Raw genomic sequence first — 119,687 nt, forward strand, 5'->3', positions numbered from 1 at the left:
CTCTTCCCATTTTTTTGAAATGGGGGAGCAGTGTCATTCCTTTTCTCCTATGCACTGTCTGGATAGCCCAGTTTTTGTTAAGATTGCCAGAAATTTATTCAGTACTCCAGGAGCAGTGCTGCCAAGGCGTTGTACGTTGTTCGGCATGACCTCCTGAGGAGTTTAACTTCACTTTTTTTGCCTTGGCTCCGTGGTAGCTCTCTCTCACCTCCTGGGTCAGAAGGTCGTGAGTTCAAGACCCACTCCAGAGACTTTAGCATATGATCTAGGCTGAGATTTCAGTGGAGTGCTGCACTTTTGGAGGAGTCATCCTTCAGATGCGATGTTAAACCAAAGTCCCTTCTGCCCTCTCGGGTGGATGTAAAAGATCCCACGGCACTATTTGAAGAGGAGCATGTGAGTTTTCCTGTTGTCCTGGTCAATATTTATCTCAACAACCATCGCTAAAACAGATTATCCAATCATTTATCTCCTTGCTGCTGTGGGAACTTGCTTTGTTTACATCCAACAATGACCACACTTCAGAAGTAATTAATTGACTGTAAAGTACTTTGGGATGTCATGAAAGGTGATCTATAAATCCAAGTTTGTTCATCCTTGCAGTAAAGTAAATCTGCAGGACCTCTGTATCTAGCCAATGGGCAAGGTCTGGAGGCTACTTGTAAATTGAGACTTTCCAATGACTACATGTCATATGAAAGGGATTGATTTCCCTGCTATTGGAAGGCCAAGAGTTTTGTGGATGTGTTCCACCTTGATGTGGTTCTGTAATGTATTGATGCTATTAACTAGCCCCTAAAATGTAAGTAGACATCTACCTAATGCTGAAATGGATCTGGAGAAGCTCTCTGCAATTTGATCATTTGACTCCATAAATATTGTCTGCATAAATCATTCCAGTCATAAACACAGGTGCAAAAAATCACTTGATTTGAAACCGTATCTTGTTGTAGCAACAATTCCAAACCTTTGACTTTTTGATACATGTGAACACTAGTTTGGAATTGTTCACAGCAATTGAGTGTATAATGGGGCTCAGCAACAATCACAAATAACTGATTGATTAAATATGTTAAACTCTAGCCATGGTGGATCTCGTGATTTTTTTTTGGTGAGTTTATTTTGCTTATTAAAATTAATAGATCGAGTTGTGCACTGGGTCTGATTTGAGTCTTTGTTATGTAGTTGGCGCAGCCAATTCGCTTGCTTTTGGAGTATACTGGAACAGCGTACGAAGAGAAATTCTATTCATGTGGAGAAGGTAAGAGTGTTTGTGTCTGTCAAGTTATGATGTGAAATTTCTGGTAACTGAAATAAAGTTTGATGTGCGGTGACTTGAGATTGCACGCGGTGTCCTCAACTGGTCATCTGACGTATCCCAACTGTTGTACTTGAATTGGTTTTCAACTTTGCTTTGCTTTCATGAGACTTTCCTTTTGTATGATTTGGCAATCACAAACTGTTCCTGCAGGTGCGATATAAGAAAGGCCACTCTTGTTCAGCCCCAAACGCTTTCAGGACCCTTTTTCAAGTTAGAGGCACTTTTTTTTCTGTTTGTGCATTCAATGCCCTCCATAAAGCAGCACTAGCTAGTTAGCTGATGCATCTGGAAATTATTTGCACAGGCTTTACAAACACAGCTGGATTCATTCTGGTGTTGACTCGCAATGTGGAATGTTACTCGGAAACAATGGTATAGAAACTGACTGTCTTATAAGTTTAAAATGGAGTTTGATACCAAAGGAGTTTCATTAAACTGTTGAAATGTTGCTATATTAATGTGTAACCTATTACTAGTATTTTCATGTCCAACTCGCCTCTCGAAGTATGGGGGGAGGGGAGAAGAGCGAAAAGAGGCATTGGGGGCTTCTGGATATTCGTTCTAACTTCCTGATGTACTTTAAACATGTTAGAAGAGTACTTATTAAAATATTTATACTATCTAGTTTTCAGAGGAATTGAGCACTCTCCTGTCTGATTTTATTTAGTAACTTCAATAACGTAATACAATTCACAAAATTTTGATTGTTTTCTAAATGTATTATTGTCTGTCTTTTTCAAGCTCCAAATTATGACCGGAGCTGCTGGTTTGATGTGAAGTTGAAGCTTGGACTGGATTTCCCAAATGTAAGTGTTGACTCAAATCCCTGAACTTCAAGTTCTCCCCTGCCCCCAACGTGAGAAATTATCAATTATTTTTGTTGACCCTTTATTTGTTCTGGCCAGTGCACAGTTGGTCTCAACTAAACCCACTCTTTTTTTTTCTCTCTCTCATTTATGCATAAATGTTAGATAAGCCCCACTGGTAATGTCATAGTTTTAAAAAAAAATATTACTATTGCATCTTTGCTCCGTCATGTGTTGTATCCTCTGACTGTCCGTCTCAACAGGAATGGATGTAGCTTGGTTCTCACTGTCTCATCTCCACCTTATTACTCCATTAGATTTAGAATTGCTGATTTTGTGTTTCTTTCAAGGAATCATCTGTTACAGATTCCCTTTGTTTAAAATGTACTGAATCCCCGACGTACTGCTGAACTATTTGAAGTGCCAGTGAATGCAGTATGCATTGAAGATAACACATCAGCTAGTTGACCATATTTATCAATCTTGCTCACTGGTACTTTTAAATAGGTGAGCAATGGAAAACTGAATGCTTTTTTTCAAAAGCATCAGAAATGGCCAGTTGGTATCATTTAGAAATGGCCAGTTGGTATCATTTGTAAATGGTATCTTTAATTCACCAGTGAGGTCTGTTGGATAGTGACTGGTTTTGTGGCAAATAACTTTAAAAAAAAAAATAACTTCATGGCAGTATTCATGAAGTGCTGATATACAGACTGGTTGAGAATTAATTCCTTTTGTATCAAAGGGGACCGGTACAGTGATTGGTGTTTAGAACTCCCTTCATATCAGATTTGGCAGCAGAGTTATATGGATTGGTGTGAATTTTTAAACAAATATATTAACATACTGATGCATATGCACTAATAAAATGCTAATTAAAAGAGCATAAACCTTCAGTTATATTGATAGTTAATTGCACCCATGTTCTAATCTGTGATCATGTGAAAATTGTTTGGAACTGTTTTCTTTTTCAGCTTCCTTATTTGATTGATGGAAAAGTTAAAATTTCTCAGAGCAATGCTATCATGCGCTATATTGCAAGGAAACACAGCCTTGGTAAGTTTGCTCAACCCTACCGTCACAAGCATGTGTGTCTTTCTCTTGTGCCTTGCTTAACATTTTGCCTAATTGCTTGTACAAATAATCTGTCAGGATGCAGGCATCTATTCCTGGTTGGCAGTATGGTTTTTGCTATTTGTTTCCAATCTATTTGACTTGCACAGTTCATTTTTTCTAAATTAAGGTTTTTTTTTAACATGCCATTATTAATTCATATGAATTAAATGTAGGTTGGCTGATCATTAAAGGAGATTGTGCTCTACTTCCTGTGCAGATTATATCGGCATAACTATGCAAAATATAAGTTGGGGGGATAAAACCCATTCTGTCAAATTGTGGGGAATTCTATCTAGAGGGGGTATTTAATGCTCTGTATATAAAATGTAAATGCTTCTGTCTGTGTTGATTTTCCACGAGTGTTTTGCTAAGTTTAAAATAAATAGCAAACAGAAGTGAAAAAGAAACACAACAGAAGCATTTAAATTTTATGCACAGAGCATTAGTTTTTTAAAAAAAATTCAGCCTAATCCAATTTTCAAAAATCTTTTTTTCCTCATTTGTGTCCCTTTTTTGGAGGTGGCAAGAACTTTGGCAAAGTTTGGCTTTCCCAAGCTGAAATGAGCTTACATGGCAATGATTTTCCCTCCAGACTTTGCCTTTCAATTAACTGAATTCTTGTGTGGTAACTACAGGGGCTGCTGCCAACAGGTTAAACCTGCCCTTCCTACCCAGGCCTGATCATGTCTGTGTGAGTGCAGTGGCTAAAAGTTCCATTGCTTGTATGCTATTCCGAACAAACACGACTTAGTTGACTTGAGTACAGACCTGAAAAATTGATTAATCAATATTTCAATAATTCTCTCAACCCCTCAATGCAAGGATTATCCAGAAAGGACCTGGTTGTGCACAGTAGTAACTGCTGCAGTTTGGTACGAGCTCCCTGTTGCGTTGTTTTCTGCCTTGACTTTGATCAACGTGTTTTTCAATTCGCCCACACAGATGGCAAGACTGAGGATGAAAAGATCCGTGTCGATTTGTTGGAGAACCAGGCGATGGATTTCCGCATGGGCTTGGTCCGCATCGCGTACGACCCTAACTTTGTGAGTTCTGTACTGGCTACGTTCGGTAGCTTTTTTTGGGGGTCGGGGAAATGGAGGATAAATTGTCCTGTGAAAAGCATGCATTTAAAATTTTATGTTGCACTTGACCCAAATCACTCCAGTGTTTTGCTCAGTAATATTTCCTGCCAGCAGAGGTTGCTGTGGTCTCCGGTTTGTATATTAAATCACCTTGTCTAATCTTTTGAAGGACATTCGAAATTAATGCAGTCTGGCAACCAGGGGAGAGTCTGGGGGGGTGGAAAGAAAGAGAGATTTAGACTCTTGAACCCAGGATTGTTTAGTCTCCAATTCTGCTGAGTCTGAGTGACTAATTGCCCTAACATTCTAAAGTGGCTGTGCTGCTGGAACAGTCACTTTTTAACTTTGAACACGTGGTTGAGAGATTTATTTAAAAATTAATATGGCATTGCTCTCAATGAATCAGGATTAGCAATAATGGTATTTTTGCTATATAGGGGATAACATCGGGACTACGACTTTACAGGGACTAATTCGTATTCCATTTTCAAATGACATCCTGGGATTTCTACTGCTTTAGGGATTGAATTCCATGACTGATAGATATTTCTCTGATATCTGGTATTTAGCAGTACTGGAGTGGGGGATTAAGGTTTAGCTGCACTTGGACAGTTCTGGGCTTTGGCAGAACTGCAGTGGGGCTGCTGGAGTTTGGCAGCATGGGAGGAGGGGTCTGGCATCACTGTGGAGAGGGAACCTTGGGTTTTGGCAGAACTGCGGAAGTTGGAGCTGGGGCTGAATGTGAGGTTTGGCTCGCTGGTGGATTCTTAGTGTCTGTCAGCAATGAGATAAGGGGCCTGACAGCAACCCCCCCCACCTCCCCATATATGGTAGTATTGGTTTGTGACTTTCTATAGGATTTCTTAAGCATTGAATTTGGTGTGTATCTAATGTACATCCACCAATATTTAAAATTAGTGAGTTGGTTGCTACATGCCATTTTAAAGTGCATTGAAAGCTCCTGTGTCAGGCTCTGACCAAACAGAATTGGGTGCCAACATTTACTTGCAGTACCAGTTATACCTGTAGGTGGCACTTATTATAGGTCTTTACAATGTTAAATAACACGTACAGGGTACGGTAGCATAGTGGTTATGTTACTGGACTAATAATCCAGAGTTCAAATCCCACCACGACAGCTGGGGAATTTAAATTCAATTAATTAAATTAAAAATCTGGAATTTAAAAAAAATCATAATAGTGCCAAAACTACCAGATTGTCGTAAAAGCCCACCTGGTTCCTTTAGGGAAGGAAACCTGCCTAAATGTGACTCCAGACCCACAGCAAAGTGGTTGATTCTTAATTGCTCTCTGAAATGGCCTAGCAAGCCACTCTGTTGTAAAATCTCGCTACAAAAAGTCATAAGAATAAAACCGGACGGACTACCTGGCATCGGATCACTAGGCACCGGATACATAAGAACATAACATAAGAAATAGGAGCAGGAGTAGGCCAATGGGCCCCTCGAGCCTGCTCCGCCATTCAATAAGATCATGGCTGATCTGGTCCTAACCTCAAATCTAAAATCATGTCCAATTTCCTGCCTGCTCCCCGTAACCCCTAATTCCCTAATACGACAAAGGCAAACTAAGCCCAGTCAACCCTGCAAAGTCCTCCTCACTAACATCTGAGGACTTGTGCCAAAATTGGGAGAGCTGTCCCACAGACTAGTCAAGCAACAGTCTGACACAGCCATACTCACAGAATCACACCTTTCAGCCAACGTCCCAGACTCTTCCATCACCATCCCCAGGTATGTCCTGTCCCACCGGCAGGACAGACCGACCAGAGGTGGTGGCACAGTGATATACAGTCAGGAGGGAGTGGCCTTGGGAGTCCTCAACATTGACTCCGGACCCCATCAAACCTCAAGGCATCAGGTCAAACCTGGGCAAGGCAACCTCCTGCTGATTACCACCTACCGCCCTCCCTCAGCTGATGAATCAGTCCACCTCCATGTTGAACATCACTTGGAGGAAGCACTGAGGGTAGCAAGAGGACAGAATGTACTCTGGGTGGGGGACTTCAATGTCCATCACCCAGACTGGCCGAGTCCTGAAGGACATAGCTGCCAGACCGGGCCTGCGGCAGGTGGTGAGCGAACCAACACGAGGGAAAAATCTACCTGTCGCAAATGCATCTGTCCATGACAGTATTGGTAGGAGTGACCACCGCACAGTCCTTGTGGAGACGAAGCCCTGCCTTCACACTGAGGACGCCGTCCAACGTGTTGTGTGGCACTACCACCGTACTAAATGGGATAGTTTTAGAACAAATCTAGTAGCTCAAAGCTGGGCATCCATGAGGCGCTGTGGGCCATCAGCAGCAGCAGATTTGTATTCCAGCACAATCTGCAACCTCATGGCCTGTAATATTCCTCACTCTACCATTACCAACAAGCCAGGGGATCAACGAGGAGTGTAGAAGAGCATGCCAGAAGCAGCACCAGGCGTACCTAAAAATGAGGTGCCAACCTGGTGAAGCTACAACACAGGACTACATGCATGCTAAACAGCGGAAGCAACATGCTATAGACAGAGCTAAGTGATTCCACAACCAATGGATCAGATCAAAGCTCTGAAGTTCTGCCAAATCCAGTCATGAATGGTGGTGGACAATTAAACAATTAACGGGAGGAGGAGGCTCTGTAAACATCCCTATCATCAATGATGGCAGAGTCCAGCACGTGAGTTCAAAAGAAAAGGCTGAAGCGTTTGCAACCATCTTCGGCCAGAAGTGCCAAGTAGATGATCCATCTCGGCCTCCTGCTGATATTCCCACCATCACAGAAGCCAGACTTCAGCCAATTTGATTCACTCCATGTGATATCAAGAAACGGCTGAGTGCACTGGATACAACAAAGGCTATGGGCCCTGACAATATCCCAGCTGTAGTGCTGAAGACTTGTGCTCCAGAACTAGCCGCGCCGCTAGCCAAACTGTTCCAGTACAGCTACACTGGCATCTACCCGACAATGTGGAAAATTGCCCGGGTATGTCCTATCTGCAAAAAGCAGGACAAATCCAATCCGGCCAATTACCGCCCCCATCAGTCTACTCTCAATCATCAGCAAAGTGATGGAAGGTGTTGTCGACAGTGCTATCAAGCAGCACTTACTCACCAATAACCTGCTGACCGATGCTCAGTTTGGGTTCTGCTAGGACCACTCGGCTCCAGACCTCATTACAACCTTGGTCCAAACATGGACAAAAGAGCTGAATTCCAGAGGTGAGGTGAGAGTGACTGCCCTTGACATCAAGGCAGCATCTGACCGAGTGTGGCACCAAGGAGCCCTGGTAAAATTGAAGTCAATGGGTATCAGGGGAAAACCTCTCCAGTGGCTGGAGTCATACCTAGCACAAAGGAAGATGGTAGTGGTTGTTGGAGGCCAATCATCTCAGCCCCAGAACATTGCTGCAGGAGTTCCTCAGGGCAGTGTCCTAGGCCCAACCATCTTCAGCTGCTTCATCAATGACCTTCCCTTCATCATAAGGTCAGAAATGGGGATGTTCGCTGATGATTGCAGTGTTCAGTTCCATTCGCAACCCCTCGGATAATAAAGCAGTCCGTGCCTGCATGCAGCAAGACCTGGACAACATCCAGGCTTGGGCTCATAAGTGGCAAGTAACATTCGTGCCAGGCAGTGACCATCTCCAACAAGAGAGTCTAACCACCTCTCCTTGACATTCAACGGCATTACCATCGCCGAATCCCCCACCATCAACATCCTGGGTGCCACTGACCAGAAACTTAACTGGACCAGCCATATAAATGCTGTGGCTATGAGAGCAGGTCAGAGGCTGGGTATTCTGCAGCGAGTGACTCACCTCCTGACTCCCCAAAGCCTTTCCACCATCTACAAGGCACAAGTCAGGAGTGTGATGGAATACTGTCCACTGGCCTGGATGAGTGCAGCTCCAACAACACTCGAAGCTCGACACCATCCAGGACAAAGCAGCCTGCTTGATTGGCACCCCATCCACCACCCTAAACATTCACTCCCTCCACCACCGGCGCACCGTGGCTGCAGTGTGCACCATCCACAGGATGCACTGCAGCAACTCGCCAAGGCTTCTTCGACAGCACCTCCCAAACCCGCGACCTCTACCACCTAGAAGGACAAGAGCAGCAGGCACATGGGAACAACACCACCTGCACGTTCCCCTCCAAGTCACACACCATCCCGACTTGGAAATATATCGCCATTCCTTCATCATCGCTGGGTCAAAATCCTGGAACTCCCTTCCTAACAGCACTGTGGGAGAACCTTCACCACATGTACTGCAGCGGTTCAAGAAGGCGGCTCACCACCACTTTCTCAAGGGCAATTATGGCCTTGCCAGCGACGCCCACATCCCCAAATTTTAAAAAAACCTAACTGCGTACTTTCTATTGAACTTGAGCGTCTCTATGCATTTCAACACCAAAGCTGCTTGGTGACCTTGTTGCGACCACAGACTGAGGAGGTAGAATTGTAGGTGGTTTTGAGTTGTTACAACAATGGATTGTCATTTAGGTGTTTCTGTATAATGTCCACCTTCACTGTTACTGAAATGTTTCTCTCCAATTTTTCAATGCGACATTCTACACTCTCTGACTTTTCCACGTATCATTCTATACTTTTGGCAGAGGCTGAGGCCTTCAAGTGAAAACTTTGGTGGCAGGCATTAAGATGCAGATAATTCAATGGAAAAATGTAATCATGTTCTGAAATATGCAACTTCCTGTAAACCTGAACCTTCATCTTCTTTAAACTGATTTTTGACAGTAGAAATTTCAGTTACAGGGCGATCAAAAATGGAGATGAGAATTTTTTTTTTTAGCAAGCAGTGAGCACTTTGTGGGGAAACCAGGTGCCTAGATGGTGCAGTTACAGGGTGATGTGTTTGTGTAGGCGACTTCCATTATAAGTGTTGGGGGAGGAAAAGGAAATCAGATTGCTGAAGCCCTTGGGCTGGGGTTGCACGACTGCAACCAGAGACACCAGTATGATGAGCCCAGCCAGACTAGTCTTGGGAGAAGAAGGAGCTGTGGGTGGGGAGTGGATTGGGGGGTGGGTTCATTTACCCCAGGGCACTTCCAGATGACATGGAAAACTTTGTTTAAATTTGAGTTGAAGCACTTAGCTTTCAACTCCATTTCGGTGTGAATTGGAGGCTTCCGTTTAGACTGAAGTGAAGTACTTCAACCCTCATGGGTGAGGGTCTCAAAAAAAAAAAAAAAAAAAAAAACTAGAACTGAACTGGCAGTCATGCGTTTGGTGTGGAGTGCATGCACCAAGGAGAGAGGGGCCCCGAAGTTAATTTTTTTTTTTAAAAAGGTAGCAGGAATGCTCTTTTCAGGCCCCATGAAGAAATGAAGGCTTCCCCTGGCCTGGGCTTCCTCCACTAACTGTGATTGCCGGGGACCAGTCTCCTGCCACCCGTCAGCTCCACGTCTTTCTCGCTGGCTTCGGGCAGGAATCGGGCTTAATCTGGAGTTAATATGGCCAGGGGCCTGCCACGCTCTCCGCTGGTCTCTTGCTCGCCTCTCTTGCTCTTCCCCAGGTTATAATTGGGGCTTCTATTTTTTTATTTGGGCACGATTTTAATCGGCCAGCGGGGAGAGTCTGGAGGGGTGATTTGTTGGCGCCAAACCCGGAAGGGAAGTAGGTGGGTTTCCCTAATGAGGCCAATCAAAGCCTTTTCTGGGTTTGATTGACAGGCTGGCTGCTGACAGGAGCTGCACATCCGAGGTGGCAGGGGGAGGGAGGGAGAGAGCGAGACGCTAACCTCATCGGCAGTTAGGATGGAAATTGGGGGGGCGGGGCGGTGGGGAACAAAGATTAGAGTGGGGACATCAGACATGTGGGGTGGGAGGTCCAGGCAACATTGTTTGTTTTTTAAGGTACGTTTATTTAATTTGATTGCAATGGGAAATGTAATATTTATATATTTTTGCCTGATCCGGCCCTTCCCGCCTGGTTTCACCAGGTGTGAATCGGAAGCTGTGGGAAAGCCGCCCAGGCAACTATCCAATATACAAAAAAAACAACTACAGTTAAGTACCTCACATTTGCTCCTTTTAATTATCAGCCCACAGGACGTCCTGGTGCCTGCTGTACGCACATACACAGATTTGCCTGAGTCTCATTCAAAAAATGTGCGGGTCCCAGCCGGGATGTCTGCCTGCTCCCAAAAACAGCAATTTTGATTGCCCCCCCCACCAACCCACCCGTTTTTCCCTTTTAAAATCGTGCCCACTGTTGCTGATTTGGCCTAGTGCAGTCGAGAGGGGGGGATTGGGGGGGGGGGGGGCGGGTGGCTGCCTGGTTGTGGCATGAAGAGAAATTGTAAGTCTCTGTTATTAAAACATTTTTCATGTTTTTAAAAATATAAATTTTAATGCGATGGTGGCCGTTTTGGACCACTTGCTTGGTTAGGGACTGCGCTTGGAGAGGGCGTAGAGGAGGGAAAGGCAGCAGGGGCTGGGAGAAACTTTAAACATCCTTTAGAAGGGAAAGATTTTGAGGAGAGCTTTTTTAAATTTTTAGCTTTTTTAAAAAAAACTGAAGCTTGTCTGAATTTTAAAATAAAATGGTGGCCAGAGGCTTTCATTATTAATTCTGTCGATATGGGTGGCGCCGCCAAAGCCAGCATTTGTTGCCCTTGTGAAGGTGGTGGTGGGCCTTCTTAGAATCATAGAAAGGTTACAGCATGGAAGGAGGCCATTCGGCCCATCGAGTGGGTGCCGGTTCTATGTAAGAGCAATCCAGCTAGTCCCACTTCCCTGCCCTATCCCTGTAACCCTGCAAATGTTTTCCTTTCAAGTATTTGAAAGCTACGATTGAATCTGCTTCCACCACCCCCTCTGGCAGTGCCTTCCAGATCCTAACCACCTGCTGTTTTTTTTTTTAAAATGAGTTTTTCCTCATGTCACCTTTTTGGTTCATTTGCCAATCACCTTATGTCCTCTGGCTTTTGACCCTTCTGCCAATGGGAACAGTTTCTCTCTATCTATTCTGTCTAGACCCTTCATGATTTTAAATACCTCTATCAAATCTCCTCTTGGTCTTCTCTGCACCAAGGAGAACACCCCCAGCTTCTCCAGTTTATCCACATAACTAAAGTCCTTCATCCTGGAATGATTCTAGTAAATCTTTTCTGCACCCTCTATGGCCTTCACATCTTTCCTAAAATGAGGTGTCCTGTTCTGGACACTATACTCCAGTTGTGATTGAACCAGTGTTTTATAAAGGTTCATCATAACTTCCTTACTTTTGCCTCTGTTTATAAAGCACAGATTCCAAATGCTTTCTCAACCTGAAGGGGAAGTCATGTCTGACAAATTTGCTTGAGTTCTTTGAAGACATAACGTACAGGGTGGAGAAAGGGGAACCAGTGGACGTAGTGTATTTAGACTTCCAGAAGGCATTCGACAAGGTGCCACATAAAAGATTATTGCTCAAGATAAAGAATCACTGGATTGGGGGTAATATTCTGGCATGGGTGGAGGATTGGTTATCTAACAGGAAGCAGAGAGTTGGGATAAATGGTTCATTCTCGGACTGGCAACCAGTAGCCAGTGGTGTTCTGCAAGGGTCGGTGCTGGGTCCCCAACTCTTTACGATCTATATTAACGATTTGGAGGAGGGGACCGAGTGCAACATATCGAAGTTTGCAGATGATACAAAGATGGGAGGGAAAGTAGAGAGTGAGGAGGACATAAAACACCTGCAGGGGGATATAGACAGGCTGGGTGAGTGGGCGGAGGTTTGGCAGATGAAATACAATATTGGAAAATGTGAGGTTATGCACTTTGGCAGGAAAAACCAGAGAGCAAGTTATTTTCTTGATGGCAAGAGACTGGAAAGTACTGCAGTACAAAGGGATCTGGGGGTCCTAGTGCAAGAAAATCAAAAGGTTAGTATGCAGGTGCAGCAGGTGATCAAGAAGGCCAACGGAATGTTGGCGTTTCTCGCTAGGGGGATAGAATATAAAAACAGGGAGGTATTGCTGCAGTTATATAAGGTATTGGTGAGACCGCACCTGGAATACTGCATACAGTTTTGGTCTCCATACTTAAGAAAAGACATACTTGCTCTCGAGGCAGTACAAAGAAGGTTCACTCGGTTAATCCCGGGGATGAGGGGGCGGACATATGAGGAGAGGTTGAGTAGATTGGGACTCTACTCGTTGGAGTTCAGAAGAATGAGAGGCGATCTTATTGAAACATATAAGATTGTGAAGGGGCTTGATCGGGTGGATGCAGTAAGGATGTTTCCAAGGATGGGTGAAACTAGAACTCGGGGGCATAATCTTAGAATAAGGGGCTGCTCTTTCAAAACTGAGATGAGGAGAAACTTCTTCACTCAGAGGGTAGTAGGTCTGTGGAATTTGCTGCCCCAGGAAGCTGTGGAAGCTACATCATTGAATAAATTCAAAGCAGAAATAGACAGTTTCCTAGAAGTAAAGGGAATTAGGGGTTACGGGGAGCGTGCAGGAAATTGGACATGAATTTAGATTTGAGGTTAGGATCAGATCAGCCATGATCTTATTGAATGGCGGAGCAGGCTCGAGGGGCCGATTGGCCTACTCCTGCTCATATTTCTTATGTTCTTCAATGATTTGTGCACGTATGCCCCCAGATCTCTCTGTTCCTGTACCCCTTTTAGAGTTGAGTCCTCTAGTTTATATTGCCTCTCCTCGTTCTTCCTACCGAAATGTATCACTTTGCATTTTTCTGCGTTAAATTTCATCTGCCACATGTCCACCCGTTTCACCAGCTGCTTGAACTGCTGAAGTCCATGTGGTGAAGGTACTCCCACAGTGCTGTCGCTGTCAATTTAACAACCATGATTGTTAAAAGAATATTAGTGAATCTCTAATTGTGTTGCCAATGGGAAGTTGGAGGAATTGTCTGGTGCTTTATCAGGAAGTGGATGGGGTACGGTGTTGGTAATGGCGGGGGAAAGGAGTGTTAGTTCTTGGCCACCATACTCCCTGCAAACATAGAATATACTTATGGTGGGTTCATTTATGCAATTTAATGACAGCCTGAGCCTGGTATTTATTTAATTCTGCACAGGCTGCATGTTATTGAGGAAATAAATAGTAGAAATTGCTGATGGGTGATTGTGGAAATAGGTGGATCACAAAATTAAAATGGCAGGTGGAGCTAGGCAACTCACAGCATCTCCAGTTATAGGAGAATCAATTAGACGTTAAGGTTACATGTTTGTTTAAAGCGGTTGTTGCTTATCAAATTGTGACAACAGGAAACGGGGGGGTGACTGAAAACTTTAATCAAGTTATTTTTTTGTCCTTTTTTTGGAGCTGTCACTGCCTTGCAGGTGTGACCTGGATAACTGGCTTGGATGTGCTCAGACTGCTGTATTTTTAGTAACTAAGAAGAAAGTTGCTGTTGTGGATGGTTTGATATGCGTGCTAGCATTCCAGTTGTGGGATCCTGCGGATTAATTTACGGCAATTAAACGTGCTTCACTAATTGTGATTTTTTTTTAACTAGCATGATCTAACGTAACATCAGGCCTGTGCAAATCAAAAATAGCATTTATAAAAATATATTGCTTGGAATTTTTAGACTTTCAACCCTTTTTACATCTGAGCAGTAAAAAATCACTCTTAAGATTGTATATCAGTAATTTGAGGAAAAGGAATCTGCTGGCTTTAGACTCTTTACTTGACCTTGTCTACAGTGAGATTCCTAAAATGCTAGTATTTGCAAGATTATAAATGCTTAAAGGACTTTGTGCACGTGCACATTCTTTCTGCTTGTTCAGAGTATAATCTGGTTCACAGGATTCCAGAATGTAACAGTTTGTTATCTGACTTGATGCAGGAAAATCTGAAGGCGGATTATCTGAAAGGCTTACCAAGCTCATTGAAGCAGTTCTCTGACTTCTTGGGGAAAAGACCTTGGTTTGCGGGCGACACGGTAAGTTTGTTCCCAAGTGATCGCTGCGTGCTGGGAGCAGCACTTTTTGGCTTATCTGCTGTAACCGTTTGTTCCTCTGGTTATTGCACTTGGGTGCATTGAACAGGAAAGCTGAAGTTCCATTGACTGACTAAGAATCAGTGTCTACTGTTATCTGTAAATATGAAGATATTGAAAATAAGACTCTGTAGTAAAATTTAAAAAGACTGCTACTTCACAAATGTATTTGCAACCTGCTGTAATTGAACCAAATCCAATTAATGTCCTGTGGCCTTGCTTACAGGTTTAGTGCACCTTAGTTGAAGCACCATCTACAGACTTGTTTGAACCTTGCACTTACTTTCCTCATCCCCCCCCCCCCCCCCCCCTCTCCTTTCCCTGGTGCGTTGTGTGTGGACTTTGTCGCTCTGCTCTAATCACCAGTGTTACTCACTTGTTCACTGCTGGGGCTAAAGCCTTTTGTCCAGCACTCTACGGTAAAGATCTTTAATAGCTGAGTTACACTTTTTTTTTCTTTAAACTTTGGCTGACTTGGCAGCATACAGTGTTGGGTTTAGTAACGTGCTGTGCTACTGAGGGTGGGCTGTGAGCTTGCCCTCGTTCTCCCTGTTTCCACTTTCAGGCTATTGAGGGAGAATAAATAATTTGCATTTAGTACATTTCCTGCCCTCAGGATTGTACATTGTCATTGAGTGGAGGGACATTTTACAAACTCGTAACTCTGAAGAAAATCAAGTATAAACACTAAAATGGTTAGTGCAATGGCCACCCACATGAAGTGAGGGATTTGCTTGTAATGCACTAATAAACAACTCCTCATTCTCTCACTGGCTGTTTCTATATCCAGTTGAGCAGAGTGGCCCTGTCAAGTAGTCGGTATAAGGATCTGAATCTGCTGTAATTCTGTGTCCCATCTAGACTTCAGTTAGCAGCTTAAAATAACCCTTTTGAGCCCTGGGGCAAAAGTGGATGCATTTGACAAAATATCTTTTGACCGACAGACTCCCAAAACTGGACGTCACCCTCTTTCTTTTAAATGTACTTGTGTAGCAAATGGGCTGGAGTGCTGCAGTTTGGATTTAAACTGAAGTTTACATGTGAAGAATTAGTCTGTTGTATAAAGTGTACACAGCATGTATATCGAACTAGCACACACAGGTTTACACAAGCAGTGCAAAACTATTTTGCTAGTCTGTAAATGAGAGCAATGAGTGCTTTTACAATTTCTGTTGTGACTAAGCACAAGTTTTATCTCTAGTTGTAGAGTATAATTGCAACAAGTGTGGGGTTATTCCCTACACTCCCTTTTCATTTTGGTTTGCTTGTCCTCCTCTGCTTGAGACAGTTGTAGGCTCCTGACTTTGAAAGCACACAGATGATTTGCAACACTGGGAAAGAAAACCAGTTTAGGCTTCATGGGATTCTGCAGAGTACGCTCTTGATTTAATTCAAAATCTCGACCAGCCTTTGTACAGAACAATTTTAAAAATAAAACTTTTTTTTTTTACTTTCTCTTGCCAGATCTCTTTTGTAGATTTTCTATTGTACGAACTCTTTGATGAACATCGTGTGTTTGTACCCAAGTGTTTGGATGAGTTTCAAAACCTGAAGGATTTTGTCACTCATTTTGAGGTAAGAACTGTGTTTGTTTTTAGCAAAAGTCTTGACTGGTATGCAATCAAAAATTCAGTAGCGTTTTAAAAACAAACACCCCGGCCAAATAATCTGAATTGAATTATCTAACTAGACGGGAATCGGTCTTGAATTGAATCTGGTAGCCATGTAGTTCACTAGATCGGGTGTGGGAGGGAATGGCATGCAGATGTTGCACCATGCCAATATCGGATGGGCTCGGTGGAACAGTTGTATGAAACTAATATACAGTTCTGGTCTCCATATTACAAAAAGCATATATAGATACTGGAGAAGGTGCAAAAAAAATTTGAGGATGATACAAGAACTGAGAGGTTATACCGATCAGGAAAGATTGAACAGACTGGGGTGCTTTTCTCTAGAAAAGAGAAATCTGTGGGGGTGATCTAATAGAGGTCTTCAAGATTATGAAGGGGTTTTATAGGGTAGACGTTTCGAAAATGTTTCCACTTAAGAGGGAGTCCAAAACTAGGGGCCATAAATACAAGATGGTCACTAATATAATTCAGGAGAAATGTTTTTTTTAACCGAGTGGTTAGAGTGTGGAACTACTCCACACCACATGGAGTAGTTGAGGCAAATACCGTAGATGCCTTTTAAGGGAAAGCTAGATGAGTACATGGGAGAAGGGAATAGAAGGATATGCAGGTAGGGTGGGAGGAGGCTGGTGTGGAATATAAACACCGGCACAGACCTGTTGGGCTGAATGGTCTATTTCTGTGCTGTAAATTCTATGTAATATGATTGCAACAATTAATAAGTTTTTTGCAGCTGAAGATTTTTCCTGGGTCTTTCTGCATTTTGAACTTGCAGTATTTGAGTAATGAATTGATTGCCCGAACAAAAATTTACCATGTGGTAGCTTAACTTGAAAATAAGAGGACTGCTGATCTGTAGTAGGCTTAATAATAATGGAGGGTGGATTTTCAAAATGCACGCTGTATCCCATAATCTTCCAAACGCTGAGTTCCTAGTCTTGGCTGTGCAACTGTGGCAGTGTAGAGCAGAAGGCAAGTCCTACCAAGGGAAGAAGATAAAATTGGATGGAATTGTACCAACTTATGGAAGCCAAATTGGCTGTAGATGCTGCTTAGTGCAGGGAGAGCCCTTCTTTTAAGGGAAGGGGAATAAACATCGTGAAAACTATGTAGCTTATTTTTGTTTTAGTTCTTGCTTTTAATTTTGCATTTCCTATTCTGTAGTGATTGTGCTCTCATTTACTGCTGTCCAAATTTTTCTTTTTGTAGGCTTTAGAGAAGATTGCAGCATACATGAAATCTGACCGCTTTATGAAGGGTCCATTCAATAACAAGATGGCCAAGTGGGGCAACAAACCCTGAAGGAACTTGTCGTTCCGCAGGCTACTAAAAGTACGGTGTATAAAGAGTTTTTGCAAACGTACAATTTCAATAAAGATGAAAATCATTTGTTAAAATATTGCATAACAAGTCATTGGTATTATTTTTATGCTTTTTTACAATTAACAAGTGCATGGAGAAATAGTCTCTGGCCAAAATACTAGTATGGTTGACCCAGTTCTTTTGAGGGGAGAAGACACACAAAGGGATTCTAATGGGATGGAGAGTGATGCCACACCATGTGGTTGCCAAGTGCCATCCACTGGGTATAAACCAGAGTAACTTGTGTGCCCCTCTGCAACTTGCTATTTATTGTTGATGGGGCAGATGCAAAGCCAAGGAGATTGATCAGTAATGTGTTGGATTTGAATCTTTCAGTCTTCCATTTTAAATGCTTTACCCTCTCTGCCATGAGTTGAATGGGTGTTCTTCAGAATCAGTTGCTGCAAAACTCCATGTACAGTTTTTAGTTTTGAGATCAAATTTGTAGATTTATATTTAGCTTTATTTCTGCACTAGTCAATCCAGCTTGTTGGGACATTGCATCTTATGGAAAAGATCACTTTGAATTAATTTTCCACTTTGAAAATTGGACTTTTGACAGAGAAAGTTTCTGGGTCTATCTGTTCATTCATCCAGTAGATGGCAGTGTTGTGTAAGTTTCTGGTTATAAAATTTATACATTAAATCCTAAAAGCAGCTTACATGAAAGGCCCCCGCCAGCATGTGGAAGTACTTTGAGTGTAGTTATTAAACAAAACTGATAAAATGTCAATAATTGTTGCTGAACTAAATTGATTTTTCTGCCCCCCCCCGCCAACAAACTTCCATTTTGTGCAGGGGAATAAGCAGTTCAAAAATTACATTTTTGTAGTGAAATAAAGTGTTAGAAGTGAGTTTTTCTTATTGACTATCTTCCCCCTCCTGCTCTGGTTCTCTCTCTCAATTTACTTTCTTTTGGTCGATCATCAGTCACCTTCCATTTCTCTAACCTGCTGTCTCCTGCCCAATCCACTTCCCTCGACTCTTCCACTGGCCTGTTCTCTTCTCCCAGCATTGAGTCCCTCCCGCACAGAGCAGAGGGACGGCATAGATCTATCTTGGGTATTCTCTGCCCTGCTACTGGCTCTCAAACCAGCAATGTACATATGTCCTATCTTGGCACAAAAGCCCTTTATCTTCCTCCTCCTCTTTCCCCCGGCCCCAGCAAATCCCTCCTCATCTTGAGCCTCTGTCCTCTTACCACTTGTTCAAGTCTCCTTCTACCTATCCACTTCTCCTTGCACTTCAAAATGTCCACCTCTTTGCAGATAAGGCTCTTGTCAATCACCTTTATCAGCCTAGAGACCAAAACTTAGCCCACAGTGAATCCTCCCCCTTATTGAGACTGCTACGCAGCCGAGACGTTCCACCTCCATTGAGCGCCTCTCCATCTACGACTGTGGTCATTTTCAAAGGTGTCCTTACTGCCCCTTGCTCTCTTTCCCAATTCCCAAAAACTCCTTGCAATCTCTTAGAATCTCCTTACTTTCTCAACCTCTGTTAATCAACCTTCATCTAAATTCCCCAAGCCCCTCCTTTTGATTTCTCTGCTGTCTTGTTCTCTCCCTCCACTAGCTCCTCACATACACCCCCTGTCACCCACTTCTATCTTATCTGAAGATCCTTAGACCTCCAAGGATTCTGCTTTCAACATTGTCGACAACAAAAGCGTACGTTTTATATAGCGACAACACGTTCAAGGACTTGAGTGTAAAAGGTTGACTATGGGGGCAGGAGGTTGCAAGGACAAAGGGCTTGAGGGTAGTTTTTTTTTAAAAAAAGAGTGGGAGTTGACAGTTTTGAAAAGGAAGGGGACAGTACCTACAGAGGGAACCGTTTACAATGTCAGCTATCAATGGGAGCAACTAGAAAAAAAACATGGGATTGGGATGAGGGCAGGGGAGAGCCTGGAGGAGGTTTTGCTTGGTGGTGCAGAGACAGCTGAACAAAAGGTTTCACTCTCTGTGACCAAGAAGTCCATGAACTCCGTACACCTGTTGGGGGCAGGGGAAAGAGTTTAAGGAGCTGGTTGGTAGGGGAGAAAAGAAGCTGAGGGTTATCTTTGCTTTCCAGGATGATCCTGGAGTAAGGAGCAGTTTAGGCAGAGGAGAGTGAGGCCTGATAGTGCTTGATGTGGTCCAGCCACATCTGATGATTGGTTAAACCAGTTGTCCACCAGATACACAAGTCTGCACTCCTAGAACTTGGAGCACTTGCAGATGTGAAAGAGTAAAGGTTTTACTGGGGTCAAGGGCATCAAAGATGGAGATGAAGAAGTAGTTGAGCAGATTGATAGCTGCAGAAGTAACAAGGTCAATGGAAGGCCAAAAGCTAGATAATTGGTAGCTTGAAGGTGCAATTGTAAGTGACTGGGGAGAGTTTTTTCCGAGAGGCAGATGCAGAAGGAAGTGGAGTTGGAAGGGGGTAGTGGAATGTAGGTGGGGAAGGATACCAGAAAGTAGTCAGATGGACTTATCTGTGATTGAGAGCACAGAGGCGATGTGAGATCGAGGGAGTGGCTGTGAATATGGGTTGGGGGATTTATATTGGAGGGAGAGGTTTAGGGAGGATAGAGGGGTAGTGAAATCAAGGGCAAGGTAGGTTGAGATGGAGATTGAAATCACCAATAATGAGGAGTCTGCAAATAGCACCAAGACCTCTGTGGCCAATGTCACCAACAATGTACTTTGTGACTGGGTATGCTTTCCATAGGAACAGGAGTAGGCCATTCAGCCCCTCGTGCCTGCTCTGCCATTTGATAAGATCATGGCTGATCTGTGATCTAACTCCATATACCTGCCTTTGGCCCATATCCCTTAATACCTTTGGTTGCCAAAAAGCTATCTATCTCACATTTAAATTTAGCAATTGAGCTAGTATCAATTGCCGTTTGCGGAAGAGAGTTCCAAACTTCGACCACCCTTTGTGTGTAGAAATGTTTTCTAATCTCTCTCCTGAAAGGTCAGGCTCTAGTTTTTAGACTCTGCCCCCTATTCCTAGAATCCCCAACCAGCGGAAATAGTTTCTCTCTATCCACCCTATCTGTTCCCCTTAATATCTTATAAACTTCAATCAGATCACCTCTTAACCTTCGAAACTCTAGAGAATACAACCCCAATTTGTGTAATCTCTCCTCGTAACTTAATCCTTGAAGTCCAGGTATCATTCTAGTAAACCTATGCTGCACTCCCTCCAAGGCCAATATGTCCTTCCGAAGGTGCGGTGCCCAGAACTGCTCACAGTACTCCAGGTGCAGTCTAACCAGGGTCCCTCCTTATTCTCTGTGGTATTCTATACAGGTAACCAATAATTTTTTTTTTATTTGTTCATGGGATGTGGGTGTCACTGGCAAGGCCAGCAATTATTGCCCATCCCTAATTGCCATTTCTCTTGTGTTCTACCTCTGTGGAACTGACACGGCCTGGTTCTACTATGTGTCCCAACAAAACTAGCACCGCTCTTACAATGGCCTCGTTTAGTCAACATTGGGAAGACCAAAGCCCTCTTGTTCAGCTCATATCAAAATCTCCTGCACCTTAGCCCCTGACTCCATTCCTTTCCCTGGTTTCTCACTAAGGCTGAGCCGAATGGTGTGCAACCTTAAGTGTCCTATTTGACCTTGAACTGTGCTTCAAATCCTGCTCACCACCTACTATTTGCCCACGTCAGCCCTATCTCACCTCTCCTACTGCAGTAATCCTTATCTTATGCCTTTATCACTTCTAGACTCAATTACTGCTGACCTCCCAAGCTGTGCCCTTGACAAATTGCAATTTGATCAAAACTCCACTATCCACATTCCTTCTCACCAGTCGTTTCACTCCCCTATCCTTACCAACTTTAATTGGCTCCTTATCCCTTAACAGATTGATGTTAAAATCCTTCAATTTATTCAAGCCTGAACCTCCCATCCCAACTGCCGCAGACTCCTTCAGCCCTATGTTCCCGCATACACCCTCCCCTCTTCTGATTCGGGCCTCCTTTGCATCTCCCCTCTCCAGTGCCTTCAGCCACCTCCACCCAACATTTTGGAACACTTCCCCTGAACTCCTCAACCTTGCTGTTTCTTTTCCCCTTCTTCAGAAGCCTTCTCAAAAGATGCCTCTTTCATCTTGCCTTCTCCCAGTGGTCAGCACTGACGAGGCTTAGTTATTTTCTGCGTGAAGTGTTTTTGGGGGGGGGTTTTAATGGTTGAAGCCCAAATTTTCCAGAGCGTGTTTAGAATGTGGATCTCGCTACCACAAGGGGGTAGTTGAGGTGAACAGCATTGATGCATTTAAGGGGAAGCTTAGATTAACACGAGGAAAGGAATAGAAAGTTACATAAGAACATAAATAGGAGCAGGAGTAGGCCAATTGGCCCCTCGAGCCTGCTCCGCCATTTAATAAGATCATGGCTGATCTGATCCTAACCTCAAATCTAAATTCATGTCCAATTTCCTGCACGCTCCCCGTAACCCCTAATTCCCTTTACTTCTAGGAAACTGTCTATTTCTGTTTTGAATTTATTCAATGATGTAGCTTCCACAGCTTCCTGGGGCAGCAAATTCCACAGACCTACCACCCTCTGAGTGAAGAAGTTTCCCCTCATCTCAGTTTTGAAGGAGCAGCTCCTTATTCTAAGATTATGCCCCCTAGTTCTAGTTTCACCCATCCTTGGGAACATCCTCACCGCATCCACCCGATCAAGCCCCTTCACAATCTTATATGTTTCAATAAGATCGACTCTCATTCTTCTGAACTCCAATGAGTAGAGTCCCAATCTACTCAACCTCTCCTCATATGTCCGTCCCCTCATCCCCGGGATTAACCGAGTGAACCTTCTTTGTACTGCCTCGAGAGCAAGTATGTCTTTTCTTCAGTATGGACACCAAAACTGTATGCAGTATTCCAGGTGCGGTCTCACCAACACCTTATATAACTGCAGCAATCCCTCCCTGTTTTTATATTCTATCCCCTTAGCAATAAACGCCAACGTTCCGTTATGGTTGATAGGGTTAGATGAGGAGGCTTGTGTGGAGCACAAAGACTGGCATTGACCAGTTGGGCTGAATGGCCTGTTTCTGTGCTGTACATTCTAGGTAAAAGTTGCAAATATGCTCAACTTTTCCTGGAAGTTTTCAGCTTTTCCTGAAAGTTGCAAATAGTCTCGAACTTCTCCGAAAGCTTGGTGATTTTCAAATAAAGCTGTTGGACTATAACCTGGTGTTGTGAGACTCCTTACATTTGTCCATCACCGGCATCTCCCCATCATTCCCGGGAAAGGAGCAGTTTACGCGTTGACGTCACGCGCACAGTGCTGGCACGGCTGTGTTTTTTTTCTCTTTGTTGACGCACGGTTAGGGCACGCAGCGGACGCACGGGGGCGGGCCCGACGTAAACATGCAAGACTTGTCGTAGTTGCTGCGCCATCCGCACTCGAATCAAACGGCAAGCGGAAAAGTCGGAGAAGGAGCTGAGAGGCAACGACGACGACAACAACAAAAAAAATAATAATAATAACCCAGAGCGTTCGATCATGGCGGATCTGCTGAAGAAAGGAGTCGCCGAGCCGGTGGAAACGAAAGACGTCAAGGAGGCTCTGAAGGCCAAAGAGGTGAAGGAGAACGCGAACGCCGAGCGGGCGCAGAGCGGCGAGAAAACCAAGGCTGACATGGAGAAGTACTCCCTCAGCAAGACACTGTTTGACACGGTCGCGCAGAAAGAACCGTCCATGGTCGTCTTCAACAACGACGGCGGTGCTGTCGCATCGCACAAACCCGTGAAAAAGGTGAGCGAGCGGGCGGGCGCGGAAAGGAAAATAAAAAAAAAAAATTTAAGTTACCGGTGGGACCGGAGGAGGTGCCGGTTGCATTGTGGGAGTTGTAGTTTCCGTGGCGCGTCCGCGGCTTGTGGGTTTCCGCGGCGGGAACTACAATTCCCAGTGGGCCGTGCGAGGGGGGTGCGCACGCGCACTAAGCCTCACTGCGTCCCTTGCTCTTTTTTATTTATTTATATATATATATATATAAAAACACACGTTTTGTGGGCGGTGATACCCGCCGGACCTTCAGTACCTTGGCTAAATTGCCGTTTTTCATCCATGAGTCGAAACAGTGATTGCACACCGGGTGCAATTTGCATGCATTCAAAAGTCGTCGCCAGTGCCTGTTGTACAAATAAAAGTGTCATACGGTGAAAGCATTAAAGGGAAAGTTATCATTGCCTATTTGGGCACAAGGCAGACTAGAAGGTCTCTTTATTTTTTACTACATGGGAGGTAATAGAGCTATTAACATTGGTCATGATGTGGAGATGCCGGTGATGGACTGGGGTGGACAAATGTAAGCAATCTTACAACACCAGGTTATAGTCCAACAGTTTTATTTGAAAATCACAAGCTTTCGGAGCTTGCTTACATTAACATTGGTGTTCTTGATTTTAAGATTGAGGTTCTGATCGTTTCAGTGCCCCAAGGTATGCAATTACATCAACGTAAAAGTGTCCGGAAGATGATGTTAACCAAAGCACATTTATTTAGAGCACCTACTGAGGATAGACAGATCCATTTTTGTTTTATATTTTATCAAATTCTATTGCTGAGGAATTCAGTGACTAGCAGAGTTGTTATAATTCTCAAAAGATTATCTAGCCTATTGATTCCAAAGAAGGAGCACATAGCTTCTTGTATGGTATGAATTCAAGTAAGGGTGACCATGTTGTCCTGGATCCCAGAAGTTTGTCATCCTGTTGCCATGGGATATTGAAAATTGGAATGATATCTGTGGTGACTGTGTGGACTTCAGAGAACATACCATGTTGTCAGGGGTGAGCTATCTTCTGACTTAGTTGAATCAAAACTCTAAACATTCTTAACCATGGTTGTGCGATAGTTGTTCAGCCTTCCCTGGCTTTTCTGCTGCCCATGGTCAAACATAGAAAGAGCTGTTTAGAGAGGCAAATTAAAGACAATAGCTGGAAAAAGAAGATAAAATCATGCAAGAAGTGGAAGGGAGCAAGAAGAAAGATGAAGACGACATGTTAAATTGTCTTTGTTAAATGCAAACAGCAGAAAAAAATGAATTCAAGTGAATAAAAATCTGGTTTCATCCAGCATTGGTAACTATGTACTGAACACACTTTTCAGTACCATCAGCTACCAATCGATTGATGAAATCACAGTGTCTCAGTCCTTTCGAAAGATCAAGCTGAAGAATCTTGTAGGTTTAAACTGAAAATTATGTAATAAAAATTTATCAAGTTGTTACATTTCAATTCATTGCTGACATTACCTGTCACAAGTTCTTGATTTACCTCATCTTCTCTCTTGCTGCTTTTAGCTTTTGGTGGTGTCGTGCATTATGGACCTTGATCATTTTCGTGGTTTCTTCATATGAAAAAAAATGACTGACCATTACTGAGACAGAAGCATTGTTCAGGGCATTTTTATTTTCCCGCTGCATTTGCTACATACCTGTATCTCTCCACCATTGACTCAAGAATTTATCTGTTTTGTTTTATAAATATTTCAGCTGGGGTAGCCTTTACTGTGCATGGTGGTATTTGATCCTGTAAGTTCAATTCTTAAGAGTGAAGAAAAGAAAGAACTTAATTCATTGGCTGTGAAGCAATTTGGATAAATTTTGAAGTGTAGTTGTTGTTACATAGGCAAAGACAGCAGCCAGTATGCATATAGCAAAGTCCCACAAATAAATGAGCAGTTAATCAGTTTTTTGGTGGTGCTGGTAGAAGGATGAATATAGTCGGGAGAAAAAAATGTTATGGGATCTTTTACATCCTTCTGAACAGGCAGACGGGCTCTCAGCTTGATGTCTCATCCAAAAGATGGCACCTCCAACAATGCAGCATTTCCTCAGTACTGCAGTGAAGTGTCACCTTTCTCTTTAGAAAGGACTGAGACATTATGATTTCATGTATTTGTCCTGGAGTAGAGCTTGAACGACAACCTTCAGACTCAAGTGAGTATGCTACCAACTGAGCCAGACATTTCAGTGTAGCAAGAAGAGGTTGCTTCTCAAGTTATGTTTAACATACTTTTCAGTTGATAGCACTCTTGCTTCAGTCCAGAAGATTGTAGGTTCAAGACCCACTCCAGGCCTATAGAACCATAGAAGTTAACAACACAGAGGCTATTTGGCCCATTGTGTCTCTGTTGGCTCTTTGCTCGAGCAATCTAAAATGAATCCCACTCTCTTGCTCTCCTCATATTGTCTTTTGCTGTGCTTCAAATGTTTATCTACTCTTTCCCTAAAAGATGCAGTGGTCTCAGATTTAAGCACACAATCTAGGCTGACACTCCAATGCAAGCCAGAAGGACTTCTGCACTGTTTGAGGTGCTGTATTCAGGTGGGCATTAAAATATTCCTTGACACTATTTGAAGAAGAGCACAGAATTCTCTCCTATGCCGACCAACATTCCTCGCTCCCTCAATTAATGGGATCTAATGGGTTTAATGTTTTCTAAATGGTTATCGTGTTTGCTTACGTAACTGCTCCAGAAGTAATTCATTATATGTGAAGTGCATTGAAATGTTTCTGAGAGATATGAGGCAGTTTATAAATGTTCTATCTATGCTAAAAGAGTGGAATTTGTGGGAGCTCTCTTTTTTTTGTTGAACAGCCAAATTAGCTAATTTGGAAGCATTGCAAGCTTCAGCTGCCTTTCTCAGCATTGGAACAGGACATCGCTTACTTATTATCATGTCCCCGACCCTCTCCTGATTCCATGTAGAGAACGTTTCCAAGTCAATCCTATCAATACCACTATAAATTAAAACATAAATATCTTGGGCCTTTTTTTCTTGTCCTTTTTTTCCAGATAAGAACATCATAGAATCATACAGCACAGAAGGAGGCCATTCGGCCCATCGTGCCTGTGCCGGCTGTTTGAAAGAGCTATCCAGTTAGGCCCACAACCTTACTCTTTCCCCATAGCCCTGCACGTTTTTCTCCAAGTATTTATCCAATTCCTCTTTGAAAGTTACTATTGAATCTGCTTCCACCATCCTTTCAAGCAGTGTAAAAAAAATTTTCCTCATGTCGTCTCTGGTTCTTTTACCTTAAGTCTGTGTCCTCTTGTTACCGACCCTTCTGCCACTTGAAACAGTTTCCTCCTTAATTACTCTATCAAAGCCCTTCATGATTTTATACAGCTCGATCACATCTCCCCATAACCTTCTCTGCTCTAAGGAGAACAACCCCAGTTTCTCCAGACTCTCTGCATAACTGAAGTCTTTCATCCCTGGTACCATTCTAGTAAATCTCCTTGCACCCTTTCTAAAGCTTTGACATCCTTCCTAAAGTGTGGTACCCAGAATTGGACACACTGCTCCAGCTGGGGCTTAACCAATGTTTTATAAAGGTTTAACATAACTTCATTGCTTTTGTACTCTATGCCTCTATTAATAGAGCTCAGGATCCCATATGCTTTTTTTAACAGCCTTCTCAACTTTCCTGCCACCTTCAAAGACTTGTGTACGTACACCCCCAGGTCTCTCTGTTCCTGCGCCCCCTTTAAAATTGTACCATTTAATTTATATTGCCTCTCCTCATTCTTCCTACCAAAATGAATCACTTCACACTTCCTTGTATTAAATTCCATCTGCCATGTGTCTTGCCCATTTCACTAGTCTGTCTATGTCCTCCTGATGTCTGTTACTATCCTCCTCACTGTTACTACATTTCCAAGTTTCGTGTTATCTGCAAACTTTGAAATTATGCCCTGTATACCCAAGTCCAGGTTATTAATATATTATCAAAAAGAGCACTGGCCTCCAGTCTGAAAAACAACCGTCCACCACTACTCTCTGCTTTCTGTCCCTTAGCCAATTTTGTATCCGTGCAGCCACTGTCCATTTAATCCCATGGGCTTCAATTTCGCTAAAAAGTCTATTATGTGGTACTATATCAAACGCTTTTTGGAGGTCCATATACACAACATCAACCGCATTACCCTCATCAACCCGCTCCGTTACTTTATCAAAGAACTCAGTCAAGTTAGTCAAACACAATTTGCCTTCAACAAATCCGAGCCGGCTTTCATCTATTAACCCATATTTTTCCAAGTGCCAATTAATTTTGTCCCAGATTATTTCCACAAAAGTTTCCCCACCACCGGGTGACTGGCCTGTAGTTGCTGGGTTTATCCCTCTTCCCCCTTTTATGAACATTATGTAACATTTTCTGTGGGCATGTACAGATCAAGAAAAGACTATTGGGGTTCACCTGGGTAGTCCCAGTGTCTAGGAATATCATATCCCACAATACCTATCTTACCTCTATATTAAAACTTTCTCCAGGTATTTATGCAACCCTCTCTCTTGAATTTACTGATACAGTTAGCGCCCAATGCCTCTCTTGGGAGTCCTTCCATATAATCACCACTGTCTGCATAAAGTGGTTAAATTTATACTCTTTTCACCTTCCCTCTTTTAAGTTTAAGGCTACGTTCTCTTGTAGAATCTGTGATTATGCTAAACATATTAATGTTTGTCTTGTCCATGCTGTTTAGGATCTTGAATGTTTCAGTAAGATCAACCCTGAGCCTTCCCTTTTCCAGTGTAAACATTCCCAGCTCCTGCAGCCTCTCCTCGTAATTTAGGTTTCTAATCCCAGCTATTAGTTTAAGTTGCCATTTCCTGCACTCTTTCTAATGCCTGGATGTCTTTTCACTTGATTTTTCTTTGTTGTTGAATGATTTAGACTTGGGGGGGGAAAAAACTTTTAAAAACTTTTTAATTACTCAAACTTTAAATATAGTGATGAAAACTGGACACAGTGGGGTAAGTTCACTGTTCCTGCATTCGCAGCAGAGAGCCGAACTCACAGGGAACGAAGGTTGGAGATACAACATTATAGATTTGACTCTCTTACCTGCACTCCCTTCAAGCATAGCTCCCCACTAGGAGTGTGAGATCAGTGAATTTACCCTAATATTCCACATGTGGCCCCACCAATGTTTGCTGAAAATCTAAGCTGGGAATGGTGCTGATAGCTGAAGAGCTGAAAGAGTCTGTTTTTAGGATTTTCTTTTCCATTTTTAGCATATTGCCATTTTGCACTATAATAACTGTTTAGAAGTATTTTTATTTTTCCCCTGATTATCTGCAAAGAGATATTCAATTACCTGAAGTTGAGATTTGAGTTTGAGTTTCCCAGTTTGTGTTGCACTGGGACATGCTCGTACATTCCGTAAGATACTAACAGTGAGAAATGTGATAAGTAAACTAGCATCTGTGACATCCAAAATAATGGCCCAATTGGGCATCATGTTAATTATATTCTGTTGGGTGGAGATGGAAGAGACATTAAACCTCCATTGTCTTGGGTACAGCAAATAACCCTTTTGACAAAAAAATTAAGTGTCATTTCTCTGTTTTACGAGGACAGTTGTCATAATTGCCAGCAGCACCTTTTGTGCACTGCAGGAAGATTTTTTTAACTCAAAGTAAAACACTTTTCATTTCCTGTATATTAATTACTTATAAAGCAATTTTTCACTTCTGTAATACTAGTTTATAATCCTCATTGATGTTACCTGCCAGAAAGCTGAGTGTGCCTTAGGGTGCTAAAGTCTTGGGTGTCTGTGTTTAAAAGAAGAAGGGAGAACAAGCCCGGAGGACTTGGGGCATGTGGCTGATGGATGGGACATTGAATTGGAGTTGGTAACAAAGTTTTGCACCTGAGCTTTGATTGTCAATGGCACATTCATTAAACAAAACACTAGTGTTTTGTTGTGGTCATACCAGGACTTAATACATTTTTTTCTTCATGTGAAGGCTTACGATACCAAAGACACTAAAGTGGAGCTGTTCAGGTATCTAGTGTCTGATCCCCGTGGATTCAGTATGTTTGGAAAGATTTTAAAAACTGCTGAGAGCAAATGAACCTTAAAGGGGCATATTATGCGTTCCTTTTCCTCGACTCATGGATTTCTGTCTACAGTACCAAAATGAAGTTGAAGTGTTTATGACTGGGTAACATTTAAAATGGAATCGTAAAGAAGCTATTTGATACTTACATTTAAATGTGGGACATGCGTTCTTTTTTTAAATGTGGAGTTAAAAAACTGGCTAAACAATTGTGGAAGTGACTTAGCATTTCCTTTTTTGTTATAAAATTCACCGTCCTGTGATAAAATTCACTGTACTGTGATTAGTTACATATTTCCAGCATCTGCAGTATTTTGCTTTTGAGTTACAAATTTCTGTTGACTTCCTTTTTGCTGGTGAAAACCACAATTACATCCCTTCTGTGATAATAGTGATAGTAGGGGTGCTGTATATTTTGTTTCCTCTCACTTTCCTCGGTTGGTTAGGTTTGCTGTGGTGTGCTTTGGGTTTTGCTATCACAGTAGTTCAGTGGTTTGATCATCTCCTCTACTCTGACACACTGCACAGTAAACTGCACAACTGTTGATGGCTTAAACAGAGTACCAGCATCAGCTGTTGACTTCCAACACTATGCTGAAAAGTTTTTGCGAGGTACGTAGTGGCTCAGTTTGTCCTGGAACTTCACTGCAGATATTTTCTTGATTTACGTTTTCTGTAATAATGTCAAAAATGTTAATCACCTTGAATGAATGTCATTTTATGCCAACGATATGGGTAAATTGTGAATTAACATTCAGGGTAATAGCTACCGTTGGCACACACAATGACCAAAAACAAAGTGAGCATTTCAAGTCAAAAAGACATATAATTGCATAGAAAATAGTAGGAAGTAGTTAGAAATCTCTAATCTAACCTTTGAGTACAGATGACTCTATAAAGTGCTCACACTTTGGTCTGTGACTGAGTTCTGAATGCCTCAATTAGATTACAGCTTTGTAATCACTCTCAGCTAATGCATTTTCCTCTGTGATTTTGTACAGCATGTTGTAAGACAGTGTAGGGGTTAGAACAACGTCCTTTCATCTCTAGGACTCAGGGTGAAATCTTGCCCACATTGAATTAGATGACAATGACCACTATCTGCTGGCTTTAACGGCTCTAAAGTGAGATAAATTTGGGGAGCGTCAATACAGTTCCTCGTGGGCATGAGACCACAGCATTAATTTGTCACCGGTTTAAAGAAGCCAAAAACAAGGGACTGCTTCAGAAATGGAAACCACACAGTAGTAGAGTAAGGGATACTTTTTCTGAGTTTCAAATAAGATACGTTGTTTCGCCTTACTGACTGTCTAGAACGTTGTAGGAATGCTGAAGTGGAACAAGGTCTGCTCCTTGCCAGTACAAACTCTCTTACCTTTCGTTTTAAGTGAGTTCAGAATTCACTGTTTGAAATGAATACGCCAGTATAGTGATGTTGAATAATAAATCTTAGCACCTCGATCATGTGAGTGGAATACAGTAATAAGTAATATGGTAACAATGTCGGAATTACCAAGGAGAGGTGAAAAATCACAGATAAAACCTCTTGAGGCTGACGCAGCAAGAATCTCTGTCTCAAGGGCAATTAAGCAGGGCCTCAGGAGATTAATCCCAGCCTTTATTACATTCTAAAAGTTAATATGTAGACTCAAGGTACGGTTGACTGGAGCTACATCCTTTACTGTTTGAGCCCAGTGATCTGCTACATTTCACCTGATTGGGAGTTAATGGCATGCCCTAAAACAATCAGTTTTACTGTGCTTGCTTTTTAAAAAAACACTAGTCGATCTTCAGTGACATTGCATCCGGGGATTGAAGACCAAGTGTAGTCATACGTTCCGTCCTTATTTCCATTATAAATTCCTGTGCCCACACTGATAATAGAAACTGCCTATGTAAACTTGCCAAATTGTAATTACACCCTCCTTTCAGTGTTGGGACTGCAGCACCTCTAGTGGTGGGGTCTGGGGGGAAGGGGGTATAATTACATAAGCAGTTTCCATTATATATGTGGACATAGAAATTTATAATGAGGGTAAAAAGTTGACAGTGCATGCAGTTGTAAGATTTTTGATATTACAGATGTAGCTCAAAAACAGGTACCTTCCTATCCCAGTATGTGTTGTAGAGGGGCCTGAATGGAGCAGCAATTTTAAAACTGAGTGGGTGGGATTGTGGGGGAAGGAAGAAACTAAATTAAAAGGGGACACTAATTTGTATGAAATTGTAGAGGCAGAAATACTTTTACTGAGAGTGTTTCTTACAATGTTAAAGGCATATACAGACCTTTATTATTGAGTTATAATGCCCCACAGTTGTTTTTAATGCAAGAGAAACTGTCTTCCAAACCTGTTCCAATTTGAAGAGGAGTTATAATTTTTTTGAAATGCTGAGTTCTAGATGGGAGCAACTTGGTTTCTACATGTAATGACTGGATATCTGAACATTACCCTTCTATCATTTCTGGTTCTGTGTAATTCTGGGTTTGGTCTTCACATGCCAAACAATGTTAAAAAGCTGAGGAATTTGAAATATTTTTGGGAGGGTGGTGTGCCTAGTTAGGATTGTATTGATTCTAATGAATGTGATGATTCCTAATGGCGCATTCACATTCACTCTTGCTAGATTCCTAATGGTGCATTCACATCTATAAGATTAGCATTGATACAAAGCCAAAACCACTTTGCACCAATACTAAACTTGTGTAAATGGGGTTGAAAGTTCGAGCTGACTCTGAAGTAGAATGGAATGAAGCAGAGTGAGACTCCTCCAGGGAGTCCTACTTTGCTTCATTCTGGTGTCTGATTGGGGCCTGACTCTGGATTCAAGCTACTTCTACGCTATAACTGCTGCACTGGCGCAAAGCAAAGCCGCTACGATTGTAATGTAAATGCTTCTTTAGATTCCAGAGTGGTACTCTACGGCACTCGTTTGGTTTTATTTTCTGACAACCTTTGGATCATTTTATTTGGGTGCAGAAATCCTGTTGCAACCTGCGAAAGGTTAATTCCACTGCTGCCTGACATGAATGAAAATGGCAGAAAATAAACACTTGATGAGGAAGATTTGCGATATACAGTTCACCTTTCTAAATTAGGCAATGGAAAATGTTTTGAAGATGTCAATCACTTCAATATAATGAACGTGGCACACAGTGTAGAACGGTGTATACACATTGATCTGATCATTCTGATCCCAGTCCACAAAATGCTGCAGTGCAGACATCCTCATTATAATGAGACCAGTGATAAAACATCTTTCCATATTCAACGTGCTTCAATGGCTGTGTCACTGATACATAGGGATGGAGGGGGGAAATTGCTTTGGTTGCTATATATAGGAGTGTTGTAAGTGCATCAGTGAGGATTTTCTTTGGTCACTATTTCATAAATGCATTAAAGAAAAAAATGCATTTACGATCTCGATGGGAATACTGCAAAGACACGTTTGATATCCCTACACGGCGTGGCCAGAATAATTCTTCCCCTATGGTTGGTTTTGAGAGAGAAAAAAAATCAAATGAGTTGGGCGAGCCAACCCTGGATGTGTGTTTTTATGCAGTATGGTGTTTTATGTCATAGTGACCTAGTCATTGCATGGAATTGTCACTGAAGCCCGTCTATTATTAAATTTAGCATTACATCCTTACAATTGCAGTGAAAGCTACATAGAAGAGCTCATGGAGCCTGTAGTGTAAACCGTGCAGTTAGTGTTGACTCCCCATTTCGCCTTGTGGGGCGGGATTTTGCTCTGAGCGGCGAACAAACGGCACCCGCCGCTTGTTAGACTTGGACTTACCCATAGATTTTTTCATGGGCTTTTCCATTGCACCCTCTCCTGGGTATCTGGGACATGTGTGAACGGGGCAAGCTGCTGTGTATCCCCTTAATCAATCAGATTGAAGCGTGTTAATAAGCCACGCAGACACAGAAGCAGGAAGTGTAAGTTGGAATTATGAATTCAATGTAAAATCAGTTATGGAAAGACAAATAAAAGGGTAAGAAATATTGAATTAAAAGACAGAGATAACAGACAAAGAAAAAGTAAAATAAAAATTAAAACATTTTTATTAAATGTCCAACAGCAATTAAAATGTAAAGGAATGAGACTCCACACTTGTAAAAGTAAATTTTCAGTGCCAGAGAGGTTATTTGGCAGTAATTAAGACTACCGTGCCATTAAAAGTTTGCTTATACTTAAAAAAAAACTTGACTTGCACTTTTCTGGTGAGATTACTTCATTTTCCTCAAGGCGGGAGAGGAACTTTGCGCCGTTGCAATCATTTCAACGGTGAGTCAGCCGGTGAGATCTCCTTCCCACGAAGCCTCTGGAGGAGCAGGGCATCTGGTACAACTTCCGGATTTCTGCGTTAAGCTGCACGCGTGCGGTTGCCGGAAGTTGCTGTACGACTTGCATTGAAGTAACGCTGAGCCCTGTTCGCCTCACCGTTATTTTTAGAGCAAAATCCGGCCCATGAAGTTTTCTGTGTATTGAGATCTGCCTATTGATCAGTTGCTGAATTTATGCACTAACGCTTTTGCACTTTAGGACTGCTGTGTAATATACCCAGTGAAAGCAACACAGTTTATCACATGAAATGAGGAAGCGGCTTCTTGAATGTTACATTGTTTGCTGCAAGCCGACTCGAGGTTATTTTTGTGAATTTTGTGCTCAAGGTGAGGGATGTTAGTACTGGCAAATGTGATACTGCTCATTTCAGGAACCCATTGTTTGCATCAAGTACTCTCAGGTCAAATCTGGAATAGATACAGAGTGAAGATCCGTATGCTCTGCCCAACCATCTTTCTCAGCTCCAGGCTTTGAAGAGCATTCCCCACTGCATCCGTGTGACATTTTTTCTATTTCTCACACCAGCCATCCTGTTGTTTCTTTGAATGAGGTGTCAAATTGGGAGCGATTCTATGCTGTGGGCCCATGCCCACCAGGAACTGGATCGAGACTGCCAAACTCATTTCATAGAATCATAGAAGTTTACAACATGGAAACAGGCCCTTCGGCCCAACATGTCCATGTCGCCCAGTTTATACCACTAAGCTAGTCCCAATTGCCCGCACTTGGCCCATATCCCTCTATACCCATCTTACCCATGTAACTGTCCAAATGCTTTTTAAAAGACAAAATTGTACCCGCCTCTACTACTGCCTCTGGCAGCTCGTTCCAGACACTCACCACCCTTTGAGTGAAAAAATTGCCCCTCTGGACCCTTTTGTATCTCTCCCCTCTCACCTTAAATCTATGTCCCCTCGTTACAGACTCCCCTACCTTTGGGAAAAGATTTTGACTATCTACCTTATCTATGCCCCTCATTATTTTATAGACTTAACCTCCTACTCTCCAGGGAAAAAAGTCCCAGTCTGTCCAACCTCTCCCTATAAGTCAAACCATCAAGTCCCGGTAGCATCCTAGTAAATCCTTTCTGCACTCTTTCTAGTTTAATAATATCCTTTCTATAATAGGGTAAGCTTCTTCACTGTCCACAATGCCACCAATCTTGGTGTCATCTGCAAACTTACTAACCGTGCCTCCTAAATTCTCATCCAAATCATTAATATAAATAACAAATAACAGCGGACCCAGCACCGATCCCTGAGGCACACCGCTGGTCACAGGCCTCCAGTTTGAAAAACAACCCTCTACAACCATCCTCTGTCTTCTGTCGTCAATCCAATTTTATATCCAATTGGCTACCTCACCTTGGATCCCGTGAGATTTAACCTTATGTAACAACCTACCATGCGGTACCTTGTCAAAGGCTTTGCTAAAGTCCATGTAGACCACGTCTACTGCACAGCCCTCATCTATCTTCTTGGTTACCCCTTCAAAAAACCCAATCAAATTCGTGAGACATGATTTTCCTCTCACAAAACCATGCTGACTGTTCCTAATCAGTCCCTGCCTCTCCAAATGCCGGTAGATCCTGTCTCTCAGAATACCCTCTAACAACTTACCCACTACAGATGTCAGGCTCACCGGTCTGTAGTTCCCAGGCTTTTCCCTGCCGCCCTTCTTAAACAAAGGCACAACATTTGCTACCCTCCAATCTTCAGGCACCTCACCTTTAGCTGTCGATGATTCAAATATCTCTGCTAGGGGACCCGCAATTTCCTCCCAAACCTCCCATAATGTCCTGGGATACATTTCATCAGGTCCCGGAGATTTATCTACCTTGATGCGCGTTAAGACTTCCAGCACCTCCCATTCTGTAATATGTACACTCCTCAAGACATCACTATTTATTTCCCCAAGTTCCCTAACATCCATGCCTTTCTCAACCGTAAATACCGATGTGAAATATTCATTTAGGATCTCACCCATCTCTTGTGGTTCCGCACATAGATGACCTTGTTGATCCTGAAGAGGCCCTACTTTCTCCCTAGTTACTCTTTTGCCCTTTATGTATTTGTAGAAGCTCTTTGGATTCTGCTTTGCCTTATCTGCCACAGCAATCCCATGTCCCCTTTTTGCCCTCCTGATTTCTCTCTTAACTCTACTCCGGCAATCTCTATACTCTTCAAGGGATCCACTTGATCCCAGCTGCCTATGCATGTCATATGCCTCCTTCTTTTTGACTAGGGCCTCAATCTCCCGAGTCATCCAAGGTTCCCTCCTTCTACCAGCCTTGCCCTTCACTTTGTAAGGAATGTGCTTACCCTGAACCCTGGTTAGCACACTTTTGAAAGCCTCCCACTTACCAGACGTCCCTTTGCCTGCCAACAGACTCTCCCAATCAACTTCTGAAAGTTCCTGTCTAATACCATCAAAATTGGCCATTCCCCAGTCTAGAATTTTAACTTTTGGGCCAGACCTATCATTTTCCATAGCTATCTTAAAACTAATGGAATTATGATCACTGGTCCCAAAGTGATCCCTCACTAACACTTCTGTCACCTGCCCTTCCTTATTTCCCAAGAGGAGGTCAAGTTGTGCCCCCTCTCTAGTCGGGCCATCCACATACTGAATGAGAAATTCCTCCTGAATACAATCAACAAATTTCTCTCCATCCAAGCCCCTAATGCTATGGCTGTTCCAGTCAATGTTGGGAAAGTTAAAGTCCCCTACTATTACCACCCTATTTTTCTTGCAGCTGTCTGTAATCTCCTTACATATTTGCTCCTCAATTTCCCGTTGACTATTTGGGGGTCTGTAGTACAATCCTATCAAAGTGATCTCTCTCCCTTCTTATTTTTCAGTTCTACCCATATAGACTCAGTGGGCGAACCCTCGGATATATCCCCCTCACTACTGCTGTGATGTTCTCCCTAATCAAGAACGCAACTCCCCCTCCTCTCTTACCTCCTGCTCTATCTTTCCTATAGCATCTGTACCCTGGAACATTGAGCTGCCAGTCCTGCCCCTCCCTTAGCCATGTTTCAGTAATAGCTATAACATCCCAGTCCCATGTACCCATCCATGCCCTGAGTTCATCTGCCTTGCCCATCAGACTTCTTGCATTGAAATAAATGCAGTTTAATCTAGACTTCCCTTGGTCTTTGCCCTGCTTTCTCAGACCATCTGTCCGGTCATGTTTTGTACACTCTCCCTTACTGCCTTTTGTTTCTGTCACCACTTTACTTCCCACTGACTTCCTGCATCGGTTCCCATCCCCCTGCCACATTAGTTTAAACCCTCCCCAACAGCACTAGCAAACACTCCCCCTAGGACATTGGTTCCAGTCCTGCCCAGATGCAGACCATCTCATTTGTACTGGTCCCACCTCCCCCAGAACCGGTTCCAATGGCCCAGGAATTTGAATCCCTCCCTCTTGCACCATCTCTCAAGCCACGTATTCATCCTAGCTATCCTGTCATTCCTACTCTGACTAACCCGTGGCACTGGTAGCAATCCTGAGATTACTACCTTTTGAGGTCTTACTTTTTAGTTTAACTCCTAACTCCCTAAATTCAGCTTGTAGGACCTCATCCCATTTTTTACCTATATCGTTGGTACCTATATACACCACGACAACTGGCTGTTCACCCTCCCCCTCCAGAATGTCCTGCAGCCGCTCCGAGACATCCCTGACCCTTGCACCAGGGAGGCAATATACCACCTGGAGTCTCGGTTGCGTCCGCAGAAACGCCAGTCTATTCCCCTTACAATCGAGTCCCCTATCACTATAGCTCTGCCACTCTTTTTCCTGCCCTCCTGTGCAGCAGAGCCAGCCACGGTGCCATGAACCTGGCCGCTGTCACCTTCCCCTGGTGAGCCATCTCCCCCAACAGTATCCAAAACGGTATACCTGTTTTGGAGGGAGATGACCGCAGGGGACCCCTGCACTGCCTTCCTACTCTTCCTCTGTCTGTTGGTCACCCATTCACTATCTCCCTCAGTAATTTTTATCTGTGGTGTGACCAACTCACTGAACGTGCTATCCACGACTTCCTCAGCATCGCGGATGCCCCAAAGTGAGTCCATCCGCAGCTCCAGAGCCGTCAAGCGGTCAAACAGTAGCTGCAGTTGGACACACTTCCCGCAGGTGAAGGAGCCAGGGACACAGGAAGGATCCCTGAATTCCCACATCCCACAAGAGGAACATGACACGGGTCTGGGATCTCCTGCCATGACTTAACCCTTAAGTTAGCTTAACAACAACTACAATGTCCGACTCTTGCACCCAGCAACCAGAGGACACTGTTTTTAATAAAAAATGCTGCCATCTGGGATCACTGAAACCAGTACCACACTTCATTATAGAGTTGGATTAAAATGTTTTAAGTGTTCGTTTCTGCGTGTTCATGGATGCAAACATCCACTTGCTTCCACTACTTTGTTCAGAACCTCTTCCAAGTAGCCAATTTCCCTTTAATACCAACACCGTAAAGAACTTGCATTTATATTCATTTGAACCTTTTATTGTTTAAACACAAATATTAAGAAAATGAAATTGACAACCAAAAACACAGGGATGCTCAAATGTAAGCGTTTTTTAACAGTTTGACATTGAGACACCCTTTTTAAATAGACTACATTTTTGCCCCAAAAATGTTTACATTTTATTTAATTTGTTTCATTAGTTTCTGAAGAATTCTATACGAATGAGCTGGCAGATAAGTTTCCTGGACTTTTCTAGAAGACTGCTACTGATTTATATTGTGCCACATGTGCACTTTGTCGTGGGATGATTTTTCAATTACTGTGGAGGAGTGTTGTAAACAATTTTACAACACCAAGTTATAGTCCAGCAATTTTATTTTAAATTCACAAGCTTTCGGAGACTTCCTCCTTCCTCAGGTAAATGTTCAGGAGCCTTCCTCCCTGAGACTTCGGAGACTTCCTCCCTGAGGAAGGAGGAAGTCTCCGAAAGCTTGTGAATTTAAAATAAAATTGCTGGACTATAACTTGGTGTTGTAAAATTGTTTACAATTGTCAACCCCAGTCCATCACCGGCATCTCCACAACATGTGGAGGAGTAGTCAGCAGAGTAGAGAGAGTCATTGAAAGCCCAGTGTGAGAGAAAAATCAGAGGATAAACTGGATTTTGAAGCTTGAGAAAGCTCTTGGAATAACTCAACCAGACCATGCCTGTTACACTTACCAACATTGTATTAAAAACTCTTCTGTGAGCTGCAACTTTAAAGGAGACAGTTATGTAAATAATTGTCTAACTCTTTCTCCCCCCCCCCCCCCCCCCCCCCAGTTTTCTCCCTCATTTTCTAAAAGTTTGGACTCCTGATGAGCACTATTCCAGGGTGTGTGCTGCCCTTTTATATCTCACCCAAGTTACCGTTCTTCACGTAGAAGCCTTGACAGTTGAGTGTCACCGGGCTGTATGACAGTCGGCGCATCACAGCCAAGCCCATTGCTGATATCCGCACACACTCGCCTTCAACAGGGGCTACTGGATGATGATCGCAAACTGGATCCTTGGCTGATTTTCTCTCCCCACCCCTCCCCCCAACCTGGAGGTGTTTAGGCCAATTGTAGTGTCTCAACTGCTTCCCCAACAGAAATTGGATAATTCGTGGAGGATAAACACCGGCACGAACTGGATGGGCTGAATGACCTGTTTCCATGTTGTAATTTCAATTTATAAATAAGTTTTATGGGGGCAGTAATAGAATTTGGATGATTATAAATCACTTTAGCTTCATGCTTTCAATTTGACCTCCTCTGAACTCCTGTGAGTTACTGCCTCATAATGCATATTATTTTCTAATGTATTAAATATAAATATTAGGATACCGTTCAATGCCACTACTGGAGAATTTAGGATTATTTACCCTTCAAAAATTTAACAAGACTGAAATCAGTTAGGTTTTTTTTTGTTCCAAGTTGTACTGTAATTGAGAATATGGACAGCTGACTTGTTCCCAGACCCTGTGTTCTGCAGTGCACCGGACTGTTGGACGTACATATACTTCCTTTTTCCTTTCTTGTGCTTGGCATTTGCTCAGTTTGCTGCCTTTTGTAGCACGAATGACTTCAAGAACACACCACATGCGAAATCGTAGGCACAAACTTATTCAAACTATAAATCTTTAGGAGAATCTCTGGTGAATTCTGTCAGACCCTTCTCGGTTACCGCAATGCTTGCTGACTGATTCAGAATTGCCATGTAATTAAACCTTGGGATGTGTGGAAATTGCAGATGTAGATGTCCCCTGCAATATAAAGTAATCAGCAGTTTGATAATCTCCTTACCTAAATTAAAAACTTTTTAATTTGGATGGAAAATGTTAATACTGATAAACTTGGACTGTAGCTTGTGCAAAGCTCAACTAATGGGAGAATAGCTCCTCAAAATGGCCTGGCACTGCTTGACTAAATTGGTTTTGGGTAACTTAGCACCAGAGTAATGCAACATGTTTTATTAAACTGCTTCACATGATTATAAAATGTATAGTACAACTGGCCTAATAAACCATTTTGATTTGCCTTCCCTTTTCTTTTTCCCCCTTTAACATTTCAATTCATTGTTTCTCGCTGGGTTTGCTCCTGTATTTTTTTTTCTTTCTTTCAGTGAAAGAACCTGCGACTGATTTATAGGAGCAGGTTGTAATTATCCTGTTAATGGTGCAGCTGCAAAAGAACGAACTAGCCACCAAGGTCGAAGAAGGACTTTAAATAATTGACAGTCATATTGTTTGTGTGGGAAATGTTATCACAGCATCAGGCTACACCCTTTTGATAAGCAATTTCGTAACAGTATGTAGTCCAAGGTTAGAAAAATATACAGCAATAACACCATGATGTGACATTTAAACCTAAACCTGTCAATTTCAGGTTTGTTTGTACTTATTGGGATGACTGTGGATAAAATCCATGGTAATGCCTGGTAACTTTGTTTCTACATTTTCCCTTCCTTTCCTTTCTTCTCCACCTCTTTCCCCCCCCCCCCCACACTTTGTGCTTGGGTGAATTCTTCTAATCAAGATGGTGAGGGATGTTAGTGAGGAATGGAATATTTTTCTGTTCTTCACACCTAATGCTGAGCACTTGATGATTTGTAGGACAGGTTAGATTCAGGATTAAGGTCCCTTGTATTATCCCAAAAGTGTGCTTTAACCTTAACCTCAATCTCATAAGATCCGTCCCAACTATACCAATGTTCTGCTTTCCTTTTTCCACTTTGCCCACCTTTTATGGCATGTCTGAGCGAAACAGGCAAGTCATATGAGGATCTTTAGAAACATATGAATGCGCAGTACATCTGGCCGATCTTTGCACCACGTTAGTGTTTGTGGTTTAAATGCAGTGCAAAAACCCCAGAGCCACCAAATCAAAAGTGACTCTGCGTCAACTCCGCTAAGACTCACCCACATTGGCAGTAAGATAAGTTCCACTCCTGTCAGTCAGCACAATCTAAAATGATGAACATTCGAGCCAGCCTGTGCCTACCTGGTGGTGTAAATTTGAGCTCTTTAGCTGGTAGCTGATATGTCAGTAGATACTTGGAACATTTGTGCAGCCAGTTTATACTGGCAACAAGCAATTGGGCATTTCACTTCCTCTGTAACTCAGCACCACTAAGCAGTGCAGGAGTGTACTTGCATTTGTGATCTGAGTTTCTGAGGAAGCTACAACACTCTAATTTGGCCAGAATAACTGCAGCACCATTATTTAATGTGCCTTATTGATCAATAGGTCAGTATAATAAGAGCATGACTGTTTAGTTCTTAATTCTATCCATGATTCATGCCTACTGAAAACTGGACTGAAACTACAGATTTGTGTGTCTCAGGAAATGATATCCTAGAGGTGAAAGGGTGTTATGCTAATAAACTGCACCACCTGCTTCTACCACTTTCTCCTTCAGTCCAGCACAGGGCAGTTCAGTCTTTATAGAATTGTTTTAAATTAGATTTGCTGTCCAATTTAGCCATCTTGCACAGAGTTCTGTGCCAAGATTCCAGCAAAGTGCACATCTTGCGTATCTTACAATCCTTCAGGCTTTTCTGACAAGTCCGTATCAATCAGATAACTGTCATGGATCGGTTAGATGCTGTTGTCCCTGTGCTCTGTTCCCACTCTGTAGCCCTGAAACCGCCCTCAATTCCTGCTCCATTCGTCCTCTACCCTGCCCACCTGTTTCTTCCCAAGCCCTGGCCTCATGTTCTCCACCTGCACATTTTAAGGCACTGGACTTGACTGAAATGTTGGGATATTCCAAAGAGACTGAAGATTACATTGTTGCCTGAGAGTAGAGCTGTATCTTGTACTTATGGAGCGAAGAGATAATTTCTGCAGTAAGCAGATGGTCAGAGTTTGGACTCTGCTTTCAGGTCTCCATGGCAGGTAAAAAACATGCAGAAAGGAAGAGAGAGTGAGACTTAAAGTAGGTAGAAGTCAGTGGGAAGGACAAATGTGCAGAAAGAGGAAGAAAATGGGGGGAGGGAAATCTGACAGGTACTGAGAGCAAGTGTTTGAGTCATGCAAAGATACAGAGAGGGCAGAAAGAGTTAGAGTGGAAGATGAGCAAAGGCACAGTTACACAAAGAGAGAGAAACAAATTTTATTTTTATTTTGTTTGTGAGCAATGTAACAGAAACTAACTAGTCCTCAGGAATAAGAATTGCTTAATCTCTTCTGTGCTGCATTCTAAAAGAACATATTTATTATGTTGCACATGGTAACCAGAGGAATTCTTAGGTTTAGTCCCTCATCTGTGCCTTTAGCCGTCTAAGCCTATGCTTTGGAATTCTCTCCTTGAACCTTTCCATCTCCCTCTCCTGCTTTAAGACCCTCCTCAAGGTGCACTTCATTGACCAAGCTTTTGATCACCCCTCCTAATAGCTCCTTCTTTAGATCAGCGTCAATTTTTTTAATTGTGCCTCTGTGAAACGCTTTGGGATGTTTTTCTACATTGAAGGTGCTTTATAAATATCAGTTATTAATCTATTTTAGTGTTTTGGTTGAGGGATGAATATTGGCCAGAACATTGGGAGAACTTCCTGGTCCTCTTCTAAAAGAGCTATGAGATCTTCTATCCTTCTGGGCAGGCGGATGAAGATTCAGCTTAATGTTTCAACTAAAAGATGGCACCTCCAACAATACAGCACTCCCTCAGTTCTGAACTAAAGTGTCAGTCAAGATTATGTACTCAAGTCCTGAAGTGGGCTTTGAACCCACAACCTATTGACTCAGAATTTAACAAAGAATTCTTTTTTCCTTGCTTTGCATTCTAGCAGCCTTCCATTCCCTCACACAATGTATGAGAAATGATGGCTGATTGTAACTTATTCAACCGGGGAATGGGAAACAGTAGGGTTACGCTTGATTCTGCCATAGACTTCTGCTTTCCCGTAGAGGTCACTGAGTAGCAGTCAGAAGTGGGAGTGCTACTGGTTGTGCTCTCAGGGCGCTGAGACCAATTTACCTTGGCACAAATGAGGGATTAAACCTGAGACCACCTTGGTCTGGTTTGCTCACTACCCACAGGGAGTGCAGTTACCCATTGAGCCATTTTTTTAAATATTGGGTCGATGGGCAAACTGGCCTCTGATTGCTCCACACAGCAAGGGAGATTTCAGCAGTGTGGGGAGAATGAAACCTGTGCACCTTCTCTCTATGACGTATGTTTTGGCGTTACGATGCCTTGCACCACTGGACCAGAACGAAACAAATTCTTGCATTGTTTTGAGAATCCAGAATAGTTGTATGAAGGTCAGTCATGATTGCACTACCAGCCATTGTGGAGTGCTGCTCTATAAAATCTGTAATGAACAGAGAGATGTTTGAAATGGTCACTTTCAACCAGCAAGTATTCAATTTCAGTGGTAGCTCTTAATTTCAGGGTTTCTATCTTGGAAAATATTTTTTGGAATTCCCATTATTGTGCCTATTTTTTCTAAAAGTATGATTCTTCAAAAAATGTTACAGTGGAAGACTCTGGTTTCTGTTAAATGTCCTTCTCTTTTGCGTTGTCCAACATGTTAATAATATTCAGCTGATGCTTCATACATATCGAATGTGGGAGGAAGTCATAAAAGCAATTTCATGTTCCATTCTATAAATAGTGTTTCACTCCTGTATAGTCCACAGATTTTGCTTACAAATTTCTTAGCAACAGGAGCAGCAGTTCATCTTTATAGGTCACAGTATTTGTAAATTGCAGCATAATGGTACATTTTTTGTTGAGTACAAAGGCAAAAGAAGCACATCTGTTCCATACAAAGTCTTGATGTGCTGTATGGTACAAGCTTATTTTTAATCTTGCTTAATAACCTTGTTTGTTCTTCTTTCTTGAGTGTGCTTGGTTGTTGTGACACTGAGACCCAGTAGGGACGTACAGTATCTGCGAACAAGGTTTTAATGTAGTTTTGTAACCAACCTTTTAATGCCTCTTTTGTGAAAATGGCCTCCAGTCAGTTGGACACACAGCTTATATTTTCTTGTAAAATAAATCTTATTTTTTTGTCTTGAACTTTTCTGTTCTGAACTTTGCTGCCTGGAGTTCAGACCTATGCAGTAAAATTGTATGAGTTTGAGTAAGAGCGATTGGCAGTAGAATTTATCCCACATGTGAGAAAGGTCAATAAGTCCAAGCACCATGAGTGTAAATAGATTGCAGCTTTGGTCCTCCCATATCATAAATTCTGTATTGATCTATTGCAACAAATGTTGTTTACACCACAAGTGTAGCACAGTAAGTTATTAAAACTGATTTAACATAAGAACATAAGAAATAGGAGCAGGAGTAGGCCAATTGGCCCCTCGAGCCTGCTCCGCCATTCAATAAGATCATGGCTGATCTGATCCTAACCTCAAATTTAAATTCATGTCCAATTTCCTGCCCGCTCCCCGTAACCCCTTTACTTATAGGAAACTGTCTATTTCTGTTTTAAATTTATTTAATGATGTAGCTTCCACAGCTTCTTGGGGCAGCAAATTCCACAGACCTACTACCCTCTGAGTGAAGAAGTTTCTCCTCATCTCAGTTTTGAAAGAGCAGCCCCTTATTCTAAGATTATGCCCCCTAGTTCTAGTTTCACCCATCCTTGGGAACATCCTTACCGCATCCACCCGATCAAGCCCCTTCACAATCTTATATGTTTCAATAAGATCGCCTCTCATTCTTCTGAACTCCAACGAGTAGAGTCCCAATCTACTCAACCTCTCCTCATATGTCCGCCCCCTCATCCCCAGGATTAGCCGAGTGAACCTTCTTTGTACTGCCTCGAGAGCAAGTATGTCTGTTCTTAAGTATGGAGACCAAAACTGTATGCAGTATTCCAGGTGCGGTCTCACCAATACCTTATATAACTGCAGCAATACCTCCCTGTTTTTATATTCTATCCCCCGAGCAATAAAAGCCAACATTCCGTTGGCCTTCTTGATCACCTGCTGCACCTGCATGCTAACGTTTTGATTTTCTTGCACTAGGACCCCCAGATCCCTTTGTACTGCAGTACTTTCCAGTTTCTCGCCTTTAAGATAATAACTTGCTCTCTGATTTTTCCTGCCAAAGTGCATAACCTCACATTTTCCAATATTGTATTGCATCTGCCAAATCTCCGCCCACTCACCCAGCCTGTCTATATCCCCTTGTAGGTTTTTTATGTCCTCCTCACTCTCTACTTTCCCTCCCATCTTTGTATCATCTGCAAACTTTGATATGTTGCACTCGGTCCCCTCCTCCAAATCATTAATATAAATTGTAAAGAGTTGGGGACCCAGCACCAATCCCTGCGGAACACCACTGGCTACTGGTTGCCAGTCCGAGAATGAACCATTTATCCCAACTCTCAGCTTCTTTTTCTAAATTTTTCTAATTTAAAGCAATTTATAGGCATGAGGTGCCTTTTAAAACTCCCTCTTTTTTTTCTCTGAAATTTTCACTTCTGTCCAGGAAATTGTTGGCCATCTTGAAATCCTTTGAGCTGTTCTAAAGTTAAGATTGTAGGCAGGTACTGAAGTTGCATAAATAATTTATCATTCAGCAAAAAAAGGGAGGATTGTTGAATAACTACTGAGTAGTCTGACTTCTCTCCATGTTTATAGGTGCTATATAATGTTCAAATACATACTGAGTAAATATATTCATTTTTAATGCTTCCTGAAACATAAGTAGACTTGGAATGCAGTCTTGATCACTTACGCTTATAGGACCTTGCTTTAAACAGTACATAGGGTGGGATGAAGTAAGGTGGGAGGAGGCTCATGTGGAGCTTAAACACCAGCATAGACCTGTTGGGCTGAATGGCCTGTTGCTATAAAATTCTATGTAATCTATGTAAGTGTAGGTATACAGCACTCCTGATACTTAGTTGTCTCATGTGGGATCTCCAGCCATCTCTCTAGCACTGTGATTCATTGCCTTTACTGAGGCTCCATTGTCTTAATTTTGAATTAACAGCAGAATGACCAAAATGTGTGTGTATTCGATCAAATGTAGAAGAAGTTAGATAGATTGGGGAAATGGGTTGATGAGTGGCAGGTGTCATTTAATGGGTGAGGATCATAAACAGTGGCAATATAAACAAGGCAGGACCCAGGAGAGAGATTTGAAAGTACTGATGGATAGATTGGTTCACCAATCAGTATAATGGGAAGCAGCAGTAAAAGAAAGCAAATAGCATCGTGAGCTGTACAGCAAGAAGAATAGAGCACACACCTCATGACTTGATTGAGTTTGTACACAGTGCTAGTATGGATGTATTTGAAGTATGATTTATAATTTTGGTCAGCAGAGTATGAAAAAAACCATCCAGATATTGGAGAGGCTGTAATGAAGGACAACTAAACTGATAGCTGGGGTTAGGCACCTAAGTTATGTAAGGAGTCTTAACACCAGGTTATAGTCCAACAGCTTTATTTAAAATCACAAGCTTTCGGAGGCTTCCTCTTTAGTCAGGTGAGTGTGGGATTCCATAAAGGTACAGCATATATAGTCAGAGAACAATGCCTGGTGATTATAGATAATCTTTCTAACTGCCCGTTATCAAGGCAATCAAAGGAGTTGAATAGTGTTCAGACAGAGAAACATTACATACAAGACTACTGAATACACAAACGGTCAGAACACAAAGACAGAGAGAGAGAGAAAGAAACATCCGAAAGGCAGAGAAAGAGAGAGAATGACCAGTTGTATTAAAAACAGATACTTTTTTTCGCTGGTTATGAGGAGAGAATACAGAAGCTGGCTATATTTGCACTGGAGAAGAGAAGGCTCAAGGTGACTTTGTTAAAGCATTCCAAATCCTAAAGGTTGTGGATAAGATAAACATCGATATATTTAATTTAGTCACAGATTCTACAAGAGGGCTGACACGTTTTGGGATTCTTATACTAAAATGTTTTCTCAGTGGCCATTCCTGTAAGAAGGCCTCATGTCTCTTACGATCCAGAGTACCCTTTTCTACCCAATATCTATGTAAGGAGATACATTCCAGTAACTGGTCTAAGAAGTATCTCGTGCCGTCACCTGATTTTGTCTTCAAAAGGCAGATTGAATACACTCTTGTCAGTCCACGAGTATAAACCAGCAAATGGTTTTATTTAAATTAAACAGGTAATTGAAAAATGTACAGTATAAAACAATGAAACATACACTTAATTATTCTCCTCTATGATATAAAATAGTAAGTATACCAGCCACTCACTCTCTAAGTATACACTTTAAAACAGAAGCTCACTTCTCTTGCTCTGAAATAAGCCTTAGTTTCAGACTGACCTAGCTTCTCTGTTGGACTGGCATAAACTTAAATACAGAGCTTCCTTGTTGGACAGGAAAGCTAATAACTGCCTCTCGCGTAAAATGGGTGCCCACAGAAACATAATCCAAACCGCTCTTAAATTATACTGAAACAAAAGGCAATAGATAACTGCATGTACTATAATTACATTAGATCATCAGCTAGTCACAAAAGGTTGCATTCCCTTATCAATATTAAATAGATAGGCAATCCTTGACAATGATGAGGATTTTTGCCCTCCCATTCGATCTGTCTGTGATAACTGGAATTAATTGCCTCTTTTATCCTGCTATTAAAGATACTATAAAGCAGGTACCAATCACTGCCTCTGCACTCAGTCAGCATTAACATATGAAAGCACCTTTATTTCACAGAAAACACCACTGCATTGCATATTAATTGTACTTCATCCGCTGTGACTAGCACCAGGGACTACATAATGTGTATTTGCTGTGCCTTGCAGCGAACTGCTCGCGGAGTAGCACAATTTGCCCTGTATATGTTGTTTCTAGTAATAGATTCAAATCAATCATCTAATGCAGACAAAAAAAATGCATTTTTGTCACAAAGACATAACTTCAAATGTCGAAAAAGAAGGGCGAAAAGACTGTGTAGACTTTTTTTAAAAAAGACACGTTCAAAGCCTGTGTCCAGGGCACAAAATTGGTACAAGGTGGCAGCCTGATTTGGAGAAGCTACAGAATACCAAATGTGGGAAATGGAAATGTCGCACGGGTGCTCTTGTAAAATTGGGGCTGCGTTGGCTCCTGGTCCGGGAATGCCTCTTTTAAAATTCTCCATCCTTGTTTTCAAATCATTCCATGGCCTCGCCCCTCTCTATCTCGGTAACCTCCTCCAGCCCTTCGAGATCTCTGCGGTCCTCCAATTTTTGCCTCTTGCGCATCCCTGATTTTAATCGCTCCACCATTGGCAGCCGTGCCTTTAGCTGCCTAGGCCCTAAGCTCTAGAATTCCCTCCCTAAACCCTTCCACCTCTCTCTCCTCCTTTAAGACACTTCTTAAAACCTACCTCTCTGACCAAGCTTTTGGTCACCTGTCCTAATATCTCCTTATGTGGTTCGGTGTCAAATTTTGTTTGATAATGCTCCTGTGAAGCACCTTGGGATGCTTTACTACTTTAAGGGCTCTATATAAATGCAAGTTGTGGTACTAGTAGGTGATTGGCAGCAAAAGACTTCATTGCATTGTGGAAACCTTATTATGATCCCTACACGTGGAATTTTGGAATGGAAAAAGATTCACAGCTGCTCTCCCTGAAATGATAGTCCTGACTCTTAATCACCCTCTCATTCAGATCTTACCCATGTTGTTTTCCTACAAAATGTTGACCCATTACCACTTAAATTGCTGGGTGGAGCAAATGTTTCTCAATATTGGCAAGGCCCATAATGTCATGGTTGCAAGTTAAATCACGATTACAGTTTCTGGTCAGCTACCTTTTATGAAAGAACCTAATTATTTCTTTTGCAGTTTCTCTGCCCCGCCCTCCAAATTCTATATTTAATTTAGGAAAGTCATTGACCAGTCTTGCAAAAATTTGAAAGACTCTTCCGTTATTTACTTTTCCTCTCACTGAGCAAATGGAGCACTTGAGTGAGGGGAGCGCACAGACCCATGCATTATTATATGTGGTTGTAGCTTTCATGGTTTTACGACCTGATGTAATTTGATAATTATTTTTTACCTTCTTAAACGCTGCTGTCTTGCACTCCGAAGGGAAGGTACTGTAAAGTGGATATTTTTACCTCTGTTATCTGTACATAACGCACATAAATTATTCGCAGTTTTTAAAAAATAACATTTTTGTGGCGAGTAATTCAGGATGAGCATCCTCTGTCTTGCCAGCATTTGCAGGAATAGATATCCTCACACTACCATCCCTGTATTGCCTCTGGTGTACGTGCAAACATTCATGTCCTCCTTTTGTGCCATTGCTTGGTCTGTGGCTTCCAAGATGTCTGATGAATGTAATAAAACTCGCAAAGTATCTGTTAAATGCTGTGTGATGTAAAAGAAGTAATCATACAGGATAAGTTCCTTTGTATGATGGTATGAGAGGAATATGGTTGGAGTGATGACCAGATCAGTGACAAACTTGTTCAAGTGCTGCTGGTTCTTGTCCTTTCTGTGCCATGTTACAGTGATCCCACCCCTGTTTTGAGTGTTTCTTTAGTGTGATGCTTGCCTGTTTTTACCACTCCTGTGCTGTCATTGTGGTGTAATGGTGCCTGGCGCTCGTGTGTCCTTATGCCGCCATAAGGTTGATATTCTCAATTAGGAATCTTGGCTTCTGTCGTGTGTGTGTGTTTGTTTGTTTGTTTGTTTCGGAGGGTGGAAGGATAAATCAGTTTGAATTTATCCTTGAACGTAGTCACTTTTAAACTTAGTTTTGTTTCCTTCCTTTCTAACTCCATTATCCTCATCCAGGTGCCCCTCCGGTAGATGACCTGTTCTCCAGTTTGTGCCATAGCACCTAACCTAACCAGCAAAATTGTCCCAGTTTTTTTTATCGGTGAGTTCCAGAGGATTGAGGTTTTTATGGATCCACCCAGGGTCTCTGTACTCTGCATCAATTGTATTGGAACTTTTTAACAGCTCCGGTTAGAAAAATAAGAGAGAATGAGTGCCAATCTTTCAAACTAACAGCACTGGAAAGTTTGAATGGTTACTTTAATTTCTCATTTTCCTCCTTAATGTCTGATTTAGACAGAGACCTTTGGTTGGGGTTCAGAGGATGCCATAGTACTTCAGCATTTTTGAAATATTGAATTGATCACCTGTTCTGCAGGGTGCATGTAATCATATGGGGCACACAATGCATTGGCCATCGGTGTGTCATGCCAGCTGCTGTCTTTTTGGGAGAATTTTGGATGGGGGGGGAGAAATTTGAATAAGATTACCCCTATAAAGTTCATAAATAATGGATACTTAGAGTTGTTGTACGGCTGCAATGTCGTGGGCACCACACTTTAGGAAAGATGTGAAGGAGTTAGAGAGGGTGCAGAAGAGATTTACTAGAATGGTTCCAGGATGAAGGACTTCAATTATATGAATAGACTGGAGAAGCTGGGGTTGTTCTCCTTAGAGCAGAGAAGGTTGAGAGGAGATTTGATAGAGGTATTCAAAATCATGAAGGGTCTAGTCAGAGTAGATAGAGAGAAACTGTTCTCATTGGCAGAAGGGTCAAGATTTAAAGTGATTGGCAAAAGAACCAAAGGCAACATGAGGAAAAACCATTACACATAGCGAACGGTTATGATCTGGAATGCACCGCCTGAGGGGTGGTGGAGGCAGATTCAATCATGGCTTTCAAAAGGGAATTGGATAAGTACTTGAAGGAAAAAATTTGCAGCGCTACGGGGAAAGGGCGGGGGAGTGGGACTAGTTGGATTGCACCTGCAGAAAGCCAGCAAGGGCTTGATGAGCTGAATGGCCTCCTTCCATGCTGTTGACAAACTGGATTCTTTTACCCTCAGTCTGGTTCAGCAAACACTGAGTCGAATACACCTTTAAAGTTCAACACAATTTTATTAGCTGCAGCGGACTTAGTCTACAGTATCGATTTCAACTCTTGACAGAGTCTTGTCGATTCTCATAGAGCAAGCGAGGTTACATACAGAAGTTCACACAGTTATACAATTTCAGAGAAGGGAGGGACATGATTAACAAGGGGTTAACACCAATCATAAGCGGAGCCTGGGCAGGCCATGCTAAGTGACATAATGGCAGGCCACTCACAGGTAGTACACGTACGTGCTTACGCCGAGGTTTCAACAGGGAAAGGGAGGCATCCTTATCGTCTAGCTTGGAATGTTTTTCGGCCTTGCCCAGCATAGTACTGCTATTCATTACACAGCTGCATAGAGACCCCCACACCAGACCCCAACCTTATCAGGTCTCCTCTGCCGACGAACACAAAGCAGGCTTTACGCATAAAGAACTGATCATGCAGACAGGTGGCCGAAGAGAGGCCCATTGTGCTAATTCTAGCTAGCAAGCAGGCTACTAATTAACCCTTGCTTAACCGCACTGTTACTTTGCCATGGAGGTATTTTACTATTCTACTGGAAGCTTACCACGTAGGCATTCTCACTGTAACCATTCTATGATTCTATGATTCATCCTGGAACCCCAGTCCTTGCTAGGGTTCACAGTTAGTATGTGGCTGGGCCCAGAAAACCACAGCTAGAAGCACCAGACTCACTTCCCAGGTAGTGCACCATATTGAAATAGTGAGAGTACATAAAATTTCTGTTAAAGTAGTGGTAGAATTTGTAAGAATTTTAAGTGTTACGTATAATGCCAATGCTATAAATGAGCATGTTGGGGGTGGGGGTCGGCCTGCGTAATGACTCCAATATTGTGTGGACAAAACAGAAAAAATCATCTTTCCCCTTTTGATAAATCCAAGAGTTCATTCTCTTTCCGCCTACCAAAAGTATATTTAAGAATTCGTCCTTAGTGGGTGCATGGTTAGATCACAAGTTGACTATTTCTGATGGTCACTGAGCCTCCCATGATCAGCCACTAAGCTACACAGCAAAGGTGCCACCAATCAAAGACACTTTGGATTAAATGTTCAACTATTTCCTTTTGTGGTGTGGGCATTCCTAAAGGAGTGGAGGACACTGATTATGACATCATGATTTACACTAATGGGGCGTGTTACTGGACAAAAGGACTCGGCAGGGGCCCATTGTCTCAGCCCAGTAGAATTGGTAAGGTTGTGTGGTAGTTTCACAGTTTACAAGTAATTCACTTTTCCAAACAGTAATTATTTTAGTGACGGTCTTTGAGGCTGATTTAAGACTCGTTTTTCCCATCGCACTTTTATTAGTGTTGAATAAAACTTGTTTTCTGATAACATTAACTCGCCCCTTAAAAAGGAATCTTGAGCACCCTCCAAGGGTCTGAATCAGTCCTCTGCCGTAGCAGCTCGCTGTTGCTGTTACAGCACCACAGAATAAAAGTGTCACAATTGAAAAGGGCTTACCATGTGATTAACTCAAAACGTGCAGAAGCTGGCAGAAAAAAATCTTTTTGAAGTCAACTGGAAGATTTCAATATATGGGGCCAAAATTTACTGTCAAAATAATGGTGAGGCTAATGACGCTCACTGTTATTTATGCACAAATCGCACAGCAACTTCAAGCGAGGGCAGATGCGAGGATAAACTTGGAAATCTGGAAGATTGCTGTCCGAGATGTGCCGTTCCCCGTTAGCATCGTGAAAATGGCATTCAGATGCATTGAACGGTGTGAAGTTTCTGTACTTGGATGGTAGATACGTACTAAACTCGCCACAGAAAGTTGGGGCTTGTCCATTTCAGTGCAAGTACCCTTTTTAACGGCGTGATAAGTCTTAATTACTGCCGAACAACCTCTCTGGCACTGAAAATTAACTTTTGCAAGTGTGGAGTCTCGTTCCTTCAGCTTTTAATTGTTGTTGGAGTTTTTAAAAAATTAATCTTTTCTCTCTCTTTCTTAATCCAGTCTTTCTTTACCTCTCATTATTTTGCTTTCTGTACCTGATTTGACATTGGATTCACTATTCTAACTTGCACCTCCTGGTTCAGACTCTGCTGTTCATTAACAATTCTTCAACCTGATTGGTTAAGGAGATACACAATTGCTTGGCCTGTTCACACAGGTCCCAGATGCCCTGTAGAAGGCGCCACGCCATTTCCATCTCCCACTTATAGCAACTTGCCGTGCAAAAGCTCATGGAAATTGAACAGGCAAGGGCAAGTTCGTTCACCGGTTACAGTAAATTCTGGCCCGAAGTGTTTTGCGCACCCTTCAACTCACACCACAGGAGTGTGTCGAATGTGAACAGCAGACTTGGATCCAAATCTGGGCTGGCAAGATTTTTTTTTTAAAAAGATGACCTTCAAGGATTCCAGTAAGCTCAAGTACATACAAACCTTTTAATCGGCTTTGTTTGACCTTCCCTGTTTGCTTTGTGCGCTCGTGAGTGCCATGGAATGTCCTAATTTACTTTTAAGAGCACATTTCTATTGTTATATTAAGCACTGCATTGTGGTTAAGGATATTTAAAGAGGATGGTCACTGTCAAGGAAGGGGAAAGAACAGAAGAGTCTTTTTTCACCTGCAAACAATGTAAACATTTTGGTGATAGTGATACATTTTGATACAAATGACATACTCGTGTTGCATGTTCACTGGACAGTAGAAGAAATTTATATCAGGTTTTTAGGGCATTGATACTCTTTGATAGATGCAAGTGTATGATGTTGGTGTTGCTATGGTATGGATGTTTTTGCCTCTGACTATAGTAAGATAGACCATCGGCACCAAAGAAATGCCCTTGTGATCATATGTATTCTGGTTTGGAAGCATAGGTGAACCCTAATAAAGGCTTTTGATATTTATTTAATTGATACTGTTCAGAAGAGCATCTTGGCTTTATAATGGGCCATAAAATGGATGTGTTTTAAGAATTTTGAATGTCAGAAGTTTTCAAGAAATTTCACAACCAGTTAATGTAAAGGCTCTTTTGTGAACGCCTCTGGAAGGTTATGGGAAATCAGGTCAGGTGACTAAATCTGTTTAACAGTGAAGTTTACTCAAAGCTGTGGGTGGGTGTTAGACCAATTCAATTCTTAGGAAATGAGTTGGCTGTGAAACACTAAAATATATAAAACAAACTGAGGGAATTATTCTCCATGATACAAAAGGAGGAAGAATGTCTCAGAAGCAGATTAAGGTACAGTTTCAATTTTATTTTGAAATTTTTGCTTAGCGCTAAATGTTTTAAAGCTCCAGAGACGATCTTGAGTGGAGTCTGTCACTTAATTTACAAGCTGGCTGGATGCTTTTGAATTGAAAACCCATCAGAGAGGTTTACTTTGAATCAGTATAGTTAAGAATATGCACAAATGTAGCAGCTTTGATCCTGAATAAAAAGGTCCTTTTAGAAGAGAAACATACATTACACCTTTATGTAATGTGTTAGATTAACATATTCTCATTCTTCAGCATGATACAGATTTTTAAAAAAACAATTTTTAAAACTGATTTATCGCTGCTTAGATGGTAGGCACTCTTCAGTGTGGCACTGAGCTATCCAGGTCGGGACGGTTCCAGGTTCAGCTCCCAGTCTCTGGTGAGTGAGCTGATCTTCGTTTGGGCGGTAGTGGGGGTGCTATTTGGCTACAGAGGAGAAAATCAGCCAAGCTTCCCCATCCAGCAGTGGCTACTGCACATTGGCTGTGAATTGCCCCAAAGGTTGAGTGTCAACAGATTATTCATTTTCCAAACTTATACATGAAGACTTGGGTAAGGTACTGTGGGAGGGCAGTGCCTGGGGATCTATAGCCTAGTGCAAGTTGGGGCTTTCAGGAGATGAGGGGAGAAAATATGCAAAACATTTTTTTTTTGCCATTTCTCTAATTCAGCCATGCTTTCCAGATCAGCTAGACTAATAGATACAACTCCTGTTGATTAAGTGTAAAGCACTACAAGTCAAAAGGAAAAATGGGCGACAGAGGCACTTGATGAAACTAGCTAAGGGCGAAGTTGAAACGGACCTAGGGGATCCTGAGATTTTTACTGGTATTTTTGCAATGGGAGTCCAGAATAAGGGGGTATAGACTTAAAACTAGAGCTAGGCTGTTCAGGGATGATGTCAGAAAGTATGTCTTTATACAAAGGCTAGTGAAAATCTAGAACACTCTTCCCCCAAAATGCTGTTGAGGCTGGGGGTCAATTGAAAATTTCGAAACTGGATTGATGGACTTTTGTTAGGAAAGGGTATTAAGGATTATGGCACCAAGGCAGGTAGATGGAATTAAGATACAGATCAGCCATGATGTAATTGAATGACAGAACAGGCTCAAGGGGCTGAATGGTTTACTCCTGTTCCTATGTCCGTGATTCTGTCTGTGTTTGTATGAAAACCAAAAACCAATGGCCTTAGTTATGAGGAAAGGTAAGTAAAACCTTGAAAGCAGGTGATTTAAGAGGGGACCTTATAGAAATATGCATGATACTAAATGGTATAGAAAAAGTAAAGCTGGAGCACCAGGTCAAGGTAAACCTTGTCCAGTGGGTAAGCACTGCAGGATCAAATTAATGAAGGGGAAGGGCAAAATTAAGACTGATGTGAGGAAGTTCTCCTTCAAAGTGGAATGGATTGATTAAAGAGACAGTCAGGTGCTATGATGGAGAACTGTAGTTTTCTCTAAATTCTCATTCTTTTTCTGTATTTATCTTGTGCTTTGTTTGGTCTGTCCCTATAACTTATTTTGCCTGTGAAAGGGAAGTGATTTACACTGCAAGTGGGTAGAAGCACATGGGTATGGTCTGTTCCCATTGTGTATGCTGCCTGTGAAAAGGGAGGGGGGGTCAGACTGCGTGAGTGGGTGCGAGTGCACAGGCAGTTTGTTCAGCTCCACGTAGCACTGAGGATGGTGATTGGTGGGAGCACGTAGGTACGGTCTGTTCCTCTAGCATACACTGCCTGTGAAAGGGGGTCAAACGGCGAGTGGGTGGGACCATGCAGGTACAGTCAGAACAGCTACATCAACACTGAAGATGATGACTGATGGAACAGCAGGAGAATATTCTGCTTGTATTTAATTTTGAAAAGAAATGTAAAACTCGGTATTACAGTCACGATTCTACTGATTAGAACGCCAATTAAGATGTAACACTTTTTTAAATAGATCAGTTGTAAAGTACCTTTTTGAATAGTTAGTGACAAATGAAACTTTAATCACGGACTAGTTCAGTGTCACCAAATCTTGGATTACAAAAATTTCTGAGATGTGAGCAGTAGGAGCGTACCAACTGTGAGATGCCCAATCTTTCATTGCTAAAATCAAATAAATTAAACTGTTCTGAACTCTATCACTAATTTATACTGTGCAATGCTTTTAATAGTCATAGCCAAATGGTAACTTCTCCATTCAGTTGGAAATACAATGTCGGCGTGGGCAGATGGTCCAGTCTCCTGATGGCAAGGATGAAGATCTGGAGGAGAAGCTGGTGTAATCTGTAATCTTTGGAGCTACTAGGTATACAGTTTTGCCAAAAGTGCAAAATAGTGATAAGTAGAAAAGTAGTTTTCTCTGTCTGCTTCTTAACACCATGCACTGCTAAACCCGGTATGTGTGTGCAGTTTCCTGCACAAGAACACAGGATGGGTGGACTCAGAATAGCCATGAGGTCATGCTTTAGGGACTGTAACATTGGTTGCTTAAGTAATTTCAGTTTTCATACACTTTTTATTCTTTGTGGGAAAAATACCCCAAGGAGTTTCTGGATCCTTTTCCTGGAAAGGAAATACAAAAATAAGGAATGATATCTGGGTTTGCCTATACTCTGGGCCACAAGATTCAACTTTAAAGATGGACAAGTTTTTTAAAAAAATTACAGCTTAGGATCTAGTAAAGTACAACACTGATTTTATATTGTGTGCTGCAGTTTCTTTGAATTCCTGTTCTCCAAGCAGAGCTGTGAGGCAGGAAGTATCACGTTTGAACAACTTTGGTGACTGACTTTGTGAGGTTAGCAATCCTAGTTGGTTACATAGGTATCTTGTATCAGGTATTCCAATAAAAGTTGCTGAAAGCCCTTGGGGTTTGATTCCCATATCAGAGACATTGAGAGAGTCGTGGCAGCAGCTTTGGGGAGTGTCCACACAGGATATGAGTAAATGTATTACGAGATCTGATTTGGAATTCATTGTGCTTGCGGAGTCATCTTGTTTGGCTGGGTTTCAGTTTAACGTCTGAAGAGACATGCTATTTGAAATAACCACTGCAGTTGCCCTTAGTTCATTGAGGTAGAAGTGCTTGTGTTACTATTTAAACTGGTGTGTGTGTGTGTGTGTGTGTGTGTGTGTGTGTGTGTGTGTGTGTGTACACTTGATATATTGAGATAGCGTATGTGTATGACTATTGAAAGTACAACAGCATGTTATGTGCAACTAGCAGAGGCCCTGTCTGTAGCCTGTTGGAATCCAGGCTGAATTAAGCTGTACTGAGAGTACATCAGGAGTAATTGCATTTTAATAGTATCCATAATAAAACTAATAAGCCAAAGGGTAAATGTTCATTGGGCCCTTTAAGTAATAAAGGATTGAATATTACTGTCTGGAGACAGGGTGGGAAAGAAGTGTTCCAATTGAACGTATAAAGCATTTTGGTCAAGTGTTGTGATCAAGTCCAGTTGTGTGGATTAATTTGACCAAACCAATATGGTGTAAGTTTCTAAATTTTCCACAGCCAATTCTGAAATATTGTTATTAATTGGAATAATTTCTATACAAACTCCTCTCGCATTGTGCTGTGTAGTCTGAAAAATAGAATAACCATTCTGGCTTAACTTAGATTTGTATGAGAGTGGTATTCTTGTTTAGCGTTTAAGGAATCTGCACAGCTCTAACTTAGCAGGTAGCTGTAGGGAGGTGGGTGAGAGCAGTGATTTGTCCTTCTTTCCAAAGTATTATTTTTTAAAAATTCTGCAGGGAGGGTCCTGGTCCTCAGCTGGATGCCTCCAGTGTTGGTGTGGCTGTGATCTGGAACTAGAAGTGCCAATCTGTTCTATCAGTCCACAATGAGTTCATACATCTCAGTTGTGTGCCACCATCTCATATTAAGTTATAGTCCAGCAATTTTATTTTAAATTCACAAGCTTTCGGAGGCTACCTCCTTCCTCAGGTGAACGATGTGGAAATGTGCTCACCTGAGGAAGGAGGTAGCCTCCGAAAGCTTGTGAATTTAAAATAAAATTGCTGGACTATAACTTGGTGTTGTAAAATTGTTTACAATTGTCAACCCCAGTCCATCACCGGCATCTCCACATCATGACCATCTCATATAGTATTAATATCTTGTATGTACATGATGTTGCAGGGCACACACTTAAGACCACAGGAGAGAGGTATTAAATAATGAATCTTCAAGAATTGATATAGAATTCAGCTCTGAAAAACTGGTGAAAATTAAGAAAATAATCAGGACAAGTTGAACAAACAATTTCTTATTTAAAACATTGAAATCCTTCCTGGATTTTCTGTCAACAACATAGTCAAAAAAAATCACTGTTTCAAAGCTATAATCCCAAAGGTTTTTTATTTCATGTGAAATATTTTCTGGTTTTACTTCATTACTGTCCTTTTGTATTTCCATTCAATTTAATGGGATGGACTTCAAAACTGAAAATAACTGTGAAATAAACAAGTTCAGAAACCTGAATTTAAGCTAATGGAGCATTGATGCTCAGAACAAACACATGGACATATGAACTCCTTGGGTCAGTAAACTAAACCAGGAAAGTCAAAGAAACTTCCACTTGATTGTCCCTCTTAGCCTAAAATCTTACAGTGGGGCTGCTTTCTAAAAATGATTATCAAACGACCAGTTATACTGCAAATGTTGTGTCACTTAAACATGGATTTCATGTCTCATTGCTTTTGATTAAAACCAGGGCAGTATAATTGCAAAACTTACTTTTAAATTTTTGACATTTAAAAAGTACGCAGGTGGTCTGCCGGACTGTTTATACAGTTTAAATGTTAAAAAGGAGCTGATTGTCCTTTTGGGTTTCTTCTAACATTCGAAAATGTTGGGAGACTGGTGAGTAGAGCTGTATACATGCAGAGCTCCATTCTGCCTGAGAATAGAGTGGTTTGAGTAGGGAATTATAGCTCGATGTCTGCTGACACAACTCTGAAAGCAGGTACCATTGTCAAACTAGTACCCGCACTACAACTGCAGCATTATGAGCCACAAGTTCTATTGTTGCAGCCTATCCCAACAAATTCGTGTTTGCTGATAAAGGCAATTGCAAAGTTTGCTGATAACACTTGAGCATTTTTTGAGCAGCCTGTGTATGTGGGCCAGTGCGGGCTAAATACAATAGCAAAGGTTTTTAGAAAGTAGGTAGTAAAATATAAAGTTGTGAAAGCGCAATTGGAGCTGTTTGCACATTCATTCCCTGTGTGCCTGCCACAGTGACCAATGATATGGCATTGCATAAAAAGCTCAATATGTAAGTGTTGACATTTGATCAGTAGGGTACATGAGCAATGTTGCTCTCCAATATAATAGGCCAGATTTTTGCTGGAGTGGGAAATCTCGAGGCATGCCCTGTTAGACTTACAATTGCACATTTAGGTTTTAAAATTTTTTTGCCCACAAAGTTGCTGGAGGTGCGAGCTGATAGCGCAGTTTGTGAATGAGGCCAGAATTGGAACTGAAGAATGTTGCAATTCAGCCTTTGACTGAGCATGTAAACTCTGTGAATTCTACATGCTGAATCCACTCTGGCTTCAAGTGTACTCGTGTTTTGTGCTGAGGGATATAATTGCTATGAAGATTTATGGTTAGATATGGCCTGACAATTGCCTGTAATGGGCGACCGGAGAAGGTTTATGAACGCACAGCATCTAAGATGTAAACATACAGAGTGACTGTGCTTTACTGAAAGCCAGCAGTATAATCTTGAAATAAAAACAGAAAATGCTGGAAATACTCAGCAAGTCAGGCAGCATCTGTGGAGAAAGAAACAGAGTTAAACATTTCAGGTCAATGACCCTTCGTCAAAGCAGTTCTTGCTAAGTTTTTTCATCATTTTCTCTTTATTTCAGATTTCCAGCATCCGTAGTATTTTGCTTTTGATTTTAGTATAATCTTGAGATGTTTTGCTGTGTTAAAGGTGCTGTACAAGTGGAAGTTATTATTTAAATGGGATGGCTCTGTTCAATGTGCATTTGTGTGGGCGAGAGAGCTCCATGCAGGGTTCACATACTGAGTTTGCCTTATACCAAACATAGGGTGCAGTGTAAATAAGGCAGCACCATTTGATAAACATAACCGGATTCTAAACAAAGCAGCTCCAATCATTATGCCTGCCTGGATTCACACACTGAGCCTTGCATGCATCATTAGTGCTCATTTAAACCTGGCCTGTAAGCACTGGCTATACGTTATAACTACAAAGCAGTGTCATCTTTGGAGAAGAGTTACCAAGCGTAAATAAACGTTGTTAAAAATTGAAGCAAACTACTACAACTTCCAGTTTGTTTATTTAAAATTAAACACCATTGACATTCACTGCCGCAATGTTGTAGAAAAATAGCAATCTTCTGATTTGTGTAACTAGTAGGTCCGTGGCTAAGGCACTTTGTCCAATGTCTGCAGCTGGCAATTACTCTAGTTTGTTTTGCTCTAAACTGATAGTGAAAGACCGTCTCATTCCAAAAAAAAGTGTGCACAAATGCAACAAGTGAAAGTTTCAGTAAATGTTTCTTTAGTGGTGTGCGTTGTGGAGTGAGAACCTGCAGCAGAGAAATGAGTATATGCTGGAAACATCATCTCCTGAAAGCACACATTCACTGTAATTTGCTACGCATGTATCCTAAAAAAAGAAACAACCACTAGCATCTTTAGCCAACAGACTGAGGCATTGCCAGATCATCCTGTATTTATCACTGTTAACACTTTACCATAAACACCAGAACTTAATGCAACTAAAAGTGACTTGAATCTTGATTTTTGTAGTTAAATTCTTTTGATTATCTGCTCCACAACAGCCAGATTTTACTGAAGCAGTGACTTTTTGCACTCGAGAGCAGAACAACTGATAAAATCTTGTGCTATTTACATATTATTATATCAAGCACTCAAGTAGTTAATTGTAAAAAAAAATCAGCTTTGAAGTTGATTAACCTCATCATCTCTCCTGCTTGTATTGATGTATTCTTGAGATTTCACAAGCTCCTGCCGATTTCATAGTCAGTTTGCTAAGGATCTGGGCTGCTGCATCCTCACATTCCCACTAACTTGGCAGTTTTATGGGCCTGAGGCTAGACAATCTCAATCCTTTCCCCTGCCTGTTCACCCAGTCGTAGTACAGTACAGAAAGTGAGGAAAATCTTTTAAAAAGACACTGTCTTGTCAAAATTAAAAATGGTGTTCTATACCTGGAATGGATTTGAGATGCTTCCCTGCAATAAAGCTATACTCCTGGGTAAACTGAATATAAGTAATGAACTGACCATTATTTATTCAACCATAATTTATTCAAATTTATAGTTTATTTGAAAGCTGTTTTTTGCTGCTGGAACAGCCATGTGTAAACTGTTAGTTGCTAAGCTCCTTGAGATGATTGATAATATTTTTAGCAGCCGTTCGGGCATTAGGATTTTGCTAAACTCCAGTGCTGGGCTAGCCCAGATAATGGTCAGATTGACCATTTTAATCCAGTGCCTGTTCAATTAACCATGACGTGGAGATGCTGGTGATGGACTGGGGTGGACAAATGTAAGGAATCTTACAACACCAAGTTATAGTCCAACAATTTTATTTTAAAATCACAAGCTTTCGGAGATTATCCCCTTCGTCAGGTGAGTGAGTGAATAAGAGGTTCTCAAATCGCATATCTTATATTAGGCTGGGACACCATCACACCAATCAAAAGGTGTCGTTGGTGTTCAGACAGGTTAGCCACGGAAAACAGTAGGTCCCAGTATGCTGAATACACATTGTGTCAAATTACACAGACAGAGAGAAAGAGACCCAAAAGGCAGAGAGAAAGAGACCCAAAAGGCGCGCTCTCTGCCTTTTGGGTCTCTTTCTCTCTGTCTGTGTAATTTGACACAATGTGTATTCAGCATACTGGGACCTACTGTTTTCCGTGGCTAACCTGTCTGAACACCAACGACACCTTTTGATTGGTGTGATGGTGTCCCAGCCTAATATAAGATATGCGATTTGAGAACCTCTTATTCACTCACTCACCTGACGAAGGGGATAATCTCCGAAAGCTTGTGATTTTAAAATAAAATTGTTGGACTATAACCTGGTGTTGTAAGATTCCTTACATTTGTTCAATTAACAGCTGATTTCCATAGTGAGAATGACCCTTTTCAGACCTGATGTGCTCATCTTCTTTTCTCCCACCTTCCACCTCCCTCCTGCTCAGCGATATATCTAAACTACATCTCATAATTTCACAATACTGGCAATTTCTGTATTACGTCTGCATTGTTTTTAGATGTGTAATTGTTTAGCATATGTTTAAAAAAAAAAATTCTTAATTATTACAGGAATGCAGGTACACTAGAGTTTCCATTACCTGCATGGGAAACAGACCCCATGCTTCAATGGATAATGGAAGTTACACTACTAAATCCAGAAGCAGACACAAAAACTGAGTCCACGGGCTCAATTTTGAAAGCCAAGTCTGGGGGCGGGGGGGGGGGGGCAAGAAAATCGGAGAAATCCGGAGTGGGAACGAATCCCGCCTCCAACCCACCGACTTCCGCGTTGGACCCAGATGCATCTAGGTGCACCCATGCTTCAGGAAGCCGGAAGTCCCGCCAGCAATTAAAACTGGCGGGAAGGTATTTAAAGCAGTAATTAAGAGAGTTTAACTTGTTAAACTACTTAATTTTATGTTGATTGAGGCAGGGAAAGGATTTTAACTCTGCCTCAGCATGTTTCCCATGGCCTCTGACGCACGCATGGTGAAGGAGCCGTGTTTCAGCCAGCAGCCGTTTGGACATTTAAATGCCTGTTTGACAGATGGGGATAAAAGGTGAGTTAATGCAGCGGGCACTCATTTCTCTCAGACCAACTTTTGGCGAGATCTTTGTGTTTAGACTGAAAATTTTGGTTTCCACTCAGAATTCTTCTGTTTACGCATATTTACCAACTTTTTGGACCCCCTCAAACTGACATCAGCAGGATGGGGGCACGATGGCTGCATTCACCCCCACATCTGAGGATTAATGTAAGTAATCTTACAACACCAGGTTATAGTCCAACAGTTTTATTTGAAAATCACAAGCTTTCAGAGGCTTTCTCCTTCGTCAGGTGAGTGTGGAATTCCTTGAAGGTTACCGCATATATAAGTCAGAGATTATCTGTAATCACCCGGCATTGTTCTCTGACTTATATATGCGGTAACCTTCAAGGAATTCCACACTCACCTGACGAAGGAGAAAGCCTCCGAAAGCTTGTGATTTTCAAATAAAACTGTTGGACTATAACCTGGTGTTGTAAGATTACTTACATTTGTCCACCCCAGTCCATCACCGGCATCTCCACATCACATCTGAGGATGAGGAACATCACCATCCTTGCCAGACACAGTGTGCACTTCTGCCACTTGGAGCTCCATAACACAGTGCTGCGCCACAAGCACCTGCACAAGAGCACAGAGGGAGCGACAGCGCAGGAGGCACTACCCTCGCCAGACGATCTACATACCGAGGCTCAGCTTCCTGGACGTCTCCGAGGAGCAGTGCGTACGGAGGTTGAGAGTGAGTCGGCAGGTGGTCGCAGGCATCTGTAGCTTCCTTCATGCCGAGCTGCTCCCAGCTGGGCCTAGCGGCATCTCATTACCCTTCACTGTTAAAGCCACCACTGCCCTCAACTTCTTTGCCTCCGGATCATTCCAGGGTGTCACTGGTGACATCGCTGGAGTCTCTCAGTTGTCTGCACACAAGTGCATAAGGCAAGTCACCGACTGTTTGTTTTGCAGGGCCACTCAATACGACAACTTCCCCATGGACGACCTCAGCCAGACGGAGAGGACAGTGTGATTCCAGTCTGTGGCTGGCTTCCCACAGGCACAGGGTGCAATCGATTGCACGCATATAGCAATCCAAGGACCTTCACTTGAGCCAGGACTGTTCATCAACAGAAAGGGGTATCACTCCATCAACACTTAGCTCGTTTGTGACCACCGCAAAAGATTCCTTCATGTGTGCGCCAGATTCCCTGGCAGCAGCTACGATTCCTTCATTCTGAGGGAATCCAACATCCTGGGCCTCTTGCATGCACCGAGCATCCTTAAGGACTGGCTCCTCGGGGCAAGGGACACCCCCTGCACACGTGGCTCATGACACTTCTGAGGAACCCCCATCAGCGAGCAACAGCGTCGATACAACGATAGCCACATTGCCACCAGGACTATAATTGAACAGGCGATAGGGCTGCTCAAGATGCGATTTCGGTGCCTTGATCGTTCTGGGGGAGCGCTTCAATATGCATCAGCAAGAGTGGGTCACATTATAGTAGTGTGTTGAGTCCTGCATAACGTGGTGCAACAGAGAGGAGTACCGGTTGAGGAGGCCTCATCCACCATTCACATCTGCCATCCACATTGAGGAGGAGCAGAAGGAGGAGGAGGACAAACCCAAGGGCAGAGCAGCAGCTCACCTGGCTGCTTGTGAGGCTAGGGAGTCAATCATATGTGAACTGTTCTCGTACGATCAAAAAGTGAGAAGAGTCCAGTCCTCACACCACCTGGAAAGACCAGCGCCAACACCAGCCCACCCTTCCACCGCCCTGCACAAAACAGTCTTGCAACTACACATACACCCACTGTAAAGTGACCCACTGGGTGGCATCAAATGTCGCCGTTCAGAGTGAAGCACATGAAAGGGTGCTATCACAAAAGCCAATCAAGAATGGGCAAAACGTGGCAGTAGTGGTGAGAATGATAACATTTAATGTGACTTTAACAAAAACCAAATATAAATGAAAAACATGACAGTCTGTCAGACGCCCTTGTGCATACCCTTTGTGATCACAAAACATTAGCCTTTCTCTTCCTACTACTTCTACGTGGTGCATTCCCTGTGGCTGCAGCAGAGGTTTCAATGAGCAGGTTGCTCATGTTCATGCCCTGACTGCTTAGATGCTTATGGCCTACGCCTCTGGGTTTTGAAGCCCATGAGGGCCCCTCCAAAGACTGCGCTACCTGCACCTGTGCAGTGGCTGACTCGGACACCTGGAGAGGAGGCAGCATTGTGGGAACTGGTTGAGAGGGGGGCAATGGGTGAGACGTGGAAGTGCTTTGAGTGGCGTCGCCTTTCGCCATCATCCCTCTCCTGGGCCAGGCCCACATCACTCCTCTACCCTGCTGGACAACAGTTTGGAGGATACGTGTATGCCTTGGAAGGCCACTTCTAAAGTATCTGTCAGTCTGTTTAAGGCGGCAGAATGTTGTTCACCCTGAGTCCGAACGGCAGTTGTCAGGGCCTGAATGGACTCATTTGTGAGCAGTGCTTGAAGCTGAACGGAGGCTAGCCTTCTCTCCATCGCAGACATTCCCGCAGTTACCTGCAACACTATTTCGTGTTGCTCATGTCCATGTGACACTAGCTCAGAGATTCCCTCACGTACCTGTGCCACCATTCCACTCATGCAGGAGTTAGACTCCTCCATCCTCTGCGCTGTTGTGGAGAGTGTGCATGGCACCTGTTCCAGTACATCGCAAATGTGCTGCTGTCCCTCAATCATTCTCCTTTTAAAGGATGGCCCCCGGGGTTCAGCATCTGCATCCAGCTGAACAGAGCCTGGAGAGGAGTGCACCCACTGACGCGGACTCTCTACAGCTGCCCCTGCCACCCAGTGTCTGCTCGTGCTCACTTGTGTGTGATGACTTACCAGGTGCCAACCCAACTAACTGACAACTAGGACCCACTGAGGTGTGAGTATCTGTGCTGGTGGATGGCTCACTAAGATGTGACCGTGCACCCTCAGAGGCCTGGAGGTCCTCTGAGGAATCGCCCTCTGCCGTCATTGCAGTCGCTGAAGGGCCTGTAAGAGAACAGAAGGCAATATTAAGCATCATCACAGATTAGTCATGTTGCAATGAGCATACTGAGGTGTTCAACATGCCAAGCATTGTTAACATCAATTTATGTTGTGTGTGATGAATGTTAAAGTTTATCACCAGATGTTTGTGGGGTGCCAGTCTCGGCGTCCCCAACAGACAGGCATTCGAGGGTGTGGCTGATCTCCAGGGCCGCCGCGTCCGCAATTGCGAGGACCACTATTTGTTGTGGCCCCCCCCTCCAGTCCTTGCCCTCTCGCGTGCATTTCGTGCTGTCTTCTAGAAGGGGATAAAGTACAGATGTGTGAGTGAGTGATGGTGAAGTGGCCAAAGAGGTTGCATCAGAGGGTGAGTATGAGATAGAGACATCACATTGGATCAGGATTGAGGTGAGTAGTAGTGGTGGGGTCACAAATCGGGAGTTGAGGAACTGCTCAGGAAATGCAGGTAAGTTGAGGATGAGCCTTAAGTGGGTGTGAGGAGTGATGCGATGGAGTAATCTTGGCAATGCAGAATGAGTTGGGCGGGGTAGCGGGTGTGGGGTGGTGGGTGATGTGCAACACGGAGTGCCGGAGAATCAGTAAGCGTACTCACTTTTGCTGACCTAGTTAGGTCATTGAAACATTTCCTGCACTGGACCCCGGTGTGAGATACGTTGCTGCTGCTGGTGACCTTCTCTGCCACCTCGAGCCAGGCCATGGTGGCAGAGGCAAGGCACTTCCTCCTGTCAGCCGGGTAAAACAGTTCTCCCCTCCTCCTCACCCCGGCCAGTAGCACCTGAAGTGAGGCATCATTAAATCTTGGAGCAGCCTTGCCCCTGTGTTGGTCCATTGTGTCTTTTTGGTCTTTGCTTCAGCAAAAGCCATTGGAGCGATGGCCCCTTAAATACAGTAGCTCCAGCTGACAGCCTGTCATGCGGGTGCGCAGTCCGCCCACTGCGCAGCTTTCGGATGGAAAACCCGGAAGCCACGTTAATGGCCACCAATTGAGACACGATCGCGTGGGGAAAGGTAAATTTTTATTATCCGGGTTTGCCGCGTGCCCGTTGACACACCCCTCCCCCCCCCCCCCCCCCCCAACTCCCCGCCGCCCTTTTAAAATTGAGCCCCGTGAGTCTGCTGTCATGATAAGGAAGCTGGATTTAACAGAGTAAATGCTGGGAGCTCTGGGATACCAGTCTCCCAGAATCCAAATTAAAATGTTTACATTACAAGAGTATTTTTCAGTTTACCAGAATGCAAGTAGAGTGGGGCCTCCACTATTTGTTGTAAGGAATGGACCCCCACATCCTTCAGTTGATAATGGAAAATGCCAGTCAAGAGTCTCCAATTTGGTCTTGCACACACATATGGTGTTGCAGTGTTCTGGCCATAGGGACAAATGCACATACCAAAATAAACGTTTTGTAATTGATCAAGAAAAGGAGAAAAGACAAATAACAGAAGGAAATGTGGAATGAGACAATGTCTTGCTAAAGGCTTATTCTGCAAAGGTTATGATGTATAATTGGGTTGGCAGATAATATGCAATGATAGAGATTCCATTGTGTTATTTTGGATTTCCTTTTTTTGTCTTTTCATGAAATGAATATGGATCTGCTGGGTGAAAGATCAGCACACTTAGCAAAATATTGGTAACCAAGGCAGCATGACTCATTTGACGGGCTTGTAATTGATTCAAGCCCCCACATGTAGCAAGCTTGTGCATTGGAGTGCCTGTATGACTGTCTTTCCTTTTAAGGTTTTGCAATGTTGACAAGATGTGTTCCTTCTATCCGCCATTGCTCTTTTGTAGTGTAGCCATTGCAGACTTAGTTTTACCAAGTACGGTTCTTTTGGCAGAAGCTATCTTGAATGATTTAGGATATGGGTGTCTGCCATTGTGCCCTGGAGGAAAAGCATTAATGATGGGAAGGCACTAATGCTTAGCATATCATGATGTCTGTTTACGTGATTGCTTTTTAATACCTTGAGGGTGGCAAGGAGCTCAGTGCATTAGAGCCCAAGGTTCCTGTACTAACTCTGGTAGGATACTGGTTCATGTCTGTCATTTCCCAAGTGGTGAGTTTCTGACCTCAGCTAGTGCATTGTGGGAAGGTGCCTAATCGAAGCCAGATGCTGCCCCACAGTGAGAAAATTGGGGGGTTAGTTTTCTGATTTGCGCTCTTGCACCTAGCAGCAACAGGCTAGACGACAGTATTGGTGTGCTGGGAGCAGGACTCCATTTGAAATTTTCAAGACTGAGATCAATAGATTTTTGTTATGTAGGGGTATCGAGAGATGTGGAACAAAGGCAGGTAGATGGAGTTGAGGTACAGATCAACCATGTTCTAATTGAATGGTGGATTAGGCTCGGGGCTGACTGGCCTACTCCTGTTCCTATGCTTCTTTAGATCACCATCGAGGCTGAGCAAGTAGTGCAGCGGCAGACGTCTCCAAAGAGGAAGCATTAAAGAAAATAATCTATCTTGGAGAAACAGTGAACAACTTGATACTGTTTAAAAGAAAAAAAATCTACGAAATACCGTTCCGTTTTTAAGTTACCCATCATTGGAAAAGTAACCACTGGTGTGTTTTTACTGGGAACTCAGAACTAGTGATTCCAGTTGTAACTGAAAGGAGACCTGAGCTTTAGATGATTTAGCAATGCATTAGAGAGCTTTTGGTTTCCTTGCATGCATCTGGAGGACTTAGAATCATAGAAGTTTACAACATGGAAATAGGCCCTTCGGCCCAACATGTCCATGTCGCCCAGTTTATACCACTAAGCTAGTCCCAATTGCCTGCACTTGGCCCATATCCCTCTATACCCATCTTCCCCATGTAACTGTCCAAATGCTTTTTAAAAGACAAAATTGTACCCGCCTCTACTACTGCCTCTGGCAGCTCGTTCCAGACACTCACCACCCTTTGAGTGAAAAAATTGCCCCTCTGGACCCTTTTGTATCTCTCCCCTCTCACCTTAAATCTATGCCCCCTCGTTATAGACTCCCCTACCTTTGGGAAAAGATTTTGACGATCTACCTTATCTATGCCCCTCATTATTTTATAGACTTCTATAAGATCACCCCTAAACCTCCTACTCTCCAGGGAACAAAGTCCCAGTCTGTCTAACCTCTCCCTATAAGTCAAACCATCAAGTCCCAGTAGCATCCTAGTAAATCTTTTCTGCACTCTTTCTAGTTTAATAATATCCTTTCTATAATAGGGTGACCAGAACTGTACACAGTATTCCAAGTGTGGCCTTACTAATGTCCTGTACAACTTCAACAAGACATCCCAACTCCTGTATTCAATGTTCTGACCAATGAAACCAAGCATGCCGAATGCCTTCTTCACCACCCTATCCATCAGTGACTCCACTTTCAAGGAGCTATGAACCTGTACTCCTAGATCTCTTTGTTCTATAACTCTCCCCAACGCCCTACCATTAACGGAGTAGGTCCTGGCCCGATTCGATCTACCAAAATGCATCACCTCACATTTATCTAAATTAAACTCCATCTGCCATTCATCGGCCCACTGGCCCAATTTATCAAGATCCCGTTGCAATCCTAGATAACCTTCTTCACTGTCCACAATGCCACCAATCTTGGTGTCATCTGCAAACTTACTAACCATGCCTCCTAAATTCTCATCCAAATCATTAATATAAATAACAAATAACAGCGGACCCAGCACCGATCCCTGAGGCACACCGCTGGTCACAGGCCTCCAGTTTGAAAAACAACCATCTACAACCATCCTCTGTCTTCTGTCGTCAATCCAATTTTGTATCCAATTGGCTCACCTTGGATCCCGTGCGATTTAAGCTTATGTAACAACCTACCATGCGGTACCTTGTCAAAGGCTTTGCTAAAGTCCATGTAGACCACGTCTACTGCACAGCCCTCATCTATCTTCTTGGTTACCCCTTCAAAAAACCCAATCAAATTCGTGAGACATGATTTTCCTCTCACAAAACCATGCTGACTGTTCCTAATCAGTCCCTGCCTCTCCAAATGCCTGTAGATCCTGTCTCTCAGAATAACCTCTAACAACTTACCCACTACAGATGTCAGGCTCACCGGTCTGTATTTCCCAGGCTTTTCCCTGCCGCCCTTCTTAAACAAAGGCACAACATTTGCTACCCTCCAATCTTCAGACACCTCACCTTTAGCTGTCGATGATTCAAATATCTCTGCTAGGGGACCCGCAATTTCCTCCCTAACCTCCCATAATGTCCTGGGATACATTTCATCAGGTCCCGGAGATTTATCTACCTTGATGCGCGTTAAGACTTCCAGCGCCTCCCTCTCTGTAATATGTACACTCCTCAAGACATCACTATTTATTTCCCCAAGTTCCCTAACATCCATGCCTTTCTCAACCGTAAATACCGATGTGAAATATTCATTCAGGATCTCACCCATCTCTTGTGGTTCCGCACATAGATGACCTTGTTGATCCTTAAGAGGCCCTACTTTCTCCCTAGTTACTCTTTTGCCCTTTACGTATTTGTAGAAGCTCTTTGGATTCTGCTTTGCCTTATCTGCCAAAGCAATCTCATGTCCCCTTTTTGCCCTCCTGATTTCTCTCTTAACTTTACTCCGGCAATCTCTATACTCTTCAAGGGATCCACTTGATCCCAGCTGTCTATGCATGTCATATGTCTCCTTCTTTTTGACTAGGGCCTCAATCTCCCGAGTCATCCAAGGTTCCCTCCTTCTACCAGCCTTGCCCTTCACTTTGTAAGGAATGTGCTTACCCTGAACCCTGGTTAGCACACTTTTGAAAGCCTCCCACTTACCAGACGTCCCTTTGCCTGCCAACAGACTCTCCCAATCAACTTCTGAAAGTTCCTGTCTAATACCATCAAAATTGGCCATTCCCCAGTTTAGAATTTTAACTTTTGGGCCAGACCTATCATTTTCCATAGCTATCTTAAAACTAATGGAATTATGATCACTGGTCCCAAAGTGATCCCTCACTAACACTTCTGTCACCTGCCCTTCCTTATTTCCCAAGAGGAGGTCAAGTTGTGCCCCCTCTCTAGTCGGGCCATCCACATACTGAATGAGAAATTCCTCCTGAATACAATCAACAAATTTCTCTCCATCCAAGCCCCTAATGCTATGGCTGTTCCAGTCAATGTTGGGAAAGTTAAAGTCCCCTACTATTACCACCCTATTTTTCTTGCAGCTGTCTGTAATCTCCTTACATATTTGCTCCTCAATTTCCCGTTGACTATTTGGGGGTCTGTAGTACAATCCTATCAAAGTGATCTCTCTCCCTTCTTATTTTTCAGTTCTACCCATATGGACTCAGTGGGCGAACCCTCGGATATATCCCCTCTCACTACTGCCGTGATGTTCTCCCTAATCAAGAACGCAACTCCCCCTCCTCTCTTACCTCCTGCTCTATCTTTCCTATAGCATCTGTACCCTGGAACATTGAGCTGCCAGTCCTGCCCCTCCCTTAGCCATGTTTCAGTAATAGCTATAACATCCCAGTCCCATGTACCCATCCATGCCCTGAGTTCATCTGCCTTGCCCATCAGACTTCTTGCATTGAAATAAATGCAGTTTAATCTAGACTTCCTTAACATGTAAGAAGATTTGTGTGTCATAAATGGGAGATTAATAAGCCACTGTTGTTAAGCGCTTGTCCTGTGGCTCAATATCCACTACCAACAGACAGGAAAGATGTTGAATTGTAAACAGCAAGCACCAGTGGATGCCTCTGAGGTGAGTGTAAATTAAATACATCGGGGTAGAGTTTCCGGTTTGGACATAATTGTGCCCGAAAATTGCAGTAGCCATGTTACAGTTCGAGTTTCCACTAAAATGCATTAATATAATCGCAGACCTAAAATCTGCCACGGATCAGTGCAATCCAGCCGCTTAACAGAGCGTAATCATTTTATTTTTTTTCTTTTTGCAATAAAAAATATTCATTGATTTATTTAAGAGTGGTAACCTGGTGCAGCTTTATTAATACAGCTGAAAATGGGTTTATAACAAAAAAAAAGGATTTTTATTAAGTGGCTAGTCCTCCACCTGTGAGTAACCTGATTTTAAATCACTGAAAATGACTTAAAAAGCTATACTGAGCCGATTACTACTTTCATTGCTGTACACTAGCCAGTTTCTTCGTAAATTTTTAATATTTAAAAATGACTAAAAGGTGCCTACTAGTGCCTGTGTGCCTAAGAAAACTAGCTTAATTTGAAGACCCTCCTTGAACGGCAGCAGGCGGGCGCAATTGGCGGAAACTCGCCATCCTTGTTATTTCGATCGGGGGAGTTGTCAATTTTGTGGGCAGGGCTGGCTTCAGCAAAATGATTTTTGAGCCAGCGCAAAAGATCGTGGAAACTCGAATTCCGAGGACGTAATTTACATCCGGTGCAAATCGAAATTCCGCAATGTTTTGTGCTGATTCAGCCAGATTGCACTCCGGATTCCAATTGCGCCAGCACAATCTAGCGGAAACTCTTCACCCATCACATGTAAATAATACCGTGCTACAGCATGCAGCACAAGAGCTTAAATGGCAACATGGTACTGTTTTGGAATTACTATTAGTTTTACATACAGTTGGTTTGAACATACTCTAGTAACCTGCTGCCTGTATCTTGTATTTCTGTAAAGAAAGCACCATGTATGACAATAAATAGACATCATATACATTGTCTAAGTAGATATTCAGTATACTGTTTTGTCAGCATTTTTTTTGGTTAGGATTTTAAGTGGGACTTGCCGTATTATTGCAGTACTATAGATTGTAAATTTTAACTAGTGAGCAAGTTGCGGTAAATTTTTTAATTATTCTATGAAGTCCTGACGGATATAGGCCCCAAATTTCTGATGTTCCATTTTAAAGAGGTAAGTATTTACGCACCCGCTTAATTGCAACCGTTTGGGACATCCTCGCAAATTGCGATAAAACGGGAATTTCTATAAAGTGGGAAGTAACAAAAAAGCAACAAAAATCAAGGCTGGTCTGGTGCGTAACGAACTTTATTTGCTTAAATTTCATACATCTTGCAAGGGTGAATACAGTATATCATCTTAAAAATTACAACATCTTAAAAACACGAATACAGTATAACATCTTAAAAAAAAAAATGAAGAAAAATGCTCACATCTCAGAATCTTTTTTAATGCAGCAAATAATTATTACAACGTGACCACTGAACTCAATCAAATTGAAAGGTGAAAGCCTCCGGTTCAAAGGTGACAAGTCTGGTTAAAGCGAGATTTCTGCACGCCGCACTTGCATATAAGTGGGAATTGCAATAAATGGAATTAGTATGGTTAACTTTTCACAATTAGTGCTATAAGGGAAAAAACATGACTTTAGAAATGGTTGCTTTAAAACGGTAATTGCAATTAAGCGAATTGCCAATATACGGGAATGATTGCACTACATAATTGTTTGGTACCTTTTAGTCGTGCAGTAAGAACTTCCTATTCACAATTCTAGGCTTTTTGAAATTGCCAAAACTAGCAAATTATTTTGCACGATCACAAAGCAATTTAAAAAAATAAATAAATCACTGTTGTGAAGTTTGCTCCACCCCTAAAACCCAGCCGAGCAGTTTCTTCCAGCAGGAAAGAATGGATGGCGTACAAGATTGGTTTGAAAATGTTACACACAGATCATGGATGTTCTCTGTTTGCAGCAAATCCAGTTTGCAGATGAGAAGCAGGAGTTCAGCAGATTCCCCACCAAGACTGGCCGAAGGTCTCTGTCACGTTCCATTTCTCAGTCTTCCACAGACAGCTACAGCTCAGGTAGTAACTCAAACTGTGTCTTTATTTACCTTTCTTGAATAACTTTTTGATTTTTTTTCCCCCTTCTCTCCTTTTTTCAATTCACGCGCTTTGACCTTTCTGTTTATAGTTTGCATGTCAAATGTTGATCTAGGAAATGCTTTGAGGACAAATGAACAATTTATAGATAAAAGTTGTGTTGTGTTGTCTGGGGACACTTATATTCTTTCAAAATCCTCTTCACGTCCTCTTGCCGAAGCTTTGCTAGGATTAAAAACCTGGCTAGTGGCTTTTCAATTTTATTTTTTAAAAGCTCAGATTTAGTAGAAATAGCTTTGTCTGTGTAATTTTGAAACCCCCCAACAATGAATAAAGGAACGTACCTTAAGACTTGGGACTTAAATGGGTGAGGGGAAAAATTCACTGTTTTAGTCACCCATTAATTAGTGGACTTGGGAGTGAATTGGAGAAGTTAGACCATCCAGAGGCAATTCAATGTCCTGACATCATCTGTTGTATTGGACCTGTTGGATTGCATGTGCAATTCCAATTGATGATGATTTCAATTTTGTCTCGTGCCTGACCAACTGGTTCAAGGCAGCAAATTAATGTCCCATCTTTCTGCAATATAATCTGGTTCCTACTCTGAATTCACTACTTAAAGCAACTGTGCTTATGCAGTTTGGCAATTCAGCCCATGGATCTTTTGTGAAACAATCTTTTGTGGTGGTGTTCTTTAACTGGAGGCATTCTGCTGACTATTCAGCAGAGTAACATAACAATCACTACACTTCAAAAAGTACTTCACTACATTAACTATTTGGAGTCATTTCACTGTGAAAGGCACTACATAAATACCCAGTGCATATTAAAGTATCCAATACATGCACTGGAACAGTCATCTTATTTCCCTCTTCTGCCCCCACCCCCCACAAATGGATCAAAAAGAAAGTAGTCTGATCTGGTTTCTTTTTTTTGTTCTTTCTATCCATTTGAACTCTATAATACAATTGTATTTAAGTTTTACTTTTTTAATTGTAATTTTATTGTCATATTGCACTGTGCAGATACTGCATGTATTCTTTGTCTGCCTATGGCTCAAGAGCACGACATTTTCTCTATTTTAAAAAACATTTTAATATAAGCCAAGTTTCCAGCTCTCCCACCCCACCCCACCCCACCCCCTGCAGTGTCATGCATTATTCTCTGGCCAGGTTATCTGCTTTCTGGCCTCTACATATGTTGTCCTGACTAGTCAGGGAGTGTGTTACCCCCACTCCACTTCCTACTTATTGCGTGTCTTAGCTTGGCAGCTCCCTGATGGCGTGGCCAAAATTGAGAACTCACTGGGAAATACTAGGTCTGTACTTTCCTGCTGTTGTTCAGCTTAATCTAATTATGGGGCGAGCTACTTGCCAGCAGGAATTTCTTTTCAAGCAATTTGCTCATGAGAAGAGTGAGAGATCTGTATGAAAACACTTTCATTTCACATTTCCCCCCCTTATGTCCCTGTGTCTGTTGCACTTCTCCAGCAGGGAGGATAGGATGGGGCAGGTTGCAGACTTCCCACAGACATCAACACCACAGTATTTAATTAATAGGAATAGTGATTTGATTTGGGAGGTGATTATGGATCTCTCCTTTTTGCCTCCTTCCCCAACCGCACAAAAAATGGCAGAGATTTAAACCAACAAAACTCTTCCCACAGTTTGGGCTAGTCAAAATGTGAGTAAAGGCTTTGATTCAAGCACAGTTCTCCACAGTGGGAGTATGCTCTCTAATACGCTTAAGGTTGCGAGATGCTGCACTCCAATATTATGAAATTTATGTTAATCAATTTTCATATCCTGTTTACACTGCTTTTTGTATTCCCATGCTGTCGAGTCATTTAAATTTTCCTCTTTGCGTGTGTAACATTGACATGGTCATTTGTGCATTGCCTTTCTCCCTTTAGCGGCATCCTATACAGACAGTTCTGATGACGAGACCTCCCCAAGGGACAAGCAGCAAACCAATTCAAAGAACAGCAGTGACTTCTGTGTGAAGAACATCAAGCAGGCAGAGTTTGGACGCAGGGAGATTGAAATTGCTGAGCAAGGTACGATAGGGCAGAGATTATACTGGGTGCGGTAGCAGCTTAACCTTTTAGAAATCTTATCTACTCTCACAATGTTAAAAAGTAAACTGAATTATGATTATAGGGATCACCTGAAGTCCCTTTGGTAGTAGTTGGATATGTTTCACTATAAGTTTCATAAAGTTGTTGTACTGGATCAGAGGATCTGTTTTGTGTTTTTTTTTCTCTCTCTCTCCTCCAAACACCCTCTCACCTTTATGAGGTGCAGAAGATTGATGCTGTTAAGTAATACTGGCCAGAGAAAAGGAAGGATCTCCAATCTTTCACTTTGCCCGAGGTCCTTAATTCCTTGTTGCAGTAAAAGCAGAATCAATATTCCTATTGGACCACAGCTTCTGCCTTGTCACTGACCCATATAAATTTGAACAGTTATTGCTCAGGGCTGAAATGATGTGGAGAACTTTCTCTATCAGGTGACATGCTGGAAAAGGCGATTGGCTGACACCCTGTCACATGCCCATCTCATGAGAGCATCTTTAATTGGTCTGATTGGGATGGTGACACCATTGTTCTCATTTGCCCATAATGACACATCTGCAGTTGAAATCTTTCACTCCTCTGGAGCCTTATACATTGCAGCATTTCCACTGAAGTCAGGGCTAGTGTCTGTGGCACGAAATCATATAAAAGGAAATATTAGATAGCAAAGATCTCACTGAAAGTTTGAGTGCTAGCAGCTTACAGATGTGAAAAGTACCACCATTAGTGCTAATTAATTTAATGCTGTCAAGAAAACATGCTAAATTTGCTTCTCTCTGTTTAGTCTGTTACTTTGATGTCTGCTAGAATTAATTGACGTTTATAAAGGATTATGTGAACTTGTAAAAGGTATTACTGCTTAAAAAGGCATATTTGATCTTGGGCATATTTTTTATGGTACAATTTCCATAGGTGCTTCAGCCACGCTGGCCTCAGTTAGGAAAGCCCAGGCCATGGACAGCGCTCTCAAAAAGGTGTTTTAAATTAGATCTGAGGGAGGGGCAATAGTGTGTTTCCATCAAAGTGGGTGTCAATCTTTGCTTAACACAGTGGAAAAGTAATTGGCCATGACCTGTGGAATATCCTTAACATTAAACTTCATAGATATTTTCATTTTAATTTAGGAAGAGTCCAAAAAGTTGAAAATCAACTTCACATTTGGACTTGTACGGATGTTCCCATAAAGGCTATTGTCCTAGGATTATAACAAACCTTTGTGCTGAAAGTGCAGACAGACTGTTTGTACAATGACACTAGTGCCTTTTGTATCCAAGCAATATTTCATATCAAAGACATCAACACACTTGCTGGTCACTGGGTGACTTCAAAGGGCTTAATCTTTTCGGCTTCAAAATGTTGTTAATTTCCCACATGAGCCGTGGTGGTAGTATTCAGTTTATCTTTTCATTGCTTCATCTTACAAAGCAGTTGTCTCTGAGAACGAACTGCTGTAAGTTGCTTATAGAGCAAGATAAAACTCTTGCCATTGAGTGGCACGGTCACGGGGTCAACCCCCACTGTAAGATTCGAGCACATAATCTAGGCTTACACTTCAGTACAATACTGAGGGAATGCTGCATTGTCAGAGACTCTGTCTTTTGGATGAGTCTTTAAAGCAAGACTCTGTTTGCCTGTTCAGCTGCACATATAAAAGATCCCATGGCACTATTTGAGGAAGAGCAGGAAGTTCCAGTGTCCTAGTGAACATTTATCCCTCAACTAACACCGTGAATATAGATTAAATATTCATTTATCTCACTTGCTATCTGTGGGACCTTGCTGTGCACAATTTGGCTGCTGCATTTGCCTGTGTAAATATGGTGACTACACTTCAAAAGTAATTCATTGGCAGTGAAGTACATTGGGCCGTCCTGAGGATGTAAAAGGTGCTATTGAAATGCAAGTTCTTTTTTCCTTTCCTCCAAGTCTGAAATGGGCTAGAGAACAGAATAGGGACAGGGCAGGGTTATGAGCACTCTATAAAATTAATTGGAAACATTAATAACTATAAGACACCGAAGTAGGGAGAGGGGAAACAGACTTTGGTTTTTAAAAATTAGACTTCTGGTTTATAGTTTACACTTTAGAGACAATCAGACCGCCCACTCAAAAGCAAGATTGTCCAATCTTAAAGCGGAAAAGTGGGAATCCTAAACTTACCATTAAACAGCAGATAGTTCGTAGTAGAATCAAAATAGATTGACATCAAGAGTAATAAGACATTGTGGGACTTGTTGGATGAGGTTCCCTTTCCTTTCCCCCACCCCTTGAGAAAAACAATTACTTTCTTCCATGTCGGTTGTACCACAGGTCAACCCACTCCCTCCAGTTTTTGCTGCATTCCTAGATTCTTGGCTGAAAGTGATTCTAGATCCCAATGTTTAACAGTGCACCAATACATTGGGCCATTGTGATTACGTGTGGTTAAATAAAATGTGTTATTAGCAAATTGTCTTCTGTGAACTAAAAGGATATTAGTAGTTAGATTGATTCATTCATTGATGATCTGTTGTTTTTTCTTTTTAATTATTTCTTATAGAAATGTCAGCTCTTATTGCTCTTAGGAAACGAGCTCAGGGTGAAAAACCACTAGCCGGAGCCAAAATTGTGGGCTGTACCCATATCACTGCCCAAACTGCGGTAAGCAACAGATAAAATTGGTACAGTAAGTTTGGATAGCTGTGAGTGAATTAAAGGGCAGTAATATTCACCTTCTCTCTGTTCTAATGAGGATGTGGGCTGAGACAAAGCGTAGTCAGTTTACAAACAGAAGTCTTAAACTTGTTTCTAGGCTTCCCCGATTGTCTGGTGGGTAAAGTCATTGCTTGGTGTAACATGAAATCATACAGATCCAGGAGTCACCATTGACCAGAAGCTGAACTGGACCAGCCACATAAATGGCTACTAGAGCAAGTTAGAGGCTGGATATTCTGCTGCGAGTGGCTTACCTCCTGACTCCCCAATGCCCCTCTACCACCTACAAGGCACAAGCCAGGTGTGTGATGGCGTCCTCTGCACTTGTCTGGATGGGTGCAGCTTCAACAACACTCAAGAAGCTCGACACTATCCAGGACAAAGGAGTCCATTTGATCGGCACCCCATCCACTGGCTTCATAGTCCATTCTTTCACCATCTGTCTACAGGATGCACTGCAACAATTCGCCAAGGCTTCAGCAGCACCTCCCAAACCCGCGGCCCCGCAGCCGTCATCACCTCGAAGGGCAAGGGCAGCATGTGCATGGGAACACCATCACCTCCAAGTTTCCATCCAAGTCACACACCATCCCGACTTGGACATGTTGCTGTTCCTTCGTCATCGCTGGGTCAAAATCTTGGAACTCCCTACCTAACAGAATTGTGGGAGTACTTTCACCACACAAACTGCACCGGTTCAAGAAGGCCCATCACCAGCTTCTCGAGGGCAACTAGGGATGAGCAACAAATGCCAGCCTTGCCAGTGACTCCCACATTCCAATAATGAATTTAAAAAAAGATCAGGGGGTTCCAATTCCTGAACTGCTTCGCTTTTGTTGACATCAGTACCGCTGCAATGGATGAGCGACAGTTGGTTTCAATCTGCTAGACTAGGAAGAGGAAAAATCAACCAGAATTCTATTCCTGACCGCTATCCAGTAACCTGAGCTGAAAAGTGCCTGGTTGAATATTGGTTGAAGACAGGATCGGACTTAGCTGTGATGCTTTTGATGGTCAAATAGGCTATTGTCTGAGTTCACGTGTATAGAATAGCTACTTGAGCAAGGTACTAAAGTACTGCTGGTGCCAGTAGAATCATACCACAGAAGGAGTTGGTGTATTTTGTGTGCATGGTGGAGAGAGTAAATTGGAAATTTAAAAAACCTTTTCTAGGATTTTATCTGTCTATCTCAAATGTGTGCCTTCAAGACCTGTTGCCATCATATAAGTGTAGTAGAGGAAGTTTGGTGTAGGTGCCTGCCAGGTTACTGTCAGTAAAAAGTACATTAGATGTTCCTGCCAGAAATGCACTTCAGGCAAGTGTCAGCAGATGATAGTCATCAGCAAGAAGCCGTGCTGTTATTTTTCTCCTCCCTAGCTTGGGGACATTGAAGGTACTGTAATGCCTTCAACACTTACCTGGCTTAAATCACTAACTGAACAGCCTATAGAATAGACCTGGGACTTTTCTCACTTGGGGTGGGGAAATCCCATGAGCAGATTATTTAATTTCAACTATGATCACAGAACGAGAGGACATGAGTACTAAATGAATTAGTTTCAAAAGAAGATGAGAGAACAGTTGGAGTAGAACTCTACTCTTAAGCAGTTAATGTAATGTTGATTGACTTTTCGTAAGAACATGTCTAGTTAAGAATACATTAGCAGGTTATAAAGCTAAGTGTAGACATAGATGATTAGAACACTAGTTCCTCTGCTGTTGAGACTGTAGAAATGGCTTGTGTAGAATATGTTTTCTGAAGTTTGAACTATGTAGGTTGTGATGTTAGTTGGTTCTGTAAAGTTTTGGTGGGTTATTTTAAATGAGTCAGGAAGAAATTTCACTGTTTTGTGGTTATTCACTTCCCTCTGGAGATGAGCCCTTGGTGGGATACTTGCACATGAGCTATGAAAGGAACAGGCCCAACAGGCTTGACATAAATTGGGTTCTAAAAGTCTCAAATACTGTTGGGTTAGTGCATTTTAAAACATATTTGAGTGGAGCCTGCAGCTGCATAGAAAAGTTAGTACCTTTGGTTGTGAGGCACCATGTGACACTTGTTTGAGAATTGCTTTTTTTTAAAGGGATAGGGGGAAATCTGCAGAATAAACTCCAGTGCACTGCCCAGAACTGTTCAGACTAACTCCCAGTTTATTTTGAAGTGTAACAAGTGATGTAGCTGCTTTTATGTTGGGATTAGTGGGTGCACTGGCTGCAGGCATGAGCTCTTGCACAGCTAGCTGTAGCCTCAAATTAAACTGTCCGGATTCATTAAGTCTGAAGATTGGGAAAACCTTGTTTAAATCGATAAAACCAGTATAAAAGCAGCTTGTGTGGCACCATGAATGTGTTAACTTCTTCCTTGTGTGCTTGGTGCAGGTCCTGATAGAGACCCTGGGAGCTCTTGGAGCACAGTGTCGCTGGGCAGCCTGTAATATTTACTCCACACAGAATGAAGTTGCAGCTGCTCTCGCTGAGGCTGGTATGTTGATATTTTATTTGCATAGTAGTTGACGCTTAAGTGTTTCTAGTCCTTTGCTGCCAACTGCTGTTTGCCTCATTTAACTCTTGTGTGCTGTGTATTAACCTGTACAGACTGTAGGCCAAAGGCAGATATAGTTCTAATTTGGCTTCTTGCCAGTTTTCTGCTCTCCCCTTCTCTCTGAAGGCATTGACTCATTGCTGCGGTACAGAACCATGGGTGCTGGTTGTCATTAGTACTTCATCCAAGTGGCTATTGTTCATGTGACTCTTCACAATGAGTTTTGATGGGCAATTTAACTGCAGGGGCATCCTCACCAAACCTGAATTCTCTCTTCCAGCAATGTTTACACTTATGCATGTAAAGCAGGGATTGTTAGGTCGGGATATTTTTCTTCCTAATTGAGGGGAGCTCAACCCAATTCTAACTACTGTTGTTCTAACTCCGATCAGCTAACCCAGATCAGACTGGGGTTTGAAGCTGCAGTCTTGGTTTGTACGGCTCAGCTACTCATTTGCATAATCATGCTGCGTTATCAATGAAGCTGATTCTAATTTATTTCAATCAGCTGGGTATCTGACACATCTGCAAACCGGGTATCACACTGAAGAACTTTCAGGCTTCGATAGTAAGCAATCCTCATAGAGTTTCTGTTTGCCCAATGTGGAAGGCATACTTAGAGGCATACCCCACTTTCTTAAGTCTAGAGAACGTAACCGAAGGTTGGCAAGAGTCAAAGCATAGGCACGCTCAAGTATACTCATGAATACTGCTGGAGTTAATCCATCTAAAGCCATGCAGTTTACTAGCACAGAATATTGTAAACTTCCCGCTGCTTCTCCAGCTAGGATCACACCACCCATTTGCACATTGGCCTGCTGGATCACTTGAAGCCGAGTGCCTGCAGAGTTTTGTCTTAGTGAGTCCCAACAGTTTTTACATTGGGTTTGCTGCCAGCTACATGAAATCTGTACTTCTGGGATCCTGTGTCACTAGTGTGGGTCTCTTGCAATGTAAAAGCAGCTATAGCACTGATTTATGTTTTCTTTGGCTTTGTATCATACACTAATTTATTTTTATTTTGCTTTTATCATAAGCTGATTTATCTCCTGTTTGCTGCTATAAGAAGATATAAACGGCCGAGCAGGAAGAGAAAGTGGAATTTTCTCTTCCAAATTCTTCCCCTATCATTTATTTTTAAGTCCCTGCACCATGAATCATTCTCCAGCCAAGGATCTTGTGATGCTCCAGACTTCCTCTTGGCTGTTTTGAGGGAGACTACTGTTGAATTCCCCCCTTCTTCCCAAGACACCACATCCTACCACCATGATGTTGGTACAGAGTAAGCTGTGCTACAGGCCCTCATAATACTGGAGTCACAATAGATAATGAAAATTCTCTAGGGAGAGAATTATAACTGAAAATTAAAATTCATAAATCTGTGGCTCTTTTTGAGAGCTTAATTGCATCAATTTAAATGTTCCAGTGAACATTCTGGTCTGTAGTATACGGTCTCCCTGTGTTACAGATACAGTGGGACCTTGATTACCTGCAGTAATGGTAGGGATCTCACTGGTTGATAATGGAATTGGTGGATAATTGAGAGCCCCCAAATTATCTGTAACTTAAACACAAAAATCTGAACTGTGTACTATAATACCGCAGGACTTTATTTCAATTCTGTTGATCAGAAGAGTAAGTATCGTGCCTAATACATTTTGATTATTTAATTTCGAGACAGTAGTCATAATCCAGAATGGCAATGCTGTATTGCTATTCAGCTGTTGATCAGCAGCCGGAGCAATGCCTCATCTGTTGTAGAAGGTGATATAAGAGTCATAATATTCAGTATTAAACTGGCAAATGTCCAGCACTAGGTGAAACATGAATACAACACAATTATTTTAAATGCACACACCACGGCGCAAAATGGTGCTTTACTGTGTCTTAAACGGAATTTTTGTTGGAGTCGGGGCTTTGAATTGGACCCTAAAGCTCCGACTTCTGTGAAAATCCTTCAGAGTCTGTGCGTTTACGCCTCCCTATAAGCTGAAATATTTAAAAATAGTCAGGGCTGCCAGAAACTATCACCAGTTTCCGGGACCTGAAGCCCTGATTGCCTGTGCTTTCACTGAAAATTGGAACGGATAAAGGAGAACCCAAATAATCCAGGTTCTATTGTACTCTTTTCACCCGATCAGACAGAAACAAAATGAGGTTGTTCAAAGCCCATTAATTCCTGGTTAGCGGCTTTTCTCTGTACAAAAACTTTCTGTTTTGCTGGTGATATTGCCCTGAGATATTTAATGTTCTATTGGCTATAAATGCCTTTTTACTGTATAAAAGACTCATAAGTCAAAGATATCAGCCAAGAGAAGAGTTTGTGTTTTTTAAAAGCCTTATTTCTTGTGCATTGTTACAATTCTTTTTAATGTTATATGTCTAATACCATAACATCTTCAGTTTGGTTTGCCTGCAATTTAAAGTGGGGCATTATATGTAATAAGTATGAAATGTACCCTGTGGGTAGGGAATATGTGTGGAAATATATCAGCACACCTGGTCCAAATGGTTAAAACAAATTATGGATTTAAAAAAAAAAATGGTACACTTAAGTTTTTCAGTGCAAGTCCAATAACTAAAATCAGATAAATCAGAACAGTAATGACTGCACACCCAAAGATTTGTACATCAAGCAGCATGTTAGAGTTCAAAGCAAAAGAAAGCAGTCACAATGGACTGTAGAAATGGAAGATATTGGTAGTCGGTTGCACAGAGGTAAAGTTAAGTAAAGTTTCTATCATTATATTTGGTGACAACTGACTGACTGCTCAGCAAATTGAGCAGTAAAAGTAAGGGGTGAGGTTTAGGATTGTAGTATTTCAAGTTGCTGTGCTTTAAAGTGAGAAACCTTGCAGTTGCACAAAACATGTTCAACATTGCTGCAATATTTGTTTTTCCATGCTCTATTTAATTTTATTTTGGCTTCAGGGCACGCATGCAAGGATCTCAGTGTTGCCCTGTCCTTTCAGTCCCACTGATTCTCTTGAACCAGCTAATGACATATAGCTTATGAATTACTGGTTTAAGTGTCTGCTTTAATAATTTTATGAAAAAAATCTGTCAATTTGCATTTGCGTAAAATAGAATACTAGCTGGTGGTTCTCCAATTCCCTGGTAATTGCTTTAAGTACGATAGAAATTGATCCAAAGAAGCTAAAGGGACAGTATGAACCAGTTTTATGAGTAATGCAAAAAATAGCAAAATCTTAGTTTAATCCCCAAGAAAGATCTTTTCTTCCTCTCCTCCCCTTTCCATCCTCCGCCAACTCCCATCAACATCCATTTTGAAGTGAGTCACTGGGCACCTTAATTTAGTGGTAGTGAAACAATCTACTGACTGTTCTAATTTTACCAACAATCTGCCAAAATAAAACATGCCATTCTTCTGAAATTTGTTAATTACAGACTGTGTCTCTAGGGCTGCCATTCCCACGAGGGTGAGGTGTACATCCCTGCCCACCTGCGTCAGCCACCATTTCCTAAACAGAATTTAATAGTGTGACTGACACAGTAGACTCCATATTGTGTCTGTCATTCCAGCTGACCCTGTGCCCTCACTGTGGATAAACGTACTATGGAATTGGCTGTGTCATTCTACCTTGCCACTTCAAAAAAAATAAATTATGTTGCTCCTGGGGAGCCTAATCACGAGTATCACTTTTGAAAACTGATAATTGTGTCATTTTTGTGTTTTTTTTCCCTAAGTTTTTTGTTAGGTTTATTTTCATCATCAAGTGGTGCTGACCTAATTGAGAGAACTGACTGAGTTGCTGTATCTGGCAACGTGTGGGAGCTGAATTAACATGTACAGTTGAACTGACAAAAATGCACTGAGCTAATGACTGTGCCTGCTCATTTTAACTTGGCTCCCCAATGCTGTCCAATTCTTCAACTTTTCCATGTCCATTCTCTTTCCCCCACCCCCTTGGGGGGGAAAAGAATGCCCTCAGCGTTTGGTGAGGACAAGCAAAAATATGTTGATGTGACTGCATGTTACAGAAACTTGTAACATTTCTCTGAGCTATGCGAACCCTGACCCACGATTCTATCGGTTGCAATGGAAATTTGTTCTTTTAACCACAGTTGGCATGTAACTTATGCGGAGGCTCTCAACATGCCCTAGTAAAGATGACCAACCAACCAAGGTAAAAATGAAAGGGTATCTCCAGCACTGCCATGGCTTTTCCAGTCCCAACCCAAGACTTGCCTTCAACAGTGAGGTTCTGGCTGCACTGCTGGTACATTTATGCATCCACTTTAGCTGCAATGTTTAAGTCGGTGTGTGAACGCTGAGTCGGATCACTGATCTATTGCATTTGGAACATGATAATGAAACCCGCAGCAGCTGGGTCTCTTGGGGACAAACTGCTTAATACAGTGTAAATGCGGTCTTCATGTCTGTAGTGAGCTCCAGAGTGTTTGGCTTGGTTTGCTGCGTGCAACGTAAATGCATCTTAAAAATATTAATGGCTAGGACGACCCAGTGCACCCTTTCCAAACTCCACTCTTTTTCCCCGCCCCCCCGGCCCAAACCTCCAAAAGAGTTGAAAATTGTTCATAAGGAGAACTAGAAAGTAGTGGAGAAATGGCATGCATGAGTAGTAGAAAAAAAATATATTTTTAAAAAATAGGCCCTGTTGAAAAAGTGTTGCCTTCTCTGAGCTTTTAGAAAAGCTGACACTGCTTTGGTAGCCAGATGTGCTTGCTGAAAACTAAAGCTGCTTTTGGATTCGCTAAGACTGGTCACTGGGAAGATCTGTTTTTTTAAAAAACTGGCTCTTCCAGTAGCCAGCCTTGGTGAAGCAGGCAAGCCAGCATTGGGGTTGTCACCAGGTTTACAAGACATGCTGGGACCAGAGGCTTCAGCACCCTCTAAGGTCAGTGTAAAAGCAGATGAACGCAATTTGAAATTGCGCAGGTCCCTCTTCCCACCCATACACTAATGACCCAACAGGATACCATTCTTGTCAAATTCCTTCAGGCATAAAGGGTAACCCAGCAGTAACAGTCAGAAAATTGCGGTATTTCAAGTGTGGTCAGTCATATTACTGAACAAAAGTTTAATTTCAACTGTCACATACTTTGGTGAAAGTTGATGAAATATTTATGTTTGAGACTGTATGTATAGTTTGTGTACATGACTTTTATACTTGCATGTAATGTAGTAATTGTAGTTAATACCTATTTTTATATACAGAAACAAATTCAGAGTAAAAACTTTAGTGACTGATCATCTCATAACCTGTGAACCCAGCTTCTAATGGTGCTCAGCACAGGACAGTTTAGATGGGTCACTGTTGTACCCTCCCTGGGGACTTTTTCTGGCCCTTGTTTGGGCTGCCATTTAGAAATTACATTCTTTTGGCAGTGAGTAATTCATCCCATTTTGGGGAGGGGAAAGAGGACAATTTAGCCATGGTCTTATCCCAGCAGCAAACTGCAGCTTTGGACAACAGCACTGATCGATTTCCTGAAGAAGTCTGGGGTCCAGACCATGCTGCTGTTCTTACTGAGGAGAAAGAATAATGGAGATTAAAAAGCTGCACAGGTTCTGTTCAATACTGGAACTGGGAAAGATGAAATTCTGAAGGTGAACTTGAGAGAAAAAGCTTTGTGTAAAAAAATGGTGTAGGATTGTGTATGTACAGTTGCTTTAAAGTTATGATTGTACCTATTGAACACCTGCATGGTTTCTATGAGCGTAGTTGCTTTAATGTTGTTGTGGATGCCCTGAATTAATCCCACAATTTTAAATGGGCACCAGCAACTAGTCACGCACTTTCAGGAAAAGAGATATTGCAATATAAATGAATATGAATCAGTTAGTTCTACTGGGCTGAAATTCCTTTAACAAAAGATGGTCAAATACCTGTTTTTCTTTGCAGCTAATAGCCCTTAAATGAAATTACAGGAATATGTGGCTTTCAAACATACTTTCTGAGAATGTGTTTTTGCTAATGGGCCTTTAATTAAGGAGAAAAACAGCATTTTTCTGTTTTTCATTAAAAGAAGAATTTCACCCCCATGTCTCTTAAAACTTCTGGATAATTGTGAATGGGAATGAATTGTTCCCTTTAATCGAATGTTCTTTTAAAGGGTGTATAATCTAAGGGTGTATGATCTAAGCTTCACTGCAATGTGGAAGTGCTATGGGGCGCTCAGGAGCTGTCCCTTAGGGACTATGTTCTTGTGTGTGCAATTTTTACACAGCATTTCCTGAGCTGTGTGTCATGTCAAAGACAGTATACACTATGGTGTGCTTGTACTACATTCCTATATATTTCTCACTTATTTATTAGGCTTATGAGCACCTATAATTAAAAGCAACTATACAAAATGTCCTCCCATCACTAAAATCCAAATTCTAAGTCAAATCTGTACATAAATTGGCATTAGCCTGGCTTGAAGTACCCAATAACTCAGGCCATTGGCCAGTCTCTAGCAGCAGGTTAAAGGATGAGACAGTTCAGCCTGTGTCTGTTTTTTGGTAGAAGCATGAGGTTATCACAAGCATGTCTTCATTTACTGAAAATACCTCTGGTCTGCTAATATAGTAATGTGTCTCATGTAGCTCTGTTTAAGCTTGATGCCGATAAAAACACTAACTGAGCCAAGCTAACACTCACTCAGGTTGTGGGTTTGAGCTGGATTGAGTACGTAATCTAGGTTGATAGTCCAGTGCAGTACTGTGGCAGTGCCGAATTGTCAGAGATGCTGTCCTTCAGAGGAGACATTAACCAGAGGTCCTGCCTGTTCAAGGTAGATATTAAAGGTATAAGGAAGATGGAAGGGTTAGTATTCTGGAAGGACAAGAGAAAATGGACTGGAGGTGATTGTCCTTTTTTTTATACTCTAAAATCTAAACAGTATCTAAAGTGCAGAAGATTTTCAATTAGAAAATATCACTGTCAGCAGAGCATCTGTGTGGAAAAAAAAACAGGATTGCACTGTATTAACTACATTTTGTCAATTTGGTAAAATTCCCTTGCTGGCATTAAATGGATATTAGTGTATGTGCTTTGTGTTCCTAAAATGTCACATAGCTAATGTCGAGTAGAAGCAATGAATTTAATTGTGCTAGTATTACTAAGGTTAGTAAAATGCTCTCACCCATGAAATGTCATCAGCTGATCCTTTCAGATTCTCCTACTGAATGTTGGTTCATTGCTGTACCCTTTCTGCAGTGAAGAATTTTTTTCAAATTGCATTTTGCAAATGATAATCTGATAATTATGGAAAATCTGTTTGAAGTCAGTGGAGCTTACTTCTTTCACTCAATTGAACTCTGTTCACTTTTGAATCCTTTAAGCTTGTTATAGTTCACAAATATCTTGAGTTTTTCCCCATAATCCTAGCTTTTTTTTCCCAACCACCAGGATTTGCAGTGTTTGCTTGGAAAGGCGAGTCTGAAGATGATTTCTGGTGGTGCATCGATTGTTGTGTGAACATGAACGGCTGGCAAGCAAATATGGTAAATGAACTACTTTTCTAGCCAAGAAAGCTCTGATTATTGGGTTTTCTTCCTTCAGAGCCTTTCATGCTCCGACAACGCACTGTTTAAGGAAATTTCTAATTCTCTTATTACAATTTGAAATTCATAACCCCCTCATCATTAACTCCCCAATCAGAGGAAATAATCTTTTCCTGCTAACTCTGTCGGGCGGAGTGATGTGGGGGGTGCGAATGGGGTTGGGGATGCGGGGGGGTAGGGTGGGGGATTAATCCCATTATTCGGTTCTCTAGAACCCCAGCATTTCGTGCTTCTGACATGACTAAGCATTTCTTAATTGGATAAAGGAGATTAGATATCTGGAAAAAAACCCAAGAGCTTTAGGAAAGATAAATAGCATTTCACAATATAGTAATTATTGATTTAGTGAAATTGAATGGCTCTGTGAAAAGATGTATAGTGAAATTTCCAACCTGCAATACCCATTTCATTATATTGAAAGTTTCTGTACTTCACTCAACTGTAATTATTGAAATTGATACGTTTTATTTTCAGTTTTCATTTTTTAGAAAAACCCTAACCCATTAAAATAGTCACTCTAATTCAAAGGATAGAATTTTAAATAGCTGTTAGTTAATAGTGCCCCCACAAGGAAGTAATCTGCCAACACATTACGTTTGCTGCATACAATATTGTGAAACGTTCATAGCATTGGGGCAGCATTATGTAGTAACTTATTACAGGTTATGTAACCATTAAGATTTTCTAAATCTGTGAATGGGAAGGAGAGCGAGTAAAGGAAAGGAGTATAGAGAATAGTGACCTTGCAGCAGTTGAGATTAAACTAATGTGTTCTTGGAGGATATCTTATCAAAGAATGATTTTACAGGCCCTAGAACCTTGTTAATATTCAGCTTGGAAAAGTATGGTATGGAAAATTTACCTTTCCTTTTCAGTTCTGTTGTATAGCCTTGACTAAGATAATTGTGCACATTGCACTAACTTCAATGACACTTGAGCAAAGTCTATCAACATCATAGAGTTTCAGTAAGCTTCAATTATGAGTTTGTATTGATTAATAATTCTAGGTTACAAAATTAATAATGAAAATGTTTCAAACTCCTATCCAATTAGTGTTGAATGTATAACCGTGATGCAAACAGAAACTTGATCTAAGTCGTGAACTAAAATATTAAATGACTTCGCCTCTTGGTCTCCTGTTCTTCAAATAAACCACACCTAATTTCCTTAACCTTCCCTTGTAACCTAAAACTGTTGTGGTGAATTTATCAGATTTTGTTGCATGTGCAACAATTAGTGACTTTTTTTTCTGTGTTTTTGCTCCCTCTTAGATTCTGGATGATGGTGGAGATTTGACTCACTGGGTCTATAAGAAATATCCTAATGTTTTTAAGAAGATCAGAGGCATTGTAGAGGAGAGTGTGACTGGTGTTCACAGGTGAGAATGCTAAGATAAAAATTTTCAGCCAGAAGAAGTCTTGACCTCTAGTAATCAGAGATCTTCAGTAAAATGGAGAGAGGGGACGTGATGACAGATAACAGTGATTTTATCCAAGGTTAATGGAAGAATGAAATAACTAAGATCACTACTGCTGCACCAGCCTCCAATAAACATTTCTAGAGTGTACCTAAAATGGTTAAATAGGTGACATAGTGACTTTGGTGCAATGGGGCATGAGCTTTTGCTGCAATTTGCCACATGTGAGATCCTGATCTAAGCTTCACTGCAATGTGGAAGTGCTATGGGGCGCTCAGGAGCTGTCCCTTAGGGACTATGTTCTTGTGTGTGCAATTTTTACACAGCATTTCCTGAGCTGTGTGTCATGTCAAAGACAGTATACACTATGGTGTGCTTGTACTACATTCCTATATATTTCTCACTTATTTATTGGGCTTATGAGCACCTATAATTTTCTTCCTGTATCAAATACACATTTTCTATTGAAGCAAAAACAGTTCGACCTTCACAAAGCAAGTATTCAAACCAGTTGGAGTAGGTAGCCTCACTGATTCAACTTCCCATTGGTGACTGCATAAAGGCAACTAATGTGAAGCAAACTTTTAAAGCATTCCTAAATGGTCAAACTGACCACCTGGGAACTACTTGAGCTTTATTTTTCACCCCTTCAAGTTTCACTTTTCATCTTTTATTAGTGCCATAAGTTTTGAGTTTTTCCATCACATTCTCTCTAGGGTACAGTGTCATCAGTCATTTCCATAAGCAGACCTTGTGTGCCCTATGATCGAAAGTGTACCCAGTAACTAGTTAATCAATACCATGACCCAGAAATTGCAATAGAGAACTCTTGCCTTTTATACCGGTTTCTAAAATATGATGCGTGCCACCATGTGAATCCTTGTCTCTTGATAGAAGGCAGACTAAAAATTTAACCAAGGCGAGGCACAGTTTCAAACCAACAACTTGTTTATTTACACAAAATACATGAATAAACAGTGTGCAGTTTTCACAGAGAGAACAATTGATTTTCCTTTACTTCTTGGTTATGGAAAGTAATAAAAATGCTGTTTACTTACTCCCGAAAAATGAGCTCACCTTCTATCGCTAAATTTTTGAAGCGGTGCAAGTTCAGACTTTTAGAACACAGGTGATTGCTATTGTTATGAAAACAGACGACTCTGCCTTGTGTGTGAGAGAGAGATCAAGCAAGCAAGAGAGCCCCCTCTCTCTGGAGACCCACCCCCCCTTAATTCTGTAAGATAAATGGGTCATCTAAACGAGCTGTCAATCAGGTCGCTATCCTGAGGTGGGAGCCTCCCTCTTTGATTTGGAGTGTAGGAGACTCCCATGCGACTATCTTAACTAAGCACGTGCCCCTGCCCCCCCTCATGGAATGACATCTGGACCTTCAGGTGTTGCAAGGTGCCATCTTCTTGCAATAACAGGAAAATGTTTGAGATTGTACGTATCGATCCTCCCTTTGAATAACTAATTAACACTTCACTTCATTATTCTACACAGCCTGGTTTTAAGGTCCTAGCTTATTGAGAAAAATGCTGAATCTAACATCACTGAAATATTATAAGTTTTAAAAAATTCAGCTTAAGCAACCCAGGCAAATTTCAATTTGCCACAGTTAGCAAAGAGCCAAATTCCATCGGCTCTTTAACATTAAAATGTAAATGGTGTTTGGATGCCGTGAATGCTGCTCTGTGAACCCATTCTTCCATGCGCACACATGGCCAGAAAGCAACATGTAACAGTAAGGATAACTCGGGTGTATCAGCTGCATGTCACTTTAAGTAGATACCAGTCTCAAACCAGCATCCATGTTATAACTATGTCCTTAACATATATCAAAAGTTAGAAAAAATGATCACGCATTTATTTTGTTTAATTTCAGACTCTATCAGTTGTCTAAAGCAGGCAAGCTCTGCGTCCCAGCCATGAATGTGAATGATTCTGTTACCAAACAAAAATTTGATAACCTCTACTGCTGCAGGGAGTCCATCTTGGATGGGTAAGGAAGTAGAAATGCAGCAGTTTGATCATTTTTTTTGTTTTGAAGCTTTTTGCATATGTATAATTTGTGAACCATCCCCTCAATTTTAGCAGAAGCTTATTTCCATGTTTCTAATTGACAACAGAATTTTTATGAACCCACAAGAAAAGCTCCACTGAGCAGATGACGTTGGTTATGCTCTCAGTTAATGTTGGCATGTCGGGATGTGCAAGTGGGCACACAAAAGCATGATCATGGCTCATTTTAATGTGAAGTGAAAAACCACATCAAAGCTCACTAGGGGCTGTTTGGGGATTATCTGTGTGTTTGTTTAATCAGTGGTCATTGTGCCCATTGAGGCACATGGGAGTTTTGCACTGTGAGTGGCAACAGTAAAGTAAACTTAATGTATTTACTTAAGCTGGTAGCCAAGGTGAACAGGTTTAAAAAAAAACTTGTCACCCAGCACTAGCCTAAATGAATCCAGCAAGTTTACTTTAATGTTGCCATTGGCTGCACGAGACCCACATGTCAGGAGAGGGGGGCAGTAATTTGTTGCAAAAGTAGCTATTGAAACTGCTTTAAAATAACTATCAAAAAAGAAGTCTGACCCAGGAAGCCCCCTAAATCTTAATTCAGGGAACCAATTAAAAGTGTGCAGTCACATCTTTTACCATTCTCTCCTCCCCCAGTTATTTGCTTAACTTTTTCTCCTGAAGGTTCTGACTCATGGTGGCTACGTCTCCACTGGTGCCAGCTGGCCTTCGGTAACTCATCCAAGCAGTCATTCTTTGTAGGTGAACTTTGATAGTGATGGTCGGTAGGTTGTTTGACTGTTGGGAGCATCGCACTTGAACTTGATCCCATCTGCGTGCACCTCCTTTCCAGCGGGAATCACTGGATAGCAATCTGGAGCAGGAACTCCTGCTGTGCCTTTTCTTTTCTTTTTCCTCCCTAGCTCAGGGACACAGGCCCTTTCGGCATGCGTTTTGCTGCACCAGCTGAGATCGGCCAACCTTGCTCAGGGGAGCTATTTCCTTTTTAGCACTTTAACAAACGTAAGAGACCCCCAGTGTGCCCAGAGGAATTTTTTGTTTTGATCACAAATCATATATCATTTTGGTTGAAGGTACACACCTGCTCTTCTTGGACAGCTTTATAAACTATGAATCTCATGTTCTGCTTCTGTCTTTCTATTCCTAGCTTAAAGAGAACAACGGATGTGATGTTCGGTGGAAAGCAAGTGGTGGTGTGTGGATACGGAGAGGTAAAGTCTACTCCCAAGTACTTCTAAAATAAATAAACACTTTCAAACCATTCACCTGAATGTCTTTTCTTTTATTTCTAACTCTGTTTGTGACCTAATCTTTGTGCTGAATATTATCAATGAGCACTCATTCCAGTTTACTGTTTACCGCAAATAATTGGTTTTTGTAATTTTGCACGCTCATTATGCAAACATTGGATATCTGATTAGTACGCTGTTCTGAAAGCACGCGCCTGTCTGAGTGTTTGTTGATTTGGGTTGTGTTGCAGCATTTACATAAATGAAGAAGTACAGTGACTTCAGAACAATCTATTACTGCACTAAAGTATTGTGCCCCTCTGGCAGTAAAAGAGAGCAACTATCACTGGAACACTGCAAAACGATTCATTTATTACATGTACCTCATTCCCTTTTGTTCTTTGCAAATGTAAAACTGAAATTACCTAATAAAAGTAATGTTTTTTGGGTTAGAAATGTACTCGAAGATTCTGCTCAGCATTCCCTCAGCCCCTCCCCCTTCTATGGCACCTTTTATGTATGGAAGCTGTAGCAGTGGCTAATGTATCTCATAGAGGAGCTGTTTGTCACTTTAATATACCCTCATTTATCTAGAGATAACGTTATATAAAAAAAACTTAAGTGCAGCTTGTCCCACATCCTCTTATCTATTTTCCAGATCAGGTAGAGTGATAGATGCAATAGTGAGCCGATGTTATCTGCCATTGTATCTAGGAAATTAGACAAGGCTTCAGGTGTGAAAGATTGCTTACGCAGGGAGGCCTGACAGAGTAGCAAGAATCTTGCTTTACTGGTTTTGAATTTAGGGAAAAAAATAGCAATATTAGCAACTCTGCTGTCAATAATATCACATCAAGGGAAATGGCCCTTTGAAAATAAAGAACAAAAGTGCTGGAAATACAGTCAGTTGTTGAAAAAGAAATGGTTTAATGTTCTGGGTGCGAAACTTTGTCATAAGTTCTAAAGAGGGACTCCATCAGAAACATTAGCCTGTCTTTCTCATGCAGGGTGCATTTAAGAGGAAGCTGGATAAACACGAGGGAGAAAGGAATAGAAGGTTATGCTGATAGGGTTAGATGAAGAGGGGTGGGAGGAGGCTCGTGTGGACCAACTGGGCCGAATGGCCTGTTTCTGTACTGTACACATTCTATGTAGTTCTATATAGATGATGACTAGCCTGTTGCATATTTCTAGCATTTACAGTTTTCAAATTTCCATCTTTTGTGGTTTTACTTTATAGTCTCTGCAGCCATTTTGAATTTCCTTACGACATTGCTTTTGAAATCGTTAGTAGTAAACCACACATCATCAAAACAATTCCGTTTAATATCTTTGCGATTCCTCAAAGTCAAAGACTAAAGAAAAAAATATGAATAATGCAATACTTTTAATGCTAATATGTTTTTATAGGTTGGAAAAGGTTGCTGCGCTGCTCTGAAGGCTCTGGGTGCAATTGTGTATGTGACCGAGATTGATCCGATTTGTGCTCTACAGGCTTGGTAAGATGACTGTTTTCAATGCTTATTGTAGCTCCGTGCTCAGACCTCTGGTATCTTGGCTAAAGGAACCAGGGGGTTAGCAGAGTCCTCAAGGTAAAACGGAGCAGAATACACCTATCTGGTTTATAAGATATTTTATTCCTATGCATCTAATATGGTGAATGTTTTGTTCTGTCTTAATTTCTGCACTGTTTAGCCAGCTTTCTTCTTGCTGTGTTTTCTTCGGAGAAATATTGCACCTATTGACCTTTTCCAATTCTGGTTCATATTTGAGCAATGCCTGAAAAACATCAACATTGGAAGTTCAATTTCATCCTTTAATTCCAAGAAAACTGTGGGCTGAGAAAGATCCTGTGCTTCAATTCATTTCTTTTATCTTCAGACTGTAACTGCAGGTTTTCTTGCAGATATCACATGAAAGAGGAGGAGGATGTATTTCAAAAGCTGAATTTACCTTTTTAGCGATGAAAGGTTTTTAAAAAAAGATGCTTTTACCAGATGATTTTATGGGTGGTTGTGTTCACTCAACTAACCATTTGAGCCTTGACGGTGAGCGAGGGCATCACAACTGAAGCCAGACTTCTCATCTTAAAATCAAAATCCATGTATTTCTAGTTGGAGTCACCGGATATTAATCCTGCTGATTATTTTTCCCTTCTCTAGCCCAGCATATCAAGGCCAATTTTAGAGCTCCAACAGGAGACACGCCAGAGATCAGCTAACCCCACACAAACAGGAGATCAAACCTAGGATCTTCTGTTCTGCATGGCTTAATATCACACTGGACGGTGCACGTACCCACTAAGCCATCGGGAGTGCTAAGTAAATCTTCTATAAATTACATGACCACCAATTTAACATAGAGATGCCCTTTTAAGCACTTCCAAGTCAAACAAGGCAGCTCCACAATATGCTTCAACCTCAGATAGAATACTTAGCTTGTAGTTCACTTCCTAACACAGAAGCTAGAACAATCACTGTCGCTGTGTTAAGCTTTTGGGTGAGGTAGCGGGGTGGTGGGGGGGGGTCTACTGGCATCTGTGGAACTATATCTCATCAAGTGTCAATTCAGCAGAGGGCAGAAGAAAACTGAACCACATTTCTCCCCGAAAAAGGACGAATTAGGCTTCCCTCATGATTCAGTGAGTAGCTGACTAGCCACAAAGGTCCCAGATTCAACTCCCTGTCTGTTGTTACTTGTTCCAGTGACCACTGCTGAGGACAGGATTGTGCTCAACACTGGTGCCTCATATAGCCAAGTTCACTAGTAAAGCCCATACATGAGTAATGGTCACTTGGGATATGTGCTAGAGGCAACTGGGATCTGTGGCTTCAGGATGAAAGGAGAGAAACATAGCAGGGGAAAATAAGTTTTTTTTAAAAAGTGATTAATTTACAGATTTTTAATAATCTCCAAATTATGCAACAAAATGTCTTAATCCTATGATGATATTGAACCAATAATTCAATAGATTGACATTTTTTAATGTTAAAGATCTTTTAATTTTTTGTGTAATTAACTGATAAATAATCCCTTAATTATGTGGCTGCAGTTATTTGACACTCTTCCAGTTATTTCATTTTTTTGGACTTTTTGAGATGTCTGATCAATCAACTTAATTTGGTTGAAGAATATATAACTCCTGGTAATGTGTGCTGCCCAATAATATTCAACCCACCTGACAGTTTGCCTCTTTAGTCAATTCTATCTGGACCTCAATCTAAATGGACCTTGGAAACCAGCAGATCAAGGGTTAGCATTAAAAAAAGTAAGATTTATCACTTTGTAAATTAGTGCTCTAAGAGTCGCGATGTGATTTAATAAAACAGATGACCCCTGTGAGTAGCTGACCCTCGTGTCAAAAGTAAAAAAAAAACTTTCAGATCAAGGTATTTACTACTTTATTTTTATTGTAAACCTTTTCGTCCCTCTGTAGTATGGACGGGTTTCGTGTGATGAAACTGAATGAAGTCATACGACAAGTGGATTTGATCATTACCTGCACAGGTACTGGAGGGATGTAGATAATGTCTTAATTAGCAGCACAGTCCACCTATTGTGATTACAAATAAAGTCCTGGAAGTGGGGTAAGGGATGGGGGTGGGTAAAAGTTATGCCGTGCTAAAAAATGTCCTAAAAATATATTTTCAAAAATATGAGTCAAATATTATCTTGTACTGTTTAGATGCTGAATTGGAAGCACCCCTACATTTGACCCCAGGAGATTTTAAGTAAAATTGGGTTTTTGGTGCCAGTTCAAACCCTTTCAGTGAATGTTTAATTTAATTTAGTTCAAAAACACACGCATCAAGTGATACGTTTTAAGAACTATGGATTTATTGCATTTTGAGTCTCTCTTCTTTCCCCCCTCTTAAATTAAGTTTTCTTCTGTTTTGTTACTGGAAGCACGTGTCCTGTGCATTCTGGACAGTTGATGCACAATGACATACGTGATGACGCCGCACTAACCAATTAATGATAGTGATATAATGATCGCAGAGCTGCTGAATAATGTTTCCAAGTAACTTGCATATTATTAGCTATGATACATTTTGTAAATTGCTTTTTAGTTTGTATTTTAAGTGACGTATGGATGTAAAGCTGTGCTGACATATTGTGTACAGTTTCTTCTTAAATGAATATGTTCTGTTTTTAGGTAACAAGAACGTTGTTACTAGGGAACAGCTTGACCGAATGAAAAATGGCTGCATTGTGTGCAACATGGGTCATTCCAACACGGAGATTGACGTGGTAAGGAAAAATTTTCATAGACATTTAAGGTGAAATTAAACACTTGAAGAAGAAAGATATTAAAGTTACAGGAGAAGAACAGGAAAGTGGGATTAAAGTACATAGTTCCTATGTGGAGCTAGTACCCACATCAGGCATGATTGGTCAGTGGCCCCATCTGTGTCGAGGTTTCTACGATTCTGTGTAACCGTTGTCTAGTAAAGTGCGTGATAATATTGTTTTCAGAAGCCAGAATGCTTCTGATATTCTGAATGTTACTTTTATTCACAAAAAACTGTTACTTCACAATTTGCTGCAGTATTAAGATTTTACTCAAATGAGAGTAATTATTAATTAAACAAAATATGAATTAATTTTGAATGCAAGTAATTAGACCAATTAAAATGGAATATAATGCTGGATTTTTTTTATTGTTTGTTTTCCAATAGTTATATTGATCTATATTTTGTAATATTTTTATCTGTTTTTCTTAACAAAATTTCTACTGCAGGCCAGTCTACGTACTCCAGAACTGACATGGGAGCGTGTACGGTCTCAAGTTGATCACGTGATCTGGCCTGATGGGAAGCGTGTTGTGCTTTTAGCTGAGGTTTGTAGACTTCATTCTGCTTCTAGAGTAAGAATCTGTACTGGAATAAATTCAAGATTGTTCACAGCAGCCTTAAGGAAAATAACATAGCTGCTGGGAAATCGACGGGCAGGAAAAGACCAGCTGGTCCATCAAGTCTGCCCCACACCATGATGGCCGGACCATCATGACTAAACACTTCTTCCCAACTCCCACCCACCCCCACAGCTGTGTAATCTCCTGAGAGAGGCAAAAAAACCAGAAAAAAAACCCCAGGGCCAATAAGGGAAAAAAATACTTTGGAAAATTCATCTCCAACCCCCTCAGGCGATCGAAACCAGTCCAGAAGATAACATGGAAGTGTTATGTATAAAAGACATTTACCTTCTATATGCTGTAGCCATTGAGCTTGGCTACAACAATGTACAAGGCCAAAGATGGAGAGGTAAGAGTGAGAATGGGAGGGGGAGTTTATGTGGCAAGTTGTGAGGAGCTCAGTGTGACAATTACAGCTGGAACAGACAAAGTGGTCACCTAATTTGCGTTCGATGTCCTCCATTTAGAGGAGACTGCCTCTGTGAGCTGTAAATACCATATACTATTTTGGAGGACCTACACAAAGGTTGCTATCTCATATGGAAGAGTGTTTGGGGTCCTAGACAGTGGTATGGGAGAAGGTGAATGGACAGCTGTTGCACCTGCTGCAATTACACCGGAAAGTGTCTGGGGAAGGGCAGCGGAAAAGTGGAGAGGAATATTTTGGGGGAACAATCCTTCCTGAAAATGGATGGGGAGGAGAAGATGTGCTTGCTGGTAGAATCATATTGTAGTTGTTGGAAATTGCAGATGACAGTCTAGCAAATGCAGAGGCTGTTGGGGTGGAAAATGAGGGCAAGGGAAAACTTGTGCAGGAGGAGTTGAGAATGGTGTTAAGGGAAATGGGCCAGACATGGTCAGGGGACTTGTTGACCAGCACGGACAAAATAGAGGAAGATCCATGAAGCTGTGGTGCGGAAGGTGGAATCATTGGAGGAGATGTGATGGAGGTGGAGAAAATGGAAGAGATGGAATCTTCACAGGAGGAAGATTGGAAAGACGCGGACTCCAGGTAGTGGTGGGAATCCATGGGCTTGTCACAGATGTCTGTTGAAAGCTCACCACTAGATTTAGAGGCAGACAAGGCCGTGAGGGGAACAGTCAGGAATGAACCACGTGAAGCTGAGGGAAGGTTTGAAATCAGAAGCAAGGATAATCAGGGAGGGGGCAGACAGCAAGAAGGATTATAAAAGGCTTCAGGAAGGTATGCAGGTTAGCAGAATGGACATATAGGCATCTAGGTGGCAATATAATTTAATCTGGATAAGTGTGAGTTAATGCATTTCAGGACATTTGATGGAAAGACAAGAAGAATGCAGATGAACAAAGAGACAGAGGAATTCAAATGGATAATCCCCTGAAAGTGTGAGGCAGATAGATAAAACCATAAAAAAACGCAGCATTTTATGTTTTATTAATAGGGGCATAGAGTAAAGAAGTAATAAATTTGTACAGTAGTTGATTAATCCACAGTTATAAGACTGTGTATAGTTTTAAGTTCACCATTATAGAAAGGACATTAAAGCCATAGCGTGTAACGAAAAGATTCCATGGGATGATGCTGGGGCTGGAACACTATGGTTATAAGGAGAGACTTGAGATACTAGGACTATTTCCACTGGAACAGAAAGGGCCGAGAGGCGATTTAATAGAGGTTTTTAAAATTATGAAGGGCTTTGATCGTGAATAAGGAAAGACTATCCCCTCTGATTGGAGAGTTGGTGACAAGGGGCCACCAATTTAAAATCGCCACAGTAGAGTGAGGAGAAAGGTTTCGAAGAACCTTCTTTACACCGGAGCATGACATGCTTTGTCATAAGGAGTGTTGAGGCAGACACCATTTAATCTTTTAATGGAAAATTGGATAAATGTTTGAAGTAGAGGAAGATACAGGGCAGGGAAGATACAGGATATGAAGAAAGTGTGGGACAGTGGGATTAGCTTTGGATTGCTGTAGTAAAGATCTAGCATAAATGCAATGGGCCAAATGGCCGCCTCCTATGCTGTAAACATCCTATGTGGTTCTATGGATCAAGGGGCCTGGATAGAATCAAAGTGTTCCACGTATTCTACAAATAGACAACCACATCTGGGACCCGTGTAGGTTTCCATATTTATCTGGAGGAAGTCAGTGGAGTTAAGATACATTGTTCAAGGTGAAAATAAGTTCAGCTAGATGGGGGAGGTGGATGGGGACTGGTTGGGCTGCTATTAAAGTAGTGGAAGGCCTGGAGCCTGCCCAGAGTGACAATACATCCACAGTGAAAGGGAGATAAATGGGGCTTCTGTATTACCTGCAACCTTCAAAGTGGTAGAGGGTGTCAGAGTCTCCGACGTTGATGGGTAGAGCTTGAACAAGGGGGAGAAGAGTACAGTTGTGATTGGGTCAAGGCCATTTTTCATATGAACCTAGGTCAGTGAGTGTGGACAGGTTATTCGAATGTGGAGAACATCACAGCCGACCCCAATGCCGTCATCGCTGAATATCCACATATTGGCCCTTTCCAGCAGGAGTCACTGGATAGGACATTTCTCGGTTGCTGTCCTAGTGTGCTAACTGAAAGAAATGTTGCTGTTGAATTCTGACAAGTGGTATTTAGACTGAAGTAAAGTGCTATTTATTGAAGAGGGTAATTGAAATTGCAAGGTAGTGATCCATTTGCAGGATTCAGAGGATTTAAGCCACAAGCATAAAGTTCAAGTGGTTCAGGTTTGTCATGTGTATCCTGAGACCAGGAGATGGAAAAATCAACAGTGGATCAATTTGGGCCACAAGCTTGCCTCCTAGCAACTGATTATTGAGCAGGTGAAGCCTGAAAGCAGGGCGTTTGCACTTCCTCTGCCTGAGTTCTGTACACATACGTCAGGCTGGGAAGTAAGCAAATATTTCTGAGAAGTGAAAGCAATGTAATTAAACTGATGTTTGTATCTGATCACTTTCAGGAATAGTCTGGAACATGCGGTAAATTATTGCAAAAGAGGAGGTGAATTAGCATTTGTAGCTGCTCACATCGTAGGGCTGATTTTACAGATGTGAACTATTGGCGGGGAGTCTTATCGTCAACCACCCTTATCAGAAAATTCATTCAAGCTGATGAATTGAAAATCAAAGTCAGCGATTTTCTGATATCTGCAACTGGCAGACGAGGTTCCCTGCTGGTAGTTTGCATTAATAAAATTAGCCCTTGTTTGTATATAGATTTTAACTCTACCTGCTCCTCAAGACCTGTGGCTTTCCTTGACTAGTTGCTCCAGCTGCTAGGACATGTACCAGAATGTTTCTGGTAGATTTTGGTGTTGCAGAGATCCCTTTAACCAGGGTAGCTAGGCCGAGGGGAGGTTGCTATGGAGCCCCAGTCTAAAAAAGGAAAACCATGCTGCACTTTCCATTCAATACTCAGTCAACTCTGAGCCTGCCCGGGCAGCGGCAGATAATTTAGGAACTGCTTTATCCCCTAAAGGCAAGCTCACTGACTGAGCGAGGCTTTTGGAAAGGAGCAATCTTTCTGTGGCCAAAATCTGGCCTACTGTAAAAGCCACTCCCACCGCCCCCTCCCCCCTCCACAAAAGTTTTTGTTTGCCTAGGAATTGAAGTAGGGTGGAAGGAGGCTCTGTGGAGTATAAACACCGGCGTGGACCAGTTGGGTCAAATGGCCTGTTTCTGTGCTATACATTTTATGTAATTCTGTGTAAACACACACTTCATAAGGGAGGGAAGATTGGAAAGTGATTTATCCCATGGTACCCTTGTGCTTCTGTAGAAGCCATGTGTTGTCTGCCAGTGGCTCACTTGTCTGCCACGTCAGCCAAGGAATGGTGTTCGGTGAAGGAAGGAGGGAGAAGAAAATAAACTGGCAATGGTGTACAGTTTAAAATGCCAAAAGTTTAATAATTTCTCACGTTTTTTGATTCAGGGTCGTCTTCTTAACTTGAGCTGTTCAACTGTGCCTACTTTTGTGTTATCAATCACAGCAACCACTCAGGTAAGTGAGTAGATGAGAACCCCAATAAATAATTTAACTGCAGTGTGACTTACGATACACTATGGCAGAGTCCTCTGTAATCTGATATTGGTATGTTTGTTTTTTTTAATAAAAATGACCCTATATTTCATATATTCTGTATATTTTGTTATAGTCATGTGACACAAGTCCAACCACTTCACTCATCTCTCTGGCAGCACTTCTGGTTAGAGATGATGATGAAATGTCTTGTAACTTTTTAAGACATATATGTGAAAAACACGAACAGAAACTCAGTGATAACAGTAGAGATGGGCCAAACCTGTGTGAATTGTATCCATGTGATTTATATCAATTCGTGTTAATTGTATTCAGGTGGTGCGTACCAATTGGGGACTCTCTTGTATTCATTTATAAGAGAGCTTATCTAGGGTGTGGGGTTGATCTCTGTGAATAAAGGCTTGGAAGCAACTGAAGACCAGGCTCTAGTAGTCTATCCTTCACCACCTAGCTACCCAATTTATAACAACCTGCACTGTTAGGTGAGCTCAAAAACAAGCATCAGTTGAAACTAGCAGATCTCTGGTCCACTTGTCACAAGTCCCAGTACTCTACAGTTACAGCTGTCGAGCCACTAATTTTTTTTGATGGACAATGAACAAATATGAACTACAATGTTTCACAAAAGTGAAATACCCAGGTGTGTTGGCAAATATATGGCTTTATATCAACCCTGTTTATCGCATATAAGTTAGTGATCTGTACTGATCTCTATGCAGGCACTGGCTCTGATAGAGCTCTACAATGCTCCTGAAGGGCGCTACAAACAAGACGTGTACCTACTGCCTAAAAAGATGGGTAAGTGGTCGAGTGCTTTCCCTTGTAGAGCTGCATCTCAGACAAAAAGATGAGGAAGTGGGGAGTGTCTGCCATTACGCATTGTATAGTGTTACTGTGGCACTAATAAGATGAAATTCTAGAGAAAGTGTCAAAAGATTGTTTAGTTGTCCTGGTAAATATTTCAGTCGACAGCCAGGAAGCAGAATTTTTGCAGAGTGCCAGAAATTACTTGTATCAGTTATCCAATACTTCTATCCAGCACTTATTTGTGCATAAATCTTGTCTCCTTACAGATGAGTATGTTGCCAGTTTGCATCTGCCAACCTTTGATGCCCACTTGACAGAATTGACAGAAGACCAGGCAAAATATCTTGGCCTAAACAAAAATGGACCTTTCAAACCTAATTACTACAGGTGCACTTCTGTATAATGGACCTTAAAAATAATTGCACGTATTTAGTGGAATTGTTTAAGGTTTACCAAGAGAAGCTATCGTAAGTGTAGACTTGAAGAAACCGAGCTGCCTCTGAGCTCAGGATGCTTACGTTGCAAAAACATTGAACTTCTTGTATCTTTGAGCATATTAATCTTTTATTATTGTTATGACATATACTTCCTGAAAATTACAATGTGCATCATTGAAAGATATCCACATATTCAGCTATTTACTTGTGAGGGTTTATTCATTGCAATTTAGGAAAAATATATATAGTACTCTGTGGGAAAGTATTTATACTACATCCAGAGAGGAAAAAATACCCCTTCCTGTAGGTAAAACAATGCTTTACGGATATTTGGATAGACCTTTAATTAAAAAATTCGACATATAGATAGAAGCTGTGTCTTTTTTTAAATAAAAGTTTGTTTAGAAAACTGAGCTCAATTTCAACAGCCCATCATTTGTGAACTTCATCAATTGACGTCTGCTGTTCCTCCCCACTCAGAAGTTGGCTAGGGAGGAGAAACAGAGGTCAATTGCTGTGTGTTCATACATTATTTTTCCCCCTACTGACCCACGCTAAGGTATGATTTGACAGGCAAGGAACACCCACTTAGTACCTTTTTGGCAAGTGGTCATTCTTCATGTGTCAGCGATATAAAGAAATACATAAAAGTTACAACCATGTCCGTTGCCTCCTCAAAAGAATTGAAGGAGGCCATTCGGCCTATCATGTCTGTGCCGGCTCTTTGAAAGAGCTATAAAATTAGTCCCATTCCCCTGTTCTTTCCCCATAGCCCTGCAAATTTCTCCTTTTCAAGTATATATCCAATTCCTTTTTTGAAAGTTGCTATTGAATTTGTTTCCACCACATTTTCAGGTCGTGCATTCTAGATCATAACAACTTGCTGTGTAAAAAAAAAAAAACCTCCTCATTTCCCCCCCACCCCCTGGATTTTTTGCCAATTATCTAGTTACTGACCCTGCTGCCAGTGGAAACAGTTTCACCCCATCTACTCTATCAAGACCCCTCATAATTTTTAAATTGATAATTTTCCTGTTCCTTTTGATGTTTCTAAAAATGTTTTCCTCATACTACTTATTAGCTTTTCCTTATCCCACTCAACCTCTTATTTTCTCACATTCTCCTTTATTTTTTTCATTATTATTCTTCTTATGGTCCACATAAGCCCTCTTCTTCATTGTTAATTGATTTCTAACCTTTTTATTTATCCATAGCATCCCAAGACTACTAGTAGTTTTTTTTTTAGTGGAATATACTTACTTTGTACCTGTGCAAACTTTTTTTTAAAATAACGTCCCACTGTTGTTCTACAGTCCTGTGTGCCAATTTCTCCTTCCTCCTTACCTTAGCTAGCTCACTCCTTATTTTTCCAAAATCTGCCCTAATGCAATGTGGTATTCTTGCGCTATTGGCAGATTCCATTGTCACCATACTTTGGCTCAGGGACGTTAAGGTCAAAATTAACATCCCTCCTGCAATTCCAGATGAGATAAATGAAGTTGGCACAAGCCAGGAAGTGAACTTATGACCTGCTGCTCTTTGTGGCTTGGTTACATGTTGCCTTTACCAACTGAGCCATCAAAGGACCCCCCCAGACCTTCAAAAACCCATATCTTCATAAAATAATGGCTAATTCCCTGATTTTGGATCCATAGCCAATGATCGTAATCCAAGAAATCCTGAAAGAAAGAACTGTAATCACCTCTTTCAATAACTAATACCATGTCTACAATAATCCCTGATGCTCAAGTTCTCATCAGACATGAACACCTCATCATGTGGGAATTCTATTAGAGTGGGGGAAATGTTAATACAAATATTGAATAAAGAAACCTATTAAGAAGCTGAGGAGGACTTAGAAGCTTTCAGTTAAAGCATATTGCAAGGATTTCTGCTCAAAAATGAACACACATAAAATGTAGGACCAATATTTTATGTTTAATTATTGTGAAAAGTCTATCTTATACGTGTAAGGGGACTCTATATTTGAACAGAAGTAATTATTTTGGTGCTGAATAAGCAGGTAATTGTCCCTCAGGTCTTTTGTTCCAAGCACCCTATATATGTCATGTTATGCAAGGACCTGTGCTGCCATTTATATTGCGCGTTCTATAGTCACTAATAGTTCGATGGACCTTTTGTAGTGAAAAATTTATTTTGTGTAAAGGCTGATATAATTAGTGCAACAACTCTTCATGTAAATAGTAGGATAGTACTTATAATTGTCCGTGCTTAAATGGAGGGGTTGGGGCTTATACAGAGAACGCAAGTTAGTCATTGAATTGTGAAGAGAACCCTTCTTTACACAGAACATTTTTTTTCCCCTCTGCAGGTATTAGATGGACCAGAACCAAAATGATTGAAAGAAGGACCAAGTTGTCTGAAACCTCATGAGAAGAATGTATAGTAGGAGCCAGCCTAGTGGTTTGAATGCTCACTAAATGTATTTGAAGAGCATTTCTGCACTCCTAGGCATATTATTTCTTTAACAGCCTGGTCTTTTGCGTGTATTTTCTTTTCTGCACTCTTCTAATTATAAATGAGTGTTTTGATTTCTAATTTACTGCCGAGAGGTGTAACTGTCACATTATATTGTGACCGCACAGTCTCCATGAAATCACTTGAGCCTGTATATGATTGATGTGCAAACAAATAGTACTGTAATAATTTAAAAAATTATCTTTTTTTGTTTGCTTTGTTTTCCTGTTTGTTTTAGTCCAAGACCTGAGCTTTAAGCTCAGTTCAAACTGTTCCAAAGGATTCTCTTGTTTTTACTATATGTTTTTTTTTTAATCTGTTCTTGGTGGCAATCGAAGCCTGTTTGGTAATTGCCAGTACAGTTGTAAGATACTCATGTCTTTTCAGGAGCCAGTGCTGACTGTAATAAATGATGAGTATCAACTTTTAAACAAATCCGATTCAGTACTAAAGCAGCTGTGAATATCACTGTGTAGCCAAAAAAAATGTGAATGGTTTTGTTTATGCAGAATTTCAGTTCACGTCTCTTTTCATGCAATGCTAGCCTTACTTGTGCGCTTTAATATATTGACACCACTAGATGTTACACTTCAGGACACGAATCATTACGAATCAAGCAAAGAAAATTAGAAGCTTACGTCTGTCGGTTCAACAGGGAAAATAATTTTAAGGTGTCAGTATTCTAATTCTAGTCGGTTACATTTTGACAGAATCATATTGGAACAAGTTTTGTCATAAGATTGTGCCAAATGGAGTTTGTGGTGACGAGCACTAATCTGGTTGAGTCTTGATGGCTTCATATTCCACAGACACTTGCTGTATACAAACACACAAAACATTTCAGCGATTATGTACTGTTTGTGACAGGGCTTTTTTTTTGTCAATGCATTTTCTGGACCATGAACAAGCACTGGATTCTACTGGTGACCTCTATTAATACCATGGGTTTTATGCCAATGAGCCTCTAAGGTTGTATACCCAACAGTGGGACCAGAAAATACTTTCACTCCAGTTACATGAAAAAGATATATTTTAAAAAAATAATAAAGAATTTAAAAATCATTGTAGAAACATGAAGGATTTTTCAATCAAAGAATTGCTTCTGTGTTGTCTTATGTCAATTGATCTGGGTGAGAATGACTCCAATTTGTTAATTTCTGATGTGCAATGCAGCATCCTGATACAGATGCATGTGAGAAAGTTTAGAACTGTGAATGGTTAAGTCTGTTTCCTGTAACTGTTTGTTCATTTGATTAAAGTTAGATTATTAAATAAGAAAGGAGGGGAAAGGTCTCCCTTGCAATATTTTTAGGACTGCTACTGTCTCAACTTGCAGCAATATGTGCAAAACCAACTTACTATATTTGATTTGTGATGCAGATTTCCTAAAGACATTGATCTTGTTCCCTTTTCTGAATACGTTTGAATAATATTTCATGTCTTTTCTGATCCTTACTGGCCCAAGTTTTCCTAAACGTGACTCTGTTTCCCCCCCCATTCTGTTTGCTGTAATGAATCTGTTGCTTATGTATTGTGTTTTCCTGGATTCCCCTCCAACTTTGTGCACACATATAGTTTATGTAGACACCACCACAAAAATAGATGGGTTGGTAATGCTGTTCTGAAATGGCACCAAAGCTAATTGCTATATGAGGAATCTTGAGTATGGAATGGATTGGTCCCTTTAAACAGTAGGATATTGACCTCCCATCTATCCTTGTTGGGGAGGGAGTTGCCAGATCTTGCAGAACACTTTTTGGGAGCTCCATCCCAGGAGGGTAGGGAAATACCAGGACCTGTCTTACTTACCAGAAATGCATAATCTTACCGCCAGTAATGGGAGATTAGTTGTGGAGAAGTCTGATGCACATTGTCCTGGAAACTAAAGTGACAAAAAGTGTGGACATTAGTGGACCAGTCTTTTAAATTAGGAACCTTGACTACAATAATCAGTGAGCTGAGAGATGCACTTTAGCTTCAACTTCCATTAATTTAACAGACTTAACCATTTTTTCCCTCCATCATACGTGCTATGTTTGCTGGACTATATAATGTGTCCATTGCAGCCTCCGTATCACTGCCAACTTCAAGTAAATAATTCCCAAAATATCATCTTAAAAGCTGGCAATTAAACTTCTGCTCAATGAATATTATGGTCAAACATTTGATAAATGCTAATACAGTAATGCTGTGAGACTGTAAAAATTCCAGTCAATATGTTCAATCTTAATATATAAGTAGTCCTGCTTTGGCCATAAAATCTTATTTTTCAAAATGTTACGATATCTCCCGGAGATAAAAAAAAGAGGAGGAAGAGAGAAAAAATTGGTAAGTAGAACAGTCCATTTCAACTTCATGCCAAAAGGTGCCACCACTTCTAGCCCTGGAAATGGAAGTTCTAGTAGATTAGATGCCTTTTAAATAGGAGCATCCCTTGGCGGTCCAAAGCATTTTTTAATAATCAGGCAGTTCCCTTAAATGATTGTTACCAATAATGGGAATTAGCTGTATTTACATTTGCAGTGTTGCTGGTGAAAATAAGCCTGAATAGCTGCTGTTTATTCTGTAATAATGTAGAATTTATGTATTATCTACGCTTAATAAATGTGGAAATTCATGTTTTAATTTCACAATCTTAAAGGGACCTCAAATTATGGAATTTGTGTTTGAAAGCAGGCACACTAAACAACATTGAATTATCTTCCTGCCTTTTTAAACACCCCAAACATTAATCCACAATAAAAACAGAAAATTCTGGAAACACTTAATGGGTCAGGTAGCATCTGTGGAGAAAGAAACAGAGTTAACGTTTCAGGGCGATGACCTTTCATCAGGGAAAAAGGAGGGCAGCATGGAAAAGAACAAAAGAGAGAGGTCTGTGATAGGATGGAGGGCAGGAGTGATTAAATAACAAAAGTGCCGAACGGTGAAAGGTAAAATGAGGTGATAAGGAGACAAGTATAGAAACATAAAATGGGTCCAGAGGGGGTGTAAATGGTTGCAGCAGAATAGCACACGGACTGCAGCGGTTCAAGGCGGCAGCTCACTACCACCTTCTCGGGCAATTAGGGATGATTAGCTATAAATGCTGGCCTCGCCAGAGATGCCCACATCCCATGAACGAATTTTTAAAAAAAGCAGGGGAGGAGGGAAGCATGGATAATCTGGCAACGGCGGGTAGGCTACCATGACCCAGCAGTGTGGCAGAAGAAAGGCAGGTAGACCCCAGGGATGCGGACCACCCTGCCGGTTGTGTATCGTGGTGCACGGAGACAGACAATGAGGTGTTCTCATTGAATGTTCTATCATGCATCAAACCTTGCACAAAAATCAATCCCTGCTAATAAAAGGTTATGAATTGTTGCTACAGTGAGAGTCTGAACAGCACGATTGTTAGAAGAGACTATCCTAATTATACAACAGAAAAAGAAACACAAAAGACGCACTAATTATATCCGCCCATACACTCCAGCCAATGGACAGAAACACAATTTTTTTTGTAATTTATTTTGAAGGGCCGTAGAAAGGGTACCAGCTGGCAGCTACAGTACTATTAAAATTTTCTTTCGAGATAATCAGTACTTTTCTTGGTACATCTGTGATGGGTGGTTATTTTTATTAACATTTCTTTATGCTTTGTCTCGCTAAGAATAGGGTTTTGTTTTCTTATATTGACTTTTTTTCCCCCTACTTCATCTTAATTATTGGGTGTACAACTTACAAAAATTGTACCTGATTTGCTTATGATATCTATTTCTACTCGGGATAAGGTTTTTGAATTCTTTAAATATACCCAGTAATTATCCCAATAGAAAACAAAGATACAGTAATCCAGAGAAGATATCTGCTATTGCAACAAACTTTACAGCTGAAGTATTGAATTGTGTCATGCTAGGAACAGATAATTCTTATACAGTTTGGCACAGCTGAGAGACACAGGTTAATGAAGCATGAGCCAGGGACAGGAAAAAGATGTATTTTTATATTTTTTGTTCTTCTGTGTCCCCTGTACTGACTTAAAGGAAAGATAACTCTTCTGGTATTTACAAACCACTATGGTTTTTTCCTATGTAGTCCTATAAAGATCCATCTCTGCAGTAGCATGAGGTGTCAATGCATTAAAGAGACATCAAGCAGGACAATCTTCTACAGCAGGTACAATTGGTGGCATGGGTATCCACGTTTGTGGTGTTTTAAGTGACCAGTTAACTGGGGTAAAAGTTTTGTGTGGGGTTTTTGCTTTACAGCCTTTGCTGGCAATATTTGGTGTAAACCTGGAAAATCTTTTCATCCCTCTTCTCCCCCCCGCCCCCCTACCTCATACCTTGCTAGCCTGCTAAAACTAAGTTCTGCTCAAGTAAACAGTGATGACTACTCAATGGAGCGGACACTTTCTAGGGTAGCCCTCCTTTACATGAATCCAGTGGATTTTCTCCACTCACAGACACTCAGAATGGCTGTGTATAGAGCTTTATGAACTAGCCCTGTGACCAGCTATAATTGTTTTAAAAAAAAATCTCTAACTTTCAAAATTAAGAGTAGGAAGGAGTTCCATGTGTGAGTATATATTTGCTGTGGCACGTACCAGGTAATGGAACGCACCAGGTAATGGTATGCACTAGGCAGGTCACTCTTCTAGAAGCATGTTTTTCATAGGAATACCAATTCTGACCACAAGCAGCTAAAGAACAATACACTCCTCACACTTGGAGTTCTAGTGAAAATCCAGATTAAATATTCATGGAAGGGAGACAGGGGTGGGGATATGGTTCTGAGGAAGCTGAGTTAGTTTTGGTGCATCTGTTGTTATTGGCTCATGTCAAATCTTAATGGAGACCTATTAAAAACTTTTAGCAGATACAAAGTGGGGATAATGAAATCCATTGCCTTGTAGACCCTACAGCATTTTGATGATATTAGAAAGAACAAATACCTGCTTTGTTACACATTGGTTACAGCTACTTTTGTGGTCGCCACCGCTTAGATCACACATAGCAGTGGTTTTGTTCTTTTTATGAATTTTCTCTCCATAAGCTCCTGCTCAATGTTTTGATTTGGTCTCCTGGCTCTAATGCAAGTGGCTTTAAAAAAGAAAAAAAGTACAAACAATTAAGGCAAATCCCAGAAATAAACCAAATAACATTCACAACACAAAATCTCTCTGTTAATTGAATAATTATCACAATAACGAAAACACGAGAAACTTATCCTTTGAGCTTTAAACTGTAATGGATATATGATAAGTGGCCAACTGGCTCACCACCTTATTGATAGCAGTCCATTATATGGGTTGATTTCATTTGTGATGAAAGCCTTGTGATTCATTACCTTATGTAATGCATGTGAATTACACACCCATCTTAACTTGTGAAAGAAACCCATTAGTACCAGCACTAGTGCAGTATCCTGTTGGATAACTTCTGAAAACCTGCAGAATTGTAACTGTGAACTTGGTGACCAAAACTTCTCTGGAAGTTTGGATTATTTATATTGTATATGTTGTATTTTGGATGAATATAAAATATGACCACTGAAGACAAAGGAAGTTGGGGGAGGGGAAGGACACTGCCCTGGGTGGATTTTTTCATTTTGTGGTTTTCACAGCAGTTTGAGACAGTAACTTACTGTCACTGTGGTAAGACCTGACCTCTGTCCAAATGCAAAGTCAGTGTCATCATCTGAACTGGATATTGGGCTTAAAGAGAGTTTAAAATAGCCAGTGCAGTTTCTTAATTTGGTAAAACTCATGGTTTTCAGCCTGGTTTCTCAAAGGATTTTTTTGGGATCAGACAATGGCTTGAAAAAAACAAAAGGTTACTGGGCAAACTAGCAGTGTGGAGTCTTACTGAATTTCAGCTAATTGAGAAAAACTTGATATATTCAAAGTAGGAAACACTTATTGCTCTACATATTATTTGATAATTTTCTATTGCATACGACCTTTTTAATTGCTGTACTATGGAGAGTAGTAGATGAAAAATGTAATTAACCTTAATAAAGGTCTCCTAAACAACCATCATGTTTCATACGCACTTGACTTTTCCATTCTTTTCCATCCCCTCCCCCATCCAAAAGTTTAATTGTGTTTTTCTTTTGTTCTATATTATTGTCTTGCCTTGTTTCGGTGCTCTGAGACTGAGGGCCATCCTTTAATCACAATGGAAGGATAATAATTGTTAAACTCTGATCATAGTGCTGTTTCTAGATAACCTAACCCAAAATCTTTAATGGTGACAGCAGATTTTGATTGTGCCTTTATTAACCATGACGATCAGATGAATTGTTGTTTCAATGTATCTTATGGCACTATTAGATTTCCTGTTACTCTGAGATCTGGAGTGTCGTGTCTCATGTTTACTGCTGCCACACTGCAACATAAATGTGTTGGTTTTTGCCCATTTCTGTAGCAGCAACTTCATGAAAGCAATATATCTCATGATTGACACCAGGTTTAAAAAAAAGTTACATACCTATTCTGAAAACCACATGTCTAACATATTTGTAATACTATTTACCTACAGAAGCAATAGTAATTCACTTCAGGTAACTCACTGGTCATAAAGTGCTTTGGGGTATTTTGAGAGACCTAAGGCACTATCTAAATGCAAATTTACTGTTCTAAACATTTTACTAAATTTGCTTAAGAAGCAAGTAATTGTGTTCTTTCCTCTCTAAAACATCTTACCATCAGCTGTTTACACTTAAAATCATTTTGAGGAGAGAAGAATAAATAAAAACTGCAAATTCCCCCTGAAAGAGTAAAAATATTTTATCAGTTATTTACATGAATGTAAAAGATTTATTCTTCCCTGCACAGTGGATTTGTAGTCCAATATTGAAGTTATCAGCTGTACTCCATCCTTGAGCCAAATGAGTACAAAGCAAACTTATTCGCAAGCCTTTACCTGTGCCAATTTTGACCTCAGTCACTAGGACTCATACGAGTGTTCCCCCTCGTACTTCACCACCCCCCCCCCCCCCCCCCCATTCTTTTTCCCTGTAGGGAAAGTTTGCTATCTTCTGAAAGCATAGTGCTGTGGGAAATCATAGGTGTGAACCAATGTCCTGCTGCTCGGTGACAAATGTCACGTAACTCTGAATATTGAGTCACTATCCTGTTTGTGTATCCGAGCTGGTGCACCAACAGGAAGGAGTGAAATGGCCATGAGCTGTGTGGTTCCACTTTAGATGGCATTTTTTCTAATCGTAGTGAGATCATTTTAAACCAAACACTTGCATAATTATAAAACAAACAGCATGAAAAATGAAGAGTGCTCCTCAGACTACAAAGCAATGGTGAAAAGTGAACTAGAAACCACCACAGTAAATAGATAATTGTAAACAATTTTACAACACCAAGTTATAGTCCAGCAATTTTATTTTAAATTCACAAGCTTTCGGAGGCTTCCCCCTTCGTCAGGTGAACGATGTGAAATGAAATCCTCGAAATGAAATCGCATTTATAATTCACAGAACAATGCTTGGTGAGATACAGACAGTTTTTTCAACTGCCCGTTGCCAAGGCAATCAGTGTGCAGACAGACAGGTGTTACCTGCCAGGTCTCACAGAATATACAAATCACCAAAAAAAAAACAACAAACAAAAAAAAACAGAGATTGAGAGGTAGAAACATAGAAAAGACAGCAACTGACCCGTTATATTAAAAACAGATAACATTTGTTCGCTGGTGGGGTAACGTGTAGCGTGACATGAACCCAAGATCCCGGTTGAGGCCGTCCTCATGGGTGCGGAACTTGGCTATCAATTTCTGCTCGACGATTTTGCGTTGTCGTGTGTCTCGAAGGCCGCCTTGGAGAACGCTTACCCGAAGGTCGGTGGATGAATGTCCATGACTGCTGAAGTGTTCCCCGACTGGGAGGGGAACCCTCCTGTTTGGCGATTGTTGCGCGGTGTCCGTTCATCCGTTGTCGCAGCGTCTGCATGGTCTCGCCAATGTACCATGCTCTGGGGCATCCTTTCCTGCAACGTATGAGGTAGACAACGTTGGCCGAGTCACAGGAGTATGAACCGTGCACCTGGTGGGTGGTGTCCTCTCGTGTGATGGTGGTATCTGTGTCGATGATCTGGCATGTCTTGCAGAGGTTACCATGGCAGGGTTGTGTGGTGTCGTGGACGCTGTTCTCTTGAAAGCTAGGTAATTTGCTGCGAACGATGGTCTGTTTGAGGTTGGGTGGCTGTTTAAAGGCGAGTAGTGGAGGTGTGGGGATGGCCATAGCGAGGTGTTTGTCCTCATTGATGACATGTTGAAGGCTGCGGAGAACATGGCGTAGTTTCTCCGCTCCGGGGAAGTACTGGACGACAAAGGGTACTCTGTTGGTTGCGTCCCGTGTTAGTCTCCTGAGGAGGTCTATGCGATTTTTTGCTGTGGCCCGTCGGAACTGTCGATCGATGAGTCGAGCGTCATATCCCGTTCTTACCAGGGCGTCTTTCAGCATCTGTAGGTGTCCATCGCGCTCCTCCTCGTCTGAGCAGACCCTGTGTATTCGCAGGGCCTGTCCATAGGGGATGGCCTCTTTGACGTGGTTAGGGTGGAAGCTGGAAAAGTGGAGCATCGTGAGGTTGTCCGTGGGCTTGCGGTAGAGTGAGGTGCTGAGGTGCCCGTCTTTGATGGAGATTCGTGTGTCCAAGAAAGAAACTGATTCTGAGGAGTAGTCCATGGTGAGCTTGATGGTGGGATGGAACTTGTTGATGTTATCGTGTAGTCTCTTTAGTGATTCCTTGCCGTGGGTCCATAGAAAGAAAATGTCGTCGATGTATCTGGTGTATAGTGTTGGTTGGAGGTCTTGTGCAGTGAAGAAGTCCTGCTCGAACTTGTGCATGAAAATGTTGGCGTATTGGGGTGCGAATTTGGTCCCCATGGCTGTTCCGTGTGTTTGGGTAAAGAACTGGTTATCGAAGGTGAAGACATTGTGATCCAGGATGAAACGGATGAGTTGTAGGATGGCGTCTGGAGATTGGCTGTTGTTGGTGTTGAGTATTGATGCTGTCGCAGCGATGCCGTCATCGTGGGGGATACTGGTGTAGAGTGCCGAGACGTCCATCGTGGTGAGAAGTGTTCCTGGTTCAACTGGTCCGTGGGTACTGAGTTTTTGTAGGAAGTCTGTCGTGTCGCGACAGAAATGTAGGAAGTCTGTAGTGTCGCGACACACCTCCACTACTCGCCTTTAAACAGCCACCCAACCTCAAACAGACCATCGTTCGCAGCAAATTACCTAGCTTTCAAGAGAACAGCGACCACGACACCACACAACCCTGCCACGGTAACCTCTGCAAGACATGCCAGATCATCGACACAGATACCACCATCACACGAGAGGACACTACCCACCAGGTGCATGGTTCATACTCCTGTGACTCGGCCAACGTTGTCTACCTCATACGTTGCAGGAAAGGATGCCCCAGAGCATGGTACATTGGCGAGACCATGCAGACGCTGCGACAACGGATGAACGGACACCGCGCAACAATCGCCAAACAGGAGGGTTCCCTCCCAGTCGGGGAACACTTCAGCAGTCATGGACATTCATCCACCGACCTTCGGGTAAGCGTTCTCCAAGGCGGCCTTCGAGACACACGACAACGCAAAATCGTCGAGCAGAAATTGATAGCCAAGTTCCGCACCCATGAGGACGGCCTCAACCGGGATCTTGGGTTCATGTCACGCTACACGTTACCCCACCAGCGAACAAATGTTATCTGTTTTTAATATAACGGGTCAGTTGCTGTCTTTTCTATGTTTCTACCTCTCTATCTCTGTTTTTTTTTGTTTGTTGTTTTTTTTGGTGATTTGTATATTCTGTGAGACCTGGCAGGTAACACCTGTCTGTCTGCACACTGATTGCCTTGGCAACGGGCAGTTGAAAAAACTGTCTGTACTCACCAAGCATTGTTCTGTGAATTATAAATGCGATTTCATTTCGAGGATTTCATTTCACATCGTTCACCTGACGAAGGGGGAAGCCTCCGAAAGCTTGTGAATTTAAAATAAAATTGCTGGACTATAACTTGGTGTTGTAAAATTGTTTACAATTGTCAACCCCAGTCCATCACCGGCATCTCCACATCATGACATAGTAAATAGATAGAGAGAGTCCTGATCTAATTTCATGAGAAGAAAATGTAAATGATGCTCCATCCATTCCCATTTCTCTCCTTGCCAAGTTCAGAAGACCCAACGTTCTTTGAGTTTCTGAACAGCTGTAAGTAGTAGAGCAGCATAATTCAATGAGGTCCTACTACAGATGGAGTGTACTTGTGGTTCATTTCTCAACTAATATAGACTATGGTAGTCATGATGTGGAGATCCGGTGATGGACTGGGGTTGACAATTGTAAACAATTTTACAACACCAAGTTATAGTCCAGCAATTTTATTTTAAATTCACAAGCTTTCGGAGGCTACCTCCTTCGTCAGGTGAACGATGTGAAAATGAAATCCTCGAGATGAAATCGCATTTATAATTCACAGAACAATGCTTGGTGAGTACAGACAGTTTTTTCAACTGCCCGTTGCCAAGGCAATCAGTGTGCAGACAGACAGGTGTTACCTGCCAGGTCTCACAGAATATACAAATCACCAAAAAAAAAAGCAACTGACCCGTTATATTAAAAACAGATAACATTTGTTCGCTGGTGGGGTAACGTGTAGCGTGACATGAACCCAAGATCCCGGTTGAGGCCGTCCTCATGGGTGCGGAACTTGGCTATCAATTTCTGCTCGACGATTTTGCGTTGTCGTGTGTCTCGAAGGCCGCCTTGGAGTACGCTTACCCGAAGGTCGGTGGATGAATGTCCATGACTGCTGAAGTGTTCCCCGACTGGGAGGGAACCTTCCTGTTTGGCGATTGTTGCGCGGTGTCCGTTCATCCGTTGTCGCAGCGTCTGCATGGTCTCGCCAATGTACCATGCTCTGGGGCATCCTTTCCTGCAACGTATGAGGTAGACAACGTTGGCCGAGTCACAGGAGTATGAACCGTGCACCTGGTGGGTGGTGTCCTCTCGTGTGATGGTGGTATCTGTGTCGATGATCTGGCATGTCTTGCAGAGGTTACCATGGCAGGGTTGTGTGGTGTCGTGGACGCTGTTCTCTTGAAAGCTAGGTAATTTGCTGCGAACGATGGTCTGTTTGAGGTTGGGTGGCTGTTTCAAGGCGAGTAGTGGAGGTGTGGGGATGGCCATAGCGAGGTGTTTGTCCTCATTGATGACATGTCCTCATTGTCCTCATTGATGACAGCCTTCAACATGTCATAACTTGGTGTTGTAAAATTGTTTACAATATAGACTATCACCTGGCTATCTTCAGCCAGTTCCTCTATCACGGAAGGAAGGCTTAGTCGGCACTGGAAAGATTCCCAAGGGCCTTGAATATGACTTGATAAACCACTTTGACAATCTTCTTCGAGAAACTTCTCAGTCTAGGACGTACATAGTCTAGTTCAATAAAATGCATAAATATAAGTGAGAACAAAATAGTGCAAAAAACAGTTTATTTCAAAATATTTATACAAGGCATAATATATCAACATAATATTCAACACAAGATAATTTTCATGACCAAAACTAAAGATTTAATATATTTTGCATGCAGTTATATTTTATTAATGAATGAAATTTGGATATCTGATGGACATAAGCTAAGTAGAAGTTGTCCGGTCCATTGAATCTGATCCCACCACTACCCTAACCTTCCCAAATTACCTGATTTTTTTTCTTTATTTTGGTGCTTAACAGTTTGTTCCAAACGCTCCTTTGAGTGAAGAAGCTCATGATATCTGTTCCAAATGTACTTTTCATCAATTTAAATTTGCGTCTTTTGGCCCTACTCTCCTGATTTACTTTAAAGTAATATTTTTGGTTTAGCTTGCCTATACCATTTTAAAATGCCATTTAATTTTTTTTATACCTGGATGGAGTTCCCCCAACCCCATTAAATGCTTTTTTAAACTGGAGCTTCATTAAATAATTGTGTTGTTTTTAAAATATCTCAAAATATGATTGGAAAGAAGCATTCAACTAGAACACAAAAACATTACTTTCTCTGCAATTTTGATTTGTTTCACTGTGTTGTTGTCCCTTTTTCCCCTCTTCCCCCATTTCCTTAAGAAGTACTAAAACTCCACAGTCCTCAGGTGAGTTGAGACATCTACTATCATCCCCTGTCCAATAACACAGATACAGTCCTTGAGCATTCAGCCTCTCCCTCCCAACCAAAATATCCAAATACAGGATAATTTGCAGGCCCCTGATGTGTTAAGGCTCTGGGGATTTCTACGGCCTACTAAAAGAATATTTCTCAGTACCTTTGCAAACCTCCTAAATTCAACAAAATCAGATCTTATAAAATTCTGGACAGCTATCGCTCAAAATCAATCCAGTTCTAATTTTTCAACATGGTCAAGGTGACTCTTAATGACGGGAAAGTTTAACAATCTAAAGCAGAAGATGCTGGAGATACACAGGAGCCTAATCAGAGCTGAAGGACAAAGGCAAGTTGGTTAACATTTTGATGTAACTTTTGATCAAGTTCAAGGGTGAAAGGACGTAATCAAAAGGAAGGTAGGTGAGGGAGATCAACGAAAAAAAAGTGGGCTTATTGGCCCTAATAGTCATTTCCTTTTCCTTGAAGTTCTTGTTTTGTTACACTCAGCCTGCTCAAAAACTTAGGATTAAAATCAGATGGGGCGTGGGCAACCCTAATTTCCCCCCCAAACTGCAACCCCATTTCTCTCGCAGTCCTTTACAATTCAGGGAGCTCTCCACATTCCTGTGGAAATTTCGTTTTGTCTCGCTGTTGCACATTGTGATTTTTTTTACCACATGAGGGGACAGACCCAGTTTCAACCTGAGGTGGTATACCTTGCTGCAACATTCTTGGGCTGTGGGGAGGGATATGCTTCTCGATATCTTGGAGGCTAAATGTGGAAAACAGAACCCAAATGTTTAGTACGCATTTCTTATGAAATAAAAGTTCCACATTTTTGCCGGCGTTCATTGGCAAATGATAAAAGAATGAATTTTCCATTGCCAATTCATTTTTGTTACTAATATTTCAGAGTTAAATTCTGATGCATTACAAAAAAAAACAGATTAACAAGGGTCTGTTTGGTATTGCTGTCATTCTTTTATCATTTGCCAATGAACTCTGGCAAAAATGTGGAACTTTTATTTCATAAGAAATACATACCAAACATTTGGGTTCTGTTTTCCACATTTTGCCTCCAAGATATCCCTCCTCACAGCCCAAGAATCTTGCAGCAAGGTATACCACATCAGGTTGAAGCTGAGATCTGTTAGCTGAGATCTGTTCCCTCATGTGGTTTAAAAAATGATCACAGCTTCACTGTTGTGGGAATTAGCTGAACAGAGCCCAGCACTTCCCTGAGGGGAAATATAAATCAGAAGGTCAATCATTCTGAACCACTTGTGAGAGTCTTCTAACCTCTGGGCCATCCTTTCAGCTGGAGACGGTTTGTGGCAGAAGGGAGGAAGTTGAGAAGAAAACAAAAATTAGGGAGAGGAGCAAAGATTTTTTTACTCTTCTCTCTTTCTTTATCTTCATCTTTATTTCTTTCTCCCTCTCTCTCCTTTTTTCTCTCTTTGTTATTGTTTCTCTTTTCTCTTTTCTTCCCTACAATTGGACAGTTTATCAATGCCAGTTCATAATGAAGTAGGGTAAAGAGCTGTCTGCGGAACACTTTCTAAATGTCCGTTGATTAATTTCATGGCT

The 119,687-nt window shown here is 41.6% G+C and overlaps 2 protein-coding genes across 2 annotated transcripts in view; both read left to right on the forward strand.

Annotated features, from left to right (window-relative positions):
• Nucleotides 1-17,350, forward strand: part of LOC137344563 (glutathione S-transferase Mu 5-like) — a 20,185-nt gene extending 2,835 nt beyond the window's left edge. Inside the window, exons 2-8 of the mRNA XM_068007609.1 lie at nucleotides 1,186-1,261; nucleotides 2,063-2,127; nucleotides 3,102-3,183; nucleotides 4,186-4,286; nucleotides 14,167-14,262; nucleotides 15,784-15,894; nucleotides 17,163-17,350. Of these exons, the coding sequence (XP_067863710.1) occupies nucleotides 1,186-1,261; nucleotides 2,063-2,127; nucleotides 3,102-3,183; nucleotides 4,186-4,286; nucleotides 14,167-14,262; nucleotides 15,784-15,894; nucleotides 17,163-17,255 (624 nt within the window). The 3' untranslated portion in view covers nucleotides 17,256-17,350. The remainder of the gene's footprint in view (nucleotides 1-1,185; nucleotides 1,262-2,062; nucleotides 2,128-3,101; nucleotides 3,184-4,185; nucleotides 4,287-14,166; nucleotides 14,263-15,783; nucleotides 15,895-17,162) is intronic.
• A 5,322-nt stretch (nucleotides 17,351-22,672) lies between these two features.
• LOC137344562 (S-adenosylhomocysteine hydrolase-like protein 1) lies at nucleotides 22,673-107,002 on the forward strand. Its single transcript, XM_068007607.1, has 17 exons — nucleotides 22,673-23,084; nucleotides 73,618-73,729; nucleotides 75,663-75,806; nucleotides 78,364-78,464; nucleotides 80,899-81,001; nucleotides 88,441-88,535; nucleotides 89,867-89,973; nucleotides 91,898-92,014; nucleotides 93,200-93,263; nucleotides 94,692-94,780; nucleotides 96,718-96,788; nucleotides 97,438-97,532; nucleotides 98,023-98,121; nucleotides 102,111-102,179; nucleotides 102,938-103,016; nucleotides 103,292-103,412; nucleotides 105,795-107,002. The coding sequence occupies exons 1-17, from the start codon at nucleotides 22,833-22,835 to the stop codon at nucleotides 105,799-105,801; spliced, it is 1,725 nt and encodes a 574-aa protein (XP_067863708.1). The 5' UTR covers nucleotides 22,673-22,832; the 3' UTR covers nucleotides 105,802-107,002.
• The last annotated feature ends 12,685 nt before the right edge of the window (nucleotides 107,003-119,687 follow it).

This window comes from Heptranchias perlo, chromosome 27, assembly GCF_035084215.1.
Source record: "Heptranchias perlo isolate sHepPer1 chromosome 27, sHepPer1.hap1, whole genome shotgun sequence".
NCBI lineage: Eukaryota > Metazoa > Chordata > Chondrichthyes > Hexanchiformes > Hexanchidae > Heptranchias > Heptranchias perlo.

Bases quoted from the DNA above. Each gene is read 5' to 3' on its own strand.
- LOC137344562 (XM_068007607.1), top strand. From the start codon at position 22,833: ATGGCGGATCTGCTGAAGAAAGGAGTCGCCGAGCCGGTGGAAACGAAA. The intron at 94,781-96,717 runs GTAAGATGACTG...GTCCCTCTGTAG, and splicing joins ATTTGTGCTCTACAGGCTTG to TATGGACGGGTTTCGTGTGA. The intron at 103,017-103,291 runs GTAAGTGGTCGA...GTCTCCTTACAG, and splicing joins CCTACTGCCTAAAAAGATGG to ATGAGTATGTTGCCAGTTTG.